Source organism: Cupressus sempervirens, chromosome 10 (genome assembly GCF_028749045.1).
Source record: "Cupressus sempervirens isolate cs-2001-9-10 chromosome 10, ASM2874904v1, whole genome shotgun sequence".
Lineage (NCBI taxonomy): Eukaryota > Viridiplantae > Streptophyta > Pinopsida > Cupressales > Cupressaceae > Cupressus > Cupressus sempervirens.
Window position 1 is genome coordinate 924,586,001 of NC_143127.1, and position 140,594 is coordinate 924,726,594.

The window sequence follows — 140,594 nt, forward strand, 5'->3', positions numbered from 1 at the left end:
TCCTCATTCATAAGAGCAAAATGTTTTACCAAACTGGAGATTTCCTTCCTAGTAGTGCTCTCCAATATCGACACAATCATATTGCCCAGAGCAATTTATTCTATATCCATCATCTTAGGCTTTCCTTGTGTCAGGGGCCACACTCCATACTGCTAGGGTTTTAGTGTCCATATTAAAACTTAACCCTCTTTTAAAGACTTCACTGCTAGTGGCTTCATAACTGATGGCCTTATCTCGTCTTCTCATTTGGTCCAACACAAAGGCTTTCTCAATATCCCAATGTGGTATTAGAATCATTCCACTCCTATGTGTAGACACCTAAATTTGATTACACTGCTTTGGTAATCTAATTTAGCCATCTCTAAAGGCATCATTAATTAAATTCTTATTTAATTAATCCTTTGCCATCCCTAGTTGATTAATTTAATTAATCATCTATAGTCCTAATTGATAAATCAAATAATCTATTATTTATCAATTAAATCCTTTTCTCCTATCTAATTCCAAAAATCCCCATTTATTAAATAAATCTATTTGATAAATGAAATCCTCAAATTAAAAAACCCCTAACCTATCTCTAATCCTCCATTTAGCCTAATCCACCCCATCCACCCATACTAACCAAGCTTAGCCACTAACTCACCCACCCTCATTAATGCCATCCACTTGCACATCTCTAACATCCCTAATCTAATCCTAAACCCAAGCCTAATCCACCCCCTAATGTTGTCACATTCCTTAAATAAGTTTAAGACTTTCCTAATCCAAACCAAAGTCTCCCCTCAAAAAACCCAACCACTAAGTCATGAGTGCTCTTACAAAACATAAAAGACTCTTACAAGCCCACTCATGACTCTTACACCCATCTTCCACACTCTTCCCTCTTCCACACTCATTCCTCTTACACCCCTCTTACATACTCAACCCCACTCATCATGCCTTTAACCAACCCTTACCCTACCCTCTCACACTCATCCTCCTTGTGACAAGTGTCACCTTCCCATTGGTGCTAAACAAGCACAATCCATGTGCTTTCCTTTGAGTGCATCCTAGCCCTCCTTAAGCCTTCATCCATCCATGCATCTAAGCCCTCCATCCCTCTACCCCTTAGCCTATAAATTGAATCTCATCCCAAGCCATTTCATCAACAATCTTTGAGCTAAAGTTACCATGCCCTTTTGAGAGCCAAAAGCCATACCCATACCCTTATAATGCCAAATTGAGAGCTCACAAAGCTACCAATTTGCTATTATCTATCTCCACTATTGAAGTAACTTTGAGCATTTGAGCATACATCCACATCAAAGGACACATCTACAAAATCAAGGAAGCATGGAGTATTTCCTTTTTTTGGGTTTGCATTCCTTAATTGTTTCTTTTGTTTAATCTCATATGTGAATATAGTTTTAGTTTGTGAATGTTTGCTTTAATGTTAATGTTCTTTGCACACTAAAATTCTTGTTCTACACTATGTACTAATTCCCTAGCTTCTGCAGCAGTCATTATTTCACTTTCAAAGTCATAAGCCAATAGTTTTTCAACTAACTCTTTATTTTTCTCTGGATCTTCTCCTGGCATGAGACTCAATGTGAGTTCATTTTGTTTGATTTTATAGAGAATTTTTTTTAATTCTGATCATTTAATAAAATCATCATCTTCCATGAATTTCTCAGATTGAATGAGCCTGTCATCCAACCTTGATGCTGCAATTTGCATGTCAGTAGAAGCTTTTCCTGCTTCAGTAGGCCTTTGGTGATAATAATTTTGCCTAATATCAAAAAAATACTCACTACTTCTAGACATGACTTGTATAGCTCTTCTTACCACCTTTTCAAGGATGTGCATTGTCTTTTGTCTTTTATTTCCTTGTGGCACCCAGGCTGAAGTTGATGGCTGTTCTTCTTCTAAATCAATTTCTAATTGTGTATCTAGTTTAGGGGATTCTCTATTTACAATGGCTTCTTCTCCCTCTAGCTCATGAGGCATTTGTAACATATAAATATGATCAAAATTCTCAATCATTTTCCTTAGATAATTAGGATATGGAACTTCTATATAAAAACCCTTAAAATCAGGGTTGGTCCTCTTCAAAGCATTCTCCACTTTCCTTATTTCTTCATACTTCCTCAATAACTCATTTGCCTCCCCTGTTGCTACTATGTTGGCAATTAGGTCCTCTACAGGGATAGGCTTACTTGGAGGTAGAACAAAACCCCTAATGACCTTAACCTCGTTTGCAATATAACTGACAGGGTTATACATCCTATAGGGCCAAGTAGCAAATTTATACTGACCTAAATAGTCACTCAATTCCTCAAAAGCATTCTTGCCTATTTCAAAGTCTCCTATGTTAAAGGTTCTACATACAAAAGTAGGCTTATGCAAAGAGGGAGGGATCATTTCTTTATTCATTAATAAGAATTGACAAAAGAATTCGATAATGGCCAATCTAGGGGGTAGATATTTAGGCAATAGATGAGGAGGCTGTGGGCATGCAAAAACTTTGATTAAAGTACATTCTTTAAACAAAAATATGCTTCCCCAGTTATGATCTAATTTTGTTTCTTCATCTAGGAAAGAGGGCCTAAGAAGAGTCTTCAAAACATTGGGTGCCCTAAAGAAAGTATGATCTAGGTACCTCATAATAACAGAACTGAAAAAATTGAAAATAACTAGGGCATTTGAATAGAAGAATTCTTTATGCCAAATACGAGTCTAGAGTTGCACAGGTAACTCACAAAATTCATCAAAAGTTTGATCAATGAAGTCTCCACTGATGTACCCAATGTTTCTATACAGGATAAGGTGCATCAATAATGAATAACGGTGGAACTTGAAGTCTTTTAGTTCACCTTTCATAGCGTCACAAATCTGCATGTGCATACTGTCAATAATAAAGGTCACATAATCATACTCCTTATGATGAAAAGGATCCTGTATGTTGCATGCCATTAGAAAAAGAGAACCATATACACAATCCTCTACACCATCACTTCCCAATACTTTGTGCAACCCATACACTGTGTTTTTGAAATAATTTTTGAACCTACTCAAAGGTAAAAAGTCTCCCACCTTTTTTGGAATTAACCCTGCATTCTTAACTCTGTAAGGAATGTGCGGCAGCATGACATTGTTTACAAAATAGGTTTTATTCCTAGTGAATTTTCCTTGTAAGTCCACAATTACAATAGGTACATCCATTTGTCCCATCAATCCAAAAGCCTCAATAAAAGAAGTTCTATCTAATGTACATAATACACTCCGATTATGCATGTGGAAAGTCCTGGTTACTAGATTGTATGAATTTATTAGGGCCTTCAACAGGTCAACATCAACGAACACTTCTGGAAAATTTAATTTTTCCATATTTCTATTCCATGGGTTACATACTGGCACATTCTCTATTCTATTCTGATAAAAGTACATGAAAAGATCATAACCAGTAACTCTAGGGCATTCAACATCTCAAACAAAAGCATAAGGGTCTCTGAATATATGATCATTTACAAAAATTGCATTTGATGACCCTGGAAGGAGTTTTAGCCAGTCTTTTGCATGCTTGTTTGGTTTTCTGACCCTTGTCTTCTTTTCTATTTGGACAGCAAATTTCTTCCTTTTTCCTTCTGGTGTGACTTCTACCACATCATCACCCTCGTCTTCAACTTCAAATTCTTTTGCGTGTACCTCTTCAACTTCTTGGTCGGCCATTTTTTTACTATACTTTGAATTCTTCTGCAATTTCACAGGATACACAGAGCTCTGTAGCTTTCAAAACTTTAGAACAACACAGAAACAAGCTTCTTAAGGCTATAAATTCAATTAAATCCTTGATGTTTTAATTATATATCTACCAACCTTTTTAATAAATTTAGCATGCATGAGCTTTAAAAATTATGATCGAAGGCGGCGATCAGGGTATATCAGCCGCAAAATTGGATTCTGATTGTACTTTTCAAAACCTTATTTTGCTTGGCTACAGTAATTTTGTCCTTTTTTGCTTATCTATCGTGACACATCAAATGTTCTTTCTTATATGACTATCTTTCGTTCTTACGCTGAGCCAAACCTTCAATCTTCATGATGCCAAAAATGCTCTCAATGGATCTCTACGCTCACTTAGAGAAGCTTCAAAATGACCTAATCATAGGAACGTAATGATGCTTTTACACTATTTTGAAAATCCCTTTTACGTTCCTATGGAACCTTTTACCCCATAGGATCTCAAGCCCTTTTATTGTGTGTTTCCGCTTTTATGATTTAAGCTTCTTCCGTACAAGCTTAAAGATCCTTAACTTTGTCTTATTACCTTTTACGCTTGTACATAACCCTTTACACCGGAACATCAAAAACCTTTCTACTAAGATCTTTGTTCTTACGATTCAACATTCCTCGTGTGAGCGTAAAACCCTCACTCAAGCCGTCCTTCTATCCTTTATGCTCCTACGTGCATGTATCTGCGGAGACCTTGGAAATTCCCTCTATGTTGTTTTGCTTACTTCATTTCCCAAGACACCACAAGGCTTCAAAACTTATCTTCCACTCTTACGACTTAGCTTTATTCGTATCATCGAAGAGCCCTCTCAACTCCTATTACAGTCTCACATTTTCCTTTTATCATATAAGCGTAAAGGCCTTTTTCTCGATCTTCCTTTTCACCTCTTTATGCTTACACGCTGAGAGTGGACCCGTATCCACGAAAAAAGGAAAAAAAAACTCTTCATTCATACTCTTAACTTACAAGCGTAAGGGCGTAAAATCAAAAACTTAAGTCATGTGCCATGAGGGATGGGCTCATCTGACATAAATGTCGTGCCTCCATCTGATTTGCTGCAACTAGGCCCTTCTAACACTACAATAGGTCCCACATGATTCCTTTACCGCTAAAACAAAGCTTTACGGTTGTTCGCAAACCAAAGAATCATAGACACATAAGCACCATAGAACCTTGCCTCTACCTTACAAAAAATCCTTTACTCGTAACATCGTAATACCCTCGCGCGCCCTTCAAATCACGCTTTACGTCTTTACGCTACCCATTGAAACGTATAAGCGTAGATCACACTACAGGCTTCCCTGCTCCTTCGCTCAAGGTGTTTACTCGTAAGCCCATAATAAGAGCTTTTCAAAGCGTGATAAATCCTTTATGCCTCTTTGCTGTATCAGAAAGGGTGGCCACGGAAACCAAAAGCAAAAGGCATTCCATTGTTATGTTAAACCTCACACCGTAAGAACGTAAAGGACTAACTTAAAACATTTTACAACTCCTTTTGAGAAATTCAAAAGGGATGCCATCAATTTCAGACCTGGGACAATTTCATGGCTATTTTAGGAGATCAATCTGGAGAAATCAATAGACTCTGATAACACATGAAACAGGGCAAGACTAGGGAAACCTAAAAACTCAAATGATTTCTCACCATAATTTTCAAAAAAAATTTGCAAGTGTGAAAAATCAGACCAACATAGGGAATAGGGTAGAGAGTGCAAATCAAATTGTTGAATGGGGCAAAGTTCATTTTGCTACTCGAGATACGGAATATAATAAGGATTACTTTTGGGAAGTGAAAGGTGAACTAAGTTATATTTATTTTTAATGTATTTTTCAAAATTTTAAATTTAATATTAAATAATAATATTTTGAAATATGACAATTATTTTTAATGTATTTGTAATTGATATTGACCAATATAATCCTTACAATTGTCAAATGATCCCTGGTATTAGATGTTTGCATCAAGTGATGACTATAGGAAACCATAAACCTTCATTAATTAAAGTAAGAGAGAAAGCATGTTTTGTGATGAATACATTAAGGACAATCTAGTGAGTGCATGTGAAAATATTGTGAATGGATATGTTTCACATTGGGATTGGAAGGAGATAGTTATAAGGCCTCCTTTTGAAGATGTTGACATTGACATTGACATTCATGATCCTGTATATTCAACTGATTATGAGCACATTTTTTATTTAGTTATGAAAATTTTGTGTGCATATATACATATATATAAATTAATATACATGTATATTCATTTTAAAATTAATTTATATTTATCTATATTTTTATATGCATGCAGAAGATATTTTTATAGTTCAAGCCTTACTAGATAATGCAAAAAATGTGGACTATTATCTTTTAAGATGCACAAAAGCAAAACACAAGTTGCTAGAAAGAACTATAGATGCTGATCAATAGTCATATCCAACTGGACTAGTTGTTATTGAAGGAACATATTATCAACAAATAAGGATAAGTGATAGTGGTATTGAATTTATTGAATACAAGTTTAGAGGAAAGGTTTTACATTACAATAAGCATGTTATAGCAACCAAGTTACAATTTGAAGCAATACAAAGAAGAGGATGTCATGGAAATCAGAAGTGGAAACTTTCTATTGAAGAACATTAAAAACTTCTAGAGATAACAAAAGCTAGAGAGGATCCTAACAATACATTGTTTGTGGAGCTCTTGTTTAACTATGTACTTATTGTGGAGCTTTAGTTCAGCTATGTCTATATAGCTCTTATAATTTCACATTTAACATTGACAGGATATTTTTATTAATAATTTTGTATACATTGAATCTTTTATCTTGGATATTCAAATTTAGACATGTTTTGTTATTTTTATTTAAATTAGGCATGGATATCTCATTTAAGACAATCTCTTAGGATCTCCCCTTAAGACAACCTATTAGGACCTCCCCTTAAGATCACCTATTAGGACATCCCCTTAGTACCACCTTTTAGGAAATCTCCTTAAGACAACCCCTTTAGTATTTGTATGTATTTATATACTTTGTTTATGTTTTCTTACATATGATTGTTAATGTTGTTATGTATTAATGTTATATTCTATGTTATACTATTTATATGTTACATGTACATGTATATGTTTCCCTTAGGACATGTCATTAAATATAGTTAATTATACTTAGATTAAGGCATTAAAAACAATAACATATACATATTCATATAAATATTGAAAACATACATGTCTACATTTAACACATGAACATAGTTACATACATCTATGAAATAAAATTTACTTGAATACATTGAATTTATGTATTAAATTTATTGAAATATATATTGAATTTAAGTTCTAGTACTCAAGTTATGTTCTTAAATATGTATTAAATTTATTGAAATATATATTGAATTTAAGTTCTAGTACTCAAGTTATGTTCTTTAATATGTATTAAATTTATTGATTAAGTATTGAAAACATGAATAAGGTATTAAGATGAATAACATATACATAAACATGAATAACACATACATTAATATAAAACATAAAGACATTAAAAGATCAATTTAACATGTGTGTACATAGAACATTAAGTTCTATAGTACTCAAGTTATGTTCTTAAATATGTATTAAATTTATTGATTAAATATTGAAAGCATACATACATTCAACATGAGCATAATATGCACATCTATGTAAAATAACACATCTATGAAATAATGTATACATACCCATGTAAAATGTATCCAAAATACCATATAAAATGTCTCCAAAATACGACATCAAATATCTCTAAAATATCACATGCATGAAATGTATTTAAAATAACATGTACATCCATATAAAAGTATATAAAATAAGACATGTATCTGAAATAACATACATATATCCATATAAAAGTATTTGTAAAATAATATATGTATCTGAGATAGCATACATCTCTAGATATAAAAGTATTTGAAATGACATGTACATATATATATATATATATGAAATAGACACATGTGTAAACTAAATCAATCACATCCCCCTCTTGATCCTTGACCCCAAAAGGCTCTATGATTTGGATCGGTGCCCTTTTTCAAATGAAAGAAATTTGTAAAATTATAAAATTATACATATTCATATTAAATATACTATGTGTACAATATATATATCCATCAAATATATAATTAAAAATACATAGTGTATACCTATGGCTCATGACATGGAGGATCTATCGGGGTCTAAAGATCTCAAAACTGCAACAAACTATCACTAAGACCCTATAGAACACACATGTACATGTACACAAGCTAAATTGAATCACTCAAGAAAATGTATATGTGTAAATTATAGTAACAAATAAATATAAACATATATAAATTTACAATATTTATTTTAGCATCATATAATGCTCTATCAATATGACTGATATCTAAGTCATGTAGTGATAGAGTGATCTTTGAATCATGAAATGTAGGTGCTCTAAGGCTAGGATGTGCAGGGCCATGAGTAGGTGCTACAAGATCCAAAGTAGGTGTGTGGATAGGTCATATGGGGATAGGAGTTGTATGGCCCTCTATAGGAGTAGGTGCTCTAGAATATGCAAGTCTAACCTCCTATCTCTATGAGGGTTGTGGTCCTATTATGTGTGACAAAATATTGATGATGTGTCCACCAATGTCACAAAGAGGAATCCCCGTGACCATCAACAATGCCTGATATGCTCCAAGAAGGTTAGATACTAAATAAGATGTCATATAGCTCAATGCATCCATATCTGATATGGTTGAAAACTCTAGTGGTGATGATAGATCTACCATCTCATATAAATCATTAGCTCCTATGCTAGAGGATGCATTTGTAAAAATGGGACCATGAGATCGTAACATGTATCTACCACATCTATCTTAAGATATCTCTTGTAACTGTGTGACAATTGTGGCAATGCTAGAATATATTTGAGTCTTGATTGTATCATTAGGAACACTCAAACCTACAACAATCATCTGTGGACCTCTCGACATGACCAAAAGGTTTGGAACCATCATTGGCCATTTATTAATGAGTGCAGGGGTGTCCATGAGTCTAAATCTCTCTGATAGTCAGCCTTGGCCTTGTCTAACATGACGTGGAAAAACTATATAGTCCACATCCTCATGTAAATGAAATTATGCAAACAATTGTTTGCGAAAATAAAGGGGAAATTCATCCTTCTGTGACCACCTGTGATGCATAGCTAACCACCAAGGATATATAAATGGAGCGACAAGCTAATCTATACACTTCATCACTAAATGACCTATAACCCTAGCCCTATCTATATAAAAGGGAAACATGGTCTTCACCATAGTGGTGGAGACCTAACCATCAATCTATGAATACTTCATAGTGTTAATGACACTGTGAGAAAGTGATGTAGGAGCATCCAGAGGTATAAGGGAAATCTTATGTCACCCAAAAAAAATGTACTTAGATTAAGTTTCTATTTCATGTGTTTTCATTTTTGGATACCCATTTGGGTCAAATAAAGGTTCCAACTCTAACAATTCCACTATTAGTGTTCTAGGTTACAATTTTTAATCACCTTGGGGTATGTGTAAATGTCAGAAAAATAGGAGTATGTAATTGAGTGATCGTTTTGGTGAACTAGGTGTAAATTGGTTGGATGATTGTCATTGTAATTTAGAGCATTCCAGAAAAAGAATCGGGTCAAAAGACCCTACGATTTGAAAGTTATCGTAGTTTTTCAACTTTTGGAGACATCTTAAGAATGCTTCAAAGTCAGGTTAGGGGAATTAAATGACCTTGAATAGGGCCAAAAATGGGGGACAAGTAAAGCTAGTCTATAGGGCTATAGAGCACTTCGAGAGCTTTCTAGAAATGTAAATGGTTCATCAAACGGAGCTACATTTCAAAAGTTATGCCTCCTAAAAGTTTGGTTACCATTTTTGGATTCTTCTAATTTTGTACCGACTTCTAATGCAACTTCTAGAGCCTTCTATTTGGTCAGTGGATGCCAAATAGTACTTTCTAGAATGTATTCCTAATCCTTAACCCTCTGGGGTCTATTTAAGAACATTTCTAGCATTGTTAAAGGCAGTTTGGAGTGGAGTTTGAGAGAAGGTACTAGGAGAAGAATTTATCTCCAGATTTATGCTATTGTAAGCCCTTAGGGCATGTTTTGGAGTCTATTTCTCTACACTAAGTGTACTAGCATATTTTCATAGTTAATAAAATTTTCTCTTTCCTGTTGTGTCCATTTTTTGCTTGGGTTGTGTCCCCATCAGAAAGGGAAGAGTAAAATGTCTCAATACTAATATCATTAAATGGGTTATACCCAAAGATCATCTTGATCATATGGCACAAGTCATCTCTAATAGAAATAACCTTCTCCCTATTAAGGAGAGTGGTAGAAGCTAACAATGTAGAATCAAGATACTCGAGAGCACAAGATAATCTAGCAATAGTATTTATAAATAAACATTGTGTCTCTTGAGTAGATGATGTTAGTCTACATGCTATGCCTAACTCAACACTTCAACCCCCTCCTTGAACACTATCCTCCCTTGTGGATGTAGGTGCTCCACCAGTACTAGATGCCATAATGATATATGCAAAGATCTAGATATCTATGAATGCAGAGTTAAGATATACATACATAAGTACATATAAAATTGAAAGTTAATTTTAATTTAAAAAATGAATGTATATAAATATGTACAAAGTTGATTGTATTGAAAAATATGCACATGTTATTTATGTTAGAGTAATTATTTGTTCTAACTTATTAATTAAATCACTTTGATTTAATTAATTAAATTTCCTATTACTCTAGTTTGCTTAAGCTATATTGTCGGTGCATATAATTAATATTTTATTAATTATATTGTGCAACCTAGCTTTTTTAGGATTTAGTTTCCCTTTTCAGGTTTCGTGATTCCTTTATAAGGATTTGCCTCTTTGTAATTCCATTCATTTCACTTATTGGATTATATGAGATATTGCTCTTTGCATGTCCATTTTGACTTACATGTGTCCTAAGACTCTTCAATTTTGACCCTATTGTACTCCTACTATGGTCCACATGAAGTTATACAAAAGACTTCCAAGATTCCTTAAAGACCAACACACACACACACACACACACACACACACACACACACACACACACACACACACACACACACACACACACACACACACACACACACACACACACACACACACACACATATGCACGCATGCACGCACGCGCGCGCGCACACACACACACACACACACACACACACACACAAACCAACTTGGATTAATCAAGTAATCCTTGGATGCTCTTGCATCATTCTCCCCCTTTGTACAACTTTCTAGGTACATGAGGAGAAATTAGAGATAAATCAATACCTAGCTTCTTGGAGTTGGCTTCCTCTACCCATGTAGCTTTAGATTCCAATTACTCCTTCCACTATATTAGATGCTTGATATATACCTTGTGTCTTGTTGATTTCTTCACCATGGAATCCAAGATTTTCTTCTCATGTAGTTGAACCTTGGGAGGTAAAAGTCTAGTGCACACATCCTCGAATATCTCCTTGTTATTCTAATTCAACTCTATTAATGGTGTTTTGTATTTGGCTAAGTTAGCCACATTGAACATTAGTGAAATATATACTCTTTCGGGATTCCACCTTGTATGCATTATATCCATACTTAGAATACCTTCCATGGTCATACTCTCTCAATTTTCAACTTAGGCTACATTCCCTTCTACAACCTAGACTAGTTTAGGTGGACCATAACATCGTCTCCCAATTCAAATTGTAAATTTCTCCTTGACATATTGAATTTAGTATTTATCTTGTTGGTAGACTCTATTATAGTCTTCTTCACCTACTTGTGTATCTCTTTCATTTTTTGTGAGAAGTCATTTGCATGTCCACTTCTATACTACATGGCTCCTAAATTTTTGAGTTCACACACTCCTCTTGGATGCATCACATAGACTATCTAGAAAGGACTCCGTCCTATAGTTCTATTCACACTTTCATTGTAGGCATATTTAGCTCATGGGATGATTGGGTCCCATGTTTTTCCATACTCCTTGGTTAGGAATCTAAGAAGATTACATAATACTCTATTGATCACTTCACTGTGGCCATCTATTTGAGGATGGCAAGTTGATTCAAAAAAAAAATTAGTAACCAATTTGTTTCATAGAATCTTCCAAAAATGACTCATAAACTTCACATATCTATCATATATTATGCTTAATGGTAAGCCATGTATCCTTACAATCTCTTTGGAGAAGAGATGAGAAATTTAGCAAACATAATGGGTTCTCTTGCAAGGGATAAAATGACTAACTTTACTAAATCTATCTACCAACACATATGCACTATCCATCATTATCTTTTTCATAGGAAGACATACAAAAAAAATCCATGTTGATACACTCCCATGTCCTAAATTAGGAATAGTTAGTGGTTGCTAAAGACCTGCATTACTAGCTCCTGCTTTGGATTTTATGCATAGCACACATTGTTCCACATATCTCCTGACATCTCTTGGAAACTTGGGCCTATTATAAGACCTATATACCAAATCTATTGTCTTATCGATACCAAAATAGCCTCTAAGACTATCACTATGCTTCTCTTGAATGAGGTTCTCTCTCATAGAACCTTGAGGAACACACAACTAATTTTGTTTAAACAAAAATCTATTTTGTATAATATATTATGAGAATTGACTCTAAAAATTGTTTTGGAAATCAAAACATACCTTATATGCTTTAGAGATGTCTCCATCATCTTTGTAGGGGTCTTTGAAACTCTCTATGCCAATGCTTTGGAGTTGTATTTCTTGGACTATCAACATCCTCCTGCTCACTGCATCTTCCACTTTGTTCAATTATTTTTCCTTGTGTTTAATAGTAAATATGAAAGGTGTAGATATTTCATCTAGCTTCAGTTCCTATTACTCAACTTCTCATGTGTGTTGATATAGCAAAGTGCTTGGTTATTGGTAAGTAATACAGACTCCTTGTGTAGGATATAATGTCTCCACTTCCTTAGTGACTGCACTAGAGCATGTAACTCCAAGTCATAAGAAGAGCACTTCTTCTTGGCTTCATTGAACTTCTCACTAAAGAAAGATATAGTTCTTCCTTCTTGGCTCAATACTCCTCCTATTGCAATCCCACTTGCATCACACTCCACTATGAATAATTCATCAAAGATAGATAAAAAAGACTTTAGCTTTTTAAAAGCTTTCCCTACTTCTAGAGTCTATTTGAACTTGGTATTTAATCCACCTTTGGTGGTATCTAACTCTAGTGCACAAATAGCACTAAAGTTCCTTATAAAAATTTTACAAAATTGAGTTAACCCATGGAAACTCTTTAACTTTGTCCCTATTTTTGATGTTTTCTAGTTCAAGATATCCTCCACCTAACTTGGGTTCATCTTCAATGAACCTTGTGGTACTACAAATCCTAGATACACAAGTTCTTGGTTGAGGAATTTAAACTTTTCTAGATTGTCGACAATTTCTCTTTCTACAATCTTTTGAGAACAATGTCCAAGTGTTTCATATGTTCCTTATTTGTTTTACTAAAGATGACTATATCATCTAGGTATACTACTACAAATCTTCTAGTGTAATCATTAAGCACTTCATTCATTAGCCTCATGAATGTGCTAGGGCCATTTGTATGCCCAAATGACATAAATCTCCACTCATATAACCCTTTAGTGGTCTTTAATTTTGTCCTCCACTCATCCTCTTCCTTGATCCTAATCTAATGATAGCCACTCTTTAGGTCTACTTAGAGAAATACCTAGACCTTCTTATACAATCCATAAAATCTTCTATCATAGGTAAAGGAAACCTGTACTTGATTGTAATCATATTTATAGCCCTAGAGTTAGTAAAAATCCTCCACTTAGCACCTTCTTGGATGCCAATACAACTAGTACTAGAGAAGTGCTGATGCTTTTCTTGATCAAGCCTTGGTCTAGTAACTCATGCACTTGATTAGCCACTTCTTGATTATGCTCTAGGGTGAGCTTGTAGCCTATAATTTTTGGTAAGGAAACCCTTGGGATAAAGTCTATGAGATGAATAATAGACCTTTTAGGAGGTAATGTTGTAGGTGTCTCAAAACTAATTATGGCTTTCAACTTCTCAAGTACTTCTTGTATTTCTTCTATTATTTGTGTCTACATAGTCTTTTCTTCCTTAGGTTACACCATTATTGTATCCTTACCCTTCTTGTTCAATAGTAGTAAAAAACTCCTTGCCACTACTTAGTAAGATAGTAGGGATCTTTGACTATGTTTCCTCTTCCTCTATTAATAACTATATTTTGGAGGTTCTTCCATCCTTCTTGAAATAAATGGTGTTCTCCTTTCCATCATAGATAGAACCTCTATCATATTTCCATGGTATTCCAAAATGCATCCATAGGAAATACTTCACAAATGAACTTGTCTTTATATCTTCCAATGGAGAATTATACCCATGTCTACTCATTCATAAGTACACTTTGCCCCTTATTCAACCATGTTATCTTGTATGGATTAGTATGGGGCATCTTATCCAACTTAAGCTTCCTTATTAGCTCCTCTAACATTATGTTAGCTATGGAACCTAAACACATAATAAGCTTACATTCCTTACCAAGTATTATAAATCTTATCTTGAATCACATGGCTCTTTTCTACTTTGGCTCCTATTTCACTAGTTTCCTCATTAGAACTCTTCTAAACATTAAGTTCTCTTGCATCTCTAACTCAATATGGCTAACCTCTAGTTACTTGACACTTGATGTGTCCTCTTGAACATATATAACTCTATTCATAGAGTTTGAAGAAGATGCCTTCTCAAGGAACCTATAGGCAAGATGAACCAAATGTCCACATTTAAAGAACTTCATGCTAGAAAAGTATGAATTACCTCTACCTCTACCTCTTTCTCTGTTAGAACATCCTTGAGTTTGTATACACCTTCCATGGCCTCTTCTAGAAGTTGTTTCATTTCCATGCTCTATAGATTTAGACTCTACTTCATTCCTTGATTCAGTCCCTCTAGCTTGGTATCCAACTCTATGACCTCTTTCATCTCTTCCTCTTCCACTTACTCTTCCCTTTAAATTATGATCACATTTCCTTCTTCTCTTATCTTCAATATTCATATCCATTTGATAGCATTAATTTAATATCTTGGGACTAAGAAGAGAAATCTCTTCTTGTATACTCTACTTCAAGCCATTTGGGTATCTCTCCAGCTTGAGACTTTCATCTTAAGCTACATTTGACCTCATGCAAAGCTTTTGGAATTCCTCAGTATATGAATTCACATCAAAATCCCTATGTATAAGACTTTACCTCTTCTAATGCAATTGGATTTCAAAACCTTTGGCATGTATGCCTCTCTCACTTTGTGAACCATTCCCTTCTAAGTGAAAATTCATTTCTTACCTTCTCTCTCTCTCTCTCTCTCTCTCTCTCTCTCTCTCTCTCTCTCTCTCTCTCTCTCTCTCTCTCTCTCTCTCTCTCTCTCTCTCTCTCTCTATGGATGAACTTCCTCCATGTTAATGTAGAACATCTCAACCTTGACTTTGACACCCTCACCTTCTATGCCTCTGTGATTCCACCACACTCAAAATGGTTTTCTATCACTTCTATTCAGTTCATGACTAGACCTGCCTCCATCTTTCCACTGATTAGTTATATCCCTTAAAGTGCTTTCCCACTCATGGATTTCAATGCCTTTAGGAATGATTTCTCTCTAAGCATAGGATTAGGTGCAGGTTCTTTATCCTTTATAGCCACCTTTTTCTTCTTTCCTTTAACCTTGTCTTTGACTTCTTGAGCCATTTCTTCCACTTGGTCAAACTTTTCATCTAGTTAAGCTAACTTATTTTTGACAAATCTATTTCCTTCCTCTTGCTTAGTGACCTTCTTTGCTAACTCTACATTTTTAACCACTACAATTTCTCCTACTAATTCCTTAGTCTAAAATATTTATCCAGAAGCCTAATCTATTAAGGCTATGATACCAATTTTATAGGGAGGTTGGAAGAAATAATCAATAGTTCATGCTATTAGTCTTCTTGGAAGAGTTCTATGATGCATTCACCACACCACTTGCAACCTTTAGGATGTTAACTATCTAGCTAACCCAACTACAAAGAATAATTTAGCAATCAAGCCAAAACTTGATGCACTCTACTTCAATCACCATAGCCCTTAAACAATCATAAAGGATTGTAACCTCCAAATCTTGTACTTAACCTTGCATTGGTGTGGAGGTATTACCAAAAACTTCAAATCAACTAACTAGAGGTGTTAGGAGTCTCACTGGATTCAACTTCTCATCCAATTTCATCAATTCTTCACAAATAGGCCTAAAAGGCTGCCAGCCCCAATTATGTCTCCTATTGCAAGAATATAAGGAAATTTTCCCAATCCTTCCAAATAAATGATATAAATTTTCTTAGGATTCTTGGATCATCTGCAAATCTTTCAAGGATCTTTGGGGTCTCGGGGTTAGCACCTTCCCTATAGTTTCCTAACTCAATTTTAGTCATTTTAAGGGTTTATAAGCTTTAATAGGTTTCTCTAAAGGTTGGGAAGTGTAAGGCTATCAAATGGATTTGTTTGACCACACCTTCTTCATAAAAAATTAGAAAGACTGCTCTCTTCAAAACCCAAAAGGAATTATGGCTCTAGCTATCCACGTCTACAAGTTATGTTATCTACTCTTTGGTCTCCCCTAGCCAAAATCACCATAGACTCATCCAAGGCATGACTTTAAAAATAGCTTCCCTAGATTTGAGGGCCCAAGGTCTTATAAAATGAACATACTTGAAGTCTACTCACTATTTCCAAGAGGTTGTTCTAGAAGGATGGTAGGAAAGTGAGTTAGAACCACATTTTTGCCAACTGCCTAAAAAGAACCAACAACATTGCAAGAAAAAGAATATTTACAAAAGGAAAGTAAATGAGCATTAAATGCCCAAATAAATTAAGAGAAAATCTAAGCTAGTCACATCAGGTGTCACAGTAAAAGTTCAATACTCTAACTACCCTCTATCATTAAAAATATGTCAAATATGTTAAGAAAAAATTATATCCATACAATGAGTTGGGAACCTTGCATATTGGTTATGGCATGGGTTATGTAGGGTGATTGGGTAGTTATTTTCCCCTTAAGTCTAGTTATTATCATTTTATAGCTTTTGGACAATGTTGTCCGAACAACATGTTTTTGGCAAGTTTTGCACAACTAGCCAAAGGAGTTCCAATACTTCCCAAACTTTGAATTTAGTATAAACATCATCCTAGCCCATCCTACACACTAGTGATCTCATGCTGATATCATCATCAGCATTGTACATACCAAGGTCTTTTACATCTTGTTGATCCCTAGTTGCACTTGTAGGTGTCCTAAGACTCTTCAGTTCCAAACCTATTGTAATCCTCCCATGGTCCGTTGACCTTATAAAAAGTACTTCCAAAATTCCTTAGAGATACACACACAACAAAACATGGATTGATCAAGAAATCCTTGCGTGCTCCTACACCATATATATTAAATGTCTTTGGATTTGCATAATTTAAATATTCTAAGAGAATGTGTATGTATGAGGCATAACTATGTATATTAATGTAATTTTCCTTCAAAGAAATACATAAGGAATTATTAGTATTTTTAAGTGAAAAGAAAGGGGAAAATTATATTATGTTTTTTTGTTAGGAATAAGGTGTCTCAACCTTGTATAATTCCTATTCTTATTATTATTTGTTTTGTAAAATGTATTTTTGCAAATAATATGTAAATGTGAGTGTACATGTCTAGTCGACATGTTGATCACTTACATGTGTCGACATCTTGAACTGTGTGAAGGAGATCATGGCTGAACTGGTTATGACAGATTCCTATGATGCATAAGAGCTATTTAAGGAATAAGCTATGACAGGTGTAAGAGAATCTTATGACATGAGGCCTATTTGGGCACCCAAGAATAAGTGGTTAGTGTGTGTAAGAGAATATGCCAAAAATAGGTTGGTATGAGGGATTCCCTTACACTTCTCTTGTGACCACTTTTTTTTGCGAGTTCTATGACAAGAAGTCATTGCCTATTCAAGGGATGGATGCCCTTTTCTTGGTATTGGATGTATATGTGGCATTGTGCATGTTTCTTGGTGGTTGAGCCATGAAAAATGCCCAACTCCTTTGTGGGAATTTTGTTGGGTCTTAAGATGTTCATAAAATAAGTATTGCATGTTGTAATGCAATAGTGTGATAGATGAAAGTTTGCAGGTACTGAGGTGCTGCTAGAGTCTTCTATTGTTGATGTTGAACTTGCATTGCAAGTGTATTTTAATATTGTGTTGAAGATAAAACATTGTGCAGGTTCTGGAGGGGTGGGGTTGTTTTACCAAAAGGTTTTTCCCCACCAGAAAATCTTTATGTTATGTGTTTCTTTCTCTATCTATTTTATGTATGCATGGTTGGCTGCAATAATGTTGTTTACATGATATTGAATCTGTAAGTGTAGAAGATTTTAAAAGGATTTGCACCATAATTTCCTTATGACATTAGCGTAGGAAGCTATTTCCGCACCTGAGTTTCCTTACAAGTGGTATCAAAGCTTGATCAACTTTTGATCCTAGTTGTTTGGTAGGGTTTTTTAAGCTAATCTCAAGTTGAGTGGGAGTCTTGTGCAGAGTATCCAAAATCTTATTTGCAGATTGAGATGGCAAGTTCATCATTTGGAAGAATGGAGGTGGAGAAATTTAATGGCACTAATTTTGAGTTGTGGAAACTCAAGATGGAAGACATGTTGGAAGATCATGACATATGGGAAGTGACTAAAAGTGCTACAAGACCAACAACTATAACTCAAGCAGATTGGGATATCAAAGACCGTAAAGCTAAGGGTCTCATGAGACTTTGTTTAACCGATGCAGTCCTTTTGAATGTTTTAGATGAGAAAACCATATATAGTTTGTGGGAAAGACTTGGGGCTGTGTATCAGGCCAAATCTATGGTGAATAGTTGTTCCTGAGGAAGAAGTTGTATTCTCTGCGAATGGAGGAAGGTGGATCCTTAATGGATCATTTAAATGCATTTAATCTACTGGCTGCACAGTTGACATCTGTTGGTGTCAAGTTAGAGGAGGAGGATCGTTGCTACACACTTTTGTGTTCTTTATCGAATTCATGGGACCATCTTGTAATGGCTCTCGGAAGCACATTAGTCACCTTCAAAATGGATGATGTGGTGTCTTCGCTGCTATTAGAGGAGATGCAGAGAAAGGCTTCTATTTTGGAAAAAGAAGCCCTTTCTGTTTGTGGGAGATCCACGGAAAGAGGAAAGAAAAATGACAATAAGTCTGACAATAAGGGTAGATCCAAATCCCGTGGGAAGTCAAAGACTTCCAATAAGTCTAAGGAAAAATGTTGGAACTGTGATAAGACTGGGCATTTCCATAAAGATTGTAAAGTGCCTAAAAAGAAAAAGAAAGCCTCAGATTCTGGTTCTAAAAAATCTCAAGAAGATAGCGATGCATTCATCGTAGCTTTGGCAGCCCATGCATCTAATGATGTGTGGTTGGTTGACTCGGGTGCATCTTTTCACATGACCTCTCATCGAAACTAGTTCTCAAGATATGAAGAGTTCGATGGTGGAAAGGTGTACTTGGGTGATGATTCTCACCTAAAGGTAGTTGGACACAGAAGGGTCACTATCAAATTCCTTGATGGACGAGTAAAGGGAATCAATGGAGTTATGCACATTCTAGGTCTAGCATGAAACCTATTATCTGTAAGTATGTTGAACGATGTAGGTGTGCAAGCTATTTTTTCAAAAGAAGGATGTAAGATGATTAGAGGATCGATGGTTCTTGCTAAGGGTACTAGGAGAGGTGCTCTATTTTAGCTAGATGCATGTATTCCTCTATGTAATAGTTCTTCATCCTCACCATCTCAACGAGCAGTGAAGAATTCTGTGGTTATTGGTTCTGATGGCAATGCAAACACTTTGGAAGGAAAGCTTCCTACAGAAAAGACAATGTTGTGTCATATGAGATTTGGCCACATTGGTGAGAAGGGTCTCAGAACCCTGAAAAAAAAAATCTCATTGACGGGTTAAATGATTGCAATCTCAAGTTCGATTTCTATGAACATTGTGTATATGGTAAACAAAATCGTGTTCAATTTTACTCTAGTTCTCACAAATCTTCTAATGTTTTGGATCTTATTCATTCTGATGTATTTGGTCTTGTAAAAGTTCCTTCGATCTCCAAGTCTATATTTTTTGTATCTTTCATAGATGATTATAGTAGAAGGACATGGATTTATTTCCTTAAAAGTAAGACACAAGTCTTTAGTCGATTCCAAGAATTTAAAGCCCTTCTAGAGAATCAAACTAGTATGAAGATTAAGTGTGTGAGAACTGACAATGGTGGTGAGTTTTGCTCAGCAAAGTTTGAATAGTTCTGTAAAGAACAAGGTATCAAGAGGCATAAGACAAATCCTTATACCCCAGAGAAAAATGGAGTTGCAGAGAGAATGAACAGGACACTGATGAGAAGGCTAGGAGTATGCTTAGTGGAGCTGGTTTAGAACAAAGGTTTTGGGCCGAAGCTGTGGCCACTGTTTGCTATCTGGTTAATAGATCTCCTACATCAGCCCTTGTTGGTAAGACACCCATGGAGGTGTGGTCTAGTAAGAAGCCTTCAATTAGACATCTTCATGTTTTTTGGTTGTGAAGCTTATGCATATGTTCCAAAGGAGAAAAGATCTAAGTTGGAAAACAAAGTTGTTAAATGTATTTTCATCGGGTACAATGCTGGTGTGAAAGGATACAAGCTTTGGGATCCTATGACTAGTAAGGTGTTGTATAGTAGAAATGTTATTTTTAGAGAGCTAACATCTTCTCCTATTGTGCTACAACCAGATGAAAAAGAAAAGGAAAAAGATGTTGTTCAGTCGCCTCCTACCCCTAGGAAGATTGAACAAAGAGACCATGTTGGGTATAATGATGAGGAGAGCTCTAGCAGCTCTGACAGTTCAGAAGAAGAGGAAGAACAACCTCAACCTCAACCCTTGAGGAGATCCATAAGAGAAAGAAAGAAACCAGAAAGATTTGGTTATTCTATGTTAGATTCCAGTTGTGCTTTTGCTTTGATTACTAACACTGATGAGCCTAGATTTGTGAAAGAGGATTTGGGCATGGAAGATGCAGGTTCCTGGATTGAGGCTATGGATGATGAGATGGCTTCATTAGAAAAAAAAACAAAACTTGGGACCTTGTACCTTTGCCTAAAGGGAGAAAATCTGTTGGTTGTAAATGGGTGTTCAAGAAGAAATTTTGTGTAGATGGCAGTGTTGAAAGGTACAAAGCTAGATTGGTTGCAAAGGGGTATACACAGGTAGAGGGAATAGATTATGGTGAAATATTCTCTCCTATTGCAAAGTTGACATCCATTAGATTTTTGTTATCTCTTGCTACATCATATGATTTAGAGATAGAACAAATGGATGTGAAGACAACTTTCCTTCATGGCGATTTGGAGGAAGAGATTAATATGTCACAGCCTGAGCACTACATTGTTAAAGGTAAAGAATCCTTTGTTTGCAGATTGAAGAAATCTCTATATGGTTTGAAGCAATCTCCTAGGATGTGGTACCTTAAGTTTGATGCCTTTGTGTTGTCAATTATATTTGTAAGATTGAAATTCAATCATTGTGTTTATTTTAGAGTTGAAAATGATTGCCTTCTTATTGTTGCATTATATGTTGATGATATGTTGTTGTTTGGGAAGGGTAAGGGTATGAATTCTGATTTTAAATCTCAGTTGTCAGTACAGTTTGAGATGAAAGATCTTGGGGCAGCTAGGTACATCTTGGGTATGGAAATCTGTAGAGACAGGTCTAACAGAAAACTTTGGTTGAGTCAGAGTAAGTATGTGAAGTCTGTGTTCGACAAGTTCAGCATGGAAGATTGTAGACCACTATGTGTTCCTATTTCTGTGGGAACAAAGTTATTTGTAGATGATTGTCCAAAATCTCCTAGTGAGGTGGAGGACATGAGTAGAGTACCTTATGCTAGTGCAATTGGCAGTCTTATGTATGCTATGGTTTGTACTAGACCAGACATTGCCCAAGTAGTGGGAGTCCTGAGTCGATTTATGGCTAATCCTGGATGCATATATTGGGATGCAGTTAAGCGAGTATTTAGATATTTGAGGGGTACATCAGATTACTCCATATGTTATCACGGTAACTCTTCTGGATCTCCGCATTCAGTTTATATTCCTGGGTTTGTGGATTCAGATTGGGTAGGTGATATTGATCGTAGGAGATCCACCAGTGGTTATGTGTTCACTATGTTTGCTGGTGCCATCAGTTGGATGAGTAAGCGACAACCCATGGTTGCTTTGTCCACTATAGAAGCTGAGTACATGGCTACTACTCATGCTTGTAAGGAAGCCATTTGGCTTAAGAGATTGTGTTCTGATGTTGGTGTTGATGCAGAATAGATTACTATTTGGTGTGACAGTCAGAGTGCTATTTTCCTTGCGAAGAATCCAACTTTCCATGCCAAAACAAAGCACATTGATGACTAGTCTCACTGTGTGAGAGATATGGTGGAAGATGGAAAGGTAAATTTGGAGAAGGTAGATACTGTGAATAATTTTGTAGATGCATTAACAAAACTAGTGGGCACTGAGAAGTTTAGAGGGTGTTAGGAGTCTATGGGCCTTTTGGCCTATAGCGGTTAGTTCCTGTTATGTTCCTGTTGCTCTTAAAAGGTGTTCGAAAAGTGGGAGAATTTTAGGAATAAGGTGTCTCAACCTTGTATAATTCATATTCTTATTATTATTTGTTTTGTAAAATTTATTTTTGCAAATAATATGTAAATGTGAGTGTACATGTCTAGTTGGCATGTTGATCACTTACATGTGTCGGCATCTTGAAGTGTGTAAAAGAGATCATGGCTGAAATGGTTGTGACGGATTCCTATGATGCGTAAGAGCTATTTAAGGAATAAGCTATGACTGGTGTAAGAGCATTTTATGACATGAGGCCTATTTGGGCACCCAAGAATAAGTGGTTCGTGTGTGTAAGAGAATATGCCAAAAATAGGTTGGTATGATGGATTCTCTTACACTTCTCTTGTGACCGCTATTTTTGGTGGATTCTATGACAAGCTGTCATTGCCTATTCAAGGGATGGACACCCTTTTCTTGGTATTGGATGTACATGTGGCATTGTGCATGTTTCTTGGTGGTTGAGCCATGAAAAATGCCCAGTTCCTTTGTGGGCATTTTGTTTGGTCTTAAGATGTTCATAAAATAAGTATTGCATGTTGTAATGCAATAGTGTGATAGATGAAAGTTTGGAGGTACTGAGGTGCTGCTGGAGTCTTCTATTGTTGATGTTGAACTTGCATTGCAAGTGTATTGTAATTTTGTGTTGAAGATAATACATTGTGCAGGTTTTGGAGTGGTGGGGTTGTTTTACTAAAAGGTTTTTCCCCACTGGAAAATCTTTGTATTATGTCTTTCTTTCTCTATCTATTTTCTATATGCATGGTTGGCTGCAATAATTTTGTTTACATGATATTGAATCTATAAGTGTAGAAGATTTTAAAAGGATTTGCACCATACTTTCCTTATGATATTTTAAAAGGATTTGCACCATACTTTCCATACTTTAAAAGGAACATGCGTCAGCAACCTTGTTATGGCTATGGACCATACGGTGTTCCCCCGCCATATGGTCTTATGGAACTTATGAACCAGTCAACAATGGCTAAGCCAACATAGGAAATGGGAACTACTAGCCCTTCATGCCTGTTTCTGGCAATGGGAACTACCAGCCCTACATGCCTATTTCTGGCAATGCAAACTAGCTCTATAACAATCCATACAACAACTGAACTTCTAGGAACAATCAATACAACTCAGGCAGCGGTAACACAAACAAGCAACAGAACATAGAGAACCAATCAGGGGGCACCAAAAATTGGTAAAATGCCTGGTTTAGGGCACATTAATTATTGTTGAGTGGTAAAGTCCGCATAAAAAAAGCTCTATGTATGTGTTGTGTTATCTCATGTTTCCGTGTTGAGCTGTCCATTCAATACGTACTAAAGAATAAAACTAAATATCATGCTTCTTTTATTAGCTCTTCTTTCTAATTCTTCCCGAGTTATAGCATCTATCATGAGAGAGGACAAGGAAAGTAGAGGTAGCTTAACAGAAAAAAAATTAGTAATAGGAAAAAAAAATACTCTCCTGCAAAAGTAAAACTCTGACATCTTAATTCGATGCAAAGGTAAATTTGGTACTTATTGCAGATTGCATACTGTCACAACGCTCATTTACACTTATTACTATTAATTAAGAATTCCATACTATATTTTAAAGATAGTATAACTACTTTGTACTTGATGACCAATTTATTATATCTTCCAATCAATTTGACCAATAGTCTACTTTATTGTGCGTAAGCTTTTAAAATCAAAATAGCCTAATATTAAATTATCAATATGCTTGAAAGAATGATGGCTCTGCCTCCTATATATTTAAATAGATGTTAGTTTCTTGGTTTAGATATATTGATATGAAATATGCCTATTGAATTAATAGTTTAATTATAATCAATTATACTTCATTTAAAGGACATTATTTCTGTCAAGCCTCATGACCTGTGCTGAATCAGTACACCAGTGGTACATGTTCAATTAGGGTATGCAAGTTTATCAAGATTCCTAAGTTGAGTATTGCCTCGCATGCAATGCAATAGTCTGCATACATTTTTATATAAGCCCTAACTCACATCGATAGTTTCAATTGTTGATTTGGCAAGTTAGGTGTTTAATTGATGTTTTATCATAGAGTTTACTTTCATTGCACCATGGATTATAGTTTCAGTACAAATTCTTGATGGCATGAAACAGATGCTTTGATATTATGCATGCACCATGGATTACAGTTTCAGTAGAAATTCATGATGGCATGAAATATATTCTTTGATGGCAATGAGGGTCACTAGATTTTAGATTTTATAATTTTAAGTATTTGTCAATAATATTCTAATAGAGACATCTCTCTTTGGAACTTTTCAACTTTCTCGTTACTAGTTTCACTCTAATTCTTTAATAGATAAACTACCAAGGTATAATGGGACAACATAGGTTTTATCCACCCTTCCTTGACATGATTCTTTGCTAAATAGTCCTTACCCCTTGTTATTCCTCAACAATGTAATTAATACATTAACTAAATCTTAGTAATTATGAAATTTTCCGTAGTTAATACCTTTAAGCTCTATAAAGTATTGACTATTTTTATACAAGTCACATAGAATACTTATTTATAATAATTTGCATTTTCACTTTTAATTGGCCTTGGGAAGGAAAGAAATATATGTAGTTACTTACTGATATATTTTATAATATATATGAGAGAGGTAACAAAGATACACACACACACACACACACACACACACACACACACACACACACACACACACACACATATTTGTGTGTGAGATGAAGCAAAATGATTTCTTCTTGTATCAATAAGTATAGTTGTGAATAACAATAATATTTCAATTATGTACATATAAATATTTAAATATTTTTAAGAGTAGATTCAAAGTTAAGAGTTTCTCTATAAGAAGCTCATAATTTATGATTATGTTATAGTTGCTTTCCTTATTTAGAATTATTAATTTGTAAAAGAAAATTAAAGTAATTGCGTTAGTCACTACAATTGAGATATTAATATTTATTATATAGATTTTTTATAATTCTTTCATAAAATATGTTTCAATTAGTTAAAGTTAGAGGCTCTAAACCCAACATTTAAGTTAACATGACCTCTTAAAACAAGGTGAAACACAAGAACAAACTAAGATCTAGAAACACCAACTAAATAAAGGATAGAAAAATAGAACACAAGCATGAAGAAATAAGAGACAAAAGAAACAAGACAAATCACAATAGATAATTCATAGGAGTGGAGAATTCCATCCAATATAAATTGATCTACTTAAGGTTTTCAACAAAGGAGACATGTTTGGGAGACCTAGTAGAAATATCATTTCTGAAGATAATCTCCACTTTGGGCACCATCTGCAAGTTGTCATCTCTCTTCATGTGCTTCAACTTTCTTTCCTCTAACTAAACATAGATAGAATTGATAGAATGGTTACCTTCACTAGCTTGTCCTTCCTATTGTTAGTCATCCCAACAAGATGATTTTTTGAGTTGAAGTAGTTCTTCTTCATCTTGCACAAGATATTAGTCATTGTCACAGTTTTGACCTTGAAGGTTATCTAGTTCTTTATCTCATTGATTTGATCCTTGATAATAATTGAGTTGTTAATTTTTTCACCAAAATTGACATCTTCCCATAAAATTTCATCACCTTCCCCCTTAGTCAAGTCAATTGCCTACTTTTATATTTCTCCTAGAGCCTCTTAACTCTTAATTTTCCTCCTAGCAATGTTATTTTTTAGAATGATCCATTTACCAAAAAAAAGGTTTATTATAAAATAAATTTAGGTTATCGACCATCTAATTTGGCACTTCCACATTCTAAACTGCAATAGGGTTATGGGCAACCTAAGTGGAAAATATATTTTGGCCATCTCTAGGGGTAAAAGTTGGGCCTAGTGGGAGGGGTTTGAATGGACAAGGATGTGGATGAGATGAAGGAAAAATCTTGAGAAATATTAGCTCATACATCCTTAGGTTACTTTATAACTAGAGCTTTCTACTTTTATTTTCCAAAAGGATTGACATGAGTGGTCCCAACAAAGGGATAACTAGAAGGAACCTTGGTCTATGGTTGGATAGGGATAAAGATAAAGTTGTTTAGCTCTATTGAGAGAGGCTGTAGGGAAGAGCTCAGTTGGGGTATGAGGTCAAGAAGAAAATTATATAAATACTAGGTAAGGCTCTTGTCAAGGAGAAGGCATTGTTGTTCTTGAATCTACTCATGGTAAAAATAAGTTATTATTAGAAATAGATGGGTGTGATATTTCTTAAATCTACCTTCTAGTATGATAAATTTGGTAAGGATGATCATAAAAATATTTCACTCATTAGGAATCTTCTCTCTATAAAATCTATCTTGCAATTTTAGCAAACTTTTATCTAGGCTCAAGAAAACATTTGAAATCCTCCATATAGTTCACCTTTCATTTGTGCCTAGCATTTCCTTTCTCTCCATTAGAAAATCAATCATAGCATTGATTATTTTTGTTTAATCAAAAAATGGAAATCCACCAATGGTGATCTTCTTATCAACCCACAAATCAAAATAAGTTCTTAGAAAGGTCAAGATTATAAAATTTCATGACCTCTACATGGTTGTTTTAGATAAGTTCCCATACTTTAAATTCTTCCTTGAACTCCACAAAGGTATCCAAATCTATCTAATTCTATTTCCAACTCCAGAAAGATGTCTAGTCTTGAACCAAGAAACCCTACCATATAAATAACTATTGATCTCATTTTGGTTTTGACATTATCATGATAAAACACTTAGTAATTATTTAGTAAAGAATAGTGTATGCCAAGTTATCAAAGTGAGCTAAGAAATCAGTGCAAGCTTAGGGATTAGAGCAGGCCAAAAATTAGTGTAAGATGAGTGATCATGTTGAGCATAAGTCAAAAGATAAAGCATGTTGTGTAATATGACTAGTCCGTGTTGAGTAGATAGTATGTTCTGAGTCACTCAAGTTTCAAGCAGCCTATACATGGTGAGTTATTCAACTATCAAGTAACAATAAGTGTGAGTAATACAGAAGATGAGTTATAGCCAGAGCATAGTGAAGGTTTTGTATTAGAGCCTATTGATGCCAAGTGAATAGTTTTTGGTATTGATATTTGTTATGGTAAAAAATTCTATGTAAACCATACATATTCTTTAATTTCCAATTATAAGAGATAATTATGGAGTCATATTGCACACTTCTATGTAATGCATGCAACCAATTACATTAAAGGAAGAATTAGGAAGCAATAAGGATCAACCAAAACCATTGATTTTGACCTAATCCATCTACATGAATGCTTATTAAAGAAAGGTAAACCCTCAGAAGTGTATCTATGTGCGAGAAGATGAATGCTAAGATTTTAGAAGGAATTCCTAATACTTGTGATGACTATGAAAGAGTTATGCAAAGCATAATTAGTCTAAGAGGAATAGAGACAATTAGTGAGAGGCTTTGAAATAATAGATCTAATCACAAGGATCAAGAAAAAACTAGAAAAGAGGAGATCTAACATCAAGCAAAAAGGTGCATATTGAAGATCAAGTAGTGAATCATTCTAATAGGTGGTACAGACTAGATCTCTTCAACCAAGTAGTCCTAATAGGCTATTGTAAATCTCTTAACTCAATGCTAACCTAATTTTTAGTTTGAAATCCTTTAATCAAGGTGAGACCTAATAGTATTATAAGCCTTTAATAGGGAAGGCCCCATACAGGGTAGATCATAGTTTATGATCAAAACTTTGTAGCCATAATTAGCCACACTTTTCAACTATAGTAGTGAAGATTTGTGGGTGTCATCCCCACCCTAGTTTTACCTTCTCCTTGTAGGGGTTTCAGGTAACCAAATCTTATGTTTTATGGTTTGATTTACTTTATGCTTTGTATGTGATGTATGGTTAGTTATTTTAGTTTACATGCAAAGTTATGAGATGGATGTATGGTTAATAGTTTTTAAGGTTAATGTTTTAAAGTGATGCCTCCCCCCCCCCCAAAATCCCCCTCTTGGAACTTACATTCCCATTAACATTTCCCTACATCAATTCAAGGAGGCAAGAGATGAACTACATCATTTATTAAAAAGAAGAAAGGAAAGAGCTATTCAAAAAAATGATACTCAATATCAAGAAGAAGACAAGTGCTCCTAGATTATTTAAGGATAGGTACTCAAAAGAGTTTGATACAAACATTGCAAATTTGATAGAAAAGACCAATACCCTAGAAGTGAAGAATTTAAAAACCTAAAAATAGAACAAGAAGATCAATCAATACTGTTGTATGAGACTATTGAAATGATAAATAAATTTGAAGAAGATAGAGTCATGATTAGGGAAGACAAGATACATCTAGCTAATAGACTTGAGGGGAAGACGTTAGATCTACAAAATCTTACAAACATGTAATTGGAGACAATGAATCAACTGATGATTACAAATCAAGAACTAAATATCAAAGATATTGAGATTAAAACTTTGGAAACATAGAATACCCTATTGTAGAATGAATTGAAGGCTACAAAGAAAAGGCTTATCAAGCCTAGTGAAGACATCAAGTACTTTGGAAAACTGATGGAAGCACCAAGGCCAAATAATGACATTGTTGGTTTGGGATATTCTACTACTAATAAAGGATAATTATCTAGGAGTGTTGAAAAAAGGAATAATAAAGGAAAGTACAAAAATTCTACTTTTAATCACTATAGAAAATTGGGCCAGACAACAAATGTTTGGAGGGACAACATCGCAAATCAAAATCTTAAAGAGAAATTCAAGGGACATTGTCATAACTACAAGAAGCAAGGACATCAGGCACATGAATGCAGGAGAAATGTCACTAATACTTAAAGATTTAAAGGTTATTGTTGCAACTATCAAAAATATAGGCAAAAGGCATATGAATGTAGATCCAAATCCAAGTGGACATCAAACAAATAGAAAAAAGTACACCATAATTGAAACTCTTATGATTGGGATTGAAACACAAGGTAGAGTTGTCACTATAGCCAAGAATATGGTCATAACCTTGAAGGTTACATTAGGATGCATTTCGTAGGCAATTACAATAGATGGTTTAATGAGATTGTATGTTTTAGTTATCTTAAGATTGGTAATGTTCGTAGAAACTCTCCAACTCAGTCACTTGCACCAAGCAACAAGACATGAATCAAAATAAAAGGTAAATGTTGAGAAGATAAGGTTGTAGATGAAAAAGACATGGAGAAATAAGGAATATTGCAACACGTCAAGTCATCCAATGGAGTGAGTGATCACATCATGCCCAACTAGGCAATCAAAACTATGTGTAGAACTGATATTTGAAATGTAATATTGTGGTTCAGTTCCAAATATATAAGATTTAAAAATATCATATATGCATGAATTGAGATGTAATGAATTGCATATATGTAAGAGATATTCCATGGTCATTTTTTTTTCTATTTTAATGTCAAGCATTTAAAAAAATATTATTTTTAATCGAGTAATAGAGATATGCTAGTGATAGTTAAGCTTGCTATGTTAGTCGAGCATGTTGAAATTCCTATGATAGATGAGTTTGTAGATTTATAAGCACTAAGAAATTAATGCCAAATTTGAGGGGTTATATAGTCAATTTTTGACTCATTTGCACCTACCAGAGTTTGACTTATTTAGATTCAACTACTACTCAACACCATTCTAAATATTCAAAACATATTTAGCTTGTAACAAGTTATAATCTTCAGATTTTGCAAACCCTAGTGATTCAAATATGGCATCCAACTCTTCAACAATAGTTAGGAAAGAGGGAAGACACTCCTCATTCTATACAATTCCTGAGATCACATATAAGAGATATCCATCTGGTGTGTTATCCATGACACCATCAAATGTGCTAATCATTAAAGATGTACAATGTTGTTGTACTTACAATATTGGAGAATTTGGAGATATGGAATTTATGCTAAACCTACCTGAAGTTGTGTGATAATGGAGTGTTAATGGAAGAGAAAATAATCATCGATAGGAAAGGGCTGAAGCATCCCCTAGACTTTCCTTAAGTTTTCAAAACTTAACAAATTAAGATTATATTAAGCCATATAGATGATAACTAGATTTGGTTAGAGAAAGGACCAAGTAGAATTTCAAAGAGGATTATTCATAGAGTACCAAGATACCTTACCCTGGATAGATAAAAAAGTATGATAAGCAATGTGAAAGAATTTATTGAGAAGAACACTTGAGCCATGTGGAACAAAAGAGGAGTGTCAATTGATACAATTTTAGATCCCTTGGTAACATTTGTAGTCAAAATTATAGCACACAAATTATTTGAGTCAAGTTGACTAAATAGTTTTTCCTATTCGGTAGTTTACCTAGGCTACAAGATTGTAAAATGTGATCATTCTTATGACTTAGCTGAGTTGTAGCTTCAACAACTCTTAGACAATTTAGAAGCCATCAAGAAGGCCAAAAGTGCATTATTTTTTTGGAAGCATGAATGCTAACAATATTCCTATGGGGGAGTATTGTAGAAATATAATTATATCATTATCATGATGATATGTTACATTCATGACTATGTTTGTCATTGATGTCAACAAAATAGTTTTCCATGGTATCTAATAGAAGAACAACATAAAGATCAATTTGATAGGGATAGATCATTGAGTACTTTCACTAAGTGAGGTTAAAGAGAGATACTAATAAGTGCATAGTATATGCAACTAGCCTTGGAAGATAAGATATTAAGTCTGGAAGAAGTTATGCAAGTTTTAGTGAAGATTTTTTTGAGATAGAATTTATAGAGGCATGTTCTAGTAAAATAGTTATATCACTTAGCATATTTACTATTGTAAGAAGCTGAAGTTAAATATGTGAAGAAGAAATTCGATAGATGATGTAGCTAAGCTCACTCATCATAATGTTACATGTATGGAAAGTGATTCAAGTTACAATTTGGAATATTAATGTTATCACTAAGTGTAACATGTTCTTAATGTGGTCCATAATAATTAATTGAGAAGATGTAATAGGCAACCCAGTGAATTGTTGTATGAATTATGTATAAAGGAAGGACATTTTTCTTTACCAATGTAAGTGAATGATGGTAAGAAACATGAAGAACATAAGGCAAAGATAAGTAGAGTGGAGTGAAGGTGAAGAATACTTCATTGCTAAGGTTTTATTATGTAATACAAAGTTTGATACATGGATTTGAGGTTCATGACCTGGTCCACAAGGTCTGATAGTGATTGATCTGATTGACAGGAAAGAGAAAGAAGTTAAAGAATAGTAAAAACAATTATTATACAAGGAATAGTTGAGAGATCACTTGGACAATGACTCCAGTTGTCTTACCCTAGAAGTTGTTTGGGAAATGGGTCCTTCTGTCTTCTACCACTCCTAACAGGGTTGGTATAACTCCTAATAGGGTTGGAATCTTCTAACAAAGATTCAAAGTATACTAACAGGGACTCATATCTAATAAATTTTGTAATAGACTCCTAATAGGGTCTATTCTCTATCAAGGAATATTAATATTAGTACATCATCTTGTGGGAATCATTCCCACCAAGGTTTTCCTTCTAATCAAGGGTTTCCCTAGTTAACATATCTGGTCTAATCGTATATGTGCATCTTGTTATGGTTGATGTTTACTTTGGTTGAATGGTTAAGTTTATTTCAGGTGGATAAATGATTTAATTATTGGATAACTGATTCACCCCCTATCCTCTTAGTTATCTTGGTGGACTATTATTTCTAACAATTATTTTCGAAGCATCAATTCCTTGAAGATAAAGTTTAACAACTTTGGGAGATCCATGGAAAACATATTAAAAAAGGATATTCCTAAGTCAAATAGAGGAAATTTTGACATCAAGATGATGGAAATTCTTGCTGAGTTATCAGATCTATGTAAATAATAGATTAATGAGTGTCCTGATCCAAAGTCCTTCTATTATATACAAAAAAAATAGTCACAAGAAAGGATAAGTCCAGATTTGAAGAAGACCTAAAGATAAAGGAAGGTATTGATCTACTTATGAAAAAAGAACTATAAGGTATTAATTTTTTTATTTATTGGATATGTAAAGAATTTGGCTAGAAAGAGATTAATTTCTAATAAAGTTGAAGAATTTAAAGAAAGTATGGAAGATTCTTGAATTACTATGATAATGAGCCTAACTTGGTTAGTGGTGAAGAAGTAATTGAAGAAAAACTTTGATGACTATTATTGAAAGTGCAAATGTAAGAATTGCTGAGAAATTTAGGATACAAGAAATAATAGTTTACTACAAGTCAAATGATAAGAATGTTGTTACTAAAACAAGGAATGATGAAGTATTCTTTGAGAGTAACAATGATTTATAGAATGGAAGTTATTCCTTTTGAGATGGTAAATGATTTTGATTCCAAGATGGATGCTCAAGTTTCTTATGGGGTTGGTCCTTTGTCTGATGGTACTCTTAGAATCTTTCAAAAGGAGGTTGAGACTATTTTTGGTGAAGGTGTTACATATAGTGTTCTTAGTGTAGACTTTGGTCGAGATAATTCTAGTGGTTTTGGTGTTGAGACTGCTAATTTTGGACAAGGGAAGTTGCATTGTGCTACAACTATTAGATTTGGTCATTGTATATCTGCTAGCTTTGGTGATATTTCTTCTTCTAGTTATACTCTTGCTTCTATTGGAATTGGTAATCAGACTACTAGTATTAGTTCCAATCTGATGGAAGAAGTGATGATAGATAGTACTCATCAAAAGGATGAGTTTCTCTCTATTGATGCTACTAGAATTTGTAATCAAACTGGTAGTATTAGTTCTAGTTTGATGGAATAAGTGATGATAGATGGTCCTTGTAAAGATTTGGACAAGTTTTCCTCTATTTTGGATTCTCAAAATTGGTAGTCTAAGGCTATGATGTTTGAGGAGGGTTGGACACCTATGACTAAGAAAGGATCTAAAAAGAACCTTTCTCAATTTGATATGAATTTATACTCCCACTTAAAGGAAGTGAAATGGAATTCTTAGTCCCCTTACTGGTTAAGAGTTCATGTTGGTTTCTTTCTAGTTTTTTTGTTGGTGCTACTAGACATATAATATTTTTCTGTTGTAGCATGCTTCTAGTTTGCATCCCTCTGGGATGCTTGGGCTTTCTTTGAATATCTTTTGGGTCTATGGTGTAAAGGGGTTTCAAGTCCCCTCAAAACCTATTTTTACCTTAATATAAAATAATAACTTGTAGAATGAAGGAGAGCTAAGTCAAGAATAAACCTTAAAACCTTCAATAGATCTAAGAGTTGAGATAACAACTCCTACTTTAGTTAAGAATATCACAAACAATCATTCACCCAAGTAGATCATCAGAAGTAGAGATAAACATGTGATGATAAGAAAAAAAATTAATTGAGAACTATATTTGATATCTCAAGTTGAAAGAAAAAATGTGGATGAAGCATGTAAAGATTACTATTGGAAGCAAGCTATGAAATAAGAATTCAATTAGACAGTGAACAATGAGACATGAGAATTGGTCCCTAGACCATCAAACAAGAATTTGATAGGAACAACATGGGTATTTAGAAGCAAGATGAATGAACAAGGTGAACTGCTAAGGAACAAAGCAAGATTAGTATGTAAAGGTTACTCACAACATGAAGGAATAGACTATGAAAAAACCTATGCTCTTGTGACAAGAATAGAAGTAGTAAGCTTATTCTTAGCATATGCAGCATATAAGAAATTCAAAGTGTATTAGATGGATGTCAAGTCAAAATTTCTAAATGAAGAACTTGAAGAAGAGGTATACATATAATAGCCTAAAGGTTGTCCTTTAATAGATGACAAGGACATAGTATGGAAAATGAAGAAAGCATTGTATGGCTTGAAGCAAGCACTTGGAACTTAGTATGGAAGGTTGGACAAGCATTTGACAAAGCTTAGATATAGCATAGGTATGGAAGATAGTAATCTATATTGGAAAGAAATTGATGATGGATTGATGATTTTGGTAATATTTTATGATGATATCATATTAGGAAGAAATGATGATGGAAGTGACAAGTTTGAAGAAAAAATGAAGAAGGAAATTGAAATGAGCATGATAGGAGAAATGAAATATTTTCTAAGATTACAAATTGTGCAGAACAAAGAAGGAATCTTTATTTCTCAAACTAAGTATTTTTAAGATCTCCTAAAATGGTTTGGTTTGGAAACATGTAAACCCATTGGAACACCTATGATAAATAGACACAAGTTATCTAAAAAGGTCAAGACAACTACTATTGAGAAGAAGTAAAGATCTGTGATCATAGGATTTCAACATCTGACTTACACAAGGCCAGATATAGAAAATGTAGTTGGAATTGTTGTAAAATTTCAAGCTAACCCCAAAAAAGCCCATTATGTAGCAATCAAAAGGATATCTAGATAACTGAAAGGAACACCAAATTTTAAATTGTGGTATGATAGATCTAATGATTTCACTTTATATGCTTATACTAATGCTTATTTGGTAGGCAGTATGGATGATAGAAAGAAAATCAAAGGTGGAGCCTTCTTTCTTGGAGGAAGATTGGTCTCTTGGCTAAGAAAGAAGTATGATTGTACCTCACAAAGTATAGTAGAAGCAAAATATGTTGCAGCAATAAACAATTGTAATCAAGTTGTTTGGACGAAGTAGATGCTGAATGAAATAAGGATAGAATTCAGTGAACCTATTGTCATACATTGTGTCAACAAAAGTACATTAAATATGTCAAAGAATCTAATGTTACATTCTAAGACTAAGAAAATTTCTTTCAAGTATCAAATGTTGAGAAAAAACTTGTAGAAAAGTAAATTAGATTGGATTATATAAGTGCCAAAGAGAAAATTACAAATATTTTCACTAAGCCTCTTGCCAAAGAGAATTTTCAGTATTTGCCAGGTATGATAGAGGTTATGCCCATTTCCCACATCAGAGTAGATGATGGATGAGTGTACCTATCTAGTGTAATAGAGCACTATTGTTTTTCTAGACTAAATTTTGATGCTTCCTATATGGGGGAGTATCTCTGATGGATAGAGCCATCTAGGTCTCTTTTGGATGTTGTTTTTAACAATGTCTTTCGACACTTGAGTAGGTTAGAGATTGGTTTCGAAAAGGGTGACACAAGTTTTTACTTTTTCCCTAGAGGAATTTCTTGGATGGAATGACTTGATTGATATTGATCTTCAGGGTCTTGCATTCACTAGGTATAACAATAGATTGGTTAAAATTTTGATTTAGGGTAGACTTGATAGGGCCCTTAATTCTTTTGGTTGGGACATTCTTCAACATTCTTCATTAAAGAAGAGTCAAGAACCATTTTGGATCACTTATGTTGCTATATTCTTGGTTGAAGAATCAACCTCCTAAACAAAGGCCTTTTAGTTATGAAATCATGAAGTACTCACACATTGAGTTTAGAGATTGTATTGTGTAGTGGTGGAAGGATCTAGTTGAGGGAACAACCGTGTTTCTTATCACCAGAAAACTTGAATGAATCCAAAAAGAAGTGTGGATAGGTAGCAAAGCCTCATTTTGGAACATTTCCAAAGAGAACAAATAAACTAAGAAGAAGTTGGAATTCCTCCAAAACCAACTTATTTAGGGTAGTACTAATGTTCAACAACAACAGGAGGAGACAGAGTGTCAAAACTTATGGAAGATTGTCTTGAATCAAGAGGATGTTTTCTAGAAGCAAAGATTGAGAGTTTAGTAGTTGGAGGAGGGTGACTGAAATATGGCATTTTCCCATAGGTCAACATAAAAAAGAAAAGAAACCACCATAAAAATGTTTGTGGATGATAAAAGTCAGGAGATTAATGATATGGAGACAGAAGGTAAAGTCAATCTCTATTTCAATGAGGTCTATAGCCCCCCTATTATGTAGGTTAATAGTAACAAGCGAAATGATATTTTGGGATATTTTTATCTAGTTGTGAATAACCAAATGAATGAAGACTTGACTGCTAAGGTCAAGGAGGAGAAATTTAGAAAGGTAGTGTTTATCATGAATCAATACAAAGCCCCTGGTCCTAATGGTTTTCCCTCAACATTTTTTTTAGGAATTCTAAGATATTGTCAATTATGATTTGATCCATGCCACTAAAGACTTCATTAGAATGGGAAATTTATTGAAGGAAATCATCCAAACCTTCATTGTTCTTGTCCCAAAGACTAATAACCCTAGTCATCTAGAAGACTTTTGATCTATTAACCTTTGTAACACAATTTATAAAATCCTTGCCAAGATTATGGTAAATTGAATAAAGCCCCTCCTTGAAAATTTTATTGGTCCCTACAATGGTTTCATCCCTGGGAGGTAGATTCTAGATGCGATCATAACTACACACAAGGTTATCCACTCTATGGATAGGAGCAAGAACCCACATATGGCTCTTAAATTGGATATTTCCAAATCTTATGATAAGGTTAGGAGGGAATTTTTAATTTCTATTCTCTCTAAAATTGGTTTTAGTGAAAATGTTATCAAAATTATCAAAAAAGTTGTTAATATTGTCATGTTTCTAGTTCTTGTTAGAGTTGTGGCAAGGTGACCCCCCTATCCCACTATATTTTCATTATTTTGGCAAAGGTCCTAGATAGAAATTTGGTTTCCATGAACAAATTTGGTAGTTTAAGAGGTGTTAGACCCACATCCTTGTGTCTTGTAGAAGCTATTCAACAATTTGTGGATAACACCTTCTTGTTTGGAATCTCCTCTATCCATGAAGCTAGGGAGTGGAAAGTTGTCCTAAGTGAGTATGTGGAGGTCTCTGAACAATGTATAAATAATTAGAAAAGAAAAGTGTATTTCTTCAACACTATTGCCAGCCTGACAGGTAACCTATTACTCAAATTTTGGAATACCAGGAGGTGTTTCTCCTAGACAGTTACCTTCGTCTCCCTGTCATAGTTAAAGAAGTCTCAAATAACTTTTGGAATGGACTTGTTGAACACTTCTAGAGAATATTGGCAAGCTAGAAAGGAAAGATTCTAAGTAGTGCTAGGAAAATCCAACTTCTCTCTACTTCTCTATAGGACATCCCAATTTACTTCCTTTACATTTTTAATCTCCTTGGTAGATTCAAAGATATCCTTGAAAAAATACATGGGGAACTTCTTATGGTCTAACATTGAAGAAAAAACTAGTAGGAGTTTGGTTAGCTAGGAAAAAGTCTATCATCCTAAGGACCTTAGAGGTTTAAATATTAGAAGGATTCGACATATGAATAAGGCTTTCTAATTAAAGTTTCTTGGAGTTTGATGAATTTGGTGGGTAATTGGTGAAATAGTGCAAGGGCCAAGTATGTTGGAGGAGAGTTGTTTCATCATGCCCTATGGACCTAGGCTCTCCCCTAGGGCTTTAAAATTTGGAATAATATGATGTACACCCAAAAAAAATTACGAAGATGGGGTGTCATTGGATTGTTGGCAATGATGAAACCATTAATTTTTTGGAAGATCAATGGCTCCAAGATTACCCACTCAAGCACACTAGATTCCCTCCTTTACATTAGATATACACCAGAGCTAATAGATCCATGACCCAAAACTATATCACCCTGGAATGTCGATGGACTGGGATCTAGCACCAGGTTACTATGGGGGTGAGTCTTGATAAAAAACCTCAAATCCTAATAAATAATTATAGTATCCTCCTCATCCCAATTGAGGACTCCTTGGTTTGTAAGCTTACTTCCTCAAGGGAATTCATGGTGAAGTCAGCTAATCTTTGTTGCCTTTGGGGTGGGGTGGCCCAGGAAGATTCCAGAAAGGTTTTGCACTTATGGATTTTTCCAAAGATAAAAAATATTCTGGTGGATGACTTTACATGGGTCTATCGTTACTATGGATAATCTCCAAATGAGAGGATATTAGCTTGCAAACTACTGTATCCTTTATTTTTAGGACACAAAGTCTATACCACACCTTCTTATTCACTATCATTTTTCCTCATAGGTGTAGAGGGGGGTACTTGTGTTATAGGGAAACCAACACTATGCTAATGGAATTTTTCAACAATTTGTTTAGTGGAATGGCCCATATTCCCATCCTTATCTAAATCACTTATTGTTAATAACTTCTCCTTATGTTTCATGGGAAATCTGGAAGGAATATAATAACATAATATTCAGAGATAAAACTACTACCATTTTGGGGTTGGTCCAACAGGTTAATAGATTCCTAAAGGAATGTAGTGTAATTTGGCTATGGAAACCCCACCGGACCTCCATGGTAGACTTGATATGTAGTGGGCTTTAGCCTAGGGAGTGGGCCAAATTATGGTACAATTTGATAACTCTGAATCTTTGTCTAGGAAGAATATAGTGTGGACCATGACCCCTGAGACATGGTTTAATCTTAATTTTGATGGCTCAACCATGATGGGAAGTTCTACTACTGGGGGTGATTTACACAATTCTATAGGGGAAATGGTTATGGTGTATTCTAGAAACTATGGAGGTGGCTCAAATAATGAAGCTAAAGCCTTAGCTATTCTATGGGGTCAAGACTCGTAAGGAAACATGGAATTAATAGGTTGGTGGTTGACGAGGTTCGATGTTAATTATCAAAGTTGCAAAAGGGGACAAATAGAGTAGTTGGGCAATCAAGGTGATAATTGAGGAAATTTATAAGTTGATGGAGGAATACTAGGCAATCTAGGTGGATCATATATACTATGAAGGTAATGTCATAATGGATGAGTTGGCTATATTAGGACATAATATCATGAGGCTAACTAAATGCAAGGAGATCAACCTAATTCAATCATCAACTAAATTATTGATGGAATGTGAATGCACTTCTAACATAGCCATATGAATGATCACATTAGGTGGCACGAATTCAAGTTTCTATGTTGGTAGGAAAGAAAATGGCCTCACAAAGTTTACATTTTGAAATAGTATATGTGCATATGCTTTTATGATTTCCTTTCCAAAAAATTATTTATTTCTGCAAAAGGATGAAGGTAATGGATTTTATTAGACTCAAAAAAATAACTTGAAAAGATAATAATCACACCTCACTCATACCTTGCTACAATTATAGCTAGTATTGAGTGATTATAGAAAGAAAGGGACAATTAACATGTCCCATGGAAAGAGGTTTTTTGGGTTTTGGGAAAACTTGTGGACTTATGATGGCTTTCTACCATCCTTACATTTGTATCTTGAGTAAATTTTATTCAACTTTTGAAGACTGCCTTACTTGCAACATGATGATGTCAGAAAATTTAGAGGAGTTAGTAGAAAAATATGAAGAGTTGGTGGTTGAGTTGGTTGGTGATATGAGCACTAGTGATTGTATTGAACCTATGGGAGAGGAGTACATTTTCAAGAGTGAAGCAATGACTATTTATCTATGGAAGGGCGACTTATTAGATTTTGTGGAAGGGATGATAAAACATGAGGAAAACATCTCTATGTAGTACTTCAATTCATGGAATGATAGAAGGGTTTCCATCAATAGGGATGAGTTTTGAAATCATTGAGGATCTTATTTCTAAGGATGGTGGGTTTCCCATGGGTGGCACAAACTAGTGTAAACAAGCTCGTGTGAATGATGAAACACAAAAATTGTTCAAGTTTAATGAGAACCAGTTCATATGCGTAGTGGGCTTTCCAGGGAACACCTTTGTAAGCCATAGGATGTCATCTACTATGAAATTATGAGATATATTACCCTAGAGGATCAGTTTCAACTACTTTGTCTTTACCATTTCTCCATACTCAACCATTTTAGAAATCTAGATTAAATATGTTATCTATTCCTTTCATTGAATTATATAGATGATAGTATCTTTAGGGCAAGGATAAAGGAGGGAAAACCTTTTACCTCATCCACTAGGGTTTCATGAGTAAGTTCTATACCCATCACCTTGCCCAAACCTATCACTCCTAGATAACCTTCTAGCTACTACTAACCCCTAGTCTCTCTTGACCCTGGTTCTAGCGCTAGCCATAAAAAAATTAAGAAAACCACTAATCTTGAGGTCATGATTAGTCTCATTGACTCTGACATAGATACTAGCAAGACAAAATAGAGTGCTTGTAGAACTATCAAATGCTTCCAATCAGAGAAGCTTAAGTCCCCTCTAAAATAGGTCTTTATCTTAGAGTCTACTAAAAGTGACAGCAGACCCCCTAGGAGGAAGAAATCCCATTAGGATATTGGCAAGAAGTCTAGCTCCAATCCTTCTTGCCCCTCCCATATTTATGATACCCTAGAGGCTAACCCTTCCCTGACTAGAAGTGGTAGTGAGGACATTACCTCCCCCATGAAGGAAACTCCCAAAGTGGGGGAAAAAGAAGGAAAACATAGCCGTGGCCAGAGTCATTGTAAGGCTCAACTTGATAGGCTTGAATAGTCAATGAAGCATTTGACAAATAATCATACTGATATTTGCCAAAGATTTGAAACCATGGCTAAGTTCTCTATTAAAGTGATGCATTTAGTGGCAACCACCCTTTACTTTCTATAGGTGACCAAGGATTTGAAGGACATATGCAAGGATGGTGAAATTTTGTTGTGGTTTTCACAATGCATGTGCCATTTTTCCTAGAAATGGGGATGCCCTACTTAATTTTTTTATCTTTCCAAATCCATAGTCCTAGGTCTAGGTCCTTTTTAGAGTTTTATCTAGTGTTTCTTGACCCAAACTAAATCCCCATTCAAAAATCAAATTCCAAAAATCATTTGAGAGGCCAAGTCCTTTTCTATGAAGAAAAATGGTGCACCAGCACACCTCCCTAGGTGCAATAGTACACCAAGTACATTGAGAAGGCTTCACCCTTGGTGATGCACAATAGCACAACTATGTAGCACCAAGGGGTGCCCTAGATCCCTAGTTCTATAAAATACTAAGACCCCTCTTCCACCTTCACTTTATCTTTTCCTCTTCTAGCTCATCTTTGCACACCACCACACCTCATCATGTGAAAAGCTCCACATCTCTACCAATTTGCTCCTACCTGCACACATAAGAAACATTAAAATACTTAAAGTCAGTTGTGCACCTATTTTAGTGTGTAGTTTCACACCTTTTACAATGTTAAAATCTTTAAAAACTATAAGAAAATTACTTTGAAAGTAGTGCACCTACTTAGGTGCATTGTTGCATACCTTTAGTAAGGAGAAAACCTCACAAAGGAAAATGGTGCGCACTTGGCACACCCTCAAAGGTGTGCCAAATGCCCACCCTTTATAACTCAACCTTGAGCAAGGTGTGCATTTGGCTCACCTCAAAGGTGTGTCAAATATGCACTCTTATGTTTAGGTTAAGGCATACCTAGTACATCTTAGAGGTTTGCTAGGTCTACCCTCCTTTTGGCATCAGGGTTACAAATTAGACTTTTAGATGTTTTTGAGCAATTAGGTTTTCTAGGTATTGTTTATATTTGTATTAGGTTAATCATTTTTTCTACGACTCTACACTAATAGACATTATTTTTGTGTAGATTCAATGGCTTCTTAATCATCCTTCCTTTCTACAAAGATGGTTCCCAAACCTATGGTGTTTAAGTTTCAAGGTATTTTGGCCAAATCACATTTTCAAGATGATTATTCAGAGATTTAGGACACTAAACTTGGTCACATAGACTTGAGCACATTCCTAAAATTGTACAATAAACCCATCAAAAGATCCCCAATGATATCCTCTTTGATCTGATTAGGACTTGCTAACGCAACATCACATCTAGTATCAGTGCAATCTCCTAAGTTCATCATGACATTAGTAGAGAACTATGTCTCTGAAGAAAGGGTTGTAAGGAGCACAACTGGAGAGATTCTCCTAGATCTTTGACCCAAGAACATAGAGAAGGTGTTCCATCTTTTGAGGGCATATCAATTGATGAGATTGACCTATCACCAAGTGAAAAGATGGTACAGGGAACATGTAGAGGAAGCTTCCAAAATCATCTAGTCCTTGTACCTTATTGAGAAGACTCCTGTAAGGCATGGATCAGGAAAGGTCGACATGACAAGAGGATACATGAAAGAAGATATTGGACATTATATCATACTCTTGAGTGGATTCATGGGGTTGCTAGCATTAGAGCACCTAAATTTTTGGATGGTGCCCTTTATTGAGACTATCAAGACAACAAAGATACCAATTGATTGGCCTTCGATTCTTAGTGAGAACCTAGGTGAGCAGCTAGCAATAGTTAAGAATAACCGAAAGTTCTATATGCCATCATATTTGGTATACTTATTAGCTACAAGGGAGATATAATACCTAGGGTTTTATAAAAAGGGTAGCATGCAAGATGCAAATGCATGGCCCTATATTGTATTTCCTTATTTGGTGAAAAAGAAGCTTTTAGAGCATAGAAAGGAACACAGAATAGTGAATGATGCATTTATATTTGCAATAATCTAGTTCATTGAGTAGGATTATGAGAAGAGGATGTCAAAGGAAGTAAGGGCTAAGATATCAAAGTTTGGAGCCTACTACATCCAATTCTGAACATTCACATTTTAAGGATAGTGGATTCAATGATCAATCCCAAGAAGCTCCCTAGGTATCCAAGTAACTGACTCATTCTACTTGAGATCGCTCAAAAATTCTTGTCTATTTATGACATAGTTACGAAATAGCATAAAATAACATGGGTATGGCCTATTATGATAGGACCATTTAGTGTGGTCCGGAGATAAGATATTCTATCTTTTGAGCCTAAATGGGATCAATATCCCTTAGAGGAATATAATCTCCTCGCCCTTATTTTGATAACATTAGAAGGGTACAATATGTGGTTGGTAAGACATTTTAGCATGAAGATGCAATCAAGGATCACTAGATGAGGATAGTAGATGATAATGATATTTAAATAAGGGATTATTTTAGGATGAATCTCTATTTGGCAAGTATTTCCTTGAAACTAAAGATCCCTTTGAATATTATGCAACAAAATACGAAGGATGTTCTCAATCCATTATTTAATAGGTACAAGATTGGTGATTGACCTATCATGAATGCTGAGGTTGATAAGGAAGAAAACTCAGATATAAATCATAGGGCCAAGCACATTATCTAATTGAAAAAGGATTGGATCAAAAGACCTTCCTGTAGAACAAGAATTAGTATGCAAAGAACATTAACAAATAAAGTAAACATTCACAAACCAAAAACTAAATTCACATATATGCTTAGACAAAGGAAGAAAACAAGAAGTGCAAACCTCACAAGAAAAAGCACTCCATGCTTTCTTGATTCTATAGATGTGTCCTTTTGCTGTGGATGTATGCTCAAGATGCTCAAAAGTTGCTTCAATGGAGATGGGTAATGGCAAATTGGTAGCTTTGTGAGCTCTCAATTTGGCATTATAAGGGTATGGTTGATGGCTTTGGTTCTCAAAATAGCATGGTAACTTTAGCTCAAAGATTTTTGATGAAATGGCTTGGGATGGGATTCAATTTATAGGCTAAGGGGTAGAGGGATGGAGGGCTTAGATGCAAGGATGGATGAAGGCTTAAGGAGGACTAGGATGCACTCAAAGGAGAGCACATGGATTGTGCTTGTTTAGCACCAATGGGAAGGTGACACTTGTCACAAGGAGGATGAGTGTGAGAGGGTAGAGTAAAGGGTTGGTTAAAGGCATGATGAGTGGGGTTGAGTATGTAAGAGGGATGTAAGAGGAATGAGTGTGGAAGAGGGAAGAGTGTGGAAGATGGGTGTAAGAGTCATGAGTGGGCTTGTAAGAGTCTTTATGTTTTGTAAGAGCACTCATGACTTAGTGGTTGGGTTTTTTGAGGGGAGACTTTGGTTTGGATTAGGAAAGTCTTAAACTTGTTTAAGGAATGTGACAACATTAGGGAGTGGATTAGGCTTGGGTTTAGGATTAGATTAGAGATGTTAGAGATGTGCAAGTGGATGGCATTAATGAGGGTGGGTGAGTTAGTGGCTAAGCTTGGTTAGTATGGGTGGATGGGGTGGATTAGGCTAAATGGAGGATTAGAGATAGGTTAGGGGTTTTTGAATTTGAGGATTTCATTTATCAAATAGATTTATTTAATAAATGGGGATTTTTGGAATTAGATAGAAGAATAGGATTTAATTGATAAATAATAGATTATTTGATTTATCAATTAGGACTATAGATGATTAATTAAATTAATCAACTAGGGGATGACAAAAGATTAATTAAATAGAAATTTAATTAATAATGCCTTTTTAGATAACTAAATAGGATTACTAAAATAGTGTAATCAAATTTAGGTGTCTACACTTCCAAGTTGGATCTTATTCCTCAAGCATTGGTCTTCCATGCTCAAGCCCACCTAGCTAAAGGTTATAATGTCTACATTTACAACTCAATCCCCTGTCAAACTAAAATCAATGTACCAACTTGATAGACAAGTTGGATATTATAGGGCTCAAAAAGGTAAAGGAAAGAGGAAGAGGATTGCTCCTCAATAAGCCAAGCTAGAAGAGAGAGAAACTCAAGCACCTTCACAACCCAGGGAAGAAAATTTGCAAGGGTCAAAAAATATTGAAGCTACATAGACCTAGGACAATCCTCAAGTGCCAACAATGGAGGAAGAGAAAGGAGGAGCTAAGATGGAAGTACAAGAGGTGTCTCCACCTCAACAAGAGGTACAAGCCTCCCCATATGCTATTAAGAGAAGAAAGATTAAGACTCTGATCAAGAGGAGGTAAAAGGTGGTTAGGAGAGTGATTCCTTTCCCATTACTCTTGGAAGTTATCCCCAAGGGAGAAAAAGAAAAGGATTATGAGGATGACGAGGATAACCTTCCTTTGAACCAAAGGACTCATCTTTCAAGAGCTACAAAGTTACAATGGAGAAGAAGCTCCCTAGTTACACCTCCATCCATTCCTAAGCAACCTATTTAGTTTACTACATCAGAAAATGAGCTACAACAATGGATCAATGAGCAAGAGGGTGAGGACACTAATGTCTTTTAGAAGCAAAATTTTGATTACATGTCTGTCAACACTAAGTTGGTCGAAGACAAGATAAAAAATACTCCAACTAATCAACCTCAACTAGAGGATTGGAGTCAATTGCCACCCAAGCCACAAGGACCTGAAGTAGCTCCAACATCTCCCATTCTTGTTACATTTTGTGTAGATAAGGGATTTTCTACCCCTCTTCCTCCAAACACTAAAGAAGAACAAGTTCAACTAGAGAAAGAAGAAGAGCTACAAAAACCATCTGCCAATGAAGTGTTAGAGGAAGGGATAATAAGTGAGTAACCTGAAAAAAGTTCCCAAGACATAAAGGTGAGAACTATGGATTTCATAGATACAGAGGCTCTAAATGTGGATCCTTCATAGAAGGAGAAGACATTAGAGCAGAGGGATAAAGGGAAGAGCATAGATGAGAAAACTCCTTCCTCTTTGAAAGGTAAATCCCTGGTAGAGCATGTACCAAGATGGTTGAGGAAAGAAGTCACAAGAAACAAGGGCGAGTGATTCTCTATTTGGGAGGAGTATAGGATAGAATTGATTAAAGTTCTAATGAAACCCAAGTCACCTCCAAAGGATCCATGGACACTAGCCTTTATCTTGAGTGATCAGAACTAGGACTTATTTTCTCATGTAGCTATCACTCCTGTGCATGCATATATTGAAGAACTAACTCCAAGAGACTGTTAAATCAAGGAGTTCATGCTTGGGAAACCTATGTTGGATACAACTAAATTGATGGTAATAATAGGAATTAAAGAAGTATTTAGGCAATTAGAACAACATGTGGCATAATTGATAACACTTTAGAGATAGAATGAGATCCTAAAAGAATATCTAAGCAAAGTTGTTCATCCCTTAGATCCTATAGATCCCAAAGAAATTTTGAACATACCATTGGAGAGAAGAGATAAGGGGACAGTCTAGTTAGATCTATTTTTGAAAGCTTGTCAGTAATGGTGAGAGATTTTTGAGGAGAAAGGTGTACAAATTATATAGCGAAATCTCAAGTTACTACATAATATGTAGGATAATGTAGATAGGCTAGTGGCCATTTTGAATCAAGATTTTGGTTTGATGGACAAAGTACATACCTAGGGCAAGGACTTGTAGGCACTACAGGAAATCAAAGGCCAAAGGTATCGAATGTTAATGGGTGTGTATAGAATGGAAGAGTTAACTAAGATTGATGATTGGATAGAGATGCTTGCAGATGGCAAAAAGTAATTGAAACATTACATGTGGAGATTCACAATCTCAAGGATCAAACCCAAAAAAGAATTTTGAAGGAAGAGAAGCATTATAGTGATGCATATTTAGACATTTTTGAAGATTTTTTCAGGGATCAGTTAATAGCTGTAGAGGTAGAAGTTAAGTAGTTCTAGATGACCTTTGAGGAAGCTTCTAATGATAATGAAATCAGACAAGCATTCAAGATAGAAAAAGCATTTTTAGAGTTGGATGTAAAACTCAAAGATATTATAAAGACTCGCATTGAGGTGGGAAACTATAGGAAAAAGGTGAAGGATAATTATGAAGCCTTAGATTTTCCAGATGCAGCTCAAGTCACTAAGATCATCGAGAAATTGAAGGGCAAATGCCCAAACCTAGCTCTAGTATAAAGAGGGACAAAACCTAGAAGCCAGAATTTTAGTTTTGACACTTGGTGAAATTTTACATTTTTTGCACCTACTTCTAAGGTGTGTAGGTGTCCTAGGTGCACAAGTGCACTCTTTCAGAGGTTTGCCAGAAGTTTTGAATAATTAAGAGTTGGACCAATAGTTAATTGCTACTTCTAAATTTAGAGCTTTCCATGCATTGGAAATGTATTCTGATGATAGTTTAACTCGTATAGACACCTAGTGAAGATGAAACTTCTATTTTTGGCACTTCTAGACTCTTACATCATCTAAAAGATTTCTTCTTCTTATTTTTTCACACTTTTTTTGTTTTAAGACATGTAAAGGCTCATGCATTTGTTAAATGATGTAAATATGGATGAAATCCTACTTAACACTAGTTAGATAGTTAGTTTGTAAATAAATAGATTTATTTTATTAGTTTAGAAGCATATGTTTGCATAAAGATATCTCTCATGTTGAGAAGAGAATTTTTTATAAATTTAGGAATGTAATATGTATTCCAGGCTGCCATTATTTTGATGCAATAATATATGGTGTTGGTGCTTGCATTTAGAGTGTAGTGATTCTTGCCTAAGCATGTTATATTTTCTGAATGTATGTTTATGGAATGTAATTCAGCTAATATTTTTGTTCTATTGTTTTGGTTGTGTGATCTTTTAATTTTGGTGTTTATTACAGGTCTACAAATTTTGCTGACATACTTAGTTGAAAAAGAGATCACAATATTATTCCTACATAGCTTTTCATCTTGCATGGGCACATTTTCCATGGCCTTGGAAGTTGATGAAAAGTCAAACATCTTATGGTTATTGAATTCTCATCAATGATTGCAATAGTGGAATTAAGGAAGTGTTGATCCTATTTTCATTGGTTAACCACTGATCTTTTCAAAGGCTTAACTCACAAACACGTTGTTTTCATGGCTTACGTCCATTAGGATTTTATTTTTCATATTATTTGGTTAAACTTCTTATTACCCTATCTTTCTTATTTGCTTTTACAAATACTTGGTTAAGCTAGGAATTCATATAGTTACATAGTTAGATTGCATTCATCATAAAACTTGAAAAATACAAAATATATATATTTTTTTGTACGGTTGTTATTTTGAAACAACTAGCCAATTTAAAATCTTTTCCAAATTGTTTAACAAACCGACAAAGGCCTCCTCATGAACACTCACATTTATCTTCAATTGAGCAGAACCCAATAGGGCACAAGATCACTTGGAACCTTGGAGTTGATCCCAGATCAACTTTTCAAGAGAGGAGTTTGAAAGGATTAATGTCATTAATTATCGTGCATAACTACAACTCAACAGACTTCCCACTCGATAAATGGCTTCCTGACAAAGGACTGAATGAACACCCTCCTAGACAAACTTGTCAAGGAGGAGGTGTTAACTATGGACAGCGATGGAGCTAAGGCGAAGGATGTTGAGGAAGTAATTACTTGAAGGAGGGCAGTTAGCCCTGTTGGTTGTTTTTCTTTTAGCTATAATGATATCGGTTAATCTAAACTTGATGCACTATGGAGCTTTTTGTTATTTGTATAAGTTTAATTTCTGGACCGTTAGTAGTAGTATGTTGTTTTACTACTAGAATACTTTTGTTGTTTATCTGCTTGATCCTAGTAGAACTGATGTTGTTATGGCTGTTATAGATTATATTAGTTTTTAAAAGTATAAAACTGGTGTTGGTTAGATGATAGGGAGGTGACCTTCAGCTGATTTCTCAGCCTTTTTCTACTCAAGGATCAGCCCCTCTCTGCCACCTATATACTTCAAAAATTTGTAGATTGTTTGCTCTTTGGTATAAATGTAACAACAGAAAATTAAGCTATCTTTATTCTTTGGCAGCACTAGTTAAATCTTCAAATCGAGACAGTCACATCATTTATTGGAATCTACCTCTCTTATTGGCTATGAGCATAGGATACGCATGCACAGAAGTGGGCGGATTCTGTTGGCCCCGTAGTCAGTGTTCATATCTATCGACCCCTTCCTAGTTCGGAGGTGAACTTAACTGCACTTTGATCTAGAGTGCGAGTCTAGGGTAACTATGTTAGCTATGGATTGGCAACATAAGTTGCTTCTAGATAAAGCCCACATAATCCTGATTCTTCCCGGATAGCCATTGACATAACCATCATTCATACTAGATAGCCATTGACGTCATTCATACTAGATAGTCACTTACGTCATGCCATTTCTCTTTCGGCTCTGTATTCTGATGCTCTAGTAGTGACAAATCAGCTTTTCCCTCATTTGCGTCTATATTTTTATTCTCTGGCACTAACAAATTGGTGTACATTTTGATGCTCTGTTGCTGTCAAGTGAGCCTTTTGGTAATTTTGTTTGGGAAAGGAATACAGGTTATGTAAGCCTATATTCAGCATCCATTCTTGTTCATTTTTGCGTCTTGAAGTTGTTGAGCAAGTGCTCTGAATATGAGTCAACCTTACGGTGCTCCCCAATCATATGGTGCTTATGGACCTTATGGTGGTCCCCCACCGTCTGGTGGTTATGCAAGACGATATAGTCTCCACATGTTTGTATATTTTAAGTTCTTCGTAACATGATCGATAGTTTCTATTAATCATTTTACCAGTTGGGTCTTCGATTAATTTTTTGTAGTGTTTTATTTCGTTACACCAGTAGGGAATGTGTTAGTTTCCACTACATATTAAATGCATTTCTTCCACCTATTTTATATAGATTATCCATGTACCAAGCCTTGCAGATCTTTTTAGAAGTTCGCTATAGCATGCAACAGACACATTGTTCGTAATGATCTGTCCAAATTTTCAAATTTTAGGTATCTGAACCAGTATTCGAACCAGAGACAACCTCATTACTCTAATATACGATAGTCTTATCATACTGGGACAACCTCTATTAAGTCCATCATACCTTCACAAGATTCCTCGCTAAATACTCCGTATGCCTTGCCTTTCTTTCACGATGTGTGCAGTAGATACGCTAACTAAATCCTACTACCTCTAAGCTCTATCAAGTATTGACTGATTCTGCTCGTAGATAAGTCAAATAGTATATTCTAATTAGAAAAATTGAATTTGAGGAATGATAAACGATTTGTAGTTATTTTATTAAAAAATATGTGTTTTTTTTTTAATTAAATAATCGAGAGAACAAAAAGAGGTACAATATCAAAAGAGGGGGGGAGGCGAGCCTCAACCACCAAGATCAATGTCCAACAATCAGCCTAAATAAGCCAACTAACACATTAAGTAGCAATGGTAACAAGATTACAAAAAGAGGAGACAAATAAGCTATTCCAAAACATCATCATGATCATCGAACCAAGCTGTCCATCCTAGCTCTCCTTCCATCCACACGACTTTCTTCCGCTCGAGAAGTTGAGCAAAGGAGTCATGTCTATCAAAAAAGGAGCCTCTGTTCGCATGTATTTCCTTGAGCAACTCCTTAAGAGCTTTTCCAAAAGCAGTCTGGTTATCAAGAATGCTAGCCAATTCCAACCCATGCCTCATCTCATAAATGAACATAGTAGTGAGCCCATCATGGAGGAATCTTTTTAGCTTGTCCATCTCGAGCTTCATAATGCAACAAATCTGCAAGACAATCTTAAAATAGATGAATTTCAAATGAAACAAAGTAAGGGATCTACCAATATCTTGAAATTTTTCCTCATTTCTACATTTCCAAATAAACCAAAGAATGTGAGAGGATAGAATATTCCAGAAAAAATTAGCATCCTTTTTAAGACCAAATAAGTTGCCAAGAATGGTGCCTAAAACAGGAACATGATCAGCTATAGAAATTTCAAAAAACTTACATATAATCCTAGCAACTTGACAAGTAAAAAATATATGCCTTAAATTTTTAGGAACCCTACAAATAGTACAAAGTTCAGCATCACCAACATGATTTTTAATAGGAAGTCTATCGAGAAGAAGCTGCCATTTAAAATTTAAGATTTTGGGGGTAATATGCGATTTCCAAAATCTGTCAAGAATTTTTTGCCATTCAAGAGAGTTCAAGTTCATATACCAAGTAGTATTAAGGTGAGAAATAACAGAGTTGTCATTATTGAGAACCTTATATATATCTTTAGCTTTAGTTTTACGTAGGAGAGATCCATCATCCCAACGGAAATTTAGAAATCTATGAGAGTCCACATCACACCTGCAAGGAAGATTAAGAGTGCGGCAAGCATTGACAACCATATTATACGTACGTTTATGGGAGATAGGAAGATCGAACTTGATTCTAATATCCTGCCAACTAACAAGGTTATCATTCTCCAAAATGTCAATAAAGCTTTGGATGCCAAGGTTGTTCCAAAATTTCGCAGAACAACCTTGAGTCATGGCAAGAGGCTTACCATTATGATGCAGATTCCACCATATAGAACGCTCACCATGAATAGAGTTATTACTAGCAAAGTTGGAATTATAGATGAAACCCCTCACAAGTTCGCAAGCTTTCCAGATAGACAAATGAAATAGAGTAATAGAGGATTTAAATATATTATTTATTATAAGCATAGATGTAAATAAGTGAAATGATATTTTCTTTTAAGAATAAGCAAATTGTAATTATATTAATGGCATCTAAATTCCATCATATACAATGCTTCTTTTGTTGTTATGGATATTTCATTCATGTAAGTATGAATATTCATTTTAAAAGATATTAATTTTGAAAAGTATAATATAGTATAATTGTCTATATTATAATGATAAAAAAATATTTATTTATAATATTGAGAAGTTTTTGTTATTCTTTTAGATAATAATGTTTAATGAATATTTAAAGATATTATTTAGATTACACTTTCTAAAAATTTTGTCTATTTTTTTATGTTAGAGGGTATTATAGAAAGAGTATGAGATGTTAGAAATCAAATACATTTGAAAATTGAAGTTTCATATGAGAATTCAACCTTAGTAGTGATAATAGGGAGATAAGTTCTGAAATGTTTTTAACATGATAGAATATTAATAAATACTTGAATTTCTCATTGTTAAATTGTGTAGAAATATGATGGATAGTTCTTTTGAACTTATCACAAAGGATAGAGTGATATACCTTTCATGTCTCCTAAACCAAAATTTATATAAAATGTATCTTAAGTGTTACAAGATAAAAAATAATTCTTTAATAAATATTAGTCATGATTCAACATAGAATAGGGTTACCATTCTTTTATTGTTAACATTGTATAAACATTGGTAAGTTCATTATTGTTTAAGTCTTATAACTAGAAGTAAAATGAAGGATTTAGTAATTTAGACTATGTCAATTATTTATCTAAAATAATTAAGAATATTTATAGAATTGTGAAATAAATTGAAGTATAGAAGAAGATTATATGTAATCTTCTTACTGATTCAACATAATATTTGAATATGGATTTATAGTGTAAACATTTTTATTTAAGTTTGACATGTCACTTGCATAAGTAAAATGTTAGCTACTAACTAACATCTTATGTAATAATTTAACATTGATTCATGATTTAGCTATTTTGTTTTCAATATGAAATGGACAGAAATTAATACGTTGATAAGAAATTGCATCTAATTTTATGAATGACACATTAGGAAGGAAGGAAGCCCCAATAAGCTTAAGTGGTAGCCCAAGATCTAAATAGGAACAAGGATTTTCCTTCTCTAAATAATGTAATTGAAATAAAATAGGGATTATTAGGTAATTTAATCGATATATTAGAAAGGCCACTAAAAATTAATAAATTTCACTCCCACTGCACTGAGGAGATAAACTCAAGTCCCAAACAAGATAACAAAACAAAAGTAAAAAAAAACATTTAGGTCAAGGAAACACCTAAAACAAAACTATCTCAAAGGTTACCAAGACACAAGTATCATCTAAATCCCAGAGGAAACACAAACATGTAGGAAATCTACTATGCAAGTGGGAAAGTGTGATTGCATGAGCCAACTCTAAGGTCACCCTAGTAGCTTCGCTAGACTTTGCTCCCTAGTGTCTTTATGTGGTACCAATATCTTATTAATTCATTTTAAACCCATTTAATAAAATGCTATCACTTATTAAAGCAACCTACAATGAGTTACACAAGTAACTTCTTTAGGGATCCAACCTCCATTGCAAGCCACTTCCCAATATGAAATACAGATAACCTACCCTAAGCTTAGCAAAAGTAGAAGGTCTTATACGATCATAAAACACACATCAGTTCTTAAACAAGTAATTTGAAAGTATTGAAATATCCCTAATCAAAATCACAAGTTTTACCAATACAATCATCCTAAAAAGACTGATCAAAAATCAAGTACACATATTCCAAACTATGAAATCACAATGACATCACCAAAAAAAATATATCACATAATCACCTTAGTTCTATAAAAGCAACTGAGAAGCTATCCAAAGAAAGCTAATTGAAGACTTAAAGGTTACACCATAAAAGTCACACCATTCAATTGAGTTCCACACAACAGAAACTAGAGGCAATAGCAACCAATAGATCAAACTCATCAAGGAAGACATGTGACTACATCACAATGGCTAGATATAAAAGATTGGATACATAACATCATCATAGAATGAAATTCTCAAGCCTCTGGTAATACAACCTGATTGGTCAAACACTAAGTCAACCAAAACCCAACAACAATAAACCACACATCATCAAGAGTACATACAAAAGTAACTTTCATAATCCATTAGGTTTTGAAAACATGATAGTTCAATTTTCACTAAAGGTTTACAAGATTTCATTTTTGCTTTCAGGTAATACAGATTCACTAAAGTTCTCAAGTTGACACGAGTCTCAACACTCAAAAAATCATAACATGTTGTTTAAACATAGTTTTTCTAGTGCGACTCGTTATCAGAATCCAAGATTTTATAAATAAATAGGTTATAGTTTTCATCTTTTCAAAATATGTTAACTACTCGGGTTTTTTGAATAATAAAATATCCCTAGTGTAGGTTCACTAATGTTTCTGAGCTCACAAGAATAATAGATTGAAAAATCTTATTTAAAAATCAATTTAAATATGATATTGGACTATCAACCAAAACCTAAATTTAGCAATTTTCCCATTTCACAAAGCAATAATCATTTAATTCAATCATCATTAGATTTAAAATAAATAATTGGAATAATAATCCTATTGGTCTAAAACAAACAACCATCCCCAAACTCATCATTTAAGACCAACATATAATCAAACTTCATAATAAAAATAATTAATTAATATTATTAAACCTTAAGTCTAATAATAATTCAATTAATTATTAACAATTAAGACATTTGTTACTTACACTAATTAATATAACCATTTGCAAATGTATACTAAAACATTTATTAATAAAATTTGAATCAATTTTAAAAATACATGAAAAACTATATAATAAAAAAAAATCTTAAAAGAATGGAAAAAAACAAAATACATTTACCACCGACCTATTTATATAAATTGCCACAATAGAGTACTAGTACGTCAGTAGCCCCTACAACTGTTGTAGCAATACATCGCCACCAATAGTGGAAAAACAAAAGGGAGAAAGGGGGGTGGGGGTTTGGAGGCCTCCACCCACCTAAACATAAATATTTATTTATTTTTAAATATCACGTGACAAACAAAACTATAAAACACTCCTCAATTAATTAATTTTAGTATTTAATAATATAATTATATAGTATTTACAAATTAATATGTAATTATATATATATATATATATATATATATATATAACCTGGTATAGAAACCTAGATCAAACAATCAAAACCTATAAAAGAAAATAGGTTTTCTTTTCAAAACCCATGTCATGATTGTAATAATTCCATTATGAATAATCTAAATTAAAACAAACAATGGTTTCTAATCTCAAATTAACAAACAAGGTTTACTAATTTCCAATTCGTATACTGAATGTTTTGAAAATGATGAATAGCCAAATTCACACACAAAGGTTTCAAATCATCAAATTTGTTTACAAAGGTTTCTCGAACAAAGAACAATCAAATTCAAACACAAGGGTTTCAATCTTCATTTGTTTATAGATGATTTGGAAATAAAAAACAATAGGATCACAACAAGGGTTTCAAATTCTCAATTCATATACATAGGTTTCTCAAATGAAGAATGATAAAATTAGATACAAGTGTTTCAACCTATTTGAATTCTGAAAATAGATTCTCAAACATGGAGAAGACTAAGAAATCAAGAATAAGCAACTACTGGACAAAGCCACAAGATCCTACCTAGATTTGATGCTAAAACAAAATGCACAAAATATGCAAAAATTTTCTTTTCCTTTAAAAATCCTCTTTTTAGAAATAGGCTCCTCCAAAATATGTCTTTGGAGAAATGAACTCTAATTTCTCGTTAAAGAGTTTTTTCCCTAAATCAAGGATTTGATTTTGCAATCACACAAAAACTCCTATTTATAATTACTTTATTAAATTTTAATTTCATGCACCACATTTTGCAATTTAATTAAAATAAAATTTATTAAATTAATTCTTTCTATCTCTTATAAAATCATGTGACACTTTTAATATACTATTTATTAACTTAACTAATAATATTAGTTAGAGTTTATTATTAAAATAAAATTGCTAAATAAATTATTACTCGATTAAATAAATATAAAATGCCAAAATTAGAACTTTAAGAAAATCTTTTAAGTTTAATTCTTTTATTTAATTAATTTCTCAATTAATTAAATTTAATCAAATATTAAATTTTCTTTATAAAACTTTCATTAAATTAATTGATTAAATTATCTTTTAATATGATTTAATTATAATTGCAAATCAGAACAGACCCACGAGACTAAATATGACAACTCAACTAAAAACAAAGAACAAAGTCAAACTCTAGGGTCAAAATCATGAATTCATGTCACTTGTCAATTTGGAACTCAGATACTTGTCCTACTTTCTAGAACAAATGGCTTAGGTTAGGATTTGGACTCAAGAATTATCTCGCCACTTATACCATTGAGATACTGTGATGGGGTATGCTCAGCCTGGTGATTTAGGGAAGTCGATACCTAGTACCTACAATCTGCATAAAATCCATGCATGTACATGCTCATATATTCTAAACTAAATAGGCAATGGTAAGGAGTAGTACATCGTGTAGATCTTGACTAGTAGGTGACTATGACTCCCTCCCTCAACAACATCAAAAATGTCAATCATAATGTAAAACATACGCATAAACCATATAGATACAAGTATGGGTAAGTAACCATAGAAACTACATATAAATAATTCATCTAATAACATCATTAAATAACCAAAAATCTCTAAATGAACATACATGTATCATCATCAAAAATAATCTTGAACACATGAAATAACTTAGTAACTCATCACATATATAAACTTAGTATGAAATACATTTGATCTAATCTTGTAACCAAGTACTGATAATCATAAACATTTTTAAAAAAAGGCTTAAAAGAATCTAACAATACAATCATAAAAGTCACCTAGGGGTATGCATTACAACATGTCCCCATGTACACATTTGTTTAGATAATGTGTCCCTAGGTACACATTGAGTTTGGTGATATGCACCCAATATTTTGAGCTAAAAATTTCATAGTTCTTGTTATTATACATATTCTTCCTAGATATAATCAAATGGGTATGTATCTTATTTTTACACACCTAAAATGGGGAAGAATATTATTTAAAGGGGTTTTCCTTAGTCAAACCCATGTTTATGAATTATCCTCAAATATGAATTGAAACTAAGGATTATGTACCACCATATAACTTGATGATATAATTCTTCTTTGTATGTTATCATAAATATTGACAAAATAGCTTGAACTCCAAAATAACACTAAAGATAATTGTGAAAGATAATCCTTAGGTGATGGATAGTGTAGTTTTCCAAGAAAACTTGAAAAAGAAGAAGAAGAATGTATGAGAGGATTGAAGACCCAGATACTTGGATTGATGTGATCTTCTAGTGTGAAGATTGTTTATTATATAATTATGTGTAGAATGGTGCTCCCTTGTGGAAATGTACTGAACCTGTTGACAAATTTTTTTTGTTTCAATATGATTGAGAAGATATTATAAGGCAATTGAATACCATTTTCCTAGAGGTAACAAATAAGTGTCGAATATTATAGAAGATAAAACCTATTTCTAGAAAGAGAGAAAGCCTTAGAAAAAAAATTAAGGTTATTTTTGCTAAGGAAATGATAGAGACAAGCTTAGAATCAAGTGTCAAACTATGTTCCTAAAGGTAAAACCTAATGAGAACACCCAATATTATTGGGAAAATAGTTACACAACTAAATTAGCATTTAGGAGTTGAAGAGATGGACTTAAAGTGAAAGAGAAAAATGGGTTGTCAAACCAATAAATTTAAGGGACTTGATTAGACTAACTTATTATTACTAATCCCTATCTATCAGAGAAGAAGTATGTAAGTATACTTCCCATCTTTTGAAGTGTTGATATATGATTGAAAAGATCACTTGGGTAAGAAAATTTTGAAAGAAGGCTATGCATTTTCAATCATTGTTTTGTCACTGATGTTAAACAAGCCCCATGCTAGTAAGGAAATTACTTATATATTTCAAGCACTATCACTTAGTTGATTGAGGAGGAGGATTTGATATACAAGATGTAACAAAAGTGCCTAGAGGAAAGGTTGAGTTATGATTATGTATTGAAGTGCAAGAATCAATTAAGACAATGATAATATAATATATTGATAATCTACTTGTGGTTACAAAATGATTGGTTACAGTTAGAAAGTTCAGATGAAAAAGGTTGGTCAAAGTTAGTGGAAGCCGAGCAAAAAGTTAGTTGGAGCCAAGTGAAAGAAATTTCTAGTGGATGTCGAGCAAACTAGTGGATGCCAAGAAAGTTAGTAGGTGCTAAGCAAGGTAGTTGATGCTGAGTGATTTTTAGTATGTGTTGAGCACCAGTAAATTTAGTTGATACTGAGTAACACAATATGTGCCAAGAATCAATAATTTAATAATTTTGAGCTATTACATTATGAAAAAGATCAAAGAATCACCAAATAAAAGCTGACAAGTTTGTTTTCTTGGAACTTGTAAATCGGTAGAAAGATAAGATTGATGAGCTAGAGTCATTGAATCTTATGTAAACCATTTTGAAGGAAAATTTTAATGCATTCTAGAAGAATTTTCTAGAGAAGAAAAGATATGGGGTAGACACATTATATCCTACCTAATCCATCAAAAAACCTATATGTAGGGATGTCTGGTCATGAAGCAAACTTTGTTGGAGGTCAAAAGTTTTTAGATGCAAACATATGACAAGGTGAAGGAAGAGGGTCTGCTTCATTAAGTGAGTCAAGAGAAGAAGTTTGCAATGAGAAGCTAAGCAAGAAGGCTAGAAGAAAATGAATGCTTGAAGGGTGAACAAGTTTTCAAAATTGCAAAGATTGGAAGTCAAGAAGAAATGAGGACTGAATAGTGATCTGTAATGTACAAGTATGGTTGTAAGTTGTATCAGATCAAAGCTCTACTATTACTTTCTAACAATTGTATCAGATTAGGGTAAATACTTTAGAGAAAGGTTGACTTAACAGTCATTGTAAAATCCTTTAATAGGGTGGCATTCCAAGTGAATGGCCTAAAGTCCTCTAAGAAGGCTCACATTTAACAGGGTAATTGAGATCCCTTAACCAGGCTACATATAATAGTGTGTGTTGTAACATTTAATAGGGTTCGCCTTTAATAGGGCATCCCTTCAGAAGAGTGAAAAATTAGTAGCATGTTACTTGTGTTTTTTCCCAAATTGGGTTTCCACGTTAAATCATTGTGTCAAGTGTACTGCTGAATATGGTGTGTCTTATGGTTTACATTTCTACATGTTAGTTTAATGGTAACATATTAGCTTTGGTTAACACATAGTGAATGCATGCATGGTTAAGAAAGTTTGAAGGGTTCACTAAATAGTGAAAAGTTTTATTTTGTACATCTAGACCTTGAATAACTAATTCAGGCCCCCTCCCCCCTCTCTCAGTTATTCTAAAGGAATTGTAACAATTGGTATCAAAGTGAGGTTACTTAAGAGGATTAGTTTAAGGTACTAAAAGAATAAAGATTAGAATGTCAAATAGAGAGGTACCCAAGCTAAACAGAGATATCTTTTCTACATGGAAAAGTTTGATGAAGCTACATCTTGGAGGACTTGGAGATTATGCAAAAACTTGCATTACACTAGAACATGTTGATCCAACAAGAGCCCTAACTGCTAAAGACTTGAAGAAAAAGAAAGAACACAATTAGGCAATGTTGGAGATTGCCTCTACCCTAAGCTATGTTGAGTTTTATGACATCAAAGAACTTAAAAGTGCAAAGTAGATGTGGGATGCCCTAACCACTATCAATGGTGGAGACAAAAATGTTCAAAAAGCCAAGTCATAGAGCCTAAGAGGTAAGTTTGAAAACATGAGAATGGAAGAAGGTGAAAACATTTCACAATATGTTGCTAGAATAAAAGAAGTTGTTAGTGTAATAAAAGTTGCTACTAGTAAAATAGATGATGATATTGTTCTAAGTAAAGTTTTGAAAACATTGTTTCCTATGTATGCCATTAGAGTGTCTACAATTCAAGAGTTAAAATGTATGTCAGGAAATGATCTAACCCTTGAAGGTTTGGTTGGAAGACTCATTGCTTTTGAGTTATCTAATTTTGACAACTATAGACCAGAAAGTATTAAATTAGCTTTCAAAGAAAAATTGTAAATAAAGGATTATGAGGAAGTAAAGCCAAAGAAGAAGAAAAGAAAGATAAAGTATGCATCTAGTGATATTAGTACAGATGAGGAAGATATTGAACAATTGAAAGCATTACTGGCAAGAAGATTTCATAAAGGAAAAGAAAAATTGAAAGTTAAGCTACCTATCGTTTGTTTTAATTGGAATGAAGTTGGTCCTATTGTAGCAAGATGCACATAGAAGAAAAACTTCAGAGAAGGGAACAAGTAAAAAAATAGAAGAGATGATGATGGAAGAGACTCTAAAGATAACAGCACGAAGTGATGCTACATCTCTGATGAAAATAACTCTGATGAAAATGACGATGAAGTGGTATATGTTGTAATAAAGGATGAATCAGGTGAGGATGAGGCTATTGCACCTATGACTTGTGTGAACACAAATGAAAAATGTATCATTGATAGTGGATGCTTACATCACATGATTGGAGACAAAATTAAGTTCATTACCTTAACTTGTTATGATGGAGATAGTGTAAGATTTCATAATAATGCACCATGTTCAATAAAAGGAAAGGGTCTATTAAGCTTATAGACAAGATCTCATCTGAAAATTCTTACTATGTTGAAGGATTGAATTATAACCTATTAAGTGTGTCACAATTGAATAATTCAGAATGCAAACTTGAGTTTGAAAACAAATCAGCCAAAATATATGATACAAATGGAAACTTGATTGGAAAAGCTGATCAAACTAGGAGTAATCTATTCTATTTGGATATAGAAGATGCTACTTGTGTTATTGAAAAATTTGATGATGCATGTCTTTGGCACAAAAGATTATTTCATGTTACCTTTGAAAATCTAATTAGTATTAGCAACATGAAAAGAGTTAGAGGTTTTCATAAGTTGATGAAACCAAAAAACATAATGTGTAAACAATGTTAGCTAGGCAAGATGACAAAGTCAAGCTTTAAAAGTAAAGCTTATACCTCTAAGGAAATACTTGAAATTGTTCATACTAACTTGTGTGGACCTATTATATTGCAAAGGTATAAAGGAGATAGGCACATAATGCTGCTTGTTGATGATTCTCATGTTTCTAAAACAAAAATTAGATGCTTTTCAAATGTTTAAATAATACTTGCTAATAGTTGTGAAAGAAATAGGTAAGGACTTGAAATGATTCAGATTAGATAGAGATTTCACATGAATTTGAGATGTTCTACAATGAAAGAGGAATCAAAAGATAGACATCAACACCTAGGACCCCTTCCACAAAATGGAATTTCTAAAAGAAGAAACAAATCTACAATTGACTATGCTAGAACACTAATGATGGAGAAAAATGTTGCTCTAAAATATTGGAGAGAAGCTATAAGTACTACAATATATAGTTTGAACTGTGTGCAAGTAAGGAAAGGTACCCACTCAAAACCTTTTGAACTATGGTATTGTCAACCACCTAATGGGAAATATTTTAAGGTATTTGGAAGCAAATGTTATATTTTTAAAGATGTTAGGAGTAGAAAGTTTGATGGCAAGATAGAATAAGGTGTATTCCTTGGTTACTCCACAAGAAGTTAAGATTATATGTGTTTAATTACTAACACTAAAAAAATTGTGAAAAGAGAAAATGTGAATTTTGATGAGTTTACATAAGCACATGAGGCTGAAACTACAAAAGAACCAGAAGACTACAAGACATTTGCATACTATTATGAAGGAATGCCTACTGAAGAAGATGTTACAAATCATGGAACCAATCAACAACATGTTTCAAAAACTGCTAAGTCACATCCTGTGAATTCCATGTTGCATTCATATGTCGAGTTGAAAAATAAGGAGAATGCACAATTCTAGCTCTAAGATTGGCACACATGAAAGAGATACTGAAATACCTGATAGAGATGCACATAGTGATACTAAAGCTGAGAGATAGAATGTAGCCATAACAACTGAGCCAAGATTACCCAAATATGTTAAAAGATAGCATCCTGTAGATCAAATCATTGGAGACAAAGATGCAAGGCCAATGAAAAGAAATAGATCGAAATGTGAAGCATGTTTGCTCAGCATGAAGGAACCTAAGACAGTGAGAGATATGTTGGAGGATGATAATTGGTACAAGGCCGTGGAAGAAGAAATTTAGAAGTTAGAAAAGAACAACACTTGGAGCCTAGTTCCTAGAGCAGAAGACAAGAATGTGATTGCCACAAAATGGGTATTCAAGAATAAGCTAGATGAGAATGGTGAAGTAACAAGAAGAAAAGAAAGACTAGTTTGCAAAGGGTATGCACAAGAAGAAGGAATTGATTATGGTGAAAGATTTGCCCCTGTTGCTAGAATGGAAGGAGTAAGAATTCTGCTTGCTTATGCTACTTACAAATGTTTTAAATTTTATCTGATGGATGTCAAGTCTGTATTTCTAAATGGGATATTAGAAGAAGAGATCTACACTGAATAGCCATAAGGATTAGTTGACAAAAATAATAAGAACATGGTATGTGGATTGCACAATGCCCTATATGGATTAAAACAAGCACCAAGAGAATGGTATGAAAAACTTCATACTTATCTTGTTAAGATTGGATTCAAAAGGATAGATGATAACAACAATTTGTACATGAAGATAGATAAAGAAAAAAGGCATACTATTATCTAAATTTTTTGTTATGACATAATGCTTGGAGGACGAGATGATCTATGTAAAAAAATTTCAAACTAGATGAAGCAAGAGTTTTAAATGTCAATTTTTGGTGAGATCAAATTCTTTGTGGGATTACAAGTCTATCAAATTTAGTATGATGTATTTATCACTTAGTCAAAAAATATCAAGGAGATATTGAAGACATTTGGACTTAAGGATTCAAAACCAGTAAGTACACTTATGGTAACAACACTCAAGCTATCAAAGAATGATGAATCAGCTAAATTCAATCAAACATTATACAAATCTATGATTGGCAAACTACAATATGTATACATATCAAACCTAATATTGCATTAGCTGTGGGAATAGTTGCTTGATTCTCTACTAATCCTAGAGAGAATCACTTGGTGAAAATAAAAAGAATAATGAGATACTTGAAAGGAATAGAAGAGGGTGGTTTATACTATAAGAAGAATGAAAAGTTTGAACTAAAGGCTGACACTAATGCTGATTGGGTTAAAAATATTGATGATAGAAAGAGCACCAGTGGAGGAGCATTTGTCTTAGGTAGAGGACTTGTTACATGGACAAGCAAGAAGTAGACTTGTCCTTCCCAATTTATTGCTGAAGCAGAATATGTTGCTACTACCATTAACAACACAAGCATTGTATAGATCAAATAGTTATGAAAGGGAATGAAGGAAGATATCACTAAACTAGTGACACTTTATTATGACAATACAAGTGCTATAAATATATCAAAGATTCCTGTCATGCATATAAGGACCAAGCACATTGCAATAAAGTATCATTATATAAGGGAGTTGGTTCAAGATAAACAAGTGAAGATGGAATATACCAACACAAAGGGGAAAATTTCTGATATCTTCACCAAAGCATTGCCAAAGGATGCTTATGAGTATCTGAGAGGTAAACTAGAGGTGATGCCCCTATCAAAGGCTCTATAAAAGATAGATGGAGTACCATGTATCAAAAAAGTTGACATTCATTTCATACACATTGATGTAGTCAATTTTACTTTAGGAAATTGTCTAAAGTAATCATAGAACTAAAACTTTAAATTAGTCACAAGCAAGGTGGTAGAGGGAGCAAATTGAAGAGCCTACAAAAGCTTATATCTACATATACAAAAGATGCCAAGTGTTAAGTATATGTCTTTAGCATTGTTTTCAAAGAGGGATAAAGTACAAGAAACTAATCAAGTGCATATTGATCAAGAGGAAGATGGTCAAAGCAAAAAAAAATGTTAGAGGGAGAAAGTACATTGGTAGAAAGCACAAGGAACTAATCAATACATAAGAGGAACAATGAAGTGAGAATACATCATTAGAAGATCATAAGAATGAAGTAAAGGTACATCATTAGAAGATTAGAAGACTAAATCAAAAGATTAGATGAATAAAAGAAAGAAAAGGGGAGAAAGTGTAAAACAATCAAAAGAGGGATCAAAAAAAGAGAGGGAAGTATTCAAATATTCTGCTGATCCATGATAGAAGAGAATTAGATAAGAATTATTTTTTCACCTAGAAAGGATTTGCAAATAGAGGGAGAAGTATTTTTCATAAGATTTCTTTTTGGTATTGCCTTACTATTTTAACCTAGTTAGTTTGATAGAGCAACATGTTCATCATTTGTTTGGCTGGTTGATTAGTTTGGTTTGCCATCAATGCCAAAGAGAGAGATTGTTGATATATGATTGAAAAGATCACTTGAGTAAGAAAGTGTTGAAAGGAGACTATGTGTTTTCAATCATTGTTTTATCACTGATGTAAAACATGCCCCATGCTGGTAAGACAATTGCTTATACGTTTCAACCACTATCACTTAGTTGATTGATGAGGAGGATTTGATCAACAAGATGTAAAAAAAGTACCTAGAGGAAAGGTTGAGTTATGATTATGTATTGAAGTGCACTAATCAGTTAAGATAGTGACAACATAATGTATTGATAATCTACTTGTGGTTACAAAATGACTGGTTACACATAGAAAGGTTAGAAGAAAAAGGTCCAAGTCAAAGTTAGTGCAAGCTGAGAAAAACATTAGTTAGAGGTGAGTAAAAGAAATTTCTAGTGAATGCCAAGTAAACTGGTGGATGTCAAGCAAGTTAGAAGGTGCCAAGCAAGGTAGTTGATGCCAAATGATTTTCAGTATGTACTGAGCACCAGTAAAATTTAGTTGATGCCAAGTAACATAGTATGTGTCAAGCATCAGTAAATTGATAATGTCGAGCTACTGCATTATGAAAAAGATGAAAGAATCACCAAATAAAATCTGACACGTTTGTTTTCTTAGGACTTGTAAATTAGGAGGAAGATAAGATCGATGATCTAGAGGCACATAATCTTATGTAAACTATTTTGAAGGAAAATTCTGATGGATTCTAGAGAAGACAAGATATGGGTTACATACATTGTATCCTACCTAATCCATCAAAACCCTAATTTTTGAGATGGATAATGAATAGGAAAAAGAGTTCTAATTCCCTATATGTAGGGATTTCTGGTCATGAAGCAAAGTTGGTTGTAGGCCAGAGAGTTTTTGGATGCAAAATTCTAACAAGGTGAATGAAGAGGGCCTACTTCATTAAGTGATTAAGAGTAGAAATATTCAATGGTGAGCTAAGTAGGAAGGCTGGAAGAGAATGAATGCTTGAAGGAGGAACAAGTTGTCAAAACTATAAAGATTGGAAGCCAAGCAGAGATGAGGACTAAATAGTGATCTATAATCTGCAAGTAAGGTTATAAGTTGTATTAGATTAGGGTAAATCCTCTGGAGAAAGGTTGAATTAATAGTAATTGGAAAATCCCTTAATAGGACAACATTTCAGGTGAATGGCCTAAAGTCCTCTAACAAGGTTCACTTTTATCAGGGTGATTAAAATCCCTTAACTGGGTCACATTTAATAGTGTGTGTTGTAACCTTTAACAAGGATGTCCTTTAATAGGGAACCACTTTAGAAGAGTGAAAAAGGAGTAACATGTTACCGATGGTTTTTTCCAAATTGGGTTTCCATGTTAAATCATTGTGTTAAGTGTACTGATGGATATGTTGTGTCTTATACTTTACATTTCTACATGTTAGTTAAATAGTAACATATCAGCTTTAGTTATCACACAATGAATGCATGCATGGTTAAGAAAGTTTGAAGGGTTCATTATGTATATGACCAATGTTAGTATGCTAATAAAAACCAAATTTAAATAAAGATTCTACAAACTAAACAAAATTCATAAACTTCAAGATAGACTAAGATGAGCTCTCAATTAAGAATATGAGCCATTAATGGAATCTCTCAATAAGAAGCTCTCTTGTTGAGTGGCTTTGTCTAAATAGATAGGATGTATGCTCAAGCTTATGCTTCAAAGAGGGCTTCAAATGGAGTTGGAATTTGGGTGTGAGTGTATGGTTTTGATGTAAAATGGCTTCTTAAAATGGCATTATGACTTTACTTCATGGATTGTGTTGCTTTGCAAAGGGGAAGGATCCAATTTATAGGCAAGAGGCTTGAGGGATTGAGGGCTAAGATGCAAAGATGGGAAAAAGCTCATGGAGGGCTCAGATTGCATGAGAGGAGAGCACATGGATTGTGCTTCCTTATAGCCAATCAGGGAGTGACACATGTCACAGGGTGAGAGGATGGAGGAAAGGGGAAGGATGAGTCAACGAAGGAGGCTCAAGGGATAAAATCTTCATAAAGACCCTCATAATGGATTGTAAGAGCAATAAAAGGGCTTGGAAGAGTCATTTATGGCCTAGTGGGCTTCATAAAGTTTTATGGTTGGGATATTTTGAAGAAGATGAGAGGAATTTCGACTTGGGCTTGATTAGGAAAGTTCTAAGCTTGCTTAGGATTGTGCAAATGATTATAGGATGGATTAGGATGGTTTAGGATTAGCTTAGGGATAGGCAAGTGGATGGCATTTAATGAGGGTGGGTGAAGGAGGAGATATTTGTTAACTTTGGCTTGGGTTAGTAAGTCTTAACCCATGTTTAGAGAATGTGACAAGGTTAGGAGGGGATTAGGATTAGGTTTAAAGACATCTTCTAGAAGAGTCTAGACTTTGGATGAGGATAAAGACTTTCTAGAATAGTTTAGAATTTCCTAGGATGAGGATGAAGACTTTCTAAAAGAGTCTAGAACTTCTTAGGATGAGGATAAATTAGATTTTTGGGAAATAAATAAAGTTTTATTTATTTCAAGGGTTTGGGTTGAGGAGATATTTATTAAAACTTTTTTAATAAACATGAGGATTAATATTTAATCTTAATTAAATATTTTGAGTTGGGATTACGGGTAGGAAATGATGGGATTAACCTTTAATCAAAATTAAAGAAGGATTAGAAGATTTTGGAAGAGGTTACTAGTCTTAAAGAAATTGGCTAAGTTTTGGGCAAAAAATAAATTTTTTATTTATTTAGGGTTTTTTGGTCAATTTATTATTTAAATAATTAATAAATAAGAAAATAATGTTTAAATAAGATTTAAACATTTTTGGGAGGGATTCCTTAATTAAATATTTTTAATTAGCATAAAAATAAATAAATAAATTAAATAATTAATTAATTAATAAATGATGATGTAATCAAGAATTTTTCAGAAAATAAAAATACTTTATTTTCTAAAGGTTTTTAGGTCTCTACATTTTGCCCCTCTTTGATGTGATGCTGCAAGTGGCATGGCATCAAAGATAAGAAAATAAGATGCCCAAGGCTAGAGCAGAAGAGGAGAGAATGGACTGCAAGATGCCCCCTCAAGAAGGCGGCAGGGAGAGAAAGCGAGGCTCGACGACTTCTTGAAAAGTACAAGAATCTGAGATGAGCAAGTAGACTCAGATTGGCTTAAGAGAAGAGGTTTAGTTAGCTCAAACTCTCACTACGGGAGAATGATAAAGGGAGAATCAGAGGCACAAGAGGAAGCAAGCTTAAGTTCTCAGGGATTGTAGAGGATGAAGGAGCAGAGCATTATAAAAGGAATCTAGGATGCGGAGATGGATAAGGGGATTATAAAGCTAAGGCAACAGGATTTCAAAGAGTCAGATTGGTGGAAGATGGGTTTCAGAGATCCCTAAGACTAGGATTGTGGATCTCGAAAGATGAGGCTTGGTGGATTGATTTGGATTGGTGGATCCCTCAGACTAGGATTGTGGATCCCTAAAGCTAAAGGTGAGGAGTGATTCAAAGAGATACTGATGCATAAGCTGGTGTAGGAGAGATAGATGTTGGATATGGATAGGGGATAATGGAGATGAAGGAAAACCATTTGAATCTTTTTGAGTGGGGGGATACATCAAAGAGAAGTACCACCATGTAGTTGAGCACTAGATTTGCTATATGACTATTGGTTAATTGCCAAGGTTACCAAGAACATCAAGGCCTTTTCACCAACTGTCCAGAGGACTAACAGACTGACTCGAAATAAACACACAAGGATTGCCCCAGCATTACACATGAAACTAGGAGGAAATAGTGTGGAACCGACACTGGGTAACCCACAAGCAAAAAAGAAACAAACGAAAGACTTGATCAAAACCGTACGCTCAGAGTGCCCCATTCGTAGCATACCATGATATGGAAGATCGTGGCAACCTTGAGGAGGGAACAAAAAGATTGCTTGGAAAAGATACTTCAAGACCCAAAAGGGAAGATTCCAAATCAAAAGAAAGTGAAAATCCAAAAGAGAACCGTTTGCCAACGAGATGGGTAGGCTGAGGTACTAACAGACCAAGATCAGACATGAGGAAAGCTATATCCTACAAGGATCTATAGGAGAGCACCTAAGTGGATGGATCTGGGTGAGTGACGTGTCTGGCAAGCTGAACTAAGAAGGATAACACTTTGGTGATAGGAGATCTAGCTAAAGGATGCGTTGCAATAGCTAACCAAGATGTGTGATGTGTGAAAGATGTTGATCAAGGAGGAATTGACACAAAAGCTAGATAGATACAATGGTACTAAGAGAAAGAGGATGTACAAGCTGATGGACCAAGATATTCACAACCTGAAGCTGACCAAGATAGTTACAAATAGGCAAAAGCTCAAGATGATAGGATAGTGGGATGGTTCGATGTTGTGCAAGATGTGAAAGCTAAGGGTGGGGTGATAGCGAAAGATAAGGATTTGGCAGGATGCATCCAATGATGATGAGAGATTTTGTGACCAAGGATAGCTAGAGGAGCAGGATGAGATGGCTAGATAGGATGGTAGATAGCTAGGATTATGATAGATATAAAGAGATGACATTGGGTTTGCATGAGGATAGCCTAGAGCTAGATACCAATGACAAGGGAGGATGGACAAGACAAGATCTCCAAGGAATATAGTGTCCCCAATCAGAAGATAACATGCAAAAGGAGGTCTTATGATGGATGTGATAGGATTGAAGCTAGGATGGAAAAAGCTGAAGGGGCTAGGGAGATGGATGATAGTTGGGATGGTTGGTTGAAGCTGGAGGAGATAAGTGGATGGTGTGAGATGGAAGATGGAGGGTGGAGGATAGGTGGATAGATTGGAAGATGGAGTTGGATGTCAAGAGATGACCAAAAGCATGAGGGTGATAGGCTAAGCTGGGGATGGCAGGATTACGCATGATGCTTGTTTGCCAAATTCTCATCATGGTACTTGTCCAAGGCACTTGAATTGCCAAGTTTTCACCAGTGGACGCTTTATTTTTTTTTATTTTTTTGACTTTTTGACTTTGGACTTAGTTGGAATGATTTTGGCTTTCTTCAGCTATTTTTGGCTCATAGATGTTGGTAGGATGGATGAAAAAGGATTGGATTGAACAAGTGGAATGGTGGGTGGGATTTTGATAGATAATGGATGCGAAGGCATAAGGCTTGTGGGTAAATGGCTGAGGAAAATGGAAAGATCATCATTGGTACACACCTTGAGAGGTGATAAAGTAGTGGGAAAGATGGTTTTGAGAGAGGTTGAGGAGAAAATTGAGAAGAGAAAGATAAGGACTAAAAGTAGAGTTGGAAGATGGAGGATGAGAAATTTAGGATAAGAAGCATATGGACTAAAAGTGGATTGGGGGGATGAAGGATGCTTATATGGGGATTTGGATGAAGGATGGATGGATGAGGCTTTTTGAGTAGCATGAATGGATGCCAATTGAGATTTTTCTTTGAGATGCATTTCTTTTATGAGCATCTTGGGTATCGACATGATTTTTGACTTTTTTAGCTTGGGCTTTTGTGGCATCTTGACTTTTTCTTTGATTGGGATTAAATGTTTCTTGTTTTGAACATGTATTTTAGAAGGGACATGTTGAGACTTGGATTTTTGTGGATTTTTAGATTTATGCTTTTGTATTTTGGCATCCAATATGCTTCTATTAGCCATGGGATGGGAACAAGAGCATGGAGGAGATGGAGGGATAATTGATGGAGTGATAGGGTTTAAAGGTTGGAAGGGATTCAAGGGTGAGTGCTTTGATGATCTAGCTGGTGGATTTGAGGGGATGGAAGGATAGATTGGAACATAGGATATGGATGGATATAATTGCCCAAAATGGATGGAGGGAAGGAAGGATATGGGCCCAAAATAGATGGAAACGGGGAAGGTGTAGGTCCCAAAATAGATGGAGGGGATAAAGGATTCATATTAGGTATGTAAGGACCCAAAAATGGATGGAAAGGGTGTGGGATTTAGATAAGGGATATATGGACCCAAAATGGAGGGTTGGAGATAAGGAGTAGGATGAGGGCCCAAAATAGATGTGGAATAAGATGGATGGGAATTTTGGGGTGGAGATGGAAGGACTTGGGACCATGCAGGAATAGCGGGGATACCGACATCTAGAAATACATTTTCATTTTTTTTTCAATATGATGTTCATTATTTGGAACACAAGATGTGAGTCCATTACTAGCTGAAGGAGTTGGAGCTTCGGATATGATAATTAGTTCTTTTTCGATGGATCTATCATAATGGATTATGGGAGATGTATTATCATGAAGCAGAGGAGATGGGAGGATAGGATCTTGAGTTGGGTGGGCTGAGGGAAAGGGATCTTGAGATGGAGTAAGTAAGATGATAGGAATTAGATATGGAGGGGATGGTAAAAGTGGATCATGTAGGGGAATAAGTGGGATGGTAGGATCTTCTGTTCTATCGGAGGTTATTGCAACATGCTTTTCGACAAGATCTTGACAAGAATGGATGGGAGTGGATGCATGAGGTTCATTATATGGGATTTGGATAATGCTTGGAGGAGGAGATGTGGATGGGATTTGGAGCGATTCGATGGGTGGTGGGAATTTGATGCTTGCAGGAAGTGAAAGGATTTTAAGCAATTTGATGAATGGTATGGGGATGATAGCTATGGGAGATGGGGGTGATATTATAGATGGGGAAGCTTCATCACTGACTACTTCACATGGTTGGATTAGATGACATGGCTTATCAACTGTTGGAGGTAGCTTTTCTTATATTTCCTCTAGGAGATTCCTTGGAGACTCATGTGTTGGAGGTGGAGGTGGTGGATTGATAGGAATAGCTAGTGTGATGAGGGTGGAAGATTGGAAGCTTGGTTGATTGGGTGATGGAGTAGAAGTTGGGATATCAAATGGCATGACTAGATAGTTTGGAATAACTGTTGGATTTTGGGGGATGGTTGGTGGAATGTTTCTAAGGCTCTCAAGATACCCTTCATAGTCAACAAGATTTTCATCATCATTGGAATAGGAGGTGGTAGGAGCAAGGATAATACGACCAAACACATCATGATAGGATTGGTACTTCATGCTTTGAGGATGAGTTTGATGGGGATGGGGTCTTGCATATGGATGAACATGGAAGCTCATGGTCGGATTTGGATTAAGCTCAGATTTTGGATTGGCTGATGAAGGATTTCCTAGGGAGAGTCAAAGCTGTATGACAGACCTAAGGAGGATTGGCTAGAGATTTTTGGCTTTCCTGTGGATGGAAGACTTCAAGGGCATGCTGTCAAAAAGTGAGAGTTTTACTTTCCTGTGCGCTAGATTGGTGGAGATTGTGTCAACTTAAGGATAGACTAATGATCTTATGGGCATGACATGAGATTGACCACTTGTGGATCCCAACCTTTAGCTCAAGGTGATGAGGGATAACAAGTGACAAAGCTAGATTACCCTAGACAAAGCTCTATCAAATGGATAACCTTGGTGAGGCTAGTGGATTGGTCGGATTGATTGGATAGCAAATTCTAGGAGAATGACAACAACTCTCTAAAGGCTTGGGTGTGATTTTGGATTGGGTTGCTAGCTGGCTGGGGGGGGATGATTTGGAGAGACTTTGGATTTGGGATTATTCTAAAGCGAGGAACTAGATAGATTCGGTTGCAGCAAGGGAGCTTGGATGATTTTTTGGTGAGGTAGTGACTACGCTAAGTATGCCTTGAGCTGGGAGATTTCTGCTTTTTTGGGATTTGACCAAAGTTGGCAAACATTCATTCAAAAGCTATGAACAAAGAAGCAGACAAAATTTTGAAGCAAGCATGTCAAACACACCAACATCCTAGGAAGCTTTCTACAAGGATGAAATTTGTTATAGCTAGGGAGTCCTCGATATACGCAAGGTACGTGAGGCCCAAATCTGTAGATGAAACCAAAAAGATGTCACACAGCCAAGAGGAGCGGTAACCCACTTCTCCTCTTTCACCTCTCAAGGGTATAAAGTTCCTTGAGGCTTAGCCCGAGTGACAAAATCTAGATTCCAAGAGAGGTGTCTTTGGATTCACCTCCTAATTTTTATACTCTGCTAGAACGCTATAGTTGAGGTCATTCCAAGGGGTGATGAAATCCCCAAGGAGGCCTCCTAAAAAGTGTAAAACAAGACCACATACATGATCTTGGGCTTTAAAAGACACACGTTCATTCCAATTGATGATTTAGATTTTGTAAGCTATGATTGAAGACACTTTTGATTATGGCATACAATGTTCATTCCAAATTGATAGTGTCGTTACCATAATGTAAGTCAAGAGATCGGCAACATAAGAAATGTGAGCGTCATTGAAAATGCGTCAAAACCATGCGATGTTCATTACTTGTTAGGCATTCAAGATTGAGTGTGAGTTTTTTTTAAGCCCAAAACAAAGATATGTGAAACTCAATTTGTCAAGCGCGCGCTCGGAGGCCCTCCACATCAAGAGTTGTTCAATTTTTATGGCCAAATGAAGTGTTAGCGAGACTAATGCGCATTCAAGGAATTTTCTAACTTAGAAAAACCACTAAAAACCCAAGTGAGTGGAGTTTGATTTGCGTGGAGCACTTAACACCCTCTTAGGTGGACCCATCCCCATAGATGACGCTGAGATTGCAACCAATGGTTAAATTGATGGGTGATTAAAGAGGGTGAGTCCAATGACAAACTCACTCAAAGCATTTTTATTTGTTTTTATAACTTCAAAGATTACAAAAATGTGGATTCTTTTTATGCCCCAAAAGATGATTGTTTGATCTATGGCATTCAAGATTGGATTTATTGTTTTAATCATGCATTCATAAAAAAAACAAACTTGATTTTAATCCATGGCACTCAAGAGTGATTTTAGCAACATGCATTCAAAGACAAGTGATTAAACATTCAAGTTTTTTCCTTTGAGCATTCAAGATTGAGATTTTGTGTGTTGTTTTAAGAACTTTGAAGTGCTTCGTTTTAACCTTAGATCATTCAAGATTATTTTGGACTCAAAAGTGAAAATGACTCTTTGGACTTTGGTTTTCATTCAAGATTTTGTGTTCTAGTTTGCATATTTTAAGCCCAAAAATGATATTCCTAGATTGTTTTGATGCATGAAAAACCTAAGAAACATTCAAGATTTTGCAACAAGACATTTGTTTGGAACAAATAACAAAGATTTTAGGACAATTTTTGGCAACCATTTAGGACTCTTAGTTTTCATGAGATTTTTAAAAGAACTTTAAAATATTTGAAAATGAGGGTCATTTTATCCTTGATTGATGCTTTGAGTTTGATTTAGATTTTAGTGTGCACTTAGTGTTGATTTTGAATCTTTTGAAATGGAAACTTGAAGTTCTTTTTAAATTCCCAAAAAAATGAAGTGTTCCTAACTTTGCATGAATGCATCTAAAACCTTGATGTTGTAAGGATGCAAATAATTGGATTGGTTTAGTTTCACTTGTTAAAAGATTTTTATTTATTTATTTTCAAATTTTTAGTTTTTAATAGATTTAAGTATGATTTGGGAGTTCATTTTAAGCACTAAAAAGAAGTGTGTATGATTTTTCTTCCTTAAAAAAAAATGTCCAAGATCTCTCACAAGAAGAAGAAGAAGAAGTAGATGGAATAAGAAGAATATAGACAAGAAGAGGAAGAAGAATTCCAAGTGCTTTGTCCACCTATAAGCTTGAAAAATCTGCAAACAATATGAGATAGACTATGAGTTCCTTTGTCTTCTTCATGCTCATGTGGACCTACAAAACCAATTTATACAATCCTACCAATCACAAAAACAAGAAAAATTAGCCAAAATTAGCAAATGACATATAAAACCTGACAAAAAAAGCTAATGAAAATGACCCATGCGGGGTCCGACCAGGCGTGCCAAAATGTATATGACCAATGTTAGTATGCTAATAAAACCCAAATTTAAATAAAGCTTCTACAAACTAAAAAAAATTCATAAACTTCAAGATAGACTAAGATTAGCTCTCAATTAAGAATATGAGCCATTAATGGAATCTCTCAATAAGAAGCTCTCTTGTTGAGTGGCTTTGTCTAAATAGATAGGATGTATGCTCAAGCTTATGCTTCAAAAAGGGCTTCAAATGGAGTTGGAATTTGGGTGTGAGTGTATGGTTTTGATGTAAAATGGCTTCTTAAAATGGCATTATGACTTTACTTCATGGATTGTGTTGCTTTGCAAAGGGGAAGGATCCAATTTATAGGCAAGAGGCTTGAGGGATTGAGGGCTAAGATGCAAGGATGGGAAAAAGCTCATGGAGGGCTCAGATTGCATGAGAGGAGAGCACATGGATTGTGCTCCCTTATAGCCAATCAAGGAGTGACACATTTCACAGGGTGAGAGGATGGCAGAAAGGGGAAGGATGAGTCAACAAAGGAGGCTCAAGGGATAAAATCTTCATAAAGACCCTCATAATGGCTTGTAAGAGCAATAAAAGGGCTTGGAAGAGTCATTTATGGCCTAGTGGGCTTCATAAAGTTTTATGGTTGGGATATTTTGAAGGAGATGAGAAGAATTTCGACTTGGGCTTCATTAGGAAAGTTCTAAGCTTGCTTAGGATTGCGCAAATGATTAGAGGATGGATTAGGATGGTTTAGGATTAGCTTAGGGATAGGCAAGTGAATGACATTTAATGAGGGTGGATGAAGGAGGAGATATTTGTTAGCTTTGGCTTGGGTTAGTAAGTCTTAACCCATGTTTAGAGAATGTGACAAGGTTAGGAGGGGATTAGGATTAGGTTTAAAGACATCTTCTAGAAGAGCCTAGACTTTGGATGAGGATAAAGACTTTCTAGAATAGTCTAGAATTTCCTAGGAGGATGAAGACTTTCTAGAAGAATCTAGAACTTCTTAGGATGAGGATAAATTAGATTTTTACAAAATAAATAAAGTTTTATTTATTTCAAGGGTTTGGGTTGAGGAGATATTTATTAAAACTTTTTTAATAAACACGAGGATTAATATTTAATCTTAATTAAATATTTTGAGTTGGGATTAGGGGTAGGAAATGATGGGATTAGCCTTTAATCAAAATTAAAGAAGAATTAGGAGATTTTGGAAGAGGTTAGTGGTCTTAAGGAAATTGGCTAAGTTTTGGGCAAAAAATATTTTTTTAAAATTTATTTTGGGTTTTTTGGTCAATTTATTAATTAAATAATTAATAAATAAGGAAATAATGTTTAAATAAGATTTAAACATTTTTGGGAGGGATTCCTTAATTAAATATTTTTAATTGGCATAAAAATAAATAAATAAATTAAATAAATAATTAATTAATAAATGATGATGTCATCAGGAAATTTTTTGAAAATAAAAATACTTTATTTTCTAAAGGTTTTTTGGTGTCTACACATTGAATCATGAAATTTTTTATTTTGTACATATGGACCTTGAATAACTAATTCACACCCCCCTCCCCCCCTCACCCTTAGTTATTCTAAAAGAATTCTAACATTGAAGTAGAATATTTCATCACCCACCTATCAAATACTAAATTTATATAGAATCACTCTTCTCTCAAGGTTTAATTTCACTCGTGTCCCTCTAAACCTACAAGGAAGCCTAGCTTAGGAATGATAAGGAGACACCATTAGCCCACTAAATCTTGCAAAACACAATTATCTACCGAAAGGTTTGAGGAAAAATTTACCTATATCTTCAAGAGAGAATAAGCTCAACTTAAACCTAAGAATACTTACCTATAGAGTAACTCATAGAATCTATACACAAAACTACACAAAAATAGAAAATACAAGGCCGGATACAAAATATTCATAGGTGTAATTGTTTAACTTTGGATACAAAATAGCAACATGCTTGGCTATGAGGCCTTCTGGGTTGCATCCTTATACAATATTAAGGATTATAATTTTGATTCCAAGCTCACATCTTTTATCTTTTACTCCTCTAACAATGGTACTTTACTACATCTAACAAAGCTCCTTTTATAACTAGCTAAGCCACAAGTTGGCTAGTCAAGCATTAAATTATCATATGGGTCTATTCCCGAAAGAGTAAACCAAAAATCCAAGCAAAGGAAAACATAAAATCATGTACACTTAAGGTCGGTGCACAAGTCTTTTTCAATTCTACTCCCAACTACCCAAGAAAATATGTAAGCATGGAAAATCATGCCAATCAAAACAACACAAATTAGTCAAAATGATGGGAAAATGAGACAAAAAATAATGGTACTAAACTTGAGAAATATGAAACATAATATATCACATACTTAGCACAAGGATTTAGGATAGGTCCTTAACTATTGTAAATATTCAAGACTAGCTAGGTTACTAACAAGGGAGGGGTGAATCAATAACCTCAAAACCTTTTATCAAATTTACAACCCAATTGCATTAATATTAATAAATTTGATCTATTGCATGCATAAGAAATTGAGAAACATAAGACACCATGAAGACAATATTTGGTGACCCAAAAACCTTCCAAATAGAAAGTAAAACTAGGGTGGGGATGATACCCACAAAACTTCAATACTGTAGCATAAAGTTGGCATGTTAAGGCTTACATTGATCACTTCTGATGATTTTCCTTTGTTAAAGGATTTGAAGTTTATTCACCTATTAGGATGAAAAAGTAGATCTCTAACTTACAACTAAATTGTTGATTGAGATCCTTAAAGTACTAATCACCTCTATGTGATATGTATAACTATGTTTCTCCTCATATGGCCTTAAAATACACTTTACTTTGCTGCTAATTCACATTCATGTGCTTACATTCCATTCACATTATCTCACATATTTATGCTACTTTGGATATGATACAATACATTACATATATATCAATCCAATTTACATAATTGCAAAGTCAGCCATTACACAAGTTAACACCAATATTACAAAGTTGGCCTAAATGTAGATACTTGGGTTATACATGCTGATTTGCTGAATTACTAATACACAATGTCCACTATCATTACTTGGCATCGTCATGAATTCACTAGAAGTAGAGGCTCAATCCATACTAATCACTTCAATGTAGTTTCAAACTCAATATCCACTTATGACTTGGTAGATAGTGGGTATCTCAGTATAAACTGCATTCCCTATTTAATAAGGCTATACTCGATAGACACTATTCTCCATTCAACTTGGTTAACACTTGCATTTCTTAAGTTGTTAACTTAGTAGAAACTATAAAGCTTGGCAAACACTAAACTACTCGATCTGAACTATAGTACTTGGCAAACACTAAATACAAAATCTAATTAAGTGTTGTCACTTATAGAAAACTTGATTAAATGTTAACAATCTCCCCCTTTGGCATTAGTGACACAAACACTTATCAGCCAAAACTTATGTACAACATAGCGCGATACTTAGCTTGGTATGGAATGCTTTTTTCTTTGAGATTTGTCAAAATTTGTCTTTGTAACTTTGTTATATATTTTTTTTCTTTGCATGATTCTCCCCCACAAAATGTACATATCATGTCAGGCATATTGACATACTAAGTGTATCTCCTAGTATGGTATCTTTCTCTCATGATATTTACAAATATCCCTCCCCCTTAATTATATATAAATGTCTCTCCCCCTTTTTGACAATAATGCCAAAGATTTATACACAATCTATATATATGGAGACACCAAAATGTGAGAGAAAATTAGAATGTACCTTAGGAATGAGAGGTAAGGTCTTATCCTAGTTACCTTGCAAAACTTTGCACGTTTGTAAAGCAACTTGCACTTTTGTAGAGAGTTCGATCATGTGATTTGTAATTGAGAAATTATTGTCATGGATCAATTTTTTTGAATAAGAAATGTGCGTTTGCATTGTACCCATGATGGGAGGGATCATATTCTAAATTTCTATAAATGTAGCCTAGATCCTTGCTTCTTCTCTCAACAATTTTGCCTACATGTCTGATCAAAATCTAATCTTCATATGATGTGTAGAGTTTGAATTAGGGTCAAGTTGAAACTACTTTGCACTAGCCATCAGATCTTCATCAATTTTATTCAATTTTCACTTTATTTCCTTAGTATGCTCAGTAATATCACATAACTTTGCAAAAAGTGATGTTACATTTTTGTAAGAAGTTTCAAGACTTGTCAAAATTGAAGAAAGCTAAACCTACTAGATAGCTATTTGTTGAGCAATGTGCTTAAGCACTTTGTTGTTAAATTTATTTTCATCTTCAATTCTACCTATATTCATGCAATTCTTAGCTATATGACCAAGTTTAGTACATGTGTAAAATATTACGTTAGTATCCTTTCTTCTCATGTGATTTCTAACATAGTTTATGCCAATCTATCCATATTCTCCATAAATTGTTTAGCTAGATTGAATGTCTTAGATCTACATTCAGATGCCTTGTGTCCTTGTTTCTCGCATTTGTGACATTTCCCTCAAACTTTGGTTTTTCTTTGCATTCATTAGCTTTATGACCATGTTGACTGCAATTATAGCAATGTCCATTGAATTTTTCCTTTCCATTACTCCAAAATTTGTTTGATGTATGACCTATCTTACCACAATGATTGTAGGTAGGTTTTTGTTTCTTTTGTGCACCATGTTTGGAGGACTCGCCTTCTTCTTTGTATCCAATTCTTGCGTTAACCTTTTTCCTATAAAGATTCTACTCATTTTACTGATTCAATTAATCCATGTCTACTTGGGATTTCATTATTCTTTCGTTGAGTTACCTTTAGAATTTAGATCAATTTTCATCCTTTCATTGACTTTCCTTTCAGAGTTTAAGTCATTCCTTAACCTTTCACTAATTTGTCTTTCAAATTTTAGATCATTCCTTATTCTTTCATTTTCAGATCTCAGATTCATGATTTCTTCATTTGCATTGGAGAGTTGATCAATAAAACTTTCTTGTTGAAGGGATTGATTTTGAATTTCATTGTTCCTTACCTCCTAGTCTTCTTTTTCCTTATTTATCTATTTTGAGATTTCACACAATCATATTGACTTAATTTTTAGTTCTTCTTGTAGGGAGCCATTCCTTTTTAGGAGTTCATTGATTGCATCATTTCCTTCATCTGGACTACTTGAAGGAGAAATTCTTCAATCTTTACTTCAACATACTGGTGGTAATTCATCTGATTCACAAGTTCCTTCCTTCTTTTTAGAGATTGGGAAAGATTGTCTTTTGCTTTCTTGAGTTGAGCTATGGCTATCTCTAAATCTAACTTTTCATTGTCAATAGCTTTGTGAAGTTTGAATATCTCCATTTTCCTTGACCTTTGCTCAAGTTGTCAAACTTTGTGTTGAGAACCACAATGGTCTGATACCAATTGTTGGAAATATTAAGGACTAGCTAGGTTATTGAGAGGGAGGGGTGAAGTAGTAACCTCAAAATCTTTTATCAAATTTATAACCTAATTGCATTAATATTAATAAATCTAATCTACTACATGCATAAGAAATTGAGAAACATAAGACACCATGAACACAATATTTGGTGACCTAGAAACCTTCCAAATAGAAAGTATATCTAGGGTGGGGATGATACCCACAAAACTTCAATACTGTAGCATAAAGTTGGCCTATTAAGGCTAACATTGATCACTTCTGTTGTTCTACCCTTGTTAAAAGATTTGAAGTTTATTCACTCGTTAGGATGAAACAATAGATCTCTAACTTACAACTCAATTGCTAATTGATCACCTCTATGTGGCAGATATAGCTCTACTACTCTTGATATGGCCTTACAATACACTTTACTCTTTTGTTGATTCAAATTCACATTCTTACATTCTATTCACATTATCTCATATATTCATGCTACTTTGGATATGATACAATACATTACATATATTTCAATCCAATTTGTATAATTGCAAAGTTAGCCATTATACAAGTTAACACCAATATTACAAAGTTGGCCCAAATGTAGATACTTGGGTTTTGAAAATTGACTTGGTGAATTTCTTATACACAGTGACCATTGTCATTACTTGATATCATCATGCATTTGGTATAACTAGAGGCTTGTTCTATACTAATCACTTTAATGTAGTTTCAAATTTAGTATCCACTTGTGACTCGGTACATACTCTATAACTCAGTATAAATTGCATTCCCTATTTATTATGACTGTACTCAGTAGACAGTATTCTCCATTCAAGTCAATTAACATTGGCTTCACTTGACTTAAGCTATGATATTGCTATTAGGATTTAACTGTGTGATTTTTAGTCAAACTCATTCACCCATGTTTCATAAGTAGTGATTCAACATGAATCCATCTCTCATGAGAATAAATGGAAAACTTAGCACTCATTGGATCTAGGTGATGCTCATAGGGGTGAAGCAATGGAATAAAATCCTTCACCAAGTTTTGTACCTTATGAACCATTCATTAGAAATCCCTTTTAGCTCATCATTAGAAAGCCCCTGTGAGCATCACCTAGATCCAATGAGTGCTAACTGTTCCATTTATTCTCATGAGAGATGGATTCATGTTGAATCACTACTCATGAAACATGGCTGAATGAGTTTGACTCAAAATCACACAGTTAAATCCTAATAGCAATATCACAATTTTACTTTTTGTGGAAATTATCTCCTATTTATCAATTGACTTAAGTTTTTAACTCAATAGAAACTATAAAGCTCGACAAACACTAAACTGGTCAGTGTAAACTATAGTACTTAGCAAACTCTGTATTGCTTAGTTTTAACTATGGTACTTGGAAAACACTAAATATAGAATCTAAATAAGTGTTGACACTAATAAAAAACTTGATTGAATATCAACACTTAACATGATATCAACTATGCAAATCATGAAATCAAAAGTAGTAAACACTATTTTATGAATAGAAAACTAGTATAGAAAATAAGAGATATTTTTGTTTGATGCAATATCTCTCAAAGAAAGAAGTTGATATTTCATTAGAAACTCAAGGTTGATAAAGAATTTATGTTAACATTAGAAATTCTTGATATTCTAAGCTGAGTGATAAAGTCAAACTCAACTTGTATAATCCATGAATTATCTTCAACTATTTTTTCTCTCCATTGAACTAGGCATTCCATGTAGCCTCTTCCTCCTATGCTTTTAATTATTCTACTATTAAAGATTCTCTCCATGCTATCCAACTTCTTCTTAGGATAATGAAAGTTATTTTTCATCTCATCATCTAATTCAAAATATTCAAAGACATCTTCAATGTTGAATATAGGTTGAATATCCATATGTTCTAGTAATTCAACTTGAAAAGCATTTCTATTGTCAAAATTCCTTAGAATATTATAGGGATGATATTTATTCATCTTTAGGTTGTTGTGAATAGCAACTATAAATATGTATCTCAAAATTAATATCACCCAAGTTCATTTTCACTTCTTCATGCAAAGTCTTCATGAAATCTGAAAGTTCCTCATCCTTAACACTTCCTTTTCCCTCAAAGTTTAGGTCTCTCAATTTGGTAGTTCACTTAGGATATAGTCCATTGATAATCTCAAAAAGTGTCTTCTTAGTAATCCTTTTGACAAAATTATTATATGAAAAATGTTCTTGTGCCAAAATCAAATCCCAATTAGTAGGCCTATCTCCAGCCATACATCTCAACAAGTTTCCTAAACTTCTATTCGAAATCTCTAGTTTTTCCATCTATCTATAGATGAAATGTAAAACTAAACTTCAATTTTGCATTCAACTTCTTCCAAAGAGTCTTCAAGAAATAACCTATAAGCCTTGCATCTTTATTTGATTAATAGCTATACAAAAACCATGCAACCTAACTAGTTCCTTAAACAATAATTTAGCCACATGTACAACGTCAAATGTCTTCTTACAAGCTATGAAATGAGTCATTTTTAAAAATCTATCAACTACTATCAAAATAGATTTATTACCTCTCTAAAAAATAGGTAGTCAAAGAATAAAATCCATAATGATATCCTCCCAAGGCTAATCAAGTGTAGGGAATAGTGAATACATTCCCATAATTCTGACTACTTCATTTTGTTGTTGGACAAATTCTACAACTTCTCAACATTTTTCATACACCCTTATAGATATACAAACTAAAGTAGCTATCTAAAATCAACTTCACTACCTTGTTAATTTTAAAATGTCTTACACATCCACCACAGTGTTTCTCCTTTATGGTGTTCTCTCTCATTGATCCTTTAGGTATACACAACTAAGTTCCCTTAAACAAAATAACTTCTAGAATGAAATAATTAGTCCACTTATCTGTTAGCAATTGATCTCTATACTACAAAATTAGGATCACTTGCATACAAATACTTCAAGTCATTAAAACCAAGTACCTTGATTCTCACTTTTGTTATAAAATTAATTCTTTTACTCAAAGCATCAAGAACCTTGTTTAATTGTCCACTCTTATGTTTCAATGAAAAATAAAAGCTATGTAAAACCTCAACCAACCTCATATGTCTCTAATTCGACTTTGTCTGACTTCCTAAATGCCACAAAGCTTTATGTTCAATATACAACAAAAAATATTTAGGTATCGATTAGTATCTCCATTTATTAAAAATTTTAACAGTGTCATAGAATTCTTGACCATAAATAAAATATTTTATCTAACTGTCATTCAATTTCTCACTAAAGAAATTTGTAGGTCTTCCTTCTTGACCTAGAACAACTAATACAAAACTTCCACTAGTGTCACATTCAACTTGAAATACTTTACTAAAATTAGGAAAAGTAAGTCTAGAAAATTCTACAATCTTGGGTTTCATGTTTCAAAGCTCATTTGTGCTCCATATGTCCACTAGAAATGCCTTTTAAAACCTCTCATAGTCTTAGTCTTAGAATTACAAGTAGAACTAATTTTTTGATGAACTTCCTATAAAATTTTCTCAATTCATGAATGATTTAACATTCTTAGGTGTAGGCCAATCAAGAATAACTTTTACCTTCTTAGGATCCATCTTCAAACTATCAACTAAAATGGAAAAACCAAGATAGATAGTTTCTTCCTTCATAAATGAATATTTCCTTGTGTTAATCACAAACTTCTCCTATTTCAATTTATATAATACTTTTTTGATACATGATCAAGATGTTCTTCTTTAGTCCTATTGACCATCCAAATGTAATTTAGATATACAATCACAAAGTTACTCAACAATCTCTTCAAAGCATCATTCATAAATCTCATGAAAGTACTACCTATGCATTATTTAAAATAGAAGCCATAACCAACCATTCATTAAAAACCCTTATCAGTCTTAAAATAAATTCCATTCACCTCCTTCTCTAATTTTGATACAATAATAGCCACTTTTCAAATCGATCTTGGTACAATACTTTTCTTGACTTAAACTATTGATTATGTCATCCATCATAGGCAAAGTAAATCTTTATTTCATTGTTATCTTTCTATTGGCCTTGGAATTTATGCACATTCTTGATTCTCTATTTTTTTTGGTGCTAACACAATAGGTATTGCACAAGGACTCAAACTTTATCTAGTCCATCCCTTCTCATGAAAATATTTCACTTTTCTATTCGACTTATTCTTTTCATCAGGTGTCAATCTATGTGGTGCTTTATTAGGAAAACTAGCTATATGTATCAAATACATACAATGACTTATGCTTCTTACATGAGGAAAACCATCAAGTACATTATCATAAATAATGTTGTAAAACTTCACAAATAAAGATTCAATATTTGATGAATATTCCCAATCATCTTCTTTCTAGGTCTTTCTAGGAATAAAAGAAAAAAAATTCCATTCTTTCTCATCATTAATAAATTAATTACCTTCAACCAAGAATACTCTAACTATAGTATAGTGATTCTCATCAATTTTTTCTAGAAAAGCAAAAAATATTTTTTTATTTCTATTTACCCGAATAATCCATTTATTCCATTTTCCATCATGCAAAGCTTTTCTATTATACTCCTAAGGTCTACCTAAGATAATATGACAACCATCCATCTAGGCATAATATAACACAAGACTTCATCATGATTATTCCAAATTTTCAATTTAACAATGCAATGCTCATTTACAATTAATAAATGCTCCTTCTCAATCCAAGCAATATAGTAAAGGTTAGGAAGATTCAACCCCTACAATTGTAATTTTTCAAGAAACTCCTTAGAGGCTAAATTATTAGAACTTCCACTATCAATGATTATGTTCCAACATTTTTCAATTATCTTACATCTATTTTTGAACAAAAATTCTCCTCAAAATAGGCTCTCCATTAACTTCTTCATTTCACAAGACCCTTCTTAACATTGGGTTCACACCATTTTAAGGTTCATTTGGTATTTTATCAACTTCTTGACAAGCAAAAGTACTTCTAGTATTACCTCTAATCTTCTTTCAAAAGTTAGTACATTCAAAGGCTCTATGTCATTCACCATAGTTGTAACAAGTGTCCTAAACAAAACATTTTTCTTCTCTTTTTTCACCATTATTATTCCTAGAGTAACTACTATAGATATCTCTAATGTAATTACCTCTTTTACTATTAGGTTCTTCCTTTAATTTTGAATTTTCTCTATTTTGCATCCCATTGTCAGATCTACTCCTTTCTCCATTTGTAATGTGTCTACTATTTTGAAATCTTCCACCTCTTCCTCTCTATCTTTGATCATGTTTCATTATCAATATTTCTTCATCCTTTACACCATACTGATATTCTTCATTTACACTTTTCATATTGACATAATAGATCCCATATTAAATTAATGTCCTCAAACCATTATGACATTTATCCACTTTCTCAACTTCATCATCCACATGTCTAAATCAAATGTCCAATCTATAGAACTCTTTAGGATATTCTTTCACACTCATGTCTTTTTGCCTCAAATTTTGCATTATTCTAAAAAAATTAAGTTGATAATGAGTAGGGAAAATTTCCTTTTTCACCCTTCCAATCATCTTTGTCCATGTCTTGATCTTTTTTTCCCTGCACTTTTGTCTCTCAGTTTGCAATGATATTGCCAAAGTGAAGCATGACATTTCAACTTTATGACTTCTATTGTAACCTTCTTATTATTATGAGTACCTTCATATTCCAAGTATTTATCCATCTTAGTGATCCAATCCAAGACCACATTAATCTCAATTCTTCCATCATACAAAGAAACTTCAACAAAAGGTCTAGCATTTTCCCTAGACAAAAATATCAAAATCTTTTCTTTTTCTTTCTCAACCTCAGGTTTAGGATTAGGATTTGGTGTTGCCTCTTCATCACCTTTAACATAATCAAGATGTACACCTCTTCTCTTCATTATCTAAAAATTCTTTAAGTAGATTACTAAAATTTGCTTCAGCATGTTTATAATAGAATTATCCACATTTTACTCTACTTCAAACCATCTTGACAATAGTTCCTACAAAATCGTGACCTTATAAAAGTTATAGTTTAGGTTTGGGATCTACCACCCTAAAAACAGTCCCATAAGGTTCTCCATGATCCACACCTTAAGAAATAACTCTCTTTGATACCACTTGATGCCATGAGCAATGTGGCCAAGAGGAATAAGAGAGAATAAACTCAACTTAATCCTAAGAAGACTACCCTATATATAAATACCAATAGAAGTTATACACACAATCTAATAACAAAAAACAACACAAGGCCAAATGAAACACATTCACTAGTGTAATTATTTTACTTCACATACAAAACAACAAAGTTCCTAGCTTTGAGGCCTTCCAAGTTGGGGCCTTTTGAAAATTAAGGATAACATATTTTAGTCAAATATTTCCTCTTCTTTCTTCTATTCCTCCAAGAATACTACTTTCCTACTTCTAACCAATCTCATATTATGGCTAGTTAATCCACAAGTTGTCTACTCAAGCATTTGATTACAATATAAGTCTAGTATTGAAAGAGTAAACCAAAAATCCAAGAAAAGGAAAATATAAAATCATCTACACTTAAAGGAAGGTCCACACATATGTTAGGAGTTGGTGCCTAACTACACAAGATACCATTTAAGCATAGGAAATCATGCAAATCAAAGAAATATATACCTCACTAGAAATGGAAAGAAAATGAGATTGTAAAGAACGACATAGAATTTGATAAATATAAAACAAAAAAAATCATGCACTTAGGACAAGGATCTAGGATAGGTTCTTAACATGATAGAAAGTGTTCACATTATGAAATAAAAATAAATAATCACTACTTCACAAAAAGAATATTGGTGTAGAAAACAAGAAATATTTTTGGTTAATGCAAGATTTCCTATAGACCCATGTTGCTCTTGTATCACAATCATCTATCCATAGGATCAATCATAAATATAGTCACTGTAAGAATCCAATTTTTATAGATTCAAAAGTGTAGAAGATGAACACTCCCCATTACTCCAATTAAATTAAGAAGGAGATGTATGTACATATGCAAGAATTTTTTGAAATGTTAAATAAGATAATTGATGAATATAGTACAAATAAAAGGCCTATAGATGACAACTAGAGATGCTTATTTTTGAATTCTACTCCTCCTAACATCAATTTGCACCTAAGGAGGGATATATTAGAAATCATCTAGATGATGCTCAGAAAAGAACCTTCAAATTAGAAGATTGTCTGATTAAAAAAAAAAATGAAAAAAAAAACTACAAGTTAAGAGAAATAATATTTCCCCTAGCTAGTAATGTCATACGATAGAAGTGATATATTTCCAAGGTGAGTCATTCCTATCACCAATGATACCAATATTTATCAAGGAAACAAGATGAAGGATAATATATACTTCTACCTCTAACTCAGTGGATATTTGTAATTAAATGATGTAGGATCATCCTGGGTTGCCTTGTAATCCTACACTTTTGTTTACTCTACGAGTTGGTATTGAGTATTTTGTGGTTTCCAAGGTCTTAGTTGTTGTTGAGTGACTCATTTGGTTGGTGAGTGATTGATTTGGTTGTTGAGTAGTCCTTTGGTTGCCTAGTGATTCTTTGGCTATCGAGTGATCCTTTTGGTTACTAAGTGATCCTTTGGTTGCTGAGTGATTCTTTGGGTACTGAGTGATTTCTTTGGCTATCGAGTGATGAAGGATGTCAATGTTGTAGTTGATGCTGAGTGACTCTTTGGAAGCCAAGCTCATGTGGTTATTGAGTGCCATTATTTTATGAAGTCTTTTTTTGCCAAATTATCGGTGTTTGGTTCCAATTCAGACTAACTTACTTGAATTTAATTTTGGTATAGGTAGTTAGTAAATTATGTGAGAAAACTTGTGGTTGTGCATGCATTTAATGTAAGATTTAATTTGTGATAGGCTACACAAGTATTTATACAAGTCTAGGATCAAGTTTTGGAAGATAGATATAATTTAGAGGATGAGAAGGAAGGACTAGGCCTAGAAATCCAAACTTGAAACTAGATCTTGAATTTGAATGTATTCTATATCTAGCCATAATCAAGAATGCCTTACTGCTAGGCATGTATACTGATTATCTGATGAATATATAAACATTTTTGTTCTCCAGTTCCTTGGTGATGTCCTTTGCTTGTTTCCACCATGTTAACACTTGTAGGATGGATTAGATAGTTGGGTGAGGCTTTGGCCCTAGTGCCTTCCATGCTTCTCCTTGCATTAGGTGGTATCATAAAAAAATTGTTACTGAACCATACATGTAGATCACCAAAGTGTGAGATAGGTTGTACTAGGACCTTGGATCATGTCGAACTCTATTTCATATTTGGTTGTAGGGTTGTAGATCTATAGATTTGGCCTATAACTTGTAGAGGGCTATGATCCTACAAAAATCTAATTTATAAAGATGGTTCATGGTGGAAGTAATGCCAATAATGCTATATTGGATCAACTAAGAAAATTTGTAGATATATTAGATGCTATGGAGACAACCCAAATGAGAGGAGAACATCTTGATGATGTAGGTGATGATGAAACAATAGTACCAAACCATAATCCAAAACCTGAAGAAGATCAAGATGAAGTAAGGTTGTTGAGAGTGTTGTCTAGGGAAAATTCAAAGCCTACTATAGAAATTGTTCCTTATGATGGAAAATTGAATACCAATGTTGTGTTAGATTGGATCTTGGATATGTAGAAGTTCTTTGACTATTAAAAAACTTTTGATAATAGGAACTTGAAGATTACAATTACTAGGTTGAAAGGTCACACCTCACTATGGCGAGAGAATTTACAAACTAATAGAAAAAGGAGAGGAAAGGAGAAGATCAAAACTTGGATGAAGATAGTGAACTAGGTAAAGAAAAAATTCCTTCCTACTAATCACCAAGTTATCTTGTCAAGAAAGATGTAAAATTTGAGACAAAAAGACATGATTGTGAAAGATTATACTGAGGAATTATATAGATTGGACATTAGATCTCGACATTTGGATGATGATGTTGATAAAATATTTTTCTTTCATAGATGGGTACAATGGTTATAATCAAATAAATGTAGCTCTTGAAGATCAAGTTAAAACAACATTTACATGCCCATGGGCTACTTTTGCATATTTTCTCTTACCATTTAGCCTATGTAATGCCCTTGCAACATTTCAACAAGCCGTGATCAACATATTTGCTAATATATTGCATGATTGCATGGATATATGCATGGACGATTTCACAACAATTGGAGTCACCTTTGAAGAGCCTTTGATGAATCTTGAAAAGGTTCTTATCGATGTAAAGAATGTAATCTATCACTCAATAGTGAGAAATGTTGCATGCTTATGTAGGAAGGATTGGTGCTTGGTCATTTCATATCAATTGCAAGAATACAAGTGGATCCAACAAAGATAGGGGTAATTCTAACACTACCCATACCTACAAAACCAAAAGATGTAAGATCCATTTTAGGTCATGTTGGCTATTATAGGTGTTTCATAAAAGATATCAGTAAAATAGCTAGTCCTTTGTATACACTATTGACTAAGGAATTTGAATTTTTTTGGACACTCTAATGTAATGAAGCTTTCCTACAACTTGAAAAATTCCTAACTGTGGCAGCACTTTTAAAGGGACCTAATTGGTCAATTCCATTTCATATCCATATTGATGCATCTAACTGTGTCATAGGAGATGTATTAGGACAAAAGCCTACTAATATTCAAAATGCCATTTACTATATTAGTAAAAGCCTTCATGGACCTTAGATAAATTACACAGTAACTAAACAAGAACATTTAGTTGTAGTCTATGCATTGAAAATATTCAGACATTATGTAACTGGATATCTTATTTTTGTTCATATTGATCACCTAGCTATAAGGTACTTAATGAAAAAATTTGATGTAGCTAGTAGATAGGCAAGATAGCTCTTTTTGTTACAAGAGTTTGATGTTACCATTATTGATAAGCCAATCAAATCCAACATAGTTGTAGATTATTTTTCTAGATTGAAGATTGTTGATGAAGATCAAACTCCAATTGAAGATACCTTTCTAGATGAGCATTTGTTCCAAATACCAACTCATGCACCATGGTATGAAGACATAGAAAATTATATTGCTACAAATAGAATGCCCCCAAACTTCTCTCATAGAGAAAAGAGGAAAGGTAATGAAAAAAAAAACAATACTATTTTAAGATTTGAAAGTTACTCTTTTCTATTCTTCATGAATTACTCAAGGATGTAATCAAAGAAGGATTTTAATGAGAGACTAATTTTGGAATACTAGTTGTGTTCTTAGTTAGTTGAAGCCAACCAAGGGGGCCCACTTGGAAGGTGGAATAGATTTAGGTAGAGTATATTCATTCCTTGAAATTTCCTATTTTATAATAGATTTACTGTATTAGTCCTACAACATTTTTATTGTGAAAGTTCCTACAACACTTGTGGGAAATGATCATGGTGGATGTTTCAATAGTTAACTAGTTTATAATTCCTTTTCTAACATTTTCTACTATTATATATTATTAGTCCAAGTGTGTTTAGTATTTTGCATCAGTAGTATAAATTCCTTTCATACATTTTACTTTCTTGCAATATAGGTATTAAGACTCTTAAAAGAACTTAGTGCACATATCGTGCTAACCCATTACACGTCCTAGGTCCCTATGTTGAAAATTCAAGTGTATTTCATGATGGAATGGATGATTTTAAAAATGGACATAGTATCCTTGAGAGGAATAATGGTGTGATTATCTTCATCTATTATGGAACTGTACACTTTTAGGAAATATCACTTTTGTTTGACATGATTGAAAGGACTAAGAGTTATTATGAGAACACCTTAAGTTAAACCTTGATGTCATTCATAATTACTGTATCATTATTTTACATGTAGAACACAACACTGACTTTTTACGCGAAGTGGTAATGAAATTTCTCAACAAGATCAACTTAAAATTTTGAGAAGATGGAATTTGTAGATGTAAAAAGGGAAAAACTTATTAGAGTGGTGAGAGTAGAGAAAATCAAAGCTAGAAATTTTGAGATGGGAGGAAAGTTAGAGAAGTATGAGACAATCATTCATAATATTTTACTCGTGGACATTGAAGTAGTCTAATGATTTCATGCCTATGGATGGCTTGGTTATTTCTTACAATTAATTGAGTACAATGAAGAAGTATTAATGGAGTTTATGATTAAGAATAATTGCTACTAAGGAGTGGATAGTGGAAGTCATTAGACTACCAACAATTGTGGAGTATTATCCAAATCAACATGATGCCAGGTCCTCATGGGTATACTTCACTTGACCAAGTGACCCTCAAGTAGACATTTCAAAGAAAATGTGTAAAAGACTTTCTCTTCTAGCTCCATATCCAAAATTGGCAATCCACATTATTAGGTATTTGACCTACGAAGGCAGGCTTCAAATCTGCATGCTCATCATTTTAAGATGCTCAGTCATATAAGACATAACATTCAAGTTAATATCCCCAATTTTCTTTATAATATGTTGTGTATTAGTGCTAAGGAAACTCAAAAAGGAAATAAATTTTTTCTCTCTCATCATGCCCTCATTAAAATTTTAGTTGAAAGGTCTCTTATGGATTCTTCGCCTATATTATGGGTAGAATTTTTTGAATTTAAAATGTTGTAGCCTCAAGCCAACCCTGTTCTACAAAACATAGAAATGAGGGAGAAATCACAGAGCCTAGTCAAAGTTTGGCTGAAATAGAAAAAGAACCCTCTCCTAATAAGCCTATTTAGTCTATTTTAGAAGATGATATACCTAGCTCTTCTACAAATAAAGGAAAGCAGAAGGTTAATAAAGCAAACCCTAATCTTGAAAAGGAAGGCAAAATCCCCTCTATTAATATAACAAAGAGAAAAAGGTTTGTTCCTACAACAACCACTCCCATACCATCTACTCCAGTCATACCTAAACCAAAGTGGACCCACAGAATAGTCAAAGCTAAAGAGGTTCCTATGTATAGAAGCCCTCGTATGTGAGGTTGAGTATCACTAATTTCTATTGAAAACCCAAATACCCCAATTTCAAAGTCTCATACAAAATCAGTAGATGAAAATAGTCCAGATGACTCTCCTATGCAATTGGAAACCCCAAAATGTGGAAACATATGAAAATGATCCTACCAATGAGATGCTACAAGACAATTAGGAAATGTGTAAATCAAACCCTACTACTATTCCAAAGAAAACCCCTAGCAATGATCAACCTACCATGGTACTAGTCCCTATATATTCTAATGTTTCTCTTATACCTTATAAATCCTCTTGATACACCCAACATTTCCAACAAGTTGCCAAAGAACAAAAGATGAAATCTAAGGCTCAAGAATTTCCTTCAAGCACAATCCAATTGATATTATTTGGTCTTTACAATCATTTCATTTTTCAAAAAGCCTTGTGGAGGAAAGAAACAAACCAAATGTAGAAGGTAATATTTAACAAAGATGAGGAAATTGAATCATTGAAGGAGCAACTTGAAAAATAGAAACAATAGATGAATAAATCTTTAAAGCTAGCTCACTAAGTAATGGCTTGTAGACCACCACCATGGGTGTATTCTATTTGGTTAAATGACTAGTTTCTATTATTTCAATTGATAATGACAATGAGAGATATTGATTGTGAATAGAAAAATAGTCAAGATCTTTATAATGTGTATTAGACATTTCCATCATGGCAAAAGAATTTTTTGTCTGAACTCTATTTGCATAATTTCATAATTCCAAATGAGACAGAGTGGAACCCTCTGCTTTACAAAGGGGATGTTCACCTTAGAGCTTTAATGTACTAGATGCACAATTAGAAAATTTATGACAGGCAATTGGATACCTATAGAGATCTTGAGAAATCTGAATCATTGCCAATCCAGATTGAATTCCATAATGTAATGACCCCATTTTAGTAGTTGACCAAGTGTGTGTGTGTTAGCCTTGTTCTACATGGTCTCGAGGGCTAACAAAGGGTTTAAGGGGATCCTGGAGTGTTTTGGCCTAGTCATTTCTAGTTTGGGCAAAAACAAAGTTGATTTACTCAGTTTCAGGCATACTTACTATTTTTAGTAAGTCGGCAGGACATAGTGCAGGTCAATTTTGGTGATTGGATTCGATACTCCTCGATGAGAGCTTTCCAATGAGCTATCACTCACATTATTCGGAGTCCGATTGCTAATACATTTTAATGCTTGAGTCCGATTGCTAATACATTATTCGGAGTTCGATTGCTAATACATTTTAATGCCTGAAGTTTTATTAAAGTAACATCTAATTTAATTGTAAAATATTAAAGCGTTACTTTAATATTTTTTTTATGGTGATGTGTACCCAAGGGAGACATAAGGGGTATTTTAATATATGTTTTATATATTACACATCTTTTATCCCACATTGCCCATATGAGTTGAGCGAACCCTTGGAAATAGAATAAAAGGAAGCATTTGTGGCTTCATTAGGCAGGTTGAATATGAGAAGAAATTGGTGTGTGAGTTGCAGCTCCATTCTTGGCATTTGAGGACATCTATCCTCTCTTGTAACATTCTAGATGTCATTCCCATGGGGTTTGGCCTTTGGAATTCTTTGTTATTGGCTTCATTATCAGGCAGTTTAGTTGCATTTTCGACTACAGGCAAATTTGGTATTTTGCTCATATCTTCTTCACTACTTGTTTGACGCTTATGCCGCTTTGAGGGAATGGTATTACGAAGGTAGTGGACTGATTGAAGGACAAAGTATTGTAGCAGCAAGTTTGAAAGCATGGGCTGGAGTATTATGTCAATACTACTGAAGTAATTAGTGAGTTGATAAATCTGCCATGTATTTGGTTTTATGAATTCTGAAAATAACATTTTATTAGCAGCAATTCATTTCCACTTTGCATATTATTGTAGTTTCTTTCTTGTTTATTTTGTATGATGCCAATTCCATGCACAAAACACAACAAACAAATAAACATTTTATTTTCAGAGTTATAAGGGATTTAAAACATTAAACAGAGAAATAAGAAGTTGAATGCAAACTATTTGACATAATTCCTTTCAGAAATTTGGTTTAGTTTTTTTGGGACATCCAGGGGTGCCCATTTCAGTGGTATCAGAGCTATAAGTTCTACCATCCTATGGAGGTCTTATAGGGAATTTGGAATAGCCGAATAGAGGGAAAAAGTGTTTGACAAAATGTCAAAACACTAAAATCAGAAATAAATAAAAAACACAAGCTAAGCATTTATGTTTGAGCATGCGACCGGGGTCTTATAATTTCCCAGATACTAGAGCAAGACAAAATAAGATTTTAGACTTGCAAAGGAAATAGTCTAGTACATCCGTGGAGGTGGACATTGAATCCAACCATACAGACACAGAGGAGATATTATGTGATCAGGACAATAATATGGGTGATCGAGATGACAGGAATACAGGATTAGGCAGAGGCGAAAATGCTGGTCTAGATCAAGGGGAGGTACTATTCAGACAGTTACTGGATACATTAGAGTAGGGGTAGCATATGCAACAGGAGCAGAATAGGCGAATGGACATGATGTTGCAACTCATGGCTAGACAGATGGGTGTCAATATTAATCCAGGTGATGCCAACAATAGAAACAATAACAACGAGGGAAACAATAACAATAGGGGAAACAATAACCATGGAGGTTAAGGAAACAACAATGGTCCTGAGAATAACATTAATGGTAATAATGGACAAAGCAATAATGGGAATGAGGCTGATAACTTTAGACACGTTGCATGCCCAGCACGGACTGCGAGCTCGAGACCTCTTCTACCCACTTTCTCACCCAAAGATCTGGTTCAACCAGTAAACAAACCGTACATTACCGAGTTACAAGATTAGTTCAGGAGGGACTGGGAGGCTAGTGGACCAGAGTTTCAAGCGGATATTTCCCTTAGAGATTATATGGACTTGAGGATGAGACACATGCCTAAAGCAGGAGGGAGGAATCAAAACTTTGAGCTGAGGAAGAAAGTTGGAAAACTTTCTTTACCTTATTATGATGCTTCAGGGGAGATGACTGCACGAGTTTGGGTGCAGAAGGTAGATACATACTTGTAGCTAAATCCTATACCTAAGGAGGAGGCTATCAAGTATGTGGCTATACACTTGGATGGCGTTGCACATGAATGGTGGCATCATGGCATGGTGACTTTGGGGCATAATTAGATTACATCCTATGAGGAATTCACCAAAACATTGATGGAGAGATTTGACACTAAGGATCCCAAGTTACATTTCAAGGAGCTAGCACAGTTAAAATAGTTAGGTTATGTGGATGCTTACATTGCCGAGTTTCAGCGCTTGTCTGTACTTGTTACTAATATCTCTCCTAGGAGATTGGTGGTGTTATTTTGTGATGGTCTTACTGATCCATTACGAGGTTGGGTGAAGGTACATGATCCACTCACCTTAGCTGAAGAAACTAAAAAGGCACGAGATTTATCCCCTTCGGTATACAAAGGAAAAAATCATTCAACATATTCTTCCTATCGCAAGGACAAAGACAAAAAACCATTTCAGAAAGAGTATAGAAAACCCAAAGAAGGATCAAAAGGACTAGACAATGAAAGCTTGAATGAACTTCGAAAGAAGAAGTTGTGCTTCAATTGTAGAGAGCCTTGGGACTTATCTCATAAATGTTCTCTCAAGGCTAAGGCAAATCAAATGGAGTATTTTTCAGCAGAAGAGTCAGAGTCAGAAGGGGAGGATCAACACTCCAATTCAGATGAGGGTAACACTATAGAGGAGAGAAAAATTCCTAAGGATGATAGATTGTTGGCATGCTTGACAGGGGCCCAAAAGGAAATCACATTTAAGGTCAGGGGTACTATCTAGGGGCAAAAAGTGATATCTCTTACTAACACTAGGGCTACACATAGCTTCATAGATGCACAGTTGGTAGCTAGGAGAGGGTTATAGACAGAGGAGCATGATGAGTTTAGAGTCATGGTGGCTAATGGTGATAAGTTATTATGCACTCAGAAGATATCTAATCTTTGCATCAGGTTTGGAGATGGCTATGAGTTGGAGGATGAGTTCTATGTTGTGGACATGGGAGATTATAATGTCATCCTCGACATGACATGGATGGCTTCACTAATTGAGTTCACACTCAATCTAGTGAAATTGGAGATGAGATTCCTGCATGAGGGTAGAACTGTGGTACTTAGAGGACTTTCAGATGGAGGTTGCAGAGTAGTGTCCTTGAGGAGAATGTAGAGACTTTTTCATCATGATGACATAGAGTGGGCGACAGAGTGCTACATTATGCCAACTTCACCAGAGCCACATGAAAAGAGTCATCCACCAGATATCAGCAAAATTGGAGATGAGATTCCAGCATTAGGGCAGAACTATCATACTTAGAGGACTTTCAGATGGAGGTTGCAGAGTAGTGTCCTTGAGGATAATGTAGAGACTTTTTCATCATGATGACATAGAGTGGGCGACAGAGTGCTACATTATGCCAACTTCACCAGAGCCACAAGAAAAGAGTCATCCACCAGATATCTAGAAGATACTTGATAGACATGCTAAAGTATTTAGCAATATTCCTCATGGGGTTCCTCCTGACAGAGGGATGGAACATGTTATTGAGCTCGAGGAGGGAGCCAAACCAGTTATGATTACTCCTTATCATCATCCTAAGAAACACAAGGATGAGATAGAGAAGATGATTAAGGATTTGCTGGAGATGGGGCATATTAGGCCCAGTAAGATCCCCTTTGCTTTAGTAGTAGTATTGGTAAAGAAGAAGGATGGGACGATGCGCATGTGCATCGATTACAGGGCACTGAATAAGAAAATAATTTAAAATAGGTATCCCATTCCTAGGATTGATGAGTTGCATGGGGCATGCTTCTTCACCAAAATTGATTTGTGATCCTGATACCATCAGATCAGGATGAGAGCAAAGGACATTGAGAAAATAGCCTTCCGCTGTCACTATGGCCACTTTGAGTTCATGGTTATACCATTTGGCCTAACCAATGCACCTGCTACATTTCAAAGTTGTATGAACCAAGTATTCCGGAAGCAGCTGAGGAGATTTGTCTTGATCTTATTTGATGACATCTTGGTCTTCAGTAAGACCTAGGAGGAGCACTTACATCTTCTAGAGGAGGTGTTATCTATTCTGGAGAGAGAGTCATTATATGCCAAGGAATCTAAATGTGAGTTTGGTATGACTAAGCTCCTTTACCTTTGGCATATCATTAGTACAGATGGCATTCAGGTTGATCCCGAAAAGATTAGAGCTATTGTACAGTGGCCTACACCCACAAACCTTACACAGCTTAAGGGATTCTTTGGTTTATGTGGTTTTTATAGGAGTTTTGTTAAGGGATTCTCACAGATTGCTACACCCTTGACAGATGTTACCAGGAAAGGAGCCTTTGTGTGGACAGGGGCAGCATAGAGGTGTTTTGAGCATTTCAAGCAGGTAATGTCTTCATGTCTAGTTCTAGCTCTACTAGATTTCACGAAGCCTTTTGAGCTTCATTATGATGCATCAGGTGATGAGATTAGAGCAGTATTGATGCAGGAGAAGCATCCCATTACATTCGAGAGTAGGAAGCTCAAAGGAGTTGAGAAAATTTATTCTATCTATGACTGGGAGATGTTGGCCATAATGCATGCATTGACCAAATTTTGATCATATTTGGTAGGTGGACATTTTGTGATCAAGACTGATCACAATAGTATTAAATACGTCATGAGCCAGCGTGATCTTAATGACCGGCAACAAAAATGGGTGACTAAATTGCAGGCTTATGACTTTGACATAGAGTTTGTCAAAGGTAAGAAAAATGTGGTGGCTAATCCTTATCTCGGAGACCTCACTTATGTACTCTAGTAGAGATTTCAGGAGATTGGAGAGATCGAATTATAGCAGAGTATGTCGGAGATGCTTGGGCTTCTGGATTGATTTTAGGTACCATACAGGATGATCGCTATGAGGTGATAGATGGATTGATCATAGTTCAGGACAGGGTTTATTTGATTCCGTCATCACATTTGAGAGAGGCAATACTAAAGGCATTTCATGATACACCCATAGCTGGACATCTAGGGGTCTTCAAGACCTATAGGCAGATTCGAGAGCAGTTTTCATGGAAAGGGCTCAAGGATGATGTTTAGAGGTCTGTCAGGGAGTGTGTGGTTTGTCAACAAAATAAGGGAGATCACACATTTCCTGTAGGTTTATTACAGCCCTTGCCCATTCCTGATAGGAAATGGGAAAGTATTTTGATGGACTTCATCACTAGTTTACCATGAGTGCAGGGAAGGGATTGCATCTATGTGGTGGTGGACCGCTTGATGAAGTTTGCTCACTTCTTTGCTATTTCGTCCACTTACACAGTAGTGCAAGTGGCAGATCTTTTCTTTAGAGAGATATTCAAGTTACATGGGCTACCCAGATTCATTGTCAGCGACTAGGATAGTAAGCTTACGAGTGTTTTTCGGCAAGAGTTGTTTAGGTTGTGTGGTACAGATCTTACACCTAGCACTAGTTATCATCTAAAAATAGATGGGAAAACAAAGATTGAGAATAAATGGGCAGAAAGATATTTGAGAAACTATGTAACTAAACAAAAAAAGGCTTGGATCAGATGGTTTCATATGTGAGAGTATTGTTATGACACCACTTATCATATGTCCATCAAGATGACTCCTTTCATGGCACTCTATGGTTATGAAGCACCTAACTTCATGGATTTAGTTTTGGGGGACAGTAGAGTGCCCAAAGCCAAAAACTTATTGCAAGATAGTCAGGACATCCTGAAAGTGCTCAAAGAGAATATACAACAGGCCCAGAATCAACAAAAATTGTATGCTGATCAGCACCGAATAGAGCATAGCTTCGGGGTAGGGGATATGGTTTACTTGAGGCTACAACCATATAGACAGTCATCGCTCAAGAAGAGCAGAGCTAAAAAGTTAAAACCTGGATTTTATGGTCCCTACAGGGTGATTCGCAAAGTGAACAAAGTCGCCTATGAGCTTGAGCTTCTAGAGGGCAATCGAGTGCACAATGTGTTTCATGTGTCTAGGCTTAAGAAAGCCATTGGTCAGAGTGTAGTGCCTTCTGCAGATTTACCCCCTTTGGATGATGTGGGGAAGCTTGTGTTAGTACCCAAGGATATTCTAGACACCAGAGAGAGGAAGCTTAGAAATAGGATAGTGAAGGAGTATTTGGTCAGATGGAAAGACCTGCCGGAGGAAGATTCTACATGGGAGAGTGAGTAGGTTATTCAGCAGGCTGGACTAAGATTGCTTGAGGACAAGAAATTTCAAGGGGGGTGGATTGTAATGTCCCCATTTTAGTAGTTGACCAAGTGTGTGTGTGTTAGCCTTGTTCTACATGGTCTTGAGGGCTAACGAAGGGTTTAATGGGATCTTGGAGTGTTTTGGCCTAGTCATTTCTAGTTTGGGCCAAAACGGAGTTGATTTACTCAGTTTCAGGCATAGTTACTATTTTTAGTAAGTCAGTAGGACACAATGCAAGTCAATTTTGGTGATTGGATTCGATACTCATCGGTGAGAGGTTTTCGATGAGCTATCACTTGCATTATTCGGAGTTCGATTGCTAATACATTTTAATGCCTGAAGTTTTATTAAAGTAACGTCTAATTTAATTGTAAAATATTAAAGTGTTACTTTAATATTTATTTTATGGTGATGTGTACCCAAGGGAGACATAAGGGGTATTTTAATATATGTTTTATATATTACACATCTTTTATCCCACATTGCCCATATGAGTTGAGTGGACCCTTGGAAATAGAATAAAAGGAAGCATTTGTGGCTTCATTAGGTAGGTTGAATATGAGAAGAAATTGGTGTGTGAGTTGCAGCTCCATTCTTGGCATTTGAGGATGTCTATCCTCTCTTGTAACATTCTAGATGTCATTCCCTTGGGGTTTGGCCTTTGGAATTCTTTTTTATTGGCTTCATTATCAGGTAGTTTAGTTGAATTTCTGGCTATAGGCAGATTTGGTATTTTTCTCATATCTTCTTCACTACTTGTCTGACGCTTATACTGATTTGAGGGAATGGTATTATGAAGGTAGTGGACTGATTGAAGGACAAAGTATTGTAGCAGCAAGTTTGGAAGCATGGGCTAGAGTATTATGTCAATACTACTGAAGTAATTAGTGAGTTGAAAAATCTGCCATGTATTTGGTTTTATGAATTCTGAAAATAACATTTTATTAGCAACAGTTCATTTCTACTTTGCATATTATTGTAGTTTCTTTCTTTTTTATGTTGTATGATGCCAATTCCATGCATGAAACACAAAAAACAAATAAACATTTGATTTCTGGAGTTATAAGGGGTTTAAAACATTAAACGGAGAAATAAGAAGTTGAATGCAAACTATTTGACATAATTCCTTTCAGCAATTTGGTTTAGTTTTTTTGGGACATCCAGGGGTGCCCATTTCACATAAGCCTTATTAACTTTTGAGAGATTTGTTTAGATTGACCTGTGGGAGACAAAAACTAGAGATCAAAGAGAAAGTGTTTGAAGAAAGGGAAAAAGTTTACTAAGAATATCAGACACTTCCAAACTTTACACAACAAAGAGCAATTGCATGGATTAGAAATTGATGGAATTGACTGCAAGAAGCTTTCAAGAAGGTTGAACCACATAGCCCTATCAATTTTGAGAAAAAATTAATAGGGTGTCCAAATATGTGCAACTAGGAAGACAAATTATAAAAGAGCTATGGATGCCATTAACTTTTCAATCTCCTACCCTTCTTTGGCCTCTGTATGAAAATAATGCTACTAGACTAGATCCATTGGTTGAAGAACACTTCGGTTAACATTAGAGGCATGCCAAAGGAAATTTCTACACTTTTAGAAGTGGGCAGTAGGGGAAGACTATAGTGGGAGATTTCAGAGCCATGACAAAAATATACAATGCTTGAGGACACGTATTTGCATAGTTGGGGGCAGATGATGAGGCGTCTTAATGTCTCAAATTTGAGCCTTGTGAAAAAACATTTCCAACACATTTATTTTAAATATCTTCTAAAAATTTACTAGATGTAGCTAGAACTTATAAAACTAATGGATAATGGCTATGACATACTATGCTTCATATTATACATAGAATAGAATATTTCATATAAATATTCTAAGCTATGTTCTAATATTTGAATAAGAGTAGAAATGTTGTCGTGCATATGCATTCTAAATGTTTTTAATCTTTTACGAAATGGAGAAGTGGCACAAAGAGTGATGATTACCATAATAAATGAAGAAGACAATGAGGACCATTCATAGAAAAGGAAGCACATATTAGTTCCTAATGATAAGCTACACATGCAAAGGAGTTATTGTTCTAAAAAAACTAGAAAGGCCCATTTTGCTATATTACCTATGAGTTTTTATTATCAATGTTCTATGTCATCGTTGATATTTTGCCTTCTTTTCTGACAATTTTTTTTTACAGCTTTTATGTTATTTTTTAATAAGTATCCAATTCCATATATAATGGATTTGGGATCATTTTGGTAAAAGGGGAGGAATGTAATGAAAAAATAAACAATACTATTGTAAGATTTGGAAGTTACTCTTTTTTATTCTTCATGAATTATTTATTGATGTAATCAAAGAAGGATTTTAATGAGAGAATGATTTTGGAATACCTATTGTGTTCTTAGTTAGTTGAATCCAACCAAGGTGGCCCACTTGGAAGGTGAAATAGATTTAGGTAGAGTAGACTAATTTTCAGAGAAAGAAACAACTTTTGGTGATTTTCTAGTTTGTTTTTCGTTGACAGTCTTCATATTTCTTCTCCTTAACTAGTTACATATGTCAGTGAGCATAGATATAGTCCTCAAGTTTATATCATCTTCTTCACCTTGGCTCTAGTCTACCTCTAATTATTTTAGTTCACATGCTTCTTCCCATCCCAGTTCAACAATATCTTAACTATCCTCAACTACCCCTTCCAACTAGAATTTCAATTTGAGAGAATTAATTTGCGGAAGCGTTTGTTGACAATGAGGTAATTGTGATATGTAATTTTTGTCATTAATAGAAACATATGATGTACATGTTGACAAGAAAAATTAAAAATAAAGATACTTAGTGTTTGGTAATCAAACAATTCTCCAAGTATAGAATGTGTTTAAATTGGTATATTGTTTTGTTTATAACATGTTGCAGATGTCATATTGTGACAAGACAAGTTGCATAGAGATAGTGTACATGTTGATAATGATGTGTATAACCTTGGAAGATTTTATAGACTGTATGAAATAGATATAATCATGTTTTTATGATATAGGATAAGGGAATTGAAGGAACGAATTATTTTTTTTACAAAAAAATTAGTTGTCCAATTAGGTCCAACATCATAGATGTTTACTCTACTTGGGAAAAGTTAATTGTGGTCTTAGTTGGCCTAGTAGTAATTTATGTAAAGGCATGGTATTTATGCAAGAGACTTCCAGCAATAACAAGTGTGCTATCTTGATATTATGAGGAAGAAAAATGCTTGTATGTGCTTTTGAAGTTATGCAAAGTAAGAAAAGCTTTGTGAAAGTGGTGTATGTGAAGTTTCATATGAGCTATCTAGTGATCCAAGATTGTGGTGAAGATTAAAGATTAGTTAAGGAAAGAAGAAAATAATAGTAAACTATTTGTTTGAGCAATGAGATCCTCTTGTAGTTAAAATTGCATGTTTGAGTAGTGGACTCTTCTTGAATACATTATACCACAATGCCTAATAAGGTTGGAATCTTCTAAAAGGGATTCAAAGTCTCCAAATAGGGACTACTTATACTAAATTTTCTCATTCACTCTTAACAGGGTCCATCTTCTAAGAAGGAACTTATATATCAGTTATTTATCTAGTGGGTATCATCCCCACTAGGTTTTTCCCTATTTAAAAAAATATGTTGTTATTATTTATCTTTGTGCATTGGTATTGCTATTTTTTAACATTACTTTATTGCTTTTTTATGTATGGTTTAAAGTAAGTAATAATATCTTGTTGAAAACTAAAGTTTGTAGATTAATGATTCACCTCCCCTCTTAGTAATACTTATTTCTAACAATTGGTATTAGAGCACAATTAGTTTGAAGAGGCTTAATAGCGTAAGTAAAATCCCAAGAGATATGGAATAGTTGAAGAAGGACCTTGAGAAAGATCTTGAACAAATTGATCTCCTTATTGAAGAAAGAGATAAACTAAAGGATAGATATGATGATTCCAAAGTATACATTGGTCAATTGAAGGAAAAGATTGAACATCTAAAATCCATGCCTAAATCTACTAAATCTAGAACTAGTGATGATGATTAGTCAAAGTTGAAGACAAAATACAAGATATTGAAGCATGAGTTGAAAATTACAAATCTAAAGTTGACTCTAAGAAATGATCCAAAAAAAATTGAATCTAATTTGAATACTAAAAATATAAATTTGAGAGAAAGTCTAGAAAGGAAAACATCCAAACTTGAAACATTGAAAGAATATCATGAAGAACTCCTTAAGTACAATACTATTGTGAAAGGTGAATTGACATAGTGTAAACAATGGCTTGAGAAACTTTATTCTATCAAAGAAAAGCTTGAAAATTGAATGTCTATATAGAGACCTTCTTATGACAAGACTTCTCTTTGCTATCTAATTAACATGTCTACAAAGAAACCTAAGGTTAGATCAGATCCAAAAGAAAAAGGCAAATCTAATGACAATATTGAATCCAGTCAATCTTTTGAGAAAGCTAAAGAAGCTGAGCAAAATAAGGATGTTGAAATCTTGGATGAACCTAAGCATGTGAAAACTCCTAAGGAAACCAAGTATGAATTTAGAGGTAAGTGTTTTTTATGTAATGAAAATGGTCATATAAAAAAAGAGTGTACTAATAAGTCATTCAATCATGTTAAGGACTTTTATTGTCATAATTGTTATGGTATAGGAAACCTAAGTATGATAATGATAGGAGAAATAGTAGAATGTCTAGATATGCTAACCCTATAGATAGAAGATCTAATGAAAAGGACATTGAAAGAAGTAAGGTCTTATTAGGATAGAAGATAGACTATGTGTTATAAGTATAAGAACTTAAGATGCATTGCTTGAAATTGTCATGTACCTACCAATCAATAGAATCCTAGAAGAAAAAAACCTATATGTTAGTTATGAAACAACTTTAGACACACAAAAAAGTATTGTAGTATGGACAAAAACTTCAGAGATAGAAGAAACAATGGAAGAAAATTTGGCAACAGAAGAAATGATAGAAGGAACCATGAAAGGAACTCTAGAACTTCCAAAGACAATGAAGAAAAAAGAAACATCACAAGTGAGCTTCAAGAAGAAATTAATGAAGCATTTTTGAAAGGAACAAAGATCTCAAAGGAAAAGTTAGATGATGATTAGATATGAATATTGAAGCTAGATGTTGATTTTGATTCAATTAAGTTGAATTGAGCTTGTTCATAGCATCAATATTTGAGAAATATATTTAGAGATTGAATTAGTGGTAGAAAAGTTGTGAAAATGCATATTCAATTATGTTTAGATGGTATCTATGCTAACTTGTGATTTGGAGCTCATATAAAGAAGTTATGACAAAATTTAGAGCTACTAGTACTATAGTGAGAGTTGATTTTGTAACCGAAGATGAAAAGTAGGTTTTTGGAGAGAATCTCATGATGCAAAGTTTTCAAGATATTTTTCATAATGGAAGGAGGCTATAGTAAACCTTGAGTGACATCCAAAGAATGGATAGATGATCTTGAGCAGTTAACTGATTACAAAACACATAATATCTTTTTTATACTTATGAAACTACACAATTAATACAAGTTCAAGTTGAGGGATAAATGAATTAGTTAAATTTTTTTACTACATTATGAAAAAATTTGAAGCAAAGAGCATTTTGAAGTGAATTATTAGAGAGATTTTGAAGCAAACCCTATTTTTAAAAGAAGAATTTTTCATTCTTTTCAAAAAAATTGTTTAGGAAAAGATATTTTTCATTAAAGATCATGGATAGGTCAGTAGTACACAATATTTAGAACCAAGGTAGACCTAAGTTTAAAATAGTTTCCATAAAACCTAATGAAGGAAACCCTAACACTACATTGTCTATCACTCTAAGCAACATATTTTATCTAGAAGATGTAGAAATTTATTTGAATTACAAGTTTGAGTCAATTTTTAGTGAATATATGAATAAGGATATGGAACTATTCTTTAACCTTAACATGACTATTGTTGGCACTCAAAATTGTAGCCCCGATTTTGAGTACCATTGAGAAAGTTAAGCCCTATAAGCACTTATTGATGCATTTGTACCCGAGTAAGCTGTTTAATGTTTCCAACACCTTGTATTTAGTATGTCTATATGTTTTGTATTGATAAACTGACTTTCTGAGCCATTTCCTGATGTCCCGTTTTGAGCACTTGTGAATTCAGCATTTTTGCTCAAGTGTCAAACAACAATAGGAGGCCTAATTTGCCTTTGAATATATTTAACCCAAAAATGTTTTATGAACTTCCACTTTTGGAATACTTAATATGCATATAAAAGAACCTATGTTCCATGTTTCAAGTGATTTTGAGTCCATTTGATTCTGTTTCAAACCCCTCAAAGTTGGTAATTTACTATTTTCATGCATTTGCAAAATGTTCAGAATTCTAGAAGGCCTTGTTGGACCTATTATAACTTTGACCTAGTTGACTAAAATGTGAAAATTTGTTTTTTTTTGCATTTTAGATGTTAGATGCTTGCTATATTTAAAATTTGAGTTTATGAAAAATCCATTTGATTAGTTTTCAAATGTGATTCTATTTGCAATTTATAAAGTTTCACTAGTGTCAAAAGATGCAGATTTGTTGGAACCCCTATTCATGATGTCAATCTCTAAATCCATGATTGGTTAGATTAAATGATTGTACCTCTATGTTGTACTCTAAAACTACTCCAAGTTTGCCAGTTTTTATGTTTTGATGAGTTTGTCTGCACACTTTTCTAGGTTCATTCCATTTGCAAAAAATGTTTTATGTTGGTGTTTCTAGTCTGTAATTTATGAGTAGCCCACTTTGACTGCTTGCCATTTGTGTCTTATTATTTTTCATGAGACCTAATCATAGATTTACGTTGTCCTTGTGACAGTAAACCAATGCCCCAAGTTTTATTTCCCCAAGTGTCAGTTTACATAGTTTTCAAAGCCAAATCCAAATGCAATTTATTATTTTATAACATGTTTTCATGTAGGAAATTCTAAGAGGTTAACTTTGATGGTCAATATCTTTTGACTCAGAATTCATCATGACATGAGATTCAAAAGGGTAAAAGTATGCAGAACAAAGAATCAGTATGTCAATTTTTGTAGCTTGGTTAGATGTTTGTGTCAGTTTTTAAGGCCAATCAAACGACCTCCTAACTCAAAATTGATAGTTTGCAAAAGAGTGATAAAATGACTCCTAAATGGTTGTTCAGTGGTCACATTTGATTTTAATTAGTTCAAGATGTTATAAAGATAAATTTGAGGATTTAGTTGTTTGGAAACAAAATTTTTTTAGCTGAACCCACTTTGGGGCCCGACTAATCTTATCATAGTGATAGGGTGTTGTGGGATTTTCAAGATAATTTAAAAAGGAATTAGAATGGATTTGTTTTATTATAATGTCTCATTCTAACAATATTGTAAATTAGCATTGGTGATGGGGAGAGAGATGAACTTGCCAATTTTTGTTGAGAGATCAAATTACAAGAAAGAATGATCAGATTGTGTACATTTTTCCAAGAAATGAATATCAAATTAAATGTTTCACTTGTCAAGAGAGGGTACAAGCATCAAGGGTTGAGGACCTTCATCAAAATTTATTATTTGGGTCACAACTGTATGGTTTTTAGGAAAGCAATGATCTCATGGATTGTATAAAAGGCAGATCACCCTATCTTTGATGAGGATATTAAAAAGGTGATGTTAGTCATAGGAATGGGAGCATTGAAAATAGACTTTTTGAATGGACTGATGTGTTAAATTTAATCTTTGATAGAGAACTTAATGACAGAAGTCAGAGCTAGAATTCACAGCTTCTTTCTAGTTGGTATTATCTTGGAGGCAAGCAACTAAATTCAAAAGAATGGCCTAAAAAATATAAAAATAGAGAATCTAGGGAAAAGAAGAGGAGAACATTCCCAATTTTTTTGGAATGATGTGGTGCTTCTCTTTTGGCCATGGATATCACACCTTTACATATTGGTCAAGTATGGAGAGAAACCATTGGCAAAATAATACTTGATGGTATTGTTGTTCATGAGGTAGATGCCCACAATGTTGTGCCAGTGTTGAAAGCATCTAACAAACTAGAGTATGGTGCATGTACCATAAGAGCAAAGATCCAAAAGTAGCTTCCAGAGTTCCTTGTATAATTTCCTACTATCAAAGGAACTAATAAGAAATGGTGCTCTGAGCCACTTGCAGACATAGATTGGGATGCTCTACTTAATAATATTCTCAGGAAGGGAGCAGAAGTTCCTGAAATTCATTAGTGTGAACTTGGAGAAGATGTAGCTAAGGAGGTTTTTCTTGGGAACAAGAATGGATTTTTGACAACTGGGCTAAAAAACTATTTTGATGATTGGAATGATCCTTCAAAGCTGACTAGTTTATCAAGACTATCTCCTTATTTGCATTATGGCTAGATTTCTTCATAATGATGTACTTTAGAGGCTCATGCATACATGAAAGCTTATCCCAAATTTGCACATGCTTTCTTTGAATAATTGGTCATAAGGAGAAAACTTGCAAACAATTTTAGCTTCTACCAGCCTAATTATGATAATCTACAAAGTGCCTAGGAATGGGCTTCTAAGACTCTAATGGATCATGCATCTAATAAGTGAGAACATATCTACATGAAGGAACAACTTTAAAATAAAAAAAGGGGATCTTCTACGGAATGCTTCTCAATTGTTCACCATGGAAAGTGTATGGTTTCATGCAAGTGTACTGGGCCAAACAAATTCTTGACTGGACTAAAGGACCAAAAGAAGCTCTTGCAATAGCTATATATTTGAATGACAAGATCCATGTTTTTAAAGCAACATCAGACAAAAGGAACCCACACATTAAAAGGAAGTCACCAACATTCAAAACCATAGGTTAAAAATAAACCCTATGTAGGTCAAAGGTAGAGGGAGTGGTCAAAGACCCATGGTAGCCAACCGAATTGATCAAGAAGCTTCCAGAAAGGAGAACATGGGAGGCATCATAGAAAATGGATAAATCTACACTGCATATAAAAGACGACCATAGTCAAATTTGAAGGAGCCACGTTTGAATAGTTTTTAATGCTAAGAGAGGTAATAAGAAATAATCAAATTTAAGAAATGGAAAAGTGCTGCCTTATGTGCCTGGGCAGATTTGTTCACACAGACATCAAAGTTTATGAAAGTAGTAGCATATATGAGAAGATGCCATTAGATTAGAGGATAGCATGGCAAGGATATAAAGCTTTATCCCACACTAGCTATGGGATAGAAGTTTCTATTATTTAAATATACCCATGCATAGATAGCTTAATGTCTAAAAGACAAGTGTTTTTGAAGCACAAGATTTTTTGCAGAGCCCATGATCAACCAATTGGGCACAAAGACCGTAGTTAATTTTGACCCAAGATTTGGACATGGTAGAAGCCACATGGAAATGAAGCATGAAGTTAGGAAAGACAAGTTTGAAGATGCTAGATCTTACGCTCAACTTGTGAGATCAGAGGTTGAAATATTAATTCTCATGATGAGATGCTTAGGTTGTAAGAGAATAAAATAAATTTCAAGTCTCTCTGGCACTACGTTCAGGGTCATCAAGGCATAAAGAAAACTCCTAATGTGAGAACATAAAGGAAATTTCTAAAGCTTTTGGTGTTACACAAAATTGATGGAGTTAATATTAATATATTAATGTGTAGTCCCATAAGAACATAAGATGGAAAGCATGTGCCCTCCAATGACATGGAAGATGGAGATGGAGAAATTAAGTAATTAATTAATTAAAAATATTTCAAAATGGGTCATGGGAAATGAGAAGTTGATAAGTGGCATGGGTAGAAAATATTGAATATAACAGTAAAAATTTAAAAAAGGTTTCAAATGCATGATTTGCAATTTGAATGAATTAAATGAATTAAAAAGTTTTTATATAATTCAAACTATATAAATTTTTAAATTTTTCCATTTTTAATGCTCTAGTTTAGTCCATGAGCTTGATTTTCAAATGGCCATATCAGGGGTATTTTTTGTCCAAAATAGGGAGTGCAGTATACCATTGGAACTAGGAGAAGATGAAATTTTTGAATATGGGGTTAGTTTTTTAGTAGGTATTCATTAGTTCGAGTTATAAGCTATTTTGTGTTTTTTGGGGCATTCTCAGTGCAATAGGTAGAATTCATCATGAAGCATCATAATCATATAGGAGGCAAATATGAAGGCTAGTTGAAGTCTGAATGAAAAGAAAATTGATTCTAAAAGGTTTTCTTGGCTTTTAGAAGTCATATTTAACTCATTTTAATTTTTACCTTGAGTAAAGATTAGGCATCAAATCAGTTATGATTCTCATCAAATGTCTTAGATATTTTTGCATTTGGGAGGCAAAATGATAAGGATTTGATTTTGTAGTTGAGGGGAGTGATTAGAGAGATATTTTTGACTTGTTGAGAAGGTTTTTCAAGTGGACACGTGTTAGATGAAGATCAGATCCGAGAATTCACTCTTCTCCTATATCTTTCTTTCTCTCATCCATTGTTGGGTTGGTTTCAGTCTTTGGAGAAAAACCACTCACTACTGTGATACCATGTTTTGGTTCTAGTTATGATATTTTCTCATCACTATGACACCACATTTCCTTTAGCAAATTTCTCTTATATGAATAGGAGTAATGAAGATGAATACAGATAGTTCAGATCTATTAGTTCTTTCTCTATTTTGAATTTAGGCATATGAATGTATTATTTCAAGGAAATCAATACAAGGAACAACAAGTGTTTGAGTTTTCATTTTAGATCTTGTCTCCTTTCTCAATGAATTTTCAATGTTTTATGATCTTTGAACAAAGAGCCTAGGTCATAGTTGTAGTCCCTTAAGGTTGTATATTGTTTCATTGTTGCTTATAACTCAAGGGGTTATGTAAATGCTTCAAGGAAATCAATAGGGTTGAAAGTTTACTGATGAGGATATTATGTAAGAATGAGATTTAGATTCAACATAGATGTATATTTACAAGGTGAATGGATAGATTAGATATCTAAATATATAAATAAGTATCAGGTATCTAGATGTATGTGTTTGACTCATGCAATTTCCCAATAGATAAGGCACTAATCAGCTACAGGATCATTACTTCTTACTACTCCATATTAGGGGTTTTGTAGAATTCAACATTATTAATCAAACATGTTAGCCTTTCATGTTGAAGAGCTAAAAATGATGCCCTCACTCAGCTTGTGAGATTCATAGATTTGTATTTAGCTATTGTAGATCTGTGTTATTGCATAAATATTAGGAGATAAAGGAGTTTTCATCTATAGGAAATAGGTTCAGATTTATGTTTTAATTGCATTGGTACCATATATCAAAACCTCAAGGTTAACCCACCTAAGTCTTGCAAAGCTTGAAGTGAAGAAGGGGTTATGCTTTATACTTGGCCCAAGATTGTAGTCAAGTGTATCCATCATGGAATTTCCTAGTCTTAGATGTATTCATCTAGTTTCTTGGTTATTTAAAAAACTATTAAATCGGGAGCCAACAACAATGATGCGTAGATTTGAACACTTAAAATAATTGGACTTGTTTAAATATCATTTCTACCATGAGCTAGATATAGGTGAATGGAATCTAATAATATTGAGTAGGATACATGATGGAAGATTGTGGATGTAGGATAATGTAGTGAACATTTCAGCCAACCTTACACATGAGGTAATTGGCCTTAGCAAAGAATGCAATGTACCCATAGGTGAGAAATTGGTAAAGAAGAAAGTAGAAAGTTATACTAAGGTAGTATATAATGGGAAGGATATGGTAATTTTAGACACCTAAAAAACCTTTAGAAAATAAAGTATTTTTATTTTCTAAAAAATCCCTGATGACATCATCATTTATTAATTAATTATTTAATTAATTAATTAATTAATTTTTATGCCATTAAATCCCTTTATCTTAATTAAAAATATTTAATTAAGGAATCCCTCCCAAAAATGTTTAAATCTTATTTAAACATTATTTCCTTATTTATTAATTATTTAATTAATAAATTGACCAAAATTCCTACAATAAATAAAAAAATTATTTTTTGCCCAAAACTTGGCCAATTTACTTAAGACCAATAACCTCTTCCAAAATCTTCTAATCCTTCTTTAATTTCGATTAAAGGCTAATCTCATCATTTCCTACCCCTAATCCCAACTCAAAATATTTAATTAAGATTAAATATTAATCCTCATGTTTATTAAAAAAGTTTAAATAAATATCTCCTCAACCCAAACCCTTGAAATAAATAAAACTTTATTTATTTCCTAAAAATCTAATTTATCCTCATCCTAAGAAGTTCTAGACTCTTCTAGAAAGTCTTCATCCTCATCCTAGGAAATTCTAGACTATTCTAGAAAGCCTTTATCCTCATCCAAAGTCTAGACTCTTCTAGAAGATGTCTTTAAACCTAATCCTAATCCCCTCCTAACCTTGTCACATTCCCTAAACATGGGTTAAAACCTACTAACCCAAGCCAAAGTTAACAAATATCTCCTCCTTCACCCACCCTCATTAAATGCCATCCACTTGCCTATCCCTAAGCTAATCCTAAACCATCCTAATCCATCCTCTAATCATTTGCACAAGCCTAAACAAGCTTAAAACCTTCCTAATCAAGTCAAAGTCGAAATTTCTCTCATCACCCTCAAAATATCTCAACCATAAAACTTTATGAAGTCCACTAGGTCATAAATGACTCTTACAAGCCCTTTTATTGCTCTTACAAGTCATTATGAGGGTCTTTATGAAAATTTTATCCCTTGAGCCTCCTTTGTTGACTCATCCTTCCCCTTTCCTCCATCCTCTCACCATGTGACTTGTGTCACTCCTTGATTGGCTATAAGGAAGCATAATCCATGTGCTCTCTTCTCATGCAATCTGAGCCCTCCATGAGCTTTTTCCCATCCTTGCATCTTAGCCCTCAATCCCTCAAGCCTCTTGCCTATAAATTGGATCCTTCCCCTTTGCAAAATAACACAATCCATGAAGTAAAGTTATAATGCTATTTTGAGAGCCAAATTCATACTAAAGCCATCTATCCACACCAAAAATCCACAATCATCCATTGAAGCCTTTGGAAGCATATTGAGCATACATCCTATCCATTTACATAAAGCCACTCAACAAGAGAGCTTCTCATTGAGAGAGCCCACTAATGGCTCATATTTTCAATTGAGAGCTCATCTTAGTCTATCTTGAAGTTTATGAATTTTGTTTAGTTTGTAGAAGCTTTATTTAAATTTGGTTTCTATTAGCATACTAACATTGCTCATATACAGTAATCAGCTCCATCAAGCTGGATGATGTGAGATTTCTTAGCAAAATTATTGCTTATTTAGTTTGTGCAAGTTTTGAGATAGACCAACTCTCAGCTAAATTTATATATGCAGCTTACAAGACTTGTGTAGAGAAAGAGCAGGTAAATTTGAGTGAAATACAGAGGATGCAACTCTTGGAAAACTTAGAAAAGACTAAGAGAACAAAAAATTGTGTGTTTAGATTCCAACCATTGATAAATCACATATTCTTCCATGTACTAAAGAGATTTCCCTTCTTATCAGTAATAGATATAATGAGTAGTGATAAATGCACTATGGAGAAGATAACAAAGGTATAAAGAAAGCAACATGCAGACAAGATATTAGACAATGGAAAATTAAAATTATGATGACTTTTTTAGAATGAGATGAAACAAATATTTAGGATTTCACTAGTAACTATGGATAGATTCAAGGAGGATATATGCATATTGGTTGATATAGATCATACTTATATTCATGCAGTGGAACCTTCAGAGACATTTTTAGATCAATTGAGCTATGAGTTGAGTGATGATGTTGTTGTTAGATACATTGATTTTTTGTTGAATTTAGAGAAAGAAAAAGAAAAATATATATTTGGTACCTATGATGAGATTACTTAGCATGCTCATCAAGAAACCTTAGAGAAGGCATCACACTATTGACATTAAGTCAAGTTTATTATTAGTGACAACACTTATTCAAATTCTATATGGTTACCAAGCTCATTTCATAGTCTATAGTCTTTTCCATGTAATTCATTAGCCACCAAGCTTCATAGTTTCTACTAAGAATTCTAGTGGTTACCAAGTAAATTCAAGAAGTGTGAAGTCCTATAGTTCTTACTGAGTAGTTGAGTGGTTACCAAGCTTCATAGTTTCTACCGAGCCATCAATTCATGTGAAGTGAAGTTAGTGTTAACCAAGTGATCAGATGATTAGTGTTTACCAAGTTTAGTTATGATAAATTTGGAATTCAATTTCTACCAAGTTATATAGTATCTACCAAGTTCCTAGTGTAGATTGAGTTTGAGACTACTCTGAGATGATTAGTATGGACTGAGCTTCAACTTCTACCAAATGCATGATGATACTGAGCAATGACAGTGGACATCATGTATCAAAACTTTACTTAGTTAGTCTTTAGAACTCAACTGTCTTCTTTCGAGCTGACTTTGTAATTATGTAAATTTGATTGATATGTATATATATATATATATATATATATATATATATATATATATAAAGTATTGTATCATATCTAGATAGACATAAATAAAGACATAGATGTGTGTATGCATGAAAAGCAAGAATGAAGAGTATGTAAGAAGCATGCGAATGTGAATCATCAACAACAAGTGTCTTGTAAGGCCATATTAGCAAAGGAGTAGTAGAGTGATATCTATCACATAAAGGTAATTAGTACTTCAAATAATCTCTATCAACAAATCGGTTGTAAGTGTAAGATCTACTGTTTCTTTCTAATAGGTGAACCAGTCAACATCCTCTAACAAGGTAGATTTAATAGTCTTTTGTCAAATCTCTTTACTGAGTGCATACTTCATTGTATGTTTCTAAATCCTCTAACAAGGTGGACCTAGTGGTCCTAATTGCTCCTAATAGGGAAGATCATTAGAAGTGATCATTGTAAGCCTTAATAGACCAACTTTATGTTGTAGTGTTGAAGTTTTGTGGGTATCAAACCCAGCCCAGTTTTACTTTCAATTTGGAAGGATTTTGGGTCACCAAATCATTATGTTCATGTGTCATGAATGTTTATGTTTTTTAGTTTTTCATGCATACAGTTAGATCTGAGTTAATGAATTAAATGATTATTAGGTTATTGCAATTAAAATTAGAATTTGATAAATTTTTACGGTTATTGATTCACCCATCCCCTCTTAGTAACCTAGCATAGTCTTGAATATTTTCAAAATTTGGTATCGAAGATTTGTGGTTGTTAGGATAAAGCTTGACAGGTTGAGCAAAGATTAAGGACAATGGATTCAAACTTGACAAAGTAGTTGACAATGAAAAGCTAGATCTAGAAATGGCCATTGCATAACTCAAGAAAGCTAAGGAACATCTTTCCCAATCTCTAAAAAGAAGGAAGGAACTTGCAAATCAAATGAATGATCACTAGTACATTGAAAAAAAGATTCAAAATATTTTCCCTTCAAGCAGTTTAGTTGAAGAAAATAATTCAATTAAAGAACTCTTAGTGAAGAATGGTTCCCTACAAGAAGAAATAAGAAAGCTCAAAATAGAACAAGAAATTTAGTTAGTAAGGCTATGTGAAATCTTGGAGCAAAGAAACAAGATGAAAGAAGAAATGGATAAAAGAAATGATGAGATCCAAAACTAATCCCTTCAACATGAAGATCTTATAGATCAAATCTCCAATGCAAATTAAGAAATCATGAGTCAAAGATAGATCAATGAAAGATTAAGGAAAAATCTAAATTTAGAGAGGCAAATCACTAAAAGAATGAGAAGTGAGTTGAGATCTAAAAAGAAAATTAGTGTAATACTGAAAAATGACCTAAAAACTGAAAAGCATGTCAATGAGAGAATGATGAAATCCCAAGAAGACATGAATCAATTGAGTCATCTAAATGAGCAACATTTCTATAGATAAAAGGGTAAAGTATGAATTTGATACAAAGAAGAATGTGAATCCTCCAAACAAGGTGCTCAAAGGAATTAAAGATCTACTTGTAAAAACTATGGTAAGATAGGTCATACATCAAAAAATGTTGGAGTAATGGAAAAGAAAAATTCAATGGTAAAAGTTATAATTGTAATCACCATGGCCACAAGGCTAATAAATGCAAAGAGAAACCAAAATTTGAAGGAAAATGTCACAAATGCAACAAACAAGGTCACAAGGCATCAAACAATAGAACCAAATCATTTAATCTAGTAGAGAAAATTGTGAAAATATTATTTGGTTGGGAATATAACACCTAGTGTAGATGTCATTACTATGGAGAGTATGGACACATTGGCATGAATTTTGTTAAACATCACACAAGGAAGAGAGATACCACCATAAGATGTTTCACTTGTACAAAACTTGGTCATCTAACCAAGAATTGCACGAATACAGGTAGAATTGAAAATGAAAATAAAACAAAAGTAGATAACATCAAAAAGAAAATGAGGTAGCAATGGATTCCTAAATCCATCGAGGAAGCTAGTCCAAGAAATGATGGTCATGTCACTCAAGAAGTGGGTGACTCCACCATTTCCAACTAAGTTCTTATGTAAGAACTAGAACTATGTTATCATGGTCACATCTAAATAGTTCCAAAGTTGAAAGGAGGCAAAGATACAAATTAGTATTCAAGATACAAGGAGATCATAGAAGATTAGTATCAATTATCACCGAGAAAGGTTGGGTCATTGATGCAGGAGTATCCAGAGGTATAAGGGCAATCCTGTGTCACCCAAAAAAAATGTACTTAGATATAGTTTCTGTTTTATGTCTTTACATTTTTGGATACCCATTTGGCTCAAATAAAGGTTCCAACTCTCATAGTTCAACTATCAGTGCATTTGAAAATCCCGAAAAAATAGGAGCATGCAATTTGACCATCATTTTGGTGACCTAGAAGGTGTGACTTGGCCAGATGAATGTAATTGAGATTTAGAGCATTCTAGAAAAAGAATCAGGTCAAAAGGCCCCACGGTTTGAAATTTATTGCAATTTTTTGAGTTTTGGAGACCTCCTAAGAATGCTTCAAAGTCAGGTTTGGGGCATTAAATGACCTCAAAAAGGGTCAAAAAATGGGGGACGAGCAAAGTTGGTCCATAGGACTATAGAGCACTTTGAGAGCTTTTCGAAAATGTAAACGGTTCGTCAATCGGAGCTACGGTTCAAAAGTTATGCCTCCTGGAAGTTCAGCTACCGTTTTTGGATTCTTCTAGATTCGTACAGACTTCTAACGCGGCTTTTGGAACCTTCTATTTTGTTGGTGGATGCCTACTAGCACTTTCTAGAATGTACTACTAGTCCTTAACCCTTCGAGGTCTATTTAAGGAGATTTTTGGCATTGTAAAAGGCAGTTCGGATTGGAGCTTGAGAGGAGGTGCTAAAAGGAGAAATATTCTCCAGATTTATGCTATTGTAAGCCCGTAGGGCATATTTTGAAGTTTATTTCTCTGCACTGTTTGTACTAGCTTATTTTATTAGTTAATATAATTCCCCCTTTCTATTGTGTCTATTCTATTTTTGGGTTGTGTCCCCATCAGTCATGGACTCTATTGAGCAAGGTATTGAGTAACTAGTCACACATGTTTGGTTACTGAGTTATGAAGTTTTCATCGAGTAATCTGAACAAATAGTGGATGATAGCTTATAATGCATAATGATCTTATAATAGCTACTTTCATACTGAGCATTAATGGAAAAATGTTACAAAAGGTAGGAAATTGAATTCATTTTTCATTGAACCCTTGTAGTGTTATTGCGATCAAGCAAATTGCAAAGTGATCAAGCAATCTTGAGCAAAATTTGCAGCACATTTTTTTTGAAGATTTTCATAACCTATCGAGTAGCCATGGTAGCATCAAGCAATAGTATCAAGGCAAAGAAAATGTTAGAAATGTTGGTCTAAGGAGTTGAATGGAAATCACTAGATTTCAAACTTGTACCAACAATTGCAAAAACCCTCGATCCAAATGGAGCACAATAAAAAATCCCTCCCAAGGTACTTCTCATTAATGATGTCAGAGCTCATTTTAAGTGTGCAATTCAAGAAATTGGAACCCTAGAGATTGATGATTCCCTAGGTGAATTATTTGTGAATGATGTTCTTAAACCCAAGCATAAGCACTTGAAAGATAAGGGTTTAACCCACATTCCCCACCTACCCTAAAGTTTCCAAATCAAATGGATTAGATACATCCTAAGCTGAGTTCATAGTGGTTAGTTATGGCTTCAGAAACCAATTTTGACTACTAAGAAAATGATTCATCATATCACCAATCTTCCCATGCTCTCGAAAGCCAAAGCTACGAAAACCCTTGCTGAGTGGGATGGAAGAGGCATGAAGATTAGTAGTGTAATAGATGAAAAACTAAAATTTGGCATACATGTGATAATACAAAAGATTTACAATTCAAGTCATCTCAATAGTGTGTCATGCGAAGCAATAGACTTGGCATTCAAACTCATGAAAAACAATCTATCATATGATCTTGCAGACTTATTGTTGAAATAGTTCAACTAAAAACATTGAAAGTATAAGGACATCCAAGAACAATCCTTCTAAATTCAGTTAATTGTTGACATGTCTATTTTTCTATGCTTAAAAGGTTTTCACTTCTAAAGGTACAATTGTATGGAAAAAGGATGTGCCAATTTTGTATCAGATTAACAAGTGCATTGGAGAAATGGGTGAGAACTTTGATAGTATGATGGATAACTACTTTGATGTTTTCAAGGAGAAAATGAATAATAGATTTAGGATTCCCAATAAATTGGTTGAGAATTACAAAGATGATGTTTGTTTCATGGTAGATAGTGACAAAGTCTACATCCAGGTAGTGATTCCAAGAGTTGTATAGGTAAAACCTCTTCCCTATGAGGTGACCATTGATGAATCAAAAGACATAATTGAGGCCTTGATAAATGAACATGTTGATCCAAAGGCACCACACTTTGGAACATATGATGATGCCAAGGAAAGAATAGAGCTTGTAATCAAGCTTCCATAAGTGGTTAACAAAGAAAAGAGGAGAATAGCAAAACTCAAAACCAACACACCTCTTTTGTTGACCAAAGATAAAGGAGAAGATGATGATGATGAAGTAGAGGATGAAGATGAGTTAGAAAAGGAAGTAGAGCTAGTGAAGAAGAAAGGAAGGTGATCATCACCAAGCCACCAAATCCATTCACTGTAGTGTTTACCAAGAGATCTAGGAAGAAAGGTAGTGAAGTTGTGTTTAGTAAGCCTCCTCTCACATTTGAGGAAAGACTAAAACAAATGGAAAAAGATGCAAGAATAACCAAATTGAAATGATTAAAGTATGAGACTAAGATAGAGGCTAAGAAGAAGAAAATTGAGGAATTGATGCTAACCAAGATGGGTGAATGGAAGTATTACCCCGATCAGATTGCTTCTCAAATTTTGAATGGTCTATTAGAGAGATTTAAGACAATATGGGACTAAACAATGCAAATAGCAAGAGATATCTATGAATAAACCCTGAGGCAATTGTTACCAAATGTTACAAATGTTGAGGTAAAAGAGTCTATGAAGAAATATGAAGATAGAATGACTCTTAGATTCAATACTTGTTTAACCTTGTTAAAATATATAGAGCATGTAGTCAAGAATGCTACAACCATGTGTAAGAATATCTATCACTTATAGAAACCAAGTGAATCTCAAGTAGAAGTCAAAGATGATGACAATGATGATGAGGAAGAAGGAAGAAACTTTGAAACAATTTGGTTTGAAAATGAAGAATTTGAAGAAGATAAAGAGGAAGAAGCCACTAAGGAAGTAAAAGAAGATGATGAGGAGATTGATCCTATCAAGATAGTTGTAGCATTCATTTCCTCACTTCCTCATTCTCCAAGAAAACTAGTAGTTACATCAAATTTGGAGTTAGCTTTAGCAAGTTTAATTGTGGCCGCAATAGATACATCAAATGTCCAATGACTCTTTCCTCCTTCATAAGTTAGTGTATCACTAATGGAAGTATCTACCACTTCATCTACCAAGTTTTAACCTCCCTCTTCTTTAGTTCATAAGTCGAGTTCATCAATAGTGAATATAGCATGTTCTACGATTTTGTGTTCTTCAATAGTAAGTATAGTTTCAAGTTCTATAATTTTAGATTCTATAGTTTTGTTTTATATAGCTTTGAATTCTTGTGTAAGTATATCAATTTTGAATTTAATAAGCATTCTAGTCAGTACTATATCATTTTTTACTTCTAGTCCTACTATCTCTACTATTGTTTCTATTCTAAAAACTAAGGCAGTATGTACAAAGGCAATTGAACTCAAGGGTCAACCATGTACAAGAGTTTTGAGTGGAAAGGAGATAGAGGAGGATATTGATTTAGATGAGGAAATTGAGATTCCAAACTAGGATTTTGATAATGCCACAACAAAACAAATGCAAAAAGCTAGTCAACTCTTCCAAATGAAAGAAAAGTAGAAGAAATTAAGAGAGGAAAGAGACAAAGAATATAAAATCATTGAGAGTGCTAAGGATACTTTAACTAAAGTAATAGGTGTTGAAGTTGATACTTCTGAACACATTTTATTTCAATTGGAAGAAGTAGCCTAGAAATTTAATGAGGACTCTAGTGGTCAAGAGAAATTGATTGAGAAAGCAAAGAAAAAATTTGAGAACAAAGTACTTGAGCACATTGCTCAACAAATTGCTATTCAACAAGTGGAGTTTTCCTAAATTTTTACCAATCTTGAAAAGTATTATACAAATGTAACATCACTTTTTAGAAAATTATGCAATGTTACTAAGTTCACAAAGGAAATAAAGAGCAAACTGAGTAAAATTGATGAAGATCTGAAGGCTAGTGCACAACAGTTGTAACTTGACCCTAGCTCAAGCTCTATACATCATATTAAAATTAGATAGTTAGATATGCAAGTAGAATTGTTGAGAGAAGAAGCAAGGATTCGTTCTTTACTCAGATATTTAGAATATGATCCTTCCCATCATGGACACAATGTAGAAGCACATTGTTTACACAAAAACATTGATCCACGACAAAAACTTCTCAATTGTAGATCACATGATAGAATTGTCTGTAGAAGTTCAAATTTCTCTACATACATGCAAAGTTTTGCAAGAAAATTGGGATAAGAATTTAGCACTCATACTCAAGGTATATTCTGAGTTTCTTCCTTATATTGGTGTCTTCATGTAAATAAGTTTTGTATAAAACTTAGGAATTATTGTCCAAAAGGGGGAGAACAGTATTTATATATATATATATAATAGTACACTAGTATCGAGCTAGTATTACACTAGATTGTATATAAGTTTTGGGTGATAAGTGTTTTTGTCACTAATGCCAAAGGGGGAGATTGTTGACATTAAGTCAAGTTTTTTATTAGTGACAACACTTATTCTAATTTTGTATGGTTACCAAACTCATTTCATATTCTACATTGTTTTCTATGTAATTTATTAGCCACCAAGCTTCATAGTTTCTAATGAGCATTCTATTGGTTACCAAGTAAATTCAAGCAGTGTGAAGTCCTACAATTCTTATTGAGTAGTTCAATGGTTACCAAGCTTCACAGTTTATACCAAGACATTAGTTCATGTGAAAAAAAGTTAGTGTTGACTTAGTGATAAGATGATTAGAGTTTATCAAGCTTAGGTATGGTAAATGTGGAATTAAGTTTCTGCCAAGTTACATAGTATCTACCAAGTTGCCAATGTTGACCAAGTTTAAGACTACTTTAACATGATTAGTATGCACTTAGCTTCCACTTCTACCAAATGCATTATGATGCTGAGTAATGACAATGGATGTCATGTATCATAACTTCACCAAATCCGGCTTTAGAACCCAAGTGTCTTCATTCAAGCTAACTTTGTAATTTTGTAAATTGGATTGATACACACACACACACACATGTATATACATATATATATCTATATATATATATATATATATATACATATATATGTATATATATGTATATATACATACATACATACATACATATATATATGTATATATGCATGCATACATACATATATATATATACATGTATATATACATGTATATGTATGTATATACATGTATATATATATGTTTATATATATATATGTATATATATACATATGTATATATATATACATGTATATACATACATATATATACATGTATATATACATATATATATACATATTTATATACATACATATATACATACATATATATACATGTATATATATATGTATATATATATGTATGTATATATATGTATATATATAATGTATATATATATGTATGTATGTATGTATATATACTTGTATATATATGTATATATCTATACATGTGTGTGTGTGTGTGTGTGTGTGTGTGTGTGTGTGTGTGTGTATATGCAGTGTATCATATCCATATAGACATAGATGAAGACATAGATGTGTGTATGCATGAAAAGAAAGAATGAAGATTATGTGAGAAGCATGCAAATGTGAATCAGCAACAAGTGTATTGTAAGGCCATATAAAAAATGGAATAGTAGAGTGATATCTATCACATAAAGGTGATCAGTACTTCATAGAATCCCTATCAGCAAATTAGTTGTAAGTTAGAGATCTACTATTTTATTTTGACAAGTGAACCAGTCAAAATCCTCTAACAATGTAGACTTAACAATCTTTTGTCAAATCTTTTTACCGAATGCATGCTTCATTGTACATTTGTAAATCCTCTAACAAGGTGAACCTAGGAGTCCTAATTGCTCCTAATAGGGCAGATCATTAGAAGTGATTATTGTAAACCTTAACAAGCCAACTTTATGCTATAGTATTGAAGTTTTCTAGGTACCATCCCCAACCCCATTTGACTTTCAATTTGGAAGGTTTCTAGGTCACCAATTATTATGTTCATGTGTCAAGAATGTTTATGTTTTCCAGTTTCTCAAACATGTAGTTAGATTTCAGTTAATGAGTTAAATAATTATTGGGTTATTGCAATTAGGATCAAAATTTGTTAAATTTTTAAGATTATTGATTCACCCCTCCCCTCTTAGTAACCTAACATAGTCTTCAATATTTCCAACAGACACAAGAAGTTTGAATCTATAATGAAGAAGGCACTATCTAAGGCCAAAATGTCAGAGAGTAAATGTAAAACCATGAGATAGACATTGAAGCAAGGTGTATTAAATATACAACCCTAGTCAGTTTTAGTTGTTGACACATCTTTGAAGTAGAACATACCATATTCAATAGTATCTGATGTTTAGCCTAGTGAGAAAAAAAGAAATTAGAAAGATTATTTGAAGTAGTATCTTCAAAGGCAAAGAGAGTCAAATAGATGTTCACATGACCTAGTAAGAGGTAGAAAAAATTGTTGAAAATTTAGTTAGGTGATGAGGAAGAGGAAGAATAGGAAACTAGACAAGCCTAAAAGGTGATTCCACCTAAGAAAGTAGCAAGGAAAGCTTGGCAACCTTGGAAGTTGAAGATTGAGAAGATTAACATAGCAACTGGCAATAAGGGAATTTTTTTTTTGATGAACAAGTTTTATGACATATACAATAATTTTGAGATGGATAAAATTGATATATCTAATGTGAGATATATTGAAGAAAATGATCTTAGTATGAAAGATTTCAAAGAAGTAGTGAACTAGAATGTCTATGAGAGACTTATAGATAACAAGACTCCTGCAAGGGAAGAAGACCTTGAACTTTGAAAGTCTATGCTAAGGACTATATACAAGATTGATGATGAAGATGAAATTAAGAGATTGTTGAATAATGTCACACCATATTTGACAAATAACTTGAGTGTATTATTATTTATAGTTGTTGAGGAGAATAAGTTGAGAGAGGAGACTACAACAACTATTGATAAGATGATGTAAGAATCATAGGAAACATCTCCTCTAGCTCCTAGAACCTCAAAAGTATTAGTAAGTGGTGATACCATGAAGATTGATCAAACCAATGTTACTCTAAACATTGAAGATATCAATCCATTTGGTGGTTCTAAACAAAATGGTCGTAATACTTAAGATATTGAGGAAAAGTTAAAACAAATAGAGGAAGGGAAGAGGTTACTAGAAGAACAAAAGAAGAATATAGAGGAAACCAAATAGTAATTTCTTGAGGAAGAAAGGAAAAGAAAAGAAGATGAAGAAAAGAGAAAGATTGTAGAAGAAGAGAAGAGAGAAAAAGAAGAAAAAGAAAAGAAAGTAGAGGAAGAGGAAAGAGAACAAGAAGTAGCAGAGATATAGAGGGAGGATGAAACTAAACCATCTAGTTCATCTAAACCACTCTCTCTTGCTAGTTTAACTATTGATGATGATGATGATGATCAAACTGATCTGATCTCATCCTTATCTAAAATTTTATCGAAGAATAAAATGGTGAAAATTTTGTAGAGATCATTAATGGAAATAACTGATAGACTACATAGTAAATTGACACATACATCATACTAAGTTAGAAAAAAAATAAAGAGCATAGCTAGTGTAAAATCCTTTAGTGAGGAGTTTACCAATTTGTTGAACATTGTAGAGGCAAAGGCTTGAATTTCCCATGATGCTAAGTTATTTAGCACCATGTAGTAGAATATCAATAATACCTTAATCAATCTTGATACATGCATAAAATAACTTCAAAAAAGTCTGTAGGAAGGTAAAGGTTTGTATCTTAAGTGTACCTTATCACACAATTTGACTAGGGATTTGGATAGTCAATTAGAAACTAAGATGAGTGAGCTATAGGCTCTATGCAGCCAAGTCTAGCATCCATCTAGAAAAGTTGATGATTTTGAGAGTCAAGTTGCCAGTGTCCATAGTGAGATTAGGAAAATGGAAATACAAAAAGAGGAGATTTTGAAAAGGACATATGATTTTGGAGAATCTATGGCTCTATAGTTATCTTTTTTTGAGATGTAGCTAGAGCAATGTGTCAAGGCCAAGTACACCTATACAAAATTTTTATATTCAAATATCAGTGCAGTTGAGATTGAATCATATGCTTTATGTACAATTCTCACATTAGCTAAGTCTACCAAAGAAACATGAAACAAAGTTATGGACAATCTAAAGACCATTTTTTATGATTGTATGAAGATAATATTAGCATAAGGAAGGACATAGTTTTGATAGAATTTTCACATTTTGACCTCTGTCATTGATGTGAAAGGGGGAGAGATGTGAAAATTGTGTACATGGAAAAAGGAGAGATTGTTGGGAGAAATACTTGTGAAGATTGTAAAAGTATAAAGTATATTGTAAGGGGTAGCATATATGTAAAGTTCAGAAAGTTATATAGATGTAATGTTTATTTGATGATTAAGTTTAGTCACTTAGCCAATTTTCCTTATTTTTTTTCTATCAATACAAAAAGGGGAGATTATTGAAAATTGTCCAATTTTCATATGTAATTGTTTCCATTAATGGAAGCATATGATGTACATGTTGACAGGAAACCTTGGAAATAAAGATACTTAGTGTTTGGTAATCAAAAAATTATCTAACTATAGAATCTATTTATAGTAGTGTATTGTTTTGTTTATAACATGTTGCAAAAATCATATTATGAAAAAAGAGGTTACATGGAGATAGTATAAATGTTGGTGATGATGTGTATAACCTCAAAAGATTATACAAACTATACAAAATAGATATAATTATATTTTTATGATGGAAGACAACAAAATTGAAGTAAAGAATTGTTTTGTTTACAAAATAATTACTTGTCCAATTAGGGCCAACATACTAGATCTTTACTTTAACTTTGACAAGGGAATTGTGATCTTAGCCAAGCTAGCAGAAATTTATGCAAAGGCATTGTATTTATGCAAAAGACTTCTTGCGATAAGAAGTGTTCTATCTTGATATTATTAGGAAGTGAATTTCTTGTATTTGCATGTGAAGTAATGTGAAGTGAGTGAATTTTTGTGAAAGCAATATATGTGAAGTTACATATGAGCTATCTATTGATCTAAGATTGAATTGATGATTAGAGATCAGTTAAAAAAGAAAAGAAAATAATAGTAAATTATTTTTTGTGCAGTGAGCTCTTCTTGTAGTTGAAATTGTATGTTTGGGCAGTAGTTAAATATGTGTGTGTGTATGTGTGTGTGCATGTGTGTGTGTGTGTGTGTGTGTGTGTGTGTGTGTGTGTGTGTGTGTGTGTGTGTGTGTGTGTGTGTGTGTGTGTGTGTGTGTGTGTGTGTGTGTGCATGTGTGTGTTTATATATATATGTATATATATGTATATATATATATGTATATATATGTATATATATATATGGATATGTGTGTATATATGTATGTATATATATACATACATTACATACACACACACACACACACACACACACACACACACACATATATATGTAATGTATTGTCTCATATCCATAAAGACATATAGATGAAGACACAGATGAAGACATAGATCTATGTATGCATGGAAAGGAAGAATGAAGATTATGAGAGAAGCATGCAAATTTGAATCAGCAACAAGCGTATTGTAAGGCCATATCAGCGAAGGATTAGTAGAGTCATATCTATCACATAAAGGTGATTAGTACTTCAAAGAATCTCTATCAGTAAATTAGTTGTAAGTCAAAGATCTAGTATTTTATTCTAATAGGTGAACCTATCCAAAATACTCTAACAAGGTAGACTTAACAATCTTTTGTCAAATCTCTTTACCAAGTGCATACTTCATTGTACATTTATAAATCCTCTAACAAGGTGCACCTAGGAGTCCTAATTGCTCCCAATAGGGTAGATCATTAGAAGTGATCATTGTAAGCCTTAGCAGGCCAACTTTATGCTATAGTATTGATGTTTTCTACGTATCATCCCCACCCCTATTTGACTTTCTATTTGGAAGGTTTCTAGATGACCAAACCATTGTGTTCATGTGTCATGAATGTTTATGTTTTCTAGTTTCTCATGCATGTAGTTAAATTTTAGTTAATGAGTTAAATGATTATTGGGTTATTGCAATTAAGATCAAAATTTGATAAAGTTTTAACGTTATTGATTCACCCCTTCCCTCTTAGTAACCTAGCATAATCTTCAATATTTCCAACACACACAAGAAGTTTGAATCTATAATGAAGAAGGCACTATTTGACGCTAGAATGTTAGATAGTCAATCTAAAGCCATGAGATGGGCATTGAAGCAAGGTGTATTAAACATACAACCCTTGTTAGTTCTATTTGATGAGACATCTTTGAAGTAGAACACACCATATTTGGTACTATCTGATGTTCAGCCTAGTGAGTAGAAAAGAAAATTAAAAAGATTACTTGAAGCAATATCTTCAAAGGCAAAGAAAGTCAAAAAGATGGCCACATGACGTAGTAAAAGGTAGAAAAAATTGTTGAAAATTGAGTCAAGTGATGATGAAGAGGAAGAATAGGAAACTAAATAAGCTTAAAAGGTGACTCCACCTAAGAAAGTAGTAGGCAAAACTTGGGAACCTTTGAAGTTTAAGATTGAGAAGATTAACATAACAATTGGAAATGAGGGAAATTTCTTTAGATGAACAAGTTTTATGACTTATACAATAATTTTGAGATGGATCAATGATGGGGACACAACCCAACAACAGAATAGACACAATAGAAAGGGGGAATTATATTAACTAAGAAAATAAGCTAGTACAAACAGTGCAGAGAAAATAAACTACAAAACATGCCCTACGGGCTTACAATAGCATAAATCTGGAGAATATTTATCCTTTTTGCACCTCCTCTCAAGCTCCAATCTGAACTGCCTTTTACAATGCCAAAAATCTCCTTAAATAGATCCTGGAGGGTTAAGGACTAGAAGTCCATTCTAGAAAGTGCTAGTAGGCATCCACCGACAAAATAGAAGGTTCTAGAAGCCACGTTAGAAGTCGGTGCAAATCTAGAAGAATCCAGAAACGGTAGCCGAACTTTCGGGAGGCATAACTTTTGAATCGTAGCTCCGATTGACGAACCGTTTATATTTTTGAAAAGCTCTCGAAGCGCTCTATAGCCCTATGGACCAGCTTTGCTCGTCCCCCATTTTTTGACCCTTTTCGAGGTCATCTAATGCCCCAAGCCTGACTTTGAAGCATTCTTAGGAGGTCTCCAAAACCCAAAAAACTGCAATAACTTTCAAACCATGGGGCCTTTTGACCTGATTCTTTTTTTGGAGTGCTCTAAATCTCAATTACATTCATCTGGCCAAGTCACACCTTCTAGGTCACCAAAATGATGGCCAAATTGCTTGTTCCTATTTTTTTTGGGATTTTCAAATGCACTGATAGTTGAACTATGAGAGTTGGAACCTTTATTTGAGCCAAATGGGTATCCAAAAATGTAAACACATGAAATAGAAACTAAGTCTAAGTACATTTTTTTGGGTGACACAGGATTGCCCTTATACCTCTGGATGCTCCTGCATCAATCAAATTGATATATCTAATGTGAGATATATTGTAGAAAATGATCTTAGTAGGAAAGATATCAAAGGAGTAGTGAACCAAAAAGTCTATGAGAGACTTATAGATAAGAAGACCTTGAACTTGGAAAGTCTATACTATGGACTATATAAAAGATTGATGATGAAAATGAAATTAAGATATTGTTGAATAATGTCACACCATATTTGAGGAATAAGTTGAGTGGATTATTATTTATAATTTTTGAGGAGAATAAGTTGATAAAGGAGACTACAATAGCTATCAATAAGATGATGCAAGAATCATAGGCAACATCTCCTCTAGCTCCCAATACCTCAAAAGTATTACTAAGTGGTGACACCATTAAGATTGATCAAATAACTGTTACTCTTAACATTGAAGATATCAATCAATTTGGTAGCTCTAATCCAAATGTACCTGATACTTAAGATATTGAGGAAAAGTTGAAACAGATAGAGGAAGAGAAGAGGTTACTAGAAGAAGAAAAGAAGAATATAGAGGAAGCCCAAGTAGTAATTTCTTGAGGAAGAAAGGAAAAGAAAGGAAGATGAAGAAAAGAGAAAGATTGTAGAAGAAGAGAAGAGAGAAAAAGAAGAAAAAGAAAAGAAAGGAGAGGAAGAGGAAAAAGCACAAGAAGTAGCAAAGAAATGGAGGGAGGATGAGAATAAACCATCTAGTTCATCTACTCCACTCTCCCTTGCTAGTTTAAATATTGATGATGATGATTATTAGACTGATCAAATTTTATCCTTATCTAAACTTTTATAGAAGAATAAAATGGTGAAGATTTTGGAGAGATCATTAATGGAAGTAACTAATAGACTGCACAATAAATTCACAGTGCATCATACTAAGTTAGAACCCAAATAGAGAGCACAAGTAGTGTAAAATCATTTGATCTAGAGTTTACTAATTTTTTGAACATTGTAGAGGCAAAGGGTTGAATTTCCCTTGCTGCTAACTTATTTAAAACCATCTAGAAGAATATCAAGAATAACTTAATCAATCTTGATTGATTTGATGGATATTTTTAGTAAAAATTGAAGTGTCTCATTTCTCTCCAAAATTTGCACCATGAGAAAGATCTTAGCGCCCTCATTCTAATGCAACTTGAACGAACAAAAATGGAGTCTAAGTGGAGAAGTTACACTCAGTCAAAGTTTAGGTCAACAGGTAGACTAGAGGGCTACATAAGAGCTAAAATCAAAGCATCTCAAAAGTGGTCTATAATGGATTTCAAATCAAATATTTAGTCGAGAGCTTCCCAATGGTGTTGGTTTCATAAAAAATGAAGCTCATATGAAGAAGTTATGGCCGTTTGAATTTTGGAGGCAAAATATAATAGTGATGATGTCATCATGACATCATCATGGCAATTCAAAAAAAAATAATAATAAAATATAAAAGACTACCACTCCTCCAATTTAAAAACCTTAATTTAAGGCCTACGTGAGGAAAAGTTGGTGGGGTTTTAATTTAAAACAAAACAAATTTACCCCTATTTAAATGGGATAAAACCTCTTTAATATTTAAAAATACATGTGGTTGGGAGATCCTCTTTTTAAGGGGAATGTAAACATTATTTAAAAAAAAAAAAAACAAATTCCTAACCAATTCACCCCCTATAATTAACGACTAAATCCTTAACAAAATCAAGCCCGTTTATATTCAAAGGTGAATTATTCATATTTCCTAATAAATCCCAAAATGAATTATGGAATAAAATTACAAGAGGCCATTCGTGAAGATTTTATGTAAAATTGGATGGATTATTTTAAGGGGAGAATATTCCTATGTAAATAATGGGGAATTTTCAAATCATATTTTCTATGTAAAGGGGATATTGGGAGATTTTGAAAATCAATTGGTTATGAACCAATTTGAGTAATTTTTTTATATAAAAAGGGTAGAATGGGGGGTGTCAGATGGAGGAATTTTTTTGAGAGAAATTGGTCTTGGTGAAGTTTTCGAAGGAATAGAGAGGTCTTGTCAGGAGATTTTTGAGCCATTCTTATACCTCAGAGTTTTGTTTCTGTCAAAGTGCTTGAAGGAATGGTCGGTGCATTTTTGTAACTGATTTTGGAGATTAATCTGGTCGGTCGTACTCTATTGGAGCCAACTTGGAAACTTAGTCACTTTTGTGGTGAACTTCGAAATCAAACTTTGTTTGCACTTTCTATCTTCTTCTCTCTCAATTTTGTTTATCACCTTAAGTTTTGATGCTTAATTTATTTATGTATGAATTTATTAAGACTTCCACTAATTTGATTTTATTTAAGCATTCAATACTACAATTAGTCTAGATCCTTTCATCAGATCATTGATACATGCATAAAATAACTACGAAAATGTCAGCAGGAAGGGAAAGGTTTGTATGTTAAGTGTACCTTATCATACAATTCGACTAGAGATTTGGATAGTCAATTAGAAACTAAGATGAGTGAGCTATAGGCTCTATGTAGCTAAGTCTAGCATCCATCTAGAAAAGTTGATGATTTTAAGAGTCAAGTTGCCAGTGACCATAGTGAGATTAGGAAAATTGAAATTCAAAAAGAGCAGGTTTTGAAAAGGACATCTGATTTTGCAGAATCTATTGCTCTAAAGTTATCTTTTTTTGAGATGTAGCTAGAGGAATGTGTCAAGGCCAAGGACACACATACAAACTTTTTGTATTCAAATATCAATGCAGTTGAAATTGCATCATATGCTTTTTGTACAATTCTCACATTAGCTGAGTCTACCAAAGAAACATGAAACAAAGGTATGGACAATCTAAAGACCATTTTTGATGATTGTATGAAGATAGTATCAGCATAAGGAAGGACATTAGTTTTGATAGCTTTTAGATAGAATTTTCACATTTTGACCTTTGTCATTGATGTGAAAGGGGGAGAGATGTGAAAATTGTATACATGACAAAAGGAGAGATTGTTGGGAGAAATACTTGTGAAGATTGTAAAAGTATAAAGTATATTGTAAGGGGGATCATATATGTAAAGTTGAACAAGTGATATAGATATAATGTTTATTTTAATAGTTAAGTTTAGTCACTTAGCCAATTTTCCCTATTGTGCTGCTATCAATGCCGGCTAATTTTCATACATAATTGTTGCCATTAATGGAAACATATGATGTACATGTTGACAAGAAACCTTGGAAATAAAGATACTTAGTGTTTGATAATCAAAAAGTTTTCTAAGTATAGAATCTATTTATAGTAGTGAATTGTTTTGTTTATAACATGTTGCAGACATCATATTATGACAAGAGAGGTTACATGGAGATAGAATAAATATTGGTGATGATGTCTATAACCTCAAAAGATTATATAGACTATACAAAATAGATATAATTATGTTTTGATTATGCAAGACAATGTAAATGAAGGAAAGAATTGTGTTGTTTACAAAACAATTACTTGTCCAATTAGGGCCAACATCCTAGATGTTTACTCTAACTTGGAAAAGTGAATTGTGATCTTAGCCAACCTAGTAGAAATTTATGTAAATTCATTGTATTTATGTAAAAGAATTCTTGCGATAAGAATTTTCTATCTCAATATTATGAGGAAGCAAAATGCTTGTATGTGCTTGTGAAGTTATGTGAAGTGAGTGAACTGTTGTGAAAGCAATATATGAAAAGTCAAATATGAGCTATCTACTGATCTAAGATTGAACTGATAATTAGAGATTAGTTAAGAAAAGAATAAAATAATAGTAAATAATTTTTTTGTCCAGTGAGCTCTTCTTGTAGTTGAAATTGCATGTTTGGGCATGTGGGCTCTTCTTGCATAGATTATACCACAACTCCAAACAAAGTTATAATCTTGTAATAGGGATTCAAAGTCTCCTAATAGGGAATTATTATAGTGAATTTTCTCATTGACTCCTAACAAGATCCATCCTCTAACAAGGAGCTTATATATCAGTATATTATCTATTGGATAGATCATCCCCACTAGGGTTTTCCCTTAGCCAGCATTTCCCTAGTTTAAAAAATGATGTTATGAGTTATATTTGTACATTTCTATTGTTACTATTCAAAATTACTTTATTCCTTTGTTATGCATGGTTTAAAGTAAGCAATAATATCTAGTTGGCAACTAAAGTTTCTAGATTACTGATTCACCCCCCCTCTTAGTAATTCCTATTTCTAATAGTGCTTACGTTGAATGATATTTCTATATCACTTCTTCCTCATTATTACAATCTTTCCATAGATCTTCTAAATGTTGAACGAGAGGTGATTAACCCTTCAAACCAAGTATTTTAGCTGTGAAACCTTTGCTATAGGAATTTCTCCTCCCTTGGTAGGATCCAAAATTGAAATTGAGAAAGTTGCTTCCAACCACTGAGACATTAATCATTTTTCCATAGGTTAAGTGACTAGGCTTAATAGGGAAGTAAATTCCTAGTCTTCCTAAGGTAGATTGTCTTTAATCACCAAAAACATCTATCTACAAATTTCAGCTATGATAAAATAATCTAGGGCATACTAAGGTAGTCTCATTGATTCTTCTTTGAATCCCCCTATTTTTAAGTATGTGAACTTAGGAAATTGAATAAAATAGCTTCCATAAATTTGAATTAGATTTTAGGCCTCTGAGGATAACCTCAGCATTGATGGCTCTTTTTAAGTCTTAAGTGCACACTCTGTATCAACACATCATGCATTTTCCTAAAATCTTGTAACACTCGATTCCTTTGGAGTAGAGGCTAGCATTGGTAGATAATTACATCTTCATTCTATGTTTCATGAGGAAGAGAAGTAATATTCGTGATACAAGAAATGTAATAGGTTAGATAGGAAGACAAGTAGAAATCTTCTCTAGACACCTTAGTGTGTTTAAGTTGACTTCTCAATGAATTGGCTATTAATTCCACCCAATATAACAATTGGTCTCCCTTCTAAATAATTTATACATAGTTGTACATCCAATCTTCAAAGAGAAAAACATATGAAGAACTTTTAACCTAGTGTAATAAGAACATGAGGTCATGAACATGAGGCTTCATATGATTCTTGGTGATTATTTTAAAATCTTGAGCTACCTTTATAATTTTTCTCTATCCAATTCCTAGCCAACATGTTATCATATTTGTCTGGACTCTCATGATACTCAAATAAAGACTAGGTAGGTTTAAAACAAGAAAAGCTACACTTAGGTAGACACAATATTGAAGAAATAGTTTCCCTAGAAATAGGTAACACTAGTTCACCATCTTTATTCAAATTACTTTTGGTTCTCACATGATAGTGATCAATACACAGTTGAAGTAGCTCAAGACTCAAAAGGGAAGGAGGAGAAGCCATAACATTAATCAAACCATTGATTAAAATCTATAAACAACCATTAATTTCATCAACTTTCTTGAGAAAATTTTCTTGCAACTTTGAATTTGATATCTTCCAAATTAGTATTAGAAATGAAAGGCCTCTTACACTCTAAACTAGAAATGTTTTCGAGGAAATGTAAAATAGACTTCATTTAAATTAAAAGAAATAAACACCCAATGCTATATTTTTCTTTGAAATAAATATAGAGGAGAGAGCAAGGGGTTTCTCATATTCTCACCTATAATTTGCTAAGATAAAACTAGACCTCTTTCCTTTGTTTATAGTCACTTCTCCTTCAATTCATGTTTCTAAATGATAAAACAATCAAATGGGAAATTATGCTTTGAAAGGAAAGGAGACATACTAGAGAAAGTATCACCTCATAATGAGGTATTCATGGTGAATTTTTTGCTGCTTGATTTGCATGCTTAAAACTATGACAAGACACATTCATTAAATGATCATCCTTTGTGGATGTCCTTGCAATAATCACATATTTCTGACGAACAATATGACACTCAAATGAAAGATTTGTCCTTTTGAATCATGATGAAAACTAATCTTGCATTTGAAAAAAAAATATAAGACAAGATCTTCAATCATTATTTTTGACAGCTTAGTTAATTTCTCGACAACTTGTTGTCCTTGGAGAGTCCTTAACACTTGTGCTAAAAAATCTTTAGTAATGACACTACTTTGAACTACTTCAAACTAAGGTTCAAATAGACATCTTCATTATGGGTAGTGCATCCCACATGAAAAAGATAGATTAGTATCAAAATCCTTTGGTTGAACTACTTTGAACTACATTGTATCGAGGTTCAAAGAGGTTCAAGATACAAGAGCTATGATGGTCATCATAGGATGAATCCCCATATGCAAATTCTAGTGACATTTACAAGATATGAGACTAAGAAGGGCTATTTCAATGTATGACTTAGAGCTTCAAAGGAAACTAGAGAAAATTTAAAATATGCCAACTCAAACTAAGGCTAACAATTCAATATTTTTTTCTCTCTCAAAATTGACATCTTTTGGGGTGTAAAAATATGTACTTGTAGAATTTTTTAATTACAATATACTATATCTATATGAGAATATTCCTAACTTTGATTTCTATAAAATGGTTTTTGTATGTTAGTAAAATAATATTATAAAAATAGTAAGAGTTATTGAATCATTAATTTTTTCCTGAAATGATTTTATTTCTTTAGTATTTGGATACAAACTAGTATAAAATATGCATTTAATAGACATTTCCAATTGAAAAAGTATGTGACTATACATATATACACACACACACACACACACACACACACACACACACACACACACACACATATATACATAGATAGATATATATATATATATATATATATATAACTTAGCTCTACTAAATTTATCTAGATCATATGTTTGAAGAAAATTGACATTTAGATAGAAATACTCAAATTTAGTCATTTTGATATGTCAGCCCAAAAGGTGACACAAATTTGTAATTTTATCTTGCTACTCATATCCTAAAGCATCCTTGGACCCAAGAGGTCATAATCCTCTAAATGATCCCAACTCAAAGGGTTACAACATGGTCTACTATATAAGGCCTAAAAAGGTGAGATGCCAAGAGAACTATGATACCCATTGTTGTATGCAAACTCAACAAGGTATAGATAATCATCCCATTTCACTTGCCTATCCATCACATACATGCAAAGCATATCCTCTAGAACTTGATTCACTCTCTTAGTCTTATCATCAATCTTTGGGTGATAAGATTAACTAAAGTTGAGTTGCACACCTAGAGCATGTTGGAGAGATGTCCATAGTACAAAAGTAAACACTAGATCTCTTTCTATAATAATCCAATGAGGGATTCCATAAAAACAAACAATATTCTCCAAGAAAACATGCACTATAGAAGAAGCTATGTAGGATGCTTTCATGGTTGAAAAATGTGCTACCTTGAACAACTTGTCCACTGTTACCATACCATAATACAATCATGCCTCTATTATGACATAAAAAACCCTATGACAAAATCAATAGATATTGTATCCCATTTCCATTCTAGAATGGTGTGTGGCTATAAAAGACCCACTAGATGTTGTATTTTCCTTCACTCTCTGGCAATCAAGACATCAAGAAACAAAATCAGCAACAATTTACCTTATCCTTGGCCAAAAGAATAGTTGTTTAAGATCAACATGCATCTTCTAGACACTAGGATGTGTGGAATATGGTGCATGATGTGCTTCTAACAAAAGAAAGGCATGAAGATTACCTAGTGTCGGTACATAGATACACTCCAAGTGTTGGAGTCGTCCATTAGACTTAATCAAGTAACCTAAAAATCTCCCCTCAAGGGTACATCTAGACTCGATCGCCAACCTAACCTCCTGATACTAAGTGTAACTAGGAAAATCATACAAGATACGATCTCATAAATCCATTCCTAATGACAACATTGATACTTCATGTTGGCTCATACTCAAGGCATCCATGATTACATTCTCCTTCCCTTTAATATAATGGACATAAAATTCATATTCACACAAGAACTACATCCAGCAATGTTATCGCGCATTCAATTTTGGTTGAGTAAAGATATACTTTAAACTCTTATGATCACTATGCAACTCAAAGCTATGTCCCAAAAGGAAATGCCTCCAAAAAAATAGAGAATGCACTATGGACTCAAGTTCCAAATCATGAGTGTGGTAGTTAAGCTCACGGTCCTTGAGTTTTATAGACTCATGCAATTACATAACCATCCTGCATCAACACCAAACCCATGTTGTCCAAGATAGCATGTGTGCAAACCACAAAATCACCTATAGGATTAGGCATTGCAATAACTAGTTTACTAGTCAAACTGATGCAGGAGCATCTAGAGGTATAAGGGCAATCCCGTGTCACCCAAAAAAATGTACTTAGACTTGGTTTCTATTTCATGTGTTTTCATTTCTGGATACCCATTTGGGTCAAATAAAGGGTCCAACTCTCATAGTTCCACTATTAGTGTTCTGGGTTAGAGTTTTTAATCACCTTGGGATACATGTAAATGCCAAAAAAATAGGATTATGTAATTGAGCCATCATTTTGGTGAAATAGAATTTATAAATTGGTTGGATGATTTTCATTGTAATATAGGGCATTCTAGAAAAAGAATCAGGTCAAAAGGCCCCATAGTTTGAAAGTTATCGCAGTTTTTCAATTTTTGAAGACATCCTAAGAATGCTTCAAAGTCAAGTTAGGGGCATTAAATGACCTCAAATAGGGCCAAAAAATGGATGCTGAGAAAATATTTTCATAGGGCTATAGAGTGCTTCAAGAGCTTTTTGAAAATGTAAACAGTTAGTCAATCAAAGCTACGGCTCAAAAGTTATGCCTCCCGACAGTTTGGTTACCATTTCTGGATTCTTCTAGTTTTGCACCGACTTCTAACATAGCTTCTGGAGCCTTCTACTTGTTGGGTGGATGCCAAATAGAACTTTCTAGAATGTATTCCCCATCCTTAACCATTTAGGGTCTATTTAAGGACATTCTGGCATTGTAAAAAGCAGTTCAGTGTTGAGTTTGAGAGAAGGTACTGGGAGAAGAATTTATCTCCAGATTTATGCTATTGTAAGCCGATAGAGCATGTTTTGAAGTCAATTTTCTCTATACTAAATTTAATAGCATATTTACATAGTTAATAAAATTTTCCCCTTCCCTATTGTATCTATTTTTTGCTTGGGTTGTGTCCCCATCAAGTCATATCAGACCTGGTTTTCCTAAGTGTGTAGATAGAGCACTGATTGTGAGGCAATTTTCACCAGGATTGTGTGGTTGTGGGTTTGAATTAATAAGATCCCTCCATGAAGAGAGCATGGTGGAATGGTCAGACCTATTAATCCTAAGGAGATTAGAGCCCTCCAAAGGTAGGTACAATCATTGTAGGAGGAACTTTGTAAAGGAACAACTGTTACTACAGGTGACGAAAGTGAGGACGACAATGAAGAAGAAGAGATTGGACCAAAAGGGGAAGTTGATAGGGAAGTTCTAAATTAGGAAAAGGAGAGGCTTTTTAGAGGCATTACTAAGTTTTGGAAAAAAACCTACAATTGATGTGGGTGTATTTTTAGGAAATCTAAAAGCAGATGAGTTGATCGATTGGATCAATGAACTAGAAGACTACTTTGAGTATGAGGATATGAGGGATCTAGATAGGGTTAAGTTTGCAAAGGTGAAACTGAAAGGACATGCCAAAATTTGGTGGCAAGAGGTTCAATTAGAAAGAAATAGAAGAGGAAAGGAGAAAATCACAAGGTGGGATCGCATGGTGGAAAAACTAAAGAAGCAGTTCATTCCTATTAACTATGAGCTTGATTTGTTTAAGAAGATGCATGGGTTGAAGAAAGTAGGAATATTAGTCCAAGAATATATGGTGGAGTTTTATTGACTTCTGATTAGAGTGGGGCATGCAGAAGCAAATAAGGAGAAGGTTGCTCATTATATAAGTGGGTTATGACTTAGCATCCAGGAGGAATTAAGTCTGTTAAGAATGACCAGTGTTGAAGAGGCATACCAATTTTCCCTAAAAGCTGAAGAGAAGCTAAATAAAATTTTTGAAGGAAGATAAAGAGGGCATGGTCAAGGAGGAAGGGGTATTGGTAGGTCATCTGGAGGCCAAAATGAAACCCAAAAGAAAATTGAAGATGTGGGTACTAGTAGAAACTAGAGGAATGAGGGTTTCAACCACCCCCATGATCAAGACTTTGGAAATTAGAGAGGAAGAGGTAGAGGACATGGAGAAGGAAGAGGAGGCTTTCGTGGTACCTATTTCCATTGCAATGAAGAAGGTCATTGTGCCTTTGAATGCCCTCAATGACAAGGAAGGACATATAGGAGAGCTAAGGGTCAAGCTAGGGTTTCTCATGTTGATGAGGATGCACAATCATCACATTTAGAGGATGCAAAAAGAGGAGAGACTTTAGTAAATAAAAGGGTCTTACTAAGTGGTGAGATTGAACTTGGACAAAGGAGGAGTTTATTCCATACCAGGTGCAAATGTGAGGATAAATGTTGTGATTTGATCATTGATGGTGGTAGCATTGATAACTTAGTATCAGAGAAGATGGTCTCTAAGCTAAAGCTCAAGAGGGAGAAACACCCCTAGCCCTATCAGATTTCTTGGGTGAAAGATGATCATAAGGTCCTAGTAAGTGAACAATGTTTAGTGAAGTTCAAAATTGGGAGTTACCATGATGAAGTTCTCTATGATGTTATTCCAATGGGTGTTTTCCATCTATTATTGGGTAGACCGTGGCAGTTTGATAGGCATGTAGTACATGATGGTCATGCAAACACATACTCTCTAACAAAGGATGGGGTTTGCCACAAACTCAAGCCCATGAAAAAGGAAGTCAAAAAGGTATGTAGCAGTGCTAGGATTTTTCTTGTTGATGGAAGGAAGTTTTTAGATAGAATGAAAGATTAGCGTATGTGCTATGCTTTGATTCCTAGGAAAGATAAAGAAGGTAGTAGTGAAATACCACTTGAAGTTTTAAATTTACTAGGTGAGTTTGGAGATATCATCTCTGATAATGTTCCAGAAGGATTGCCACCGGTAAGGCAAACTAGTCATTAGATAGATATTATCCCAAGAGCTAGTTTTCCTAACAAGGCTGCTCATAGGATAACTCCTACTGAAACTAAAGAGCTAAATAGACAGGTTCAGGAGCTATTGAGGAAGGCATTGATTCAAGAGAGAGCCTGAGTCCATGTGAAGTACCTATAGTACTAGCACCAAAGAAGGATGGAGAGTGGAGAATGTGTACAAGTATTGGTTTCTTTGCCAAGAATGGATGATCTTATGGATTGTTTGAGTGGAGCTCAGTACTTCACAAAGATACATCTCAAGAGTGGTTATCATGAGATACAGATACGAGAAGGAGATGAGTAGAAAACTATCTTCAAGACCAAGAATGGTCTTTGTGAGTGGTTAGTCATGCCCTTTGGATTGACGAATGCCCCAAGAACCTTCATGCATCTTATGAATGAGGTACTTAAGAAGTTCTTGGGAAAATTTGTTATTGTTTATTTGGATGATATTTTAATTTTTAGGAAGACTATGGAATAACATTTATTGCATATTCATAGTGTTCTTGAGAGGTTGAGGGAAGAGAAACTATTAATTAATCTAAAGAAGTGTACCTTTGCTAAAAAGGAATTAGTCTACTTTGGGTTTGTTATATCACCTAAAGGTCTCAAGATGGATCTAGAGAAGGTAAAAGCTATCTTGGAACAGCCTACTCCAAGGTCTGCTACTGAGGTAAGATCATTTTATGGTCTGGTTAGTTTTTACAAGAAGTTCATTAAGAATTTCAGTGGCATTTGTGTACCCCTGACTGACACAATAAAAGGGGATATAAAAGAGTTCAAATGGACTATGGTAGCTGCGAGAAGTTTTGAAATGCTGAAGAAGAGGGTGACAGAACAACTTGTTTTGGCAATTCCAAATTTTAGAAAGGTGTTCTAGGTGGATTGAGATGCTAGTGGCAGTGCTGTTGGAGCTGTATTGAGCCAAGAAGGTAAGCCTATTGCATATTTTAGTAAAAAATTGAATGATACAAAAAAGAAGTATTTTGTTTATGATCAAGATTTCTATGCAATAGTTCAGGCCTCAAAGAAATGGAGGCATTATTTATTGCCAAAGGAATTTGTTTTGTATACTGATCATCAGGCATTACATTACCTAAATAGCCAAGGTAAATTGAATTAGAGGCATATGAAGTGGGTAGAGTTCTTACAGAGCTATACATTTGTGTTGAAGCATAGAAGTGGAAAATCTAACTAGGTTGTAGATGCATTAAGTAGGAGACAATTGTTGCTTACAATAATGCAGGTTGAAGTAGTTGGGTTTGTTGAACTAAAGAATTTGTACCTTGAGGATCCTAATTTTTTTGAAGCATGAAAATTTTGTAAAGAACTTGTTGTTGTAGATAGAACTAATTGGTTAGACTATTTGATTCAAGATGGTATGTTGTTCAAGGGCAGTCAATTGTGCATTCCAAGGAGTTATATGAGGGAAAATCTGATTAAGGAGAAAGATTGTGGAGGGATGGTAGAACATTTTGGCCAAGATAAGACCATTTCCATTCTCAAAGAACATTATTTTTTGCCTCAAATGTCACAGGATGTGAAGAAGTTTGTACAGAGTTGCCAAGTTTGTCAAGTGGCCAAGGGATTTATTCAGAATACTAGACTATATAAGCCATTTCCTATTCCATCCAAGCCATGGGAGGACATAAGTATGGATTTTGTTCTTGGATTTCCGAGGACAAAAAGGGGTAATGACTCAATATTTGTGGTGGTTGATAGGTTCTCCAAAATGGCACATTTCATTTCATGCCACAAAACTCATGATCCTATCCATATTGCAGACTTGTTTTTTAGAGAGGTGGTGAGACTACATGGTCTCTCAAGGAGTATAGTTTCTAATAGCGATACTAAATGTGTGGGGTATTTTTGGAGAACATTGTGGAAGAAGTTGAAAACAGACTTGAAATTTAGTTCCACACATCATCCACAAACTAATGGCTAGACAGAGGTGGTAAATAGAAGTCTGGGCAATTTATTAAGATGTTTAGTTGGGGATAATCCCAAGTGGTGGGATTTGATTCTACCACAAGCAGAGTTTTCTTACAATAACTCTATAAATAGAAGTATTGGTAGATCACCATTCCAAATTGTATATGGAAGTAGCCCAAGGACTGCACCATAATTGAGGAAGATAGAGCAAGGGGAGAGGACAAGTGCTAAAGCTGAAGAATTTGCTGAACATATCAAGCATCTACATGAGGAGCTCCAGTCACACATTACCAAGATGAACCAACTGTATAAAGCTAGGTTTGATCAAAGGAGAAGGCATAAGGAGTTCCAAGTAGGGGATCTATTCATGGTAAACTTAAGAAAGGAGAGATTTCCAGCCAGTACTTAT

The 140,594-nt window shown here is 34.0% G+C and overlaps 1 pseudogene; it reads left to right on the top strand.

Moving 5' to 3' along the window:
* The first annotated feature begins 32,888 nt into the window (after nt 1–32,888).
* Nucleotides 32,889–107,685, top strand: LOC149537031 (deoxyribodipyrimidine photo-lyase pseudogene; annotated as a pseudogene).
* The last annotated feature ends 32,909 nt before the right edge of the window (nt 107,686–140,594 follow it).